Source organism: Pseudopodoces humilis, chromosome 3 (assembly GCF_049639895.1).
Source record: "Pseudopodoces humilis isolate 2021_Gansu_Grassland_sample_001 chromosome 3, ASM4963989v1, whole genome shotgun sequence".
Classification (NCBI taxonomy): domain Eukaryota; kingdom Metazoa; phylum Chordata; class Aves; order Passeriformes; family Paridae; genus Pseudopodoces; species Pseudopodoces humilis.
The window spans coordinates 69,848,204-69,973,286 of record NC_142202.1 but is presented as its reverse complement, the minus strand read 5'-3'; the positions used below and the strand labels follow the sequence as shown (position 1 = coordinate 69,973,286).

The 125,083-nt window shown below is 41.2% G+C and overlaps 1 protein-coding gene across 1 annotated transcript; it reads right to left on the bottom strand.

Moving 5' to 3' along the window:
• Positions 1–34,319: 34,319 nt before the first annotated feature.
• SEC63 (SEC63 protein translocation regulator) lies at positions 34,320–95,119 on the bottom strand. Its single transcript, XM_005518253.3, has 21 exons — positions 94,925–95,119; positions 76,125–76,224; positions 75,213–75,327; positions 71,555–71,667; positions 69,203–69,264; positions 65,796–65,854; positions 65,010–65,060; positions 62,458–62,566; positions 59,907–60,001; positions 56,382–56,514; positions 55,137–55,229; positions 50,246–50,400; positions 48,312–48,459; positions 46,463–46,545; positions 44,757–44,816; positions 44,377–44,535; positions 43,346–43,501; positions 42,429–42,530; positions 37,527–37,625; positions 36,565–36,669; positions 34,320–36,002 (listed from the first exon to the last, which is right to left on the bottom strand). Exons 1-21 carry the CDS (start codon positions 95,046–95,048, stop codon positions 35,859–35,861), a joined length of 2,265 nt encoding a protein of 754 aa, XP_005518310.1. The 5' UTR covers positions 95,049–95,119; the 3' UTR covers positions 34,320–35,858.
• Between the last annotated feature and the right edge of the window lie 29,964 nt (positions 95,120–125,083).

The following is a 125,083-nucleotide window of genomic DNA, read 5'->3' as shown; positions in this document are numbered from 1 at the left end:
CATGCTTCACAGCTTCTAGTAAGGGTCACCTACAAGCAAAGGTTAATTAAAAAAACAAAAAAAAAAAAACAGCTGTAAAAATATTGTTTTCATATATGTTTTCAAGTGTTGTTTTGTCCAGGCATTTGATTTCCTGCATATGGACAGAACAGTAGTCCCAGTCCTGCCTGCATATATTGCTAGACACAAAGGTCTAAAAGCAATTCTCATACTTTTATGATAAGCCTTGTAATGGCTAATGTTGTCAAAATTGTGCTCCCTCAGGCAAGTGATAATGGAGGACTCCCTGTTTTCTGTATTTTTTCACAGAGCAGGCTCATAGCTCTCTCAGCTTCAGAGAAAACCTAAAGATGTGGTTCAAGAGCATCCTCTACATAAAGCAAATAAAGGTTCATTTATTACTACAAACAACTACAATTTTTTACAAAATCTATAAACTATAAAACCTACAAATTTCTCAGAGCACTTCAGATTTCACAATTTCAGAACCCAGTGTGATCAGAACTGATGTTGCTGGGAATGAAATTGGGATTTCTCACTCACGTAGTGGGAAGGATACCACTTGATAGAGGTCTCTGGTGACAAGTATCTGCAGCTGGGGGCTTCTTTGTTTCAAAGGCAAGTATGTTATGCCTGGTTAAAACTCTGTAAGTGTGACTAACCAAAAAGAAACCCTCTGGTTTATTATCCAGTCTGTAGTTTACACAATCGCCTGTATGATAAAAAAATAGAGGGCTCCCAGCCCTACCCTCCAGTAAATGCATTTATTTGCAATATGTTAAATCCTGTGTGTTTTCAATAATGCTAGGGGTATCTGCTCTGTTCAGATAGATCCACTATATATGATGAGACTTACAGATTGGCTATAACATTTCCAGTCGTCAACCCCACCTGCCTAAAACTCTTATGCAAATACTGAATGTCAAACATCAGAACAGAGCAAACTTTGCAGTGTCTCTGTATTGTCCAGAGCCACTGGGGTTGCACTCGCTCTCCAGGCATGCTCAGCCAGCTTAGGAGCCCCCATGAAAGCCTGCCATGGGGCTCTGATTTTTACCAAAGAAAGCCTCATGTGACTGCAGAGTGTCCTTTCAGGGTTAAAATCATCAGGCTTGCCACAGCAGGAGTTGAATGGAAAGGCCCAATTTACCATGAACATCACTGCTTTCCTTCTGTGTCCAGCAGTGTTCATTTTCCTCCCTGCAGTGCTTTCTGACAAACACCCTCCGTGTCTCTTCCACCTCCCAAAACAAAACATTCCCAGGATCTTACATTACAGGCTGTCTGCAGGCAGGGAGTGCAGCAGGGAAAGGAAATGCAACAATTACACTGGATTTGGCACCAAAACATACTGAAAGCCCAGTGCTGCAGGCTCTGCATTTTGGTGTGCTTTAAAGAAAACCTGGCAAGATAAACCTTTGCAGAGGAGCTTGGTGGAGGCTGAGGAAGCAGATCCAGGCCAGGTTTGCTCCCTGCTTGAGGAAGGGAGTGGCTCCTGCAGAAGGGGCCACTGGTGTCCATGGGGCTGTGAGAGAGGTTGTGCACCTGCACAGAACACTACACTGCATTGTCTGCATCATATTCTCCTCTGACAGTAAAAGTAACTGATGGCACCTCAGAAACTCTGAGTTATCAATCCCCAAAACAAGAGGTACTGACCCAGGGCACTTCTTTGTCTGAAATGTTGCTTTCTTTTGCAACTGGTGAAGTATTAAATACACAGTGGTCAGGAAACACTCTAAATGTTAACAATCACAGTTTTTTGTGCTGTTTCTGCGCTCCCAACACTTGTGACATTGTGCTTTGGCAAAACCTCTTAGAGCTCCTCACAACATGTGCTGACACACAAGACCCAAATGAACTGTGCACAAAAGGATCTCAGCGTAACATATTTGATTTGATACAGCAAAGACATTGTCAACTTCAGCATACATGCTGTTGTAATTACATTTTATTACAAGCCCAACCATGACTTGGTTCTCCTTTCTTGTGTGCTAAGGGAAACGCGAGTGCTTTTGGTGGCATTTATTGTCACACTGCTGCAGATCCTGCGAGGCAAAGGTGCTCCCCAGCAGCAGGGAAGGGCAGCAGACACACAGAAACTGCTTCTGCCTGACAGTGAGGGGTCACAGCACGACCTTCCCTGACAGCCAGAAGGAAGGTCTTGGGCAGGCTGGAAAAACAGGTGGTCAAATTGCAGGTTGGCCAGAGGTCAGAGGGACACAGGGGTTTGTCTGACTGCCCCCAACAAAGTCAGGGAGTTACCTTGGAATGACTTTCCTAGGGTAGCTCTGACTGCTGCCACCGCCTGGGCTTGACCCACAGCTCACTGCTGGAAAGCTTGGTAGGTTCAAGGCAAGTTATGAGAGTTTGATGAAATTTAAGGGCAAATTCAAGGAAGCAAATTACAGGCTACTAACAAAGGCATCGCCTCAGCTCAGGAAATCACTGTAGTACAAATAGCTCTGGAGTGCTATGGGAGGAAAATCAGTATATGTTTGCCCTGTCCTTGCACTTTTCCAAAGGCACTAGCTTTGGATGGCCAAGGATGGTGCAGCTTCACTCTGACCTGGGTCTCTCACTTTTGTATTCTTAGTTTAAAAATAACAGCAGGAAACTATATTTATGGCTTCTCATCCCTTAATGCAGGGTTACACACAGGCTAACCTCTCCCGACTTGTCTCTCAAACACAGCCATTTGGAAATACAATTTCTTACCCTGCCTTCCACATTGCTCCATCAGATCCCAGGGAGGAGGCAGCAGGGGAACACCTCTCCCCACCTCGACACCTAGGCAAGCACTGCAGGGAGGGTGAAGTCTCATCCCCTCTGGCAGCAGAGGTTCAGCTGTGACTTCAGAGGATCCTGAGGAACACACTATGCACAGCAGCCCGCCCTGTGGGGTGCCAGGAGTGGGGAGAAAACATTCCCTAGGCCAACACTGGTGAGCTGTAGGATGTTTCCAGCAGCCCAGGAAGCTTTGCACCATGCGCACCTCGCACCATGTGTTGGTGTGTACGCTGTACAATTAGCGACACAGATTGCCATGCTGGAGGCTACAGCTGAGAGCAGAGAGAGCTACGGTGCATTTCCTCCCAAGCTGAGTGTTTTTGATGGACTGCAAAGATCCATTCTTAATAAAAGTAAATGTCTGCAATAAATGCAGCTTTTAACCTGCACTCCAGTAACTGCAAGGACTGAAGGTAAAAATACCACATTAAATTTTATATCTGTAATTCCACAGGATGATCATTTAAACCTGGTTTATACCAGGTCTCATGCAAACCTGTGCCTGGACAGGCATAGGGATGTCACATAGGGAAGGAACAAAGCAATTCCTGCTTTAAGCCAAAGGAACATGCAGGGCTGCAATCAAGTAGAAAATGTGCCTGTTCCTCAGCAGCTGAAGGAGATTCCCTCCCCTACACCCACTGCTCCCAGCTGCAGAAAGACTCTGACCTGTTAGCATTTGCAGCCCTGCCTGCAACTCTTGACTCCTGCAGAGCTTTGTGTCTCACTGATCTACATATCCTACAGCTGAATGTGGAAAAGATATAAACTTCTTGTGATCTTGTCTGTCTTTTCTTCAGATGTTGTTCAGGAAAGCAGGTTTGTTTGGGAATATCACATTGTTAAACAAGAGGGAGGAGATACCCTTCAGTCAGTAACATGACTATTTTCTCCTCTTTCTCTGTGCACAGCAGGACAGCCCTTTGACTGTGACCACTCTGAGATGATGGTCTGAGGAGTAGGTGAGCAAAAAGAAAAGCATTGTCAGATCTAGAAGCCAAGCTTTAAACCTGCCTGCTCCTCCTGGGGAATATTCAGGGACCTGAGACATTACACATCTCTTCATCGTGAATACCAAAGCAGCACCGCGGAGTACATGAAAGGTAAAAGTTTAGTGAAGCAGACAGGAGGAATTTTTTGCTAATAAAAGCATTGAGCCGATATTCTCTGCATGTCTGTATGTGATTGCCTAATGACCTCTCATGGTGAACACCCATTTCACCATTGCTCAAAGAAAGGTCAGGATAATTTTTATCTGTGGCACAAAGTTCTTTTACAGTCATTTGCAAACCTCTTCTCTTTTCTTGCCTATTGCTTTGGGGATTGAAAGGAGAAGCTGCTTCTCTGAGGGACTCTTGCCCATTTTGACCCCAGGAAGAGTACTTCTATATAAAACTCTTGAGACTGTCTAGCTGACAGGATATAGGTAGACAGGCCTATTTTCCCAAACCAATCATTCAAGAAAAAATCCCCAACACAAATATCTGTGCTGGTGGTGTGGGAACCAAAAATGGAATTCACCCCACCTAATTTCAAACCCCAGTTTATCTTCACCTCGTTATAGGTACCTCTGGTCATTTCAATGTGATACCGTGTCACATTTGCCAAAATATCTCACACACTTCAGGTCATCTAAGGTGACACTAGATGACTGTTTTAGAGAACCAGACTTAGGTGTAGGGAGTAATTCAGTAACAGATTAAGATACCTAAATGCCTACATTCAAACACTTGGACACAGGTGTCTCTGTGGATTCTGCATATCTGACGTCCCATGGTGTCAGGAGAGATGTGTCTAGTATGGTTGAAGGTGTGGAGATGTGTCCAGATATAAATGGATGAAGGTGCCCAGGTATAAATGTAGTTTGTGGTGGCTTCAGTGGCTCTAGGGTCCACTGATCAGGTCCAGTTTGTCCCTTCCTTGTAGACATCTTCATTTAGGTGAATGAAACAAAAATTTATCTCATTTCTGAAAGTTAGGTTTGACTTGTCTATTTTATACCCAACACTGGGTGAAGTTTATCATGTCCTGCGTGTACTTGCTTCTTCTGATTATAAAATGAGTCTGGAAAGACAAACTAATGTCAAGATGTCTACAATGCCCTTGTGAATCCCATACTTGGTTGCTCATGCCTACGTGCAGTGGCCAGTTCTGTGTTGTCCTGTGTTCCTGGTCAGTAGTACATTACATTGCGGAGGAAAGAATTGCCTCTTTGAAAGTGAAAACTCAAGCTTCCTGCATAAGAAAAATGAGATTCCTGGGCTTGTTTCAGCCTCATTGTCAGATTCCAAGTTAGGAACTTACTATCCTTTTGGTGTCTCACTTTTTCCACATGTCCCACAGCATCCCCTCCAGGGGCCAGAGGAAAACCAGACATGCAAAGCAACCTTCCTGGGGCAAGACCAGCTGAGGGCAGGATCCAGGCTCCTCATACTCCCATCACCCATGCCCAATCACTGCCATATGTTGTTTCTCAAGGAAAAGTGAGCAAAATATTTCAGTACCTCTCATTTGAATAAATTAATATTTCCTCCCATAGTTCCTTGAATGGTTCACTTTTTCCAGCTATTTTATGTTTCAGACATTTTCAGAAGCAGTTTAGAAAAGCTGAAGAAAATGCAAACACATTTTCTGCTTGAAGGCACTCCCAAGGAGACTGATCCTGAGGTATTCAAATAGATATTTGTGAGTTTTCCCTACACAGAGCAGTGCTAGAGTGAAGAGTGTACACAGATTCAAGAGGGGTGAATGTGTTTTTGTTCTGGACTGTGAAAACATGGATTTCTAATGAGCTGCAGCCACTTGTTTGAGGTGGTAGCCCCATATCATCTCCTTGCAACACAGAAGAATTTTAACCCTCCTTGATAGAACTGAAAGTAGTTGCAGCATCCAAAACAACATTTAGCAGCATTCATCACTGCAAAGACTTTGTGCACCTTGCCCTGGAGCCACCGTGTCAGCCAGGGACATTGTGGGAGGTGACAGTCTTCCTTCAGTGACATCACTTTGTACCTGAGACTTTTGCCATGGCAAAAAGTTGATTCACTTATTTAGTCTACTTTCTTGCAGAGTAAGAGTTCATGTATTTACAGTCTCCTTCTCTCTGGGCTCAGGAGTGGCAGAAGGGGTCCTGCAGCAGGCTTGTTCTTTGGGTGCTGAGAGCAGGTCCTGGTATTTTCAGTTGCTGCACTGGGGTCCAAGAGGACTGGGCATCATGAAAGTAGTGTCTGTGCTGTATCCTGCCCTCTTCTCCTTCCCACCCTCCAAGTGCCTTAATGAAGAGAAAGGGAGCTGGTAGAAAAAAACACAGGATTCTTCAAAATCCAGACAAAAGTTGTTGATGGTGTCTGCATGTTTTGTTCTTACTAAGAGCAAAAGAAAGGGAAAATGGTTCCCAGTGTCTTCTTAGAGCCTGATTTTTTTTTTAAAGTTAAATTCATCAGCAGTGACAGTGTTGTCCTTGAGGAGGTGTTCTTTTGAAGGATAGCACCCTGGTGACAGCAGGTAGAGCAGTAGCTGCATGCCCCTTCTCACTCAGGTTTGCTTAATGAGCCAGAAGAACTTGAAAACCCTGGCGAGAATGGGACCCCCAGGAGCAGCCGAGGCCAGCCTCACCTCCTGATCTTACCTTTCTTCATTTGGCTTGACGTTTTTGTTGCAGATGTGTAGCCTGTAGCAGGAGGGAATGAAACTTTATGGAGGGTGAGTGAGCACAGGCAGAGCACCAAAGGAAAGATGTGGAAAATGGATAAGCAAGGCCATGTGAGTGACAAGGGTCATCTGCAGAGGTGGTCAAGGCAAATGTGCACAAAGAAGGGACAAAGCAAAGGCAATTCCTTCCTTCCCTCTCTATCTCGTGTGGAGCTAGGCCCCACTTCTGATATTGCAGAGAAACAAGAAGGAATACAGTGGACTCAGTGTCCAACCATGGAGGGATGCAGGCATGGATGGGGTTCCACTTGCAGATCTTTGCTTCAGACTGTGGTTTACCATCTGCAAGACAAGATCTCAGAAAAACAATTTGGACCCTCCCCTCACTGTCCTGAGACCTCCTGCCTCAGCTTCTGTGTAATACACAGGTGCCATTTTGTTTTGCTAAAAAGACACTTAAAATCCCCTGTCCTGAAACCCTGAGGGTGGTAAAAAGGATTGCTGGGGGACCTATCCAGGAGCCATGCAAAACTCCCTCTGGGATCTTGGAGAGGCAGGATGGAGAGCTAAGGCTGAGGGCTGATTGTTATAAGTTTGGTATTTATTACACAAGTAGATGCTCCTGCAGGCTTCCAAGCTCTGCTTGCCAGGCCTTCCTATCAGCCTACCTCCACTTCATTTCCTCACCTCCCCTGCCTCATCTGAGCATCCTCCCCTTGGTGCTGACAGGCTGAAAAGTCTCCAAAGGAGATAGGTACTCTCCCCCACTGCCTCCACAGCCATTATACTCCTGCTTAGGTGGCTCATGACACCCTGCATCCATCCCCAGCATCTCTCTGGATGTAGGGATGTGTAATGGAGGGCTGCTCCCTTTCCAGGCTGCAATCAGCCTCCACCTGCTTCTCTGCCACCCTGTCTTTAACCGTCTGCAGTCTGGGACCAAGTGAATTTTCCAGTGACTGGGAGGACTGTAACACAGAGCACATCATTCCTCTCTCCCTGACCTACCAGGTGTGATTTCCAACACCAAGATCCTCAAGTTTAGGTTTCCCCAATTCAAAGCCCGAGTGCTGGAGATGCAAAGATGCCCAGTATGTCTGACAATCTGTTATTAATAAATTAATTAATTATATGGCACTGAGGCTGTGATTCTGAACCAGCAATTTAATTTAAACTGATCTGATCCCTGAAATCATCTGTAATTAACAGAAAGAATCCCTACAACAGAAACTGGAGTCAAATTGAAAAGCTCCCTGCCTTCCCCAGATTCAGTTTAATAAGAAATATAAGCAAAGTTTATATGGTAAAAGAGAAAATTGTCATGATGAACAGCTTGAGGTGGTCTGGATATTTTGTGTTGGTATTTATTGCCTCCTGTGCTACTCTCAGTGTTTCATTATGGCTTACACACTGCCATCCTGAGTTACCTTGCCAAGTAAGTAAGTTTCTAATACAGAGACAGCCCCTGTCCTGAGCACAGCTGCCATCATTCCCCACCTTTCTTGAGCCCACAATATGGGACAAAATTTCCATTTTTCCTTCTTTTCCAGATTAGATCTACTATGTGAAATCACCAGGGCTAATGTGCCTACTTGAGGAAAAAGATGTGGAACTCTCTCCTCTTTCCCACTGAAATATGCTTTGCAGGCAGTCTGAGCGCTGGAGAAGCAGTCCACTGCTTCTCCAGTTGCACACAAATGATGTACCCCAAGAACCCCGGGGTGCTTGGCATCCATATCCAGCCCCCCTGCTCCTGCACCAGCCCCTGTGCTGCCCCCCATTCCCCCACCAGTAAGAGCCAGCCACTGACTCCAGGAGGGATTCTCACCTACACACCTGACTGGATCACCAGAGCTGATGTGCCTACCACACGTATCTGTCCCAAGAAATAAATTAGCCCCCTACATCTGAAGAACTGATATTACAGAAGTCAATAGGGAAATATCTTTTTTTGGACAGAGGGCAGAAATTTCACACATTTCTCACATAAAGTTAACTTTATTCCTTAGGGATCTGATGCACTTTTTTATTAGATTTTGAGAAATAAGACTTATAAAAGATTCATCCTGTTCTGGCATAAACTGGAGTAGCTCTTACGTTTCTGTCTTTAGAGATTTCAGGGACCACGGGTTCTGAAGATGCTGAAAGCTTCCACTTCCACGCATGAGAGATACATTTATATTCAAATCACATTTTAACATTTTAATTGGACAGCATGAATAAAATTATATCAATTTAATAGCTAAGCTCAGGAATAAGAAAAGCATGTGCATTACTCACTAGAGCCTGCTGAGTTAGCCTGGACTATTTGGGAGCTGGATGGTCATCTCAGTGCTACTGCTTCCCACTCCAGCAGAAAATCTCTGGTGCCTCAGCAATCACTAGGCAGGCTGGCAGAGGGTCATGGGGAGGTTTCAGACCATCAGCTGTGATTTTTTTACTGGCACACCTTCTTGGGAAGGTGAGTTCTGGCCACTCACAGGCTTGCTGTCTGCCTGGACACTGGATGTGTCTTTGGGGAAAGCTGCAGGTGGCTCTCAAAATGCAGATTAGATACATCTGGAATAAAAGCGTGCTGGGAAATTGCAAAATATTCTGGACCTAAGACTGAACCATGGGAATGTCATGCAGCAAGTTAGCAAGGAGCAGCTCAGTCTGACTGGGGAGCAAAGCTTTGGGGCTGATTATTAAAGGGCACAGCACTCTAGAGTAAAGTTCACCCCTGTTTGACTATATCAATAATTCATTTTCTAAATAAATATATAACCTTCCCTTTTCAGAGCTGTTTTGATCCATTTCCTCCTCCAACTAACCACCATTTTCTGTTTTCTCAATGGTTTTTACATTGTGTTTGGCAAAAACCCTGTTTTCATCACCTGGAAACTCAATATTCAGAGCAAAACCTCTCCAGCTGGCTTGTGTGTCAGAGTCTGCATACCTTCAGCAATAGAATCTGCAAAATTGCACTGATTAAATGTCTGCTTTTGCTGCTAGTTAAAAAAACATACCCCAGATGAAAGGTCCCTATGAATGAATTTTCAGTTGGTTTGTGCTTGCAAGGGCCTGTCAGTAGAAGGCACACTTCCAGAGCTGATCCCAGGGCAACTACCAGAGAGCTTTCAGACATTTTATGGAACCAGAGTTTGGCTCCTGTGTTATTCCGACAGTGGCTGGTGAGAGCGAACACAGAGCACCAGCAGAAGGCATATGTGCTCTTGCAGTACAGCTTAAACCTCTGCAAACCACAGCAACAGGGCTCTATGGGACCAGAGAAGAACTTGCATTGCATACTCGGTCCCTGCACACAGGGATTTTTTTCCCCACCATGTATTGAATTGCTTACTGGCTCCCAGGGTGTCACTGTATTCATATTTTCTATGTCTGTATCACAGAATTGGCAAGAGCTTTCTAAAATGACAATGTCTTCCAGTCCTGGCCACATTTCTTCTAACTAATTGGGGCCACAACTCAGGTAGCAAAGACAACTCCTCACAGTTCCGTGGAGATACCAGGGGCTGCCAAGGAAGAAATGCCTTCATGCACAGGCTGAGGCACACAGCAGCCTGAGACTGACAGCAGCCACCCAGGGCAGCATATTCTGATGTACCACAAAGGTTCCTGCACCCAGGGGCCACAAGGGCCCTGGGAGCTGCTCAGTGTCTGAGGGCTGTCCCGCTGTATGAACCACCAGAGGAGCAACACACGGAATGAGAGGTGCCACCTGCCTTCCCTCAGGGAGATCTCCCTCCAACACCTGCCAAGCACAGCGGGCATTTGGTGAGAAAGCCTCATGGTGCCTGCACAAGCCCTGGCCAGAAGGATGGACTATTCTCCTCCCCCATCACCTGAATCCCCTTAATCCAAAGCCTTCATAAAGCCCCTCCATGCCCCAGGCACACAGCTTCCCTGCAAACATTTCAAAATTGTTCGATAAAACATTTCAGCTTTCAACCTCTTTCTTCAGCCAGTGAGAAAGCACAAATGATTATGAGACAAATAAAATATCTGCAGGTCACAGTTCATTCTGCCTGCCCCTCTGTAGGGGATGGTCACATGGGATGGAGGTAAGTTATCCTTTTTTATTGTTTGTGTATGTGACCACATCACTTATGGACAGATTATAAACTCTTAGTGTTTGAGACAACTAGCGTGTATCTCTTCATGAAATCTCTGTGATATTGCAAAGAAAATGAAAAGGCAGATTAAAAAGCTGCTTATATCTCTCTTGAAAATCCAAACCAGTCTCTAAATGTGGATCATGTCTGTTTCAGATGCCCACAGCAGAACAGGTAAAGTGGCCCACTGCAAACTCCTCCCTCTGCACCTTAAAGTCCAAAATCAGACTTACTGTCCTGTGATGTAATTCACACAGGATCCAATAGAATCAATGTCATCATCCCCCAGATTCTTTGTTGGAAGCCATTTTTTCTACTCAGAGTTTAACTTATTTTCCCTGTATGTTTCTCTTCTCCCTCATCAGGGGGCTGTGGCATGGTGCCATCCATAGCACATGATGACTGAAGCCTCCTGAATACCTGGAAGAATTTCAGACTTTATTTATTTAATTTTCCTCCCACTTTCTTCTAATTTGACATTCCTTTATGGAGCACAGCCTCCCGACCCTCCCAGCCCATCTTTTCTTTTCTGATTCTTAAAGGCACCTGTGTTAGACCAACCTAAGCTGCCCCCTCTAGCAATCACAGGCAGCATGACCAGAGTGTCAGGCTTTTCACTGTCCCAAAATTAGCATAAGAAAATGGCATATGGACTGTGACTGTAGGCAAATGTGACATTTTCAGAGACTGACTTTATTTATTAATTCTGCTGCCATTTATTTCTGTGTTAAAAAACAAGCAAACAAACAAAAAAGTCAGGGATGGTAGTGCACTGTCTCCTGGACCTACTAACAATAAATAATTACAATACCTCTGACTAGCAACACTTCTTCATCAAACAGTAATTAAGATTGCAGTCACAGCCTGGGACACAGGCTGAGTACACAGCAAGACCATCATTAGCATTTCCAGTCCCTCTGCACTGTCATTTGGCTGTTAAAGTGCCAGACACGAGTGCCCCCGTGGTTGTACATGTTTCTGCATGCTGGCACTGATGGGAGAAATAACTGAGTGGCACACACAGCCCTGTTTGCCATTGGACCTGCTCATCACACGTTCCTATAACCTCACATTATTTTGGGGAAAACCAGCTTGTGTGAGGTCTTAAAGCAGACAGATGGGCATGCATGGCAATTTTTGCCTGCTCTGGAAAGCTCTCTCCCTCATTGGCCTCAGGGACCATTTCCCTTGGCACAGCTTCCCACAGGGCTAGCTGTCAGCTGTGCTCTCTGACTCGTGCTCTGAGTCCCCCCTGAGCGTGCTTCAGAGGGGCTGGAGCCTCACTTCTTTCGTCTCCCAGCTCCCTGCCTGCTCTGAAGCTTTCACCCAGGCAGGAGGATGGGCTTCTGTGTGCTCATCATCCCCTCCCGTATGTCCCTCTGCATGAGACCTCTGTATCTGCAGAGCTAGATATTAATGAGTTTGAGAGAACACACCAGCTTCCAAATTAATTAGAATAAATCACCCACCAGAAGTCTCAATCAGTGCTGCTCTCCCCGTTTCACAGAGGAGGATGTTCCTACCTCCACATCACATACCCCAACCTCCCTTCATTTTCTCCTCACTGTATGGCAGTCTACTGCCTACCCAGGTAAATATAAATACAGCATATAATCATAGAAACATTCAGGTTGGAAAAGACCTCAGAGGTCCTCGAGTCCAAGTGCTAACCCAGCACTGCCAAGCCTACCACTAAACATCAGCCCTTCCCTGGAAAAACCCTCTTGCTCCACATGTTCTAAGTTCACAGAGAGACAAAAGCCCTGGCATGAGGTTAATGGTAGCTGGCCTGAGCAGATCTTTCTTTTTGACAGCGACAGATCCTTGAGTTTCTTTGCCATGTCAACGTCAGTCCCTGCTGTTGGCGGAGGCTGCCACTGCTAAGCATGCAAAAATAATGTGAAAGAAAAAAAAATCAATCATGATTTTTTTGCAATATTGTCTCCCAGTTTAATAACTTCATTTAATTAGAGATCAGAGGTAACAACCATGGCAGGTAAATTTAATATAAATTCCAAAACATCTGAGCATGAAGGAATTTTACCATCTCTAATAATCTTGTTGAGAAAAATGTCTCTTAAGTCGCAGGTTTCTCTCCCCATACCACACAGCTCCATCCCCAGCTAACCATCCCAGAAGACTGGCACAGGCCACCAGCACATTTTTGTGTCTGCTGCAGGGTGCCCTGACATACCCAAGCTCACAAGTGCCGGTGTAGAAAGCACAAAAACCTGTGGTCATGCAGGGTCAGGAGCAGGCTGAAAGAGCAGCACCGTGGTCAGCCCCATCAGCCTAATCACCTGATTCCTTTTCATTCCAGAGCAGGTTTACCTTCATGTAGTCAGCTGTGAATAAGAGAAGAGCCATGCTTTCTGCTTTTTTAGCATCACCCAAGAAACCCATGTTCTGAGAGGCAAGGATATTCCCACATGCTTAACTTCAGTGACCTGATACCACTACAGCAATCCCAAGAGGAACACAACATGTTAACACGTGTCTAAAGGTTTTTGAGCCAGCAAAGCTCCCAGTGTGCAGGGGAACATCCATTTCTCTGGGAAGGGATTCACACCACACCATGCATGTGGGTAGAGCCCAGCCATGCTGCTCATTGACCTACACCAGTGGGAATTCCCAGGTGAGTGAATGACGGCAGGAGGGCCAAGCCTGACAAAACCAGAAAGGTGACTGCAGCCCCTCCTGAATTGTAGCAGCACTGGGGCACACAGCAGAGCCTTTGACTGAGAAATGGTGAGCACTCCCAGACACAGAGGGAGCTTAACAGGGACAGAGGAACCCATCTTCTCCTAGATCTTGCATCCCACTGAGCAGAACTGCCCTCACCCCCATGTGAAATACCAATTCAGCCAGGACTTAATCCTGAAAAACTTTCCTCCTCTGTGTCCCACTGAAGCCTGAGGGACTGCAACTACCTCCAAGTGCGTGCCAGCTCAGAGGTGACACAACAACCTACACAACAAGCAGCACCCTCTCTTCCCACATTTTAAGGAAAACTGCTCATATATTAGCACCAGAGCAGCGTTTTAGGTTGCTAAGCATCCTCTTGAATAACTAAACAGCAGTGAGTAATATGTATTTACATACATTATGGTCTATTCCCCCAGTGGAAGGCGATTTGTGCAGATACCTTCCATTAATGTGGAAGGGAGTCATTCACATAAATCCTCGGCACATTAATGGCCCATGAGCCTCCTCTGTGTAGTAGTTCGTGTCGCTGCATTTAGCGAGCGCGATAGAAACGTGGCCAACTTAATATGCAAATAAATTCAAGTATTTACTGAGCCATAAGAGATAGTTACTAGGCACATCTCATTCATCGTTTACAGGGAAATAGATGGAGGCTGCCAGATTAAATTGGGAGATAAATGCTACAAACAATTTTTTAAGGCAACAGGGTACTGAGTCTCCACATATACATAAATAATGATCATAAACAGTTTCTTGAAGACATCCCCTCTTCTATTTGTTTTTTCTCTGTGAGTGTCTTTACTACACATCTGCACTGAAGCCCTATTTGTTGTTGTTGCCTGACAGTGGCACTGGAGTCCCTCAGGGACAGAGGAGCATCCCAGCTTACTCACTCACCACCTCCTTGGCAGCTGCACAAGCAGCAGGAAGGGAACATTCTCACCCGGAAAAGATGGGCCACCCACTACAACTCGCTTTTTCCCAGCACCAAAATGTGAACCCTTCCTTTACTGGCACCTGGTGCAGGAAAGAGATGTGACACTTTTTGTGCTGTTTCTTCTCACAGATGTTCTCTTGAGAATCTGCACTGGGCATTTGTAAAACAAGAGCCCTCACCAGGTCTGTGCTGTTCTGAAACAGAAAACAGTCATTTTCTGTGGCAAACAGATCTTAAAAATGCATCAGATACACTATTACTGAAGTCCTCCTTCAGTTCCCTCTGTGCAGTTTTTAAGACGCCATGCCAAATGGATGTATACTCCACAAGGTATTTCTTCCTAAGGGTAATGAATGAAGTAACACTGATTCACTTTATTCTTTCTGATGGAGAACAAGGAAAATTTCTCTATCTCTGTTGCACAGTTCAGTAGGATAGTTCCCATGCACATACAAGCTCATGGAAATATGCAGATACATACATTAAAAGGCCTTATCTACCACTAGACTCCACAGCATCTGCCAAGCTGCAATCCTATTGATGCAGTGGGGTTTTTCACAGGAGTCACCAACAAACCCCTCAAGTGATCCTGGAATCCCTGCATTGGCTCTGGGCTGGTGCATCCATCCAAGCTTTAGAGCACAACACTGAGTGTGTGAAGGCATTTCCCTGCAGAACCAGAGCCAGGCATAGTGACAGCTCAGCCCAAAACAAAAATGATAGCAGAGACAAAAGAAAACCTCACAATCTCTCAGATTCTTTAATATGGAACCCCTACTTGTAATGTTGCTCTTTGGATTTGCCCTTAGCTAAAACCTCAGAGCTCTCTTTTGCCCTGTTCAGAGCCTATCTCTTTTCAAAATCTCTCCTGAGTGCCATCTCTGGCCAGGTTTGAAGACTTCTCCCAAACATTTCCTCCTGCTTCCAATCATATTTCTCTCCCAAGAGCGTCCGCAGGTCTCAATGGCTGCAAACCACTGCCATGTACTTTGGAAAGGAGATCATTTTGCACACTGATCTTGTAAAACAGAGGTTCCATCAGAAAGCAGCTTGTGCCCCCTTGCTGCGTCCCCAGGAGAGCCTCCACAGCTGCTTGCAAGGTGCAGTGCCGATCCCAGGCTCAGGTCTGCCCATTCTGCCCCAAATTCAGGCTGCTCTGTGGGGCTGGGGAGCAGCAGGTACCCAAGAGATGACTTCGGCAAGTGGACAGGAGGTGGCAATAGGACACCCAGCAAATGAGAACAGTGGTGATCCATCCCTCATTCCCACCTTTCCTTTCTCTTGCCTTGATAGATTGTTTGAGTGACACATTCCCTCCGACTGTGAGTTTATAGAGTGCCTAAACACTCACCAAAGCCTCTCAGGATGACAACTACCATAATTCTCAATAAATCTGCCTGTGCTGCTGGCAGACAAGACAAGATCTTGGGTTAAAAACCTACCTGTCTGTGGTGTCTTTCCTGGCAGCCATGCAGGAAGAAATCATTGGGGGCTGGTGCTGCTTACAGGCTTTCAGGTCAAGGACTTATCCTGCATTTTGGGGACATGGTGGTTTACATGGTACCCACAGTTAGCTTTTTCACTGAAACCTCAGGTGTGTGACACCTTCAGGAAGATGGGCTGAAACAAGAAAGTGTCTCATACCTTCCCTGCACCTCCCACCAAGTAAAATACATCTTCTGCTATCTCCCTCACACCACTGACACACAAGTGGAAGCATGGAGAGATGGAGGCAAGCATCATGAGAAGGCAGCTCTCTGAGTCTCATCCCTCAGCAAAAGGCAGCGCGTGCACACGTGCTGCTCGTGTCCGAGGAGTGTCACAGAGAAACACAGCTGATTTCTTCAAACTACTTGAGATCACAGGGGATGTCACAAGGAATCATCTATAACTGCACATGCTGAGGGAAGAATTTTCTGTAGTTCTCCCTAAGAAAGCAAGGTTTGTACAGGTGCCAGCAGAAGTCCAGGAATTGAGCAGCTGCTCCTCCCTGGCAACCTGTGCTGAGGTGGGAGCAGTGTACAGAGCCTGACACTGTTTCAGGTGCAGCACCAGTTCCAGCTAGCAAGGAAAGGATATCTCTACCAGCATAGATCTGGGGTAGAACTGCAGATGGAGTGCAGTTACTGCTACTGCTACTGCAGAACTGCTACTCGGAGCTGCAGAGTGGTGGCAGGAAGGCCAGCAGTGCCTGCGTGCCAGGGCAGGGTCAACAGAGGAGCGAGACCTTGGGGGCTCCCCCTCCCTGTGCCAAGTGCAGCCCCTTCCCTGCTGCTCCAGTCGCAGCAGAGCTGTGAGGACACCCAGAGTCTGTGTGTGGGGCAGGAGAGGACCCTCCGGGAGGAGCAGGGGAACCAGAGCACTCCGAGCAACTTAGGGCACAGCTCTGAATGCTCCAGTTCAGTCACACCTGCCATAAATAAAGAAAATGCCAGTGAATACTCCTGGGAGTCCCAGGTATAAAAATACTTGAAGCAACGAGAGCAACAGCTGGCCCCTGCAAAAGCTTTTGTCAGTCTGACATTTCGAATGCCGAGCACACCGGCATCAGCGCGCACACCAGGGAAGGGGAGCAGGAAGCCAGACGTGTATTCCTGGCTGCACTGCCAACTGATGTTGGAAAGGGAACCCCATCCTTTACATCTCCCACCCAAAGTGAACAGAGTAACAAACTCTTGCAGGGGAAAGGGAAAGGCTATTATTTACAGCACTGTTTCTTCGAATTACCCGTAAAGATGAGGTCAGTATAAACTGCAGGGCTACAGCAAACTGCTCAGTTCAAGAGGAATTATTCATCCTTCAGTGGAATATAATTACACATCCAGACTCTCTCTGGGCAATCCTTTATTCAAACCAAATTTACACTATTTCCTAAAGGGAACAGTCAATCTTGATGAATGGCTTACAGGTTCATCATCTTTAATAAGGCTTTATTTTAAAAAGAACATCAGAAATTTAGAAGTTTAATAAATTTTAACTCCACCTTCACTACACATCACCTTTTCTTTTGCTAATTTCTTCATTCTCATCAATAAAAGAACTTGGTGCAAAGATGCCAACTTAGATTAAAAATTCTTTCCAATTTTATTAGTCAATAGCAAATTAGCCAGTACCTTTAGTGCATCAGTATATCATGATTTTGTTCAGCAGAGCAATGTGTAATCTCCTGACACACAATTTTGAATCAAGTTTCTTTTCTAATATACAGCAAAATAAAGAGAAAATTTTGCTTCCTTTGTACAGGAAACCAATCCCTCATGAGGCAACTTGTTATGACAGAATTAATACATGTAATTAATTCTTCCCTCCAAGGTGAGCCTGGAGTATTTTTCTTTGCATAAGTAAAGCAATTATTGTTCATTCTCACTGTGGAGAGCCATCACCTGTTAAACACTGTAGCTGCTCTTAATGGCCAGCTGGAGAACTCAGCTGGGAGTGTTTTATATAAATAAAGCTGACTCCTCCTTTGCACCATTTTAAAGCTGTAGAGAAAGAAATAGGGTAGGATTTCAGGGTATTGGGGTATATTTTCTCATTGTTACTTTTTTTTTTTAGAGACACCATGTGGCCATCAAGTATAGTTTATGAAAGTGAACTCAAACCCCCTGAAGAAACCAGGGCTTTGCTGACTTCAGTGTTACCAACTATAAACATTTCATTTATTTCAATTTTCAACAGAAATCATTGCTGCTTTGCTCTCATCAACTATTTCCTGAAGGTCTTCCTTACCCCAAAATGTGCTTTTATCCTTTTTTTTTTTTTTCATTCTTGCCAGGTGTGTGTGGGTTCCCTGGTATTTGAAGGAGGAGAGCATGCCTCCACCTCCAGCTGGAAGTACCCTGGTTCTTTCCAAAACAGTGCTAGGAATATGGGCTAGCCTGAGTGATGTGAGTTCAATTCACTGCAGGGAAGGAGCCCACCAAAACGTGGTGATGCTGGGGAACTTGAATCATAGAATCATGGAATATCCCGAGTTGGAAGGGACCCACAGGATCACTGAAGTTCAGCTTCTATGATTCAACTTAAATGACCTAAATTATTTTACTATTGGGTTTGAGTTGGCTCCCACCAGAGCTGGGTGCTGGGGGAGTCCAAGGATGCTGCCAGGTGCCAGAATAGCCAGGGATGAGGAGGATGGATGCATCCCCACCGAGGCCAGCCCATGTTCCAGCAGAGAGGCCTTTGCCCAGGTGCCTCCCCACAGCAGGGCTGGCTGGAGGAGCGGGCAGGAGCCCAGCTGGCAGGGCTCACCTGTCTCCTGTTAATGGGATGTGAATGGACCCACACCCCACAACATGACCTCTCTTGCGTTTTTCCTTTTCTTTAATATTACCTAAATTTGAGGGAGTAAAAGATATTGGGGAGATATCTGTGTAAGGTCACATCTCGGGCTACTGAACCTCAGGTACCACGATCAGGTGTTATATTGTGTTTCTCTTTAAAAAGAAAGAAGTTATGTTAAACAAAACCCCAAATCTTTGTGTCATGCATGGAACTAAGGGAATGGCTAAGGGAAAAGCATCCCATTGGAATTTCTTCTTTCCAGGTCCCATAGTCACTGTCAAGCACCTGTGCAGTCATGTCTCAACCCTGCAGGTGAGAAACCTCGTAGCAAGTCACTGAATGCCCAAGACAGAAAATTGCCACTTTCTAATTACTCTTTTCCACAAAACATAAGGAAATACTTGACTTAAACGTTTCCAATAGACAGAATAACAGAAACATCAGAGTTACTGTGCTCACCAACAAAGCATTTCTCAAGGTATACCTTCTGCAGTGTTCTGATTTAATTCAGCACATGTACTTTCCCTGTTGGTAGATATTTTTTTTTTCCCAGTCCCTCTTTCACACTCAATCACTGAAAAACTCGTGCCCCTGGCAGTCTTTCTAATCTAAAGAACAGGTGCATCAGCTAACTAACTTTTATGATGGGTCAGAGGGGCTCTGCCTGACCGGCAAAATCAGTGTGACGTCTGAATTAAAATACAAAGTCACCTGCAGCCGGAGAGAACTGGGAGGCACCTCATCTAAATAAAATTACAAAACCTGAACTTGCAAGTCTCCAAGCCATGTCCTCGGCTGGTGTCAGATGAGAGTGGAGCCAGGGAACTTATGCTGATTTACACCAATGCCTGATTGAACCTGGTGTGCTGAGCTGCACCGGGGACCGGCAGCTCGCTGGGGTGGAGGATGCTGTGAGTACTCCTGTAGCACAAAGACGCTCTTCAGATTCAAACCCTGCTCCCTCAAAAAACAACATCCCTTTCCTTGCTTTACTTCTCCCATTGTGCCTTTATTCAATTTGAAAAGCCCTTGGTCTGTCCTTGAGAAAAACGTCTTCAGAAGCTCCTTTGAAATAAGCCCAGGATTAAAACAGCAATCCCCCTCCAAGCAGAGCATTCGAGCAACTTTCCTTCCGCAGCTCACCGGGTTAACTTTATTCCTGCCACAAGCCCCGCATGCACCAAACCCAAAAGCAACTTCTTTCTGCCAGACGAGCCCCGGGCAAAGCAACCAACCCCCACAGGCATTCACCAGCGCTGGAAAGGCGGAATTTACTCACTGAACCTCGCCGGGCTTCCCCCTCTGTCAGCAAACGGTGCCTGCGGGCGGGAGGGAGGGCTAGGGAGGGACCAGCAGGGCTAGCCAGCTGCCCGCGGGCATCGCATCCCCGTGCTCCGTCCTCCCTCAAAGTTAGCTTTACAACACCTGAGAAGACAAACACGAACAACTCTGCTCACGTGAGCTGCTCGGTGTCTCTCAGAAGCTAGAAGCCTGTTGGTCTCGAAGGAAAAGCCCAGCCTGCAAACAGTACTGCTCCCTCCAGTTTTCAGCTAGGCATAAAAATTCAACTTAACATCTGGTTTGAAGATATGAGAAGATTATAGTTAAACTCATTGCTCTATGAACTATATTAAAACCCCAGAACACGTGACATACATACTGTCAGCTACATATATTGCAATATAAGTTGCTTTTAAAATGGAAGAGACATTCACCTTGGCAGAAAAAAAAATAAAAAAATAAAAAAAGATCACTTAGATTCAGGTTTGGAAAAGCCCAAAGCCACACAGCATGCAGAGTGCTCTGTAGTCACAGAAGTCTCCACTAACTCACACACAGCCCCACGCAGACACAGAGACGCTCCTGCTGCCGCCAGCACCGGCAGCACCGGCTGATCTCTGCCTCTCTCCCCACAAGAACTGCTCCCAGGGCTCTGGAAGGATCTGCTTTGCCAAAGAGAGTCTGCAACTGAGGAGCTGCAAAGTTCCCACACACAGACAAGCAGAACAAGAGCTGCTCTGACAACGCTCAGCGACAAACACCAGGCGAAGAAGGAGAAGAAGAAGAATGTTTTCCCCTTACCTATTGCTTAGGCTAAGACACGGAGCAGAGCCTTTGGAGAGCCTGGGCATTGGAACGCAAGGGACAGAGGACTTTCAGCACAGTCACAAGGACCCAGCAAAAGCCATCTTCTCCCTGTCTTTTAGCACAGTGTAAGTCTCCAGCAGCTCAGCTCTCCAGCTGCAAACATCTCATTAGACTAATGCATTCAGCACAGGCAGAAAACTCAATTTACCATAGCTACAGCAATGAATTTCCATTACGATGACAGCTTCAACCACATCATGTCCGGATAAGCAGCCAACCACTGCCTTTTAAAGAACACACGCATTTTACACGCAGAAAACGAGGCCTGCGTGGCGGGTTTCCTCTCCCTTTGCAACTAACACCGGGAAGAAAAATTGCCTTTGCTTTTTATTTTGGAAACTCTGCCATCTGAAAAGGTAAAGACATTTGGACTCCTCCTGCCCCCTCTCCCCCCGCCTCAATACAGCACTGGCTTTTGCAGTACAGTGGGCTGCAGTGAGAAGAAGGGGTATTTGCAACATTTCTGGTCTCACTACCCCTCCTCTGTTGCCATGGAAACCGGACTGTAGCATCAGCCCTTTGTCCCACTCCTGCAGCAGCCTGGCCCAATGCTGAGCTTACGTGATGTGCCACGGATGGGAAGGAACAGTCACTTTGGTTTTGATAATTTACACGGAAATTGGGGGAATAGTGCCTGGCATCCTTCTGCCAGCGACACTGAGGGTGTGTGTACAGTGCTGCTCGTGCACACATACATCCACCTGTACACAAACTCACAAAGTCAGCTCTCTGGATGATCTTACAGGTATGGCCAGGCAAAGATATCCATAATATATAGAAATTATATAGCCAGTTATGGCTGCAACTTGGGCAGAATGCAGGAGGGGCTTTTCAATGAATTTCCAGTCACTCATCACAGAAAGTACCAGTTCGTAGCACTAGCATTAGCAGCTCTTGCCACCAAAATAAAAGGGGAAAAAAAAAAGAAAAACAACCAACCCACAAAACCACAAAAAACCAAAAAACACAGGAAAAAAACCCCCCAAAAACAAATCCCAAAACCACAACATAACAACAGAATTCTGTAGTACATATGATAAATAACAGTCGTAATAATCCTGCCATACTCCATTGACTGTGCCAGATCAAATTATCCCAGCAAAGGGGGTTGTCACAGTTGTTTGTGAGTGTTGCACAGCTCCTCACTGCTCACTTCACACGCTTCCATACACTGTAACTCAGTATTCATGGCAAGCCAAAGGTACTCCTCACCTCTTTCTTTCCAGTCCCACAAATGCCTCACCAGACAGGCTTGCAGTTGTGGCCATTGTTTCTGCTGGTTTTATGGTCCCTGCACACTGGTTTTGTGATAGCTGTGCTCTCTGGGGTTTCGGGGAGTTCCTTCTGACTCGCCACCACAAAAGGTGAAATAAACATGAAGCCTGTTTTATTAACCAAGGAAGAAGAGGAAAAGCAGGAAAACAGAGGTCCTGGGCTATTTGTACCAACAAGAGCCAGGGCTTTGCTGGTCACCTTCCCTGTCAGTGGGGAGAAGGACAAGCACCTGCCTGCTAGTGACTGTGAGCAAGGTGAGATGCTCAAGCTCATTCCAACAGTCCCTTGCAAGCACAAGGTCAGGAGGATGGCCATGGTAATATTTGTTTCTTAGAGTCATGGTTAGAGAAAAACTCTCTGTATTTAAAGGGAAAAAAATGAGGCTTGGTACAGCTGGGAAAACAAGGTGGCATTAAGTCTCTTTTTTAGGTTTTTTTTGCTTGCATTGCTACATGCTTGACAGATATTGTAGGTGTGAAAAATACTTTATCAGCGCAGAATTGGAACAACTGTTTTCTGTCTTCTGTAACCGATGTATGGAACCCAGTGCTCACAAACACACTACTAACAAAGCACACAAATACTCTGCATCCCAGCCTTCAACCTGGCAAAGACCTGTAATCCCTCATTTTCCCTCTTCTCTTTTCTTTTATTTATTTATTTTTTACAAAATCAGGGTCAGTGGGCCAGCACTCACGGATTCCCTTACCAAAGAAAAATGGAGGGAACTGGACCACCGTGCAAATTGCTGTTTTAAGTTCCCTAAGGGGATAAATGGGGAAAAGTACTAGTAATTACGAAAAATTGTGACAAAATCCTTTAAAAAGCCTCTCTTCTCTTGTAAGCCATTTAAAATTTTGAGCATGAGTCTTAGCCATCCCTGTCATTTCACATTGCCTCCGCAGATCCATTGCTGCTGTGGTTTGTCACACCCGGTGCTGTTGTTTGTGTCACACCACGTTACCAATGTCATCTAGCACGGGCAGGCTGGCACAACCTCACAGCATGCAGGCATCAGCTGTGGCCTCTCACAAAAAAATATCATATTAATACAATGCAACACAACAGCGAAGTGTCGGAGAGGCCATTGGGAATTTTGCTTTCCCATCACTGCTGCTATTAATGCCGTGTATAATTTTGCAGCCAAAAACCAAACCAGACCTCAAACCAGCCAATTCCCCACTGCTTTGGGAGCAAATGTTGCATGGTGAAGGATTGCAGAATTCCTTGGAATATGCTCTTTGGAGGGTTTGTTTGACAGCCTTGAATTTAATTTAAAGAGCTGAATTTTGGTTTAAGACATACAGCTGGTCTGGAGAGCAGCTTAAATCATGGATAAAAGCAAGGGTGGATGAGAGAGTGTTGGGGGAATGGTTTGAAGTGTTTCCATCTGCTGTGGAGCCAAATGCAAGGCTCATTCCCTCGTCTCAGGTTCCCCAAGAGGGGTAAAGAGAGACTAGCCAGAAATGGAGCTGAGGGGAAAGTTGTGCCCCGGATGGTGCAGGGGAGCTGCCTGTCTGTGTTCCTGTGGCATGTTCACACAAATGTCACAGCCACACGCTGGTGCCCTCAACCCAAAGCTGGCCCTTCCACAGAAAGCTGGTTCACACCACCCTCCCACATGCAGAGGGACATGCTTGACTGTGGGGTGAGGGGAAGAGTGGATGGACAGCTTTAAATTGCTGCCCTAGTAAATCTGACTACCAAACACCAGAACTGTGCTTGGGCAGCGTAATCACTTGCCTCGTTTCCAAATGAAGGTGAAAAAGGTGACACAGTGGTGGTGGGGAAAAAAAAGGTCGTGTTTACATGAGGTACTGCTTGTCACCCAGCCTCAAAAACATAGGAACACTTTCTTCTGTAGGCATAAGGTTTTCAGATGAAGATGGCACTGCAGAGAAATATTAAGGATCTCTGCACAGAGAGGCAGGCAGTAGCACAGCAAGGAGCACAGCTGAAGCCTCCTGCCTCCTGTTACTGCTTCCCCAACTATTTGAGCCACAGGCCACCATCAGTCTCCAAAATTATTATTTTTGATGCAAGTCCAATTCATGTTCTTTTCACCAGTGTCCTGATATTTGTATTTCCCCTATTTTGTACTGACTATATTTCAATCCTTCTTTCCACTGCTTGTCTTCACAGCCTTCTGTGAGGAGCAACAGATCCCTAACGTGGAAGTGAAGCTTTTGGGGCAGGTGATGGCGTGATGAGGGACAAAGCAGCGGGGCTTTCAGGACCAGCCAGGAAGCAGGCTGATATCCAGGGTTTGGGCATGGGGCAATCCATGTGGCAATGGAGAAAAGCCCTTATCCCCGGGGTAATCTCTGCCACCTGCCACAGATACCATGAAACAGCCTCAAAGAGGGACTGAGCCACCAGTTCTTGCCCAAGTCAGTTCAGATGGAAGACAAACCTGGCCTGGGCTCTGCCAGGGAGGGATGAGCATCACAGAGGGTTCCCACCCACTCAGGACCATGCTGGATCCTGGCCTTGAGCCGCTGCCCCTTCGCATCCTGTGGCTCCCTGGCACAGCCAGCCCAGCAGCCCTGTGCTGGGCATGATGGAACACGTCACTCTGCCGCTCTCCATCCACCACCAACATTAATAAACTCTCACAGATTGTCATTTTATTTCAAGCATTACCCCATAATTTAAATAATTCGATTCTTTAAACAATTACATTCAATTACCTTCAGACTTCCATGAAATCAGAAAGCATTCAGAGTAAGTGAGAAAGGAAATTAAACATCCCAAAACAATATAAATGTGTGCAGGCCGACCTGCTATTTGGGCAGATGATCGGGGTGGGGCTTGGAGCGTGTCTTTGCACCTGCCTGCCGGGGTGACATTCACCCTGCCAGTCCCTGCAGCACAGAAGATATCGGCAGCTTTTTGGGGGCAGCCGCCTGCCCAGGTGATGCCCCGTATGTGATTTTCCCCTGCATCTTTATTAGGCATTTCAGTTTAACAAGATTTTCACCCATGAATCTTTCCGGATGATGAATCAATCCCGTGACACCCGCCCCGACCCTCTTCGACCCTGACACGCTTGCACAGACACTGTTGGTTAAGTTATGATGGAGTCCGGTTTAAGGGAATGAATTTAAACAATTACCTTAATTACAAGAGCGGGATCATCTTTCAAGAAAGAGGGTCTCCAGGGAGGACAGCTGCTGAGAAGTCATTTAGACGCATGAACCTTTGAAAACAGCGGTGAGAGGAGCTGCGACTCCTGCCCTGGCTGCGATCGCTCCCTGCTCGCACCCCCGCTCCTTCCAGCTTGCCCGGCAAAGAAGGCGATGTGGGGTACCCAGGCAAGCCCCAGGCTGCCAGGACCCCACAGCTCCCGCTGGTCACGCCCTGCCCAGCCCGGGGCTGGAGGTCACCTTTTGTTTGGGCTCGTTGCTAAGCGGGAGCAGAGCCGCAGAGACTTCAGATCGCTCCAGCAGTCAGCTCAGGAGGATGAGATGGGAATTATGTACCTGCCTGAGGCAAAGAGAAACCCCAGGTTTAAGCCTGACAGCAGCCGGGATGGGCAAGGGGTGGCAGGAAACAGGAGTCCCATCCTGCTCAGACCCCCACCCAGCCCAGCCCGTGCCCACTGCCCACCCCACGGCCCCCTTTGCCCCCGGGACCGGCTCCGGACCGGCTCTGCCTCCTTCAGCCCTGCAGCAGCCCCTGCAAGGTCAGCCAGCTGCCTCCCTGCCCCAACTCACTGCTCGCTTGAGGACATGATTATTTCCCAAATCACTAAACATCGGGAGCAGCTTTGTAATTTGCTTGGTTCTTTATTACATTTATTGATTTTAAAATATTTTAACGGCTCGTTTATTACTGTGTTAAAGAGCTCAGAAAGGCAATAAAGTCACACAGCATCCTTAGTGATAAAAGAAATAATCCCTTGAGCTGCCAAAATCGTGCCTTCTCCTTCCCTTCTGAGCTTCTTTCAAGCAAAAAAAAACAAAACAAAACCAAACAAACAACTCTGAGAGGAACTGTGACCAAAAGGGCAAGTGCCTGGGCAAAATCCCATGCACCTAAGAGTGGGTAGGTAGAACAAAATGAAATAAGCTGTAGCCAAAACAGCAACCTGCTGCAGCTTCAAAGCAACCTGCTGCAGATTAAAAAACAAAGAAACCTTATTCATCCCCGAGTTTAAGGTGCTTGACACACGTTGTCGTTCATTAAATGTTTGTTTATACAACTAAGGTGGCTTCCCATGACCATCTCTCTCTGGCCAGGGTCAGCACTGATGCTAAAACAGAGGTCAGCCTCCAGGTCCCGAGCAAGGACCTCCCATTGATGCTTCCTAGGGTGTAAAACACTAACTTGCTTATCTGCAAATATTTAGGAGCCCTGCTCTCCCTTCCAACCCTGGGCCCACTTCCCCCCTTGTACGTCACCCTGGGGCATCAGCATTCAGCAGCTTCCCCCGTGCTATGGGCAGCCTAGCAAACACCCCTGTGGAGGGGCAGAAGGGGGATGGCCCCTCATGGACCCATCTTTGAGCATCTCTCTCAAATAATTTGTCTCTAACAGCCTCACTTTCTGCAGTAGAGATAACTGGGTCTGAGCAGTAATTAAATAAAAAAAATCCTCCAGGTGAGGGGGTTTGTTCCTCTGATTGCTCTTGTGTTTCTGCAGTCATTTCCATCCCAGAGCCTCCCCAGGCACTTAACCAATTAAACACCTACAGCCTGGCAGCTGCTGGAAGCTCCTGGCTCTGCAGCAAGCGGTCCTGGCCAGCAAGGACCATTCCTGTGTGAAGTGTCACTGGATGTCTTTGACCAGCCCCCATTCCAGCAGGAGGGCAGCACAGATGCCTGTGCTCTGCTTCGCTGTGTGCCTGGCCCTGCCTCACAGACGCAAAGCCCGAGATGCTGGGATGCCCTTGCTGCATGGATGTGAATAAAAGAGAAGAAATGGCAAGCTGCTGTTCAGAGGAGGAGGAGGTGGGGGAGAGGGGCATTCTCCCTCTCCAGCAGTGACCACAGTGCATGCCATGCCCTTGTGTGAGCTCTTTCCCCACAGTTTAGGGCAGGATCACACCCTCTCCAGCCTCCTCTCTTCCTTTAGCCTTGGAAAACTAGTCTGGCACTAGGAAAGCAGATGTTATTCCCCACCATTTCCCCCCCTCAAAAAAAAAAAAAAAAAAAAAAGGACACTTTTGAGAACAAGGTAGCACAGATACTCTGAAAGAAATAGTGTCAAAGATGTAGGCAAGGTAATGTTAATGGGCAATGCATATCACACCTGAGGGGATTGAAGGCCAAGAAAACTATACCTAGCCAGGGATTCAGTCCCAAAAGTCATTTAGTAGTCATTAAGACCACTGGAAGGAAGAAACTATGCTTCCACCAGAATCCTCCGCAGCAGCCACTGCCCAGCCGTGTCACAGGGAAAGCTGTTCTTCCCCAGACTAAACACTTGCTCACACACCAGAGAGACAGGAAAGACAAGGTGTGATGGTGCCATCTCCTGCCTCCTGCCAGAGGAGCACTGCATCTCATTAGCAGGATGGGCTCAGCTGCCACCCTCAAGCAAAGCTCATCAGAGAGAAAGACATTGGTAGCAATTTCATATAATAAAATTTTATCAAATGTCCAAGTCCAGTAGGTTTTATTTTCCTCCATAGCAAAAAGAGCAGTAAAGATATATGTCTCCATATAAGCTGTGTTTGCATACTCCTTTTCCTAATTCAATAAAAAAATAAAATCGGTTGCAATCCAAATTCACTGTAATTATCTCTGTTTTTCTCTTGGCAAGTGCTATTTTTAGTCAGTACGCATGCATAGCCATACTATAGCATAGCTATTTTTTAAATTACATATGCCAGCATAGTTTATAGATTTTAATTTGCCAGGGAGTTGGATAGCCATCAGCAGCCAGGAGCTGTATGTTGTTTGCATACAAACTCAGTCAAGAAACTTCCCTACAGCATCTGCTTGTACAACTGAGGAGGGGCAAACCCTCCTCGGGAGCCAAACCTCGGGACAGCTTAGAGCCTGTGGAACCAAGAGCTCTCGGAGGAGGGAAGGGGAGCCTGGGTGGAAGAGGGTACAGCAGTGATAGCATGGATTTAGGAGCAGAAATGCAGCGCTACACTTGCCAAAAACCTGACAGATGGGCACATGGGACAGGTCAAAGCACCGCCTCTGATACCAGCCACAAAGGCCTTTTTCTGCTCAGGGTGCATCTGCATGTCCCCAGGAGGGAAAGCAGAGATCCCTCTGCATAAACACACTGGAGGTCAGTGGTGGTGGGGAGAGGCCCAGGGTGCCCCAGCACAAGGGGTGTGATACCTGTGAGCAGAGCCAGGCCTGGCTGAAACGCAGCTGTGCAGCTGCCCAGGCAGCTCTGGTGACTACAGATGTTTGCCTCACTAAGGAAAATGATACCATCTCTTAGCCATACACCAACTTCCTTCAACAAAAAATAATACTAGCAGAGATCAGAAATATACCAAAATTTCAGCACTCAGCTTCAGAGGACAATCTGTATCTGGATTTTATTTTACTGTGTGGTGGGGAAGTACTTTAGCTGTAGTTTAACCCTAAATCATCCCAAAGATTCATGAAATTCAGAATCCCAGGACAGACTCTGTTGTCCTCCATCCACCCATACCTCTGCAGAGACTTGTTGGATCCTGTCACAGGTGGGCAGATAGCTGAACTAGCAAAGGTGATTTGAACTCCTCAAGTGACCTCTGCTGCATGCCAGAGAAGGCTTCTCTTTTTCAAATGTGGAATAGCTGCCAACAGAAAAAAAAGGGGAAAAAACACCCCCCAGTAACAAAACATACTTCCCAGGGGTATTCTGAGCTAGCTGATTAATTGCTTGCATGCTAAACTTCAGAAATCTTATTGTGGTTATAAAATTAATCTAATTTTAGCAGTGATATCTTTCAAATAAAAGGCTTAATTTTAGGGTTTTCCTCTTGTTTTCCCTCTGCTATTTTGACATGTACATCATTTTTGAGGCTGGCATGATGTGCATACCAAAAAGCCTTGCCTGTGTCTAACAAGCTGAACTATTTTATTATTGCCTAGCCTGCAACCTCGCATCTACAGAGACCTGGCTTACAAAGGCTGGTGTCAGCTTCCACATCGGGGCCGTTGTAATGTTTAACACCGAGCCCTAACATAAAGATTCAAAGCAGCGTGGTGATTAATTGCTGTCACTCCTGCGTGTCTCCCAGGCTCACATTTGACCAAGAGGTCCATGCTTCCCTTTTAAGACACAGTGGGGTTCGAAGAATATTGCTCTATTTTTTGTTTTAATGGGCTTTTAGCAGCGAGCACGGAGGATGCTGAGCAGTGCTGTCCGGGAGTGTGCAGCCAGCTGGAGCTGACCCCCAGCTGCTGCCGGGCACTGACACCCCAGTGACACCCCACAGGCACCACTCAAGGCATCAGACTTGGAAGAAGAGGTTAGAGGCACACTATGCAGGCATAATGTCAGCATTGATGTTGCAAGGAGGCATGGACTGGTCCAACCAAGCCGCTTTCATCTCAATTATTTATTTTTAAGCCTTCTGCTTCTCCGAGCTCATAACAAAGATGATCCCCCTGACCTTGCCACCCATCCCTCTCTCTCCTTGTCTCACTGCTCCCACAGTGCTCAGTGCAGCACCCTGCCTGTTGCTGTGTGCCTGGCAGAGCCAGTTCCAGCGTCACTGCAAGGGGAACAACATCATTGCACTGGCACCCAGCTCCCCTGCTCTAACACCCCCTGTCCAAGAGACAATCCTTCACGTGGTGGGGGCCACCATCCTGACTTCCATGGCTACCAGGCAAGAACAACAATGGGGAGAAGAGGTTCTTCTGTTCATCTGTAAAAGCCTGACCCCTCCTGTGACTGGTTCTCAGGATGGGGGTGGGCTGGGGGACAAGTAGATGACACAGACTGCTTGCACCCCACTGCAAGGTCCAGCCCCAGCTGCCTTCCTGATCACCTCTGAGTCTTATGAGCTTGCTGAGAGGTGGGACAGAAGAAGGATGAAGAGCCTATGTATACTCATCTCCATATTTCAAAAAACCTGTAACTTTTAGTGTACTTACTATAGATTAAATGTGAATTTGAATGTAAAATATAATGGGACAGCTTTTCGTCTTTTGAATGAACTTCTCAATCCCGACTGAATGAAGGAGGTAAAAAAAAATAAAAGAGAGATCAAATACACCTAACAAATCTACATCAGGAGGGAACAATAAAAAGATACAACCAAGATAAAACCTTATGTGGGGAAGTTAACTGCAAAGAGTAAATCCTCATAACTTCAGGAAGAAGTACCTGCATGCAGCAGCCCCTTCTGCCCCAGGATGTCAGAGAGCTAATGATGTTAATGAGGTTGGTCACATTGGCTTGCAGTGGGAGGCTGACACCCACTGCCTTGTACATGAGGCTGAGAGAGCAACAGGCTCTCTGAAGTCTGAATTGATCCAGAGGGACCTGCACAGCTGGGCCATGTGGGTGCACCAACAGCTGGCTACAAAATGAAGCAAGAGCTGTCTCATTTCAAGGGACCAAACTGTCATCTGGGCCTCCAAATCTCACCTCCCTGTCATGGTTTGTGTCTATTTTACAGCCATTATAACCTAATCTCAGCCAGTGTGATTTACACACAGTAATTAATGGAGCTTCAGTGGTGAGGAAATTGGTCATTCAATTTGAGTTTAATTTACTGCATGTGCATACATTAGGAAGCACAAATTCCATAGCTGTGATCTGAGCATGGAGAAAGGGTTATGTGCTGGGAAGGAAAAAATAAAACCACTCAGTAAACAATTCACTGGCCTTTCACACCATCTGCTCTGCAAGTCTCTCCTTGATGGGAGCATGACACACAAATAAACCTGGACATCTCAGTTTGGATGCTTGGAGGTGGAAGGCAAAGACTCACTGTCACTGCTGCAGGAAGCATCCCTCTGGCATATTAGTGAGTATGGCCTCATTCTGACCCCTGCTTACATTTGGGTGTGTTTCCATCAGAGAGGGCAGAGTGGGTTGATGGAGTTCAGTGGTATAGGGTATAAAGGCTACAAAAGATGCTGTGTCTGTGGCAGAAACGTCAACAACTGCAGTGAAGGAATCGCACCTAAAAGCCAGAACAAACTTTCACAGCAAAGGCAGCATTGCATTTTCAGCTACCTTAAGTTAAAGGCAGCCTCATACCAGCCTGGACTTCGGAGCACCTAATAACCACACCCCAGCAGAGCCAAAAGAAATACCTGGGTGATCCTCACTGGCCCATGAGGGACCAGGAATGCCCCAGAGGGATTTGGGCTCTTTTACCTCAGGGACTACCCTGCAGGAGGCACCTACAAGATGTCCAGCTCTTCCAGGGTCTCCCCCATGAATGCCTCCATGCCATGAAGCATCTAGCTATGTTGCTTGCCTAAAAAGAAAAGCACTCACACCTTATTTTAAAGTAAAGGTGGATGAATTAAAAACAGTTGCTCAAGGTGGTCTATACAGCTTCCTTTGTGCTGCTAAATTCCACACATGCACTGTAAATGTAATGTCTTCCCTGTTTAATGATTAGAGCATGTGTGTAAGCCTTCCATGTATGTGGAAGGCTTACACACAGTGAAAGGTTGAAAATTATTCAGTGCTTCCTGATTCAGCAAACATTAGAAATCAAATTCTAGGTAGAGTGTACGCAATTTGGCTTTAAAATATTATCATTAGCTTTACAATCCATCCGTGCTAATTAGATTTATTAGCAGGTTTCATTGCCAGTGATAGTTCTGTTATTGAACTGAACAAAAAATACAAACAATTTTGGCACAAAATTATTTCTACCAACTCAGTAGTGTCTGCTGGCTCAAGCTGCATCTTAAAACAAAAGATCATCACATGAGAGAAATTAGGTGCAACCATGAATATCAATAGATGTAGTGTGACCAATTTTGATATCTCAGCTAGAGTTCGATACTGAACACGAGCCTCCCAGTTCCCTCTTCTCTGCATTCCAAACAAGCACCTGCTTTTATCCAGCACTTGGGTGCTCTGCCAAGCCCTCAACAAGCCCTAAGAGGTATTAAAGATGCTGCTGCCAGGGAAAATTTTTCATGTTTCTCAGCACATTATTTAAAACTTGAGTGATCATGGCATGCTGTGGGTACCCACAAGGCACCCCAGGTACCCCATAAATCAGCTCTTCAAGGTAGGGGCATCCCCACGGTGGAACCACCTCAGGTACCTCCCTTTGCAGAGCTTAAAACACAGCTGAAGTGCAGATACCTTCACAATGATCATCGTCTACACACACACTCCTAAAAACTAATGCAAAGCAATGTTTAAAGCTAAAAATGGACTCATTAACACCCCAATTATTGCTAAGAAAGGAAGCGCTGCCTTCCTCAGGTTTTTATTTTAAAATAAATTCAATAACAATAATACACTAATCCCAGTATAAAAATGGGTCACCTTCAGTAGATTTGAAATGGTATGGGGGGGGTTGGGGGAAAACAAATCACAGAGAAACATAAAGAAATCAGTAGTTTCTTGAAAAGGAAAAAATAGATCAAAGAAACTTCCATCTAAGCCCTCTTCCACTCCAGAAAATGAAAGCACAAAACTAAACCTACAGCTCAAATACGATAGGTATCCCCTGGAAAAATCCTAGGGCTTCCTGAAGAAATCCATGCCCCTGCCTCCCCCTGCTGAGCGTGGCCAGGAACTGCGCCTGCTCCTTGAGAAAAGCATCTTTTCTTCCACTACACCTCAGGGGTTTCCCCACTCACAGACATTTGACAGTTATTAAACCACTTAATTTAATATTAATCAACCATTGTCAATGCTTGGTGGGAGGGGGAGGCAGAAGTTTAAATCATTTCACATAAAACACCCGAGAGAAAACCTGATTTTTGTAACTTCTTCCTTTTAGCTACACTTACCTACTGCCAACAAGCAACATTTTGCAGCCTAAATCTAACTCATGGTGCCTCCCTCTACTAACTGCAGTCACAGCACCCTGCACCCATCCTTGAGCTGGAGCAGGAGGAGCAGGGCCACTCACACTGCATCATCCTCCTGCCTGTCCCAGCCAAGTCCCATTTTTACCCCTTGGAAGCGCCACAAGCCCTGAAGGTATTTGCAGCACCTCTGCTTGGGAGGACAGTCGGGCTCAGCACAGTTGCCTCCCCTCTGGCCTAGGAGAAGGGGCTGTAAAAAGAAGGACAACAGCAAAAGGGCAGAAACAAATCTGGTCAGACTGGAAGAACAAGCTGCTTCCCAGTTATGCTTGAGTCACTATTACCCAGGGAGTGCATCAGGAAAACAGATTTTATTTCCAGAACTTTCTTTTTTTGGTTCTTCAGTGACTAGTCCAGAGTTTCAGAACACCTAGGTAGAAAATTGGCTAGATTGATTCCTAAACCCTATCAAAAAGTGAGGCTTATACAACAGTGAATGCAAAATACTGCTCCTTCCTGTAAAATTTTACCCATCTGGTAACTGCTATTCAGGAGGAAGTTGATCAATGATTGAATGACAATTCATATTGTTAATTAAAATCAGTTATTAATGGACACACCAGGCAACAGAAGACCAACAACTCAATAATGTTGGGCAGCTGCAGTTGGGTGGTGTTAATTGTGTGAAGCTCTTCAATATTTCCTTGGCTCCCTTCTGCGTCTCTCTTGGGAGGTGTTATAAAACCATGCACAATTACATAGCTGCTATTTCCATGAGAAAAAGTATCAGCATGCCATTCTCACATTATCAGTATTTCCAATATCACCACAATTTCTCTCCTCACAATTTTTACTAAGTTACCTTAACTATACAAGAGACACATCTTTGAAGTAGATTTAGCCTTTGTTGGCTCAACAGAATCGTCCCCAGTTTGCAGACTTCAAGTGTTATCCCAGCTGTCACCGTCAATCTTCAAGGAACCAGTTCAGTATTCAGACCAGGGACATGATTTTATTTTTTTTTAAATAATTTTGATGTATTCACATCTTGCCAGTGTATACCTTGACTGCAGAATTTAGGGATTAGTGGTCAGAGTGCAGCCCAACCCACCCAGAATTCTCTTATTATCAACCCTACCTCCTGACTCACCACTCTCCTAACAACTGCAGACTTTCACTATGAGTTGTTCAGTCATCTTAGCATTCACCTTGGCTACTTGATTGAGGAAGAGTCATCAGACTCTTTCTTACAATTTCTCCCACCAGCACAGAATTTGGCTCAAAAGCCTATGGAATACAACTGGAGCTTTTGTGTTGCTATTTCTCTGCTGTATTTTGCAAGTTAGAACTGGAGTCAAAAGGCATCAAGTGTCCGAGCCATTTAACTGAAACCTAGCCTTCATTCTTGAGTCTGAACACGGGACACTGCTTATGGTTTACAAGTTTTTTCTGCATAATGTACACTTCAGAAGTACTTTGAAAAATACCATAATCTCATTAGAACACCTTCAAATTTTATTTGTATCTATTATAATTACAAAGAATATAACAATATAAATTTTAACTTAAAGTGACAACCCTTTCTAACAAACAAGGTCACAAATTAGTGTGCACCTATTCTGGCCTTGGGCAGTTTTTATAGGATGGAAATTTTCCTGCATGAGAATTTGTCATATTTTACAGCATTGTATTTTCATAGTATTTTTCAATACACAGGAACAGAAATACATCTATTCCTACTTGCAGAACAATCATAAGTATTTCTGAAGTATAGAAATGCAACTTTTCATCTGTTTGATTGAGAGGAAGAAAAGGAAGAAAAGGAATCCAACCATGGCTTTTGTCAAGTCTCAAAGAATGCACTAATAGCCCTGATGCTCTCCTCCCTGAATTTATTCTCTAATTAGACTTGAATTTTCTTTTTCTTTAAAAGTGGTAGGAACAGAATCACCATCTTGTTTACAACCTTGCAGAAGAGTAAGGTAGGAAAAAAAAATAAACCAAAACAACAAACCAACAACCTCAGACAAAGATGCACACTATTACAAATGTAAACAGCCATCAAATTGTCCAGTTTATTGATGGGAATTGAAAACTGATACAAAACATGCCCTCTCTGCATGTCGTATTTAACCCTTAAAATGTTTCTGACGGTGTCAGGTAGATTCAGAATTAAGAATATACTTCGGCTTTCAGCATGTACCTTTTATAAAGGTATTACAGAAAAGCCACTAACTTACATAACATGTGGTCCCAAAATTACTTACAGACATTCTGTTTATCAAAAGACTCAGATCTCCTGCTGATCTGATGAAATAAAGGCTTAAAAATGTTTTAAGCCATTAATAAGTATCCTATGGCAGAGTCAAGAAAGTTCATGATTTCCATTATAATCTCGGGCATAAAAAGGCAACAGTCCTAAAAAAGCAGCCCTCTGGAATATATGGAATGTGGCAATGGATATAAATTTGTAATGATCAAGTTAAGTAAAACAGATTCTTAAAGCTATGAATGATGTGAGCAGTATCACAGCAAAATAGTTAATGAATACCACAGAACCAATCAAGTTTGAAAGTTGAGCAAATGTTGTTTCAATCAACAGAGATTGGTAATGTCAAATATACAAAAACATTTTCTAAAATAAATTCCTAATGCAGAAAAATTGATTGAAAGTTTGCTCCTAGTTAATAGTACCTTTTATTTAAATTGGACCCTAAATTCATCAGACAATACATAGCCCACACTTTTGGACATTTATAATAAAAAAGCTTTTATTTTCAATTGAAACAAATGCACCATCCTGCACTTTGAAGGCTATAATGAGCCATAAGCATATTCCAAGGTGTATCAATGGCAACATATTTGTTTCACCTCCACTGAGAAGTTACATAATGCACTCTTAATTGGTAAAGAAAATTTAAACTCAGCCTTCTCAAAGCTTCTGTACTGTGTTTCTTGGTTAATTGTACAAGTTCCACAGTCAGACCAAGAGATTGCACTGTGTGCAGATATTGTAGTCAATCAATAGTTTGTTTAATCGTCATCTTCCTCCTCTTCCTCTTCCTCCTCAAAACTGTCTTCAAAGCCTTCACTGTCTTCCTGGTCCTCATCACCTTCTATTGCTGTATCCCACTGTGGGTGATTTTCTGGCACTGGTTTTGCTTCATGAACTTCGAGCTGTAATTGGATAAGGAAAGAGAAGAGTGGGGGAAAAAAAGCTTACAGACAACAAACAGCAATTTGGGAAAACAAACAAATACACACAAAACAAACATGCAACCCACAAAAGAGCAGTTAAAAAAAACAGCTAAATAATGGAAGAAATCCCAGCCCACTCCCCAAACCAAAAACAAAACCAAGAACAGCTTCCAGAAATAAGGCATACCAGATTTTTCCCATTAACTGGATGAATCTAGGACTAAGGAAGGGCAGGGAAATGGCATGGCAAGCTTCAAGGTATAAAAAGCCATAGCCAGCCATATTACAGAAACTGAATAAATATTAGAAAAACATTAATTAAAATATACATGCATGGGAACGCATTGCAAATTTTAGTCCCGTTTAATCCATCATAAAACTATCACTGTACATTAGGCAGAAACCATTTGTAATTCCAGCCTTCCCACTTGTTTTAAAATTAGGACAGGCTGAATTCTTATAAACAGGACCTCTGGTGTTTTAATGACCATATGAAGTAACTTTCGACGGAATACAAGTATATAACACAGTCAAACATCACCTTCAATGGTTTCGTCTGGTCCAATCCCATATATGAGTCTGATCTTAAATAAACTGTGTACTGATAGTTTCCAGGCTTGCCTGGTGCTGGGAACTTCAGCTCTACCTACAAAAGAGATTTCATACCATAATATTCTTACTGCTTTCAAATGACACATTGAAACAAGTACCTGAGTCCTCCAATGAACACTACTACAGAACAATAGAAAGTTTTTGTTTCTTACTAGGGACACTTCTGTGACTACCTCTATGTAATAAAATACCTGCAGAAAAGAGTCACAATACCCAAACACAATACCTGCCATGAAAGCTGAATAATCATTGAGTAGCTACATCATTGATTTTTTTCTGAATTAGGCCAAGAAACTACATTAAGTACACAATTTCACCCTGTTGTATGCTAAACCTCAAAAACCTAAACAGGTTAAAATATTTAGTCTGCTGAAAGCTTTATCTAACACAGCTGTTATTTCAAATTGAATGTAATATCTGATTTGGAAGAACAAACAAATTAGATGTTCATTTCTCAAAAAAGTGACAAGAAGGACACTGCCAAAGGTTACAGGTTCAGTAAAGTTCATATGAGCCAAAGCTAATTAATTTGTCACAGTCGCTTCTGTGCAGAAAGAGAACGCTTAATATTTCTAACAATTTGAATAAATTTAGGAATTTCGCTGTGTATGAATACTGCTTTTCATCATCTTTTGATATCAGGGAAAATAAAAAACCCAACATATTCCACAAAGAAACTTCAAAGTCATCTTAAATTGGTTTTTCTTTCTCCACTATCGATTTTCATAGTTAAAAGGCACTTCTTTCCTTTTATCAAGAGAGTAAAATTTGTTTTCCATCTTAAGAGATAAGTATAAAAAAAAAAGTTTAAATCTACATGTATTTGCATACCAGAAACACTTCAACAGAGTTTTGTAATACCCCAGAAAGAAAACTCTCCAAGTACTTTACCTCTTCTTTATCTTTTAGTGTACAAACGTGATACGGCATACATATCAACATCTGATCCTTCCGATCTGCAATATACAGCCACCACCATTCTTGTTTTTCCTTTCAGAAAGGGGAAAAAAAACAAAAGTAAGAAACCACCAGAAACCACCAGGATTGTGGTGTTTATTGAAGTCATAGAAAAAGATGCCTCTACACTTTTTAACAGGCAATTAGGTTTCACTGATCTTTGTAATCCAGACAGAAATGAAAGGTTTGTGTCTGGTGGCTTTTTTAAACTCTTGGATGTGCATGAATAAAACACATGGTGTACACAGCACACCAAAAGCAAAAGGGTTATCACAAGTAACTGCTGGTCCCCAAAGGCTTCACTGCATGTATTCAGCTTCAGCTATCCTGTGGGACATGGAGCCACCCTGAGGAATTATGTCCACTGAGAATTAACAACCAACTTCATGCAATATAAAACAATGTTAGGTCCTTCAACAGAAATCCAACCTGGATAAAAAGCTGAGCATATAAAGCAAAGGAAGTGTAAAGACAGATAAAGAACTCTTCGCAGGAAAGTCTTTTTCAGGCAAGTGTGCTCTGTCCCACTGCTTCCCCCTCCAAAAAGTAAAATGACATTTGAACACACTTGAGATTTCACTTCAAGGAAATGAATCAGTATCAGTCAATATTGACATACATTTGTAAAGGATGCCCAACAACTGTTCCCTATCACACAAAAGTTTCCAAATAGCTGCAGGTCTCAAGGTTTTGCCATTGCAGATGCTAAAGCAGAGTCCTAAATTAATTAAATTAGTGTGGTGCTTCATATAAGACAGCAACACTGTACAAAAATAGCAGTTTTTTCCTCCAGCTGGAGTCAGAATTTTAGAACTGTGATGCAGTTCAGCAGTACAGACAACCATTTTAAATGGTAAAGACAGTTCTTTAACATCAACTGTTCTTCATTTAAATGTGACACCTTTTTGGTTAACCCTCTGGCACTCATTTTAGGTAAAAACCACTTTGGTTTAATAGAAATGGAAACCTTTTTATTGAAAAAGAAAACAAAACAGTTTAGTACTGCAAAGCAAGTTCCTGTTTCCACACCTCCTAAAGCCTTTTTTTAAAACAAGTGAGAATAGTGAGGGACAAGGGGGAAGACTTCTATATGGTTATGAAGAAGTATTTTAGTAGATAGGTGATAGTCACAACAGCATAATCTTACCCTTCAGGAAGAAAAGGGGAATACACACATTCTTTTTAGACAACCCAAATGTTGAACTGTGCTCCAAACCAACTTGCATCCACCCCTGATGATCTGGTAACTTATCATGTTTGTAACAGGCTAAAGCCCTGAAAAGTGCATCTTATTGGAGTTGCAAGTCAAACCTCCAAATCAGGGAGCCAATTTTCATACATTTATACCAAAAACAATCAGGCAGTTACTTCAGTGTCCCATAAGAAGTGGTTGTTTTGTTTCATTTTCAATCTAACAGCATCAGAAGGACTGAATGAAAAGATGAAGCAGACTTCCAACACTACCTGTGAGCAACTTCTAAATTCCACACTTGGGAAGCAAATGCTGCTAATACATAGAATTCAAAGAATTTTTTGTCTCTACTGGAAGAGTTAAAAATTCAGTAGTTTAAGATTTTTTTAACACTTAAGAAGCCAGTGTTTGCTGATCTGAGATTTAAAGTATGCATATTGAAAAATTTCAATTAACTCCTTTTTTCTTTTGAAGTGACTAATTGTCATACTATCTCACTGAAATATTCAACTATTTACAACAAGCAAGACACTCACACCAACAACTAAATACACTGATTAGCACTCCTCAGTTCCAGAAGCAAGAAATGTAAAATTAACTCAACATGTTAAATGCCCATTTTGAAGTGTATCAAAGTAAAAGCATCACAGTGAAGCAACAGCATTCCCTCATGTTTTTGGAATGGGCACAGAGAACAGCACAAAAATCTATTCATATACTATTTAAGACCAGAATGTGTAAAATTCTAAATCCTTCTTACAACTATTCCAAGTGATTTTCTTTAGGAAAAACCATCCCATGTGATTACAAGGCATAAGTTATTTTATCTGTAAGTTTCAACAGTAAATATATTGTCAATCTTCTTGACAGCTGTAGCAAAGGAGACTCTTAGGCAAAGTGTTTATTTCCTAGCCAAGACGCCTCTAGGAATAGAAAGATGAACAGTATAAATAGTACAGCTACAGAAGCAAGATTCATTACAGAAATGGCTAATCACCATTTCGGGCCTATGAGGATGGTGACCATAATAAAAAGGACCTGCAGTTGCATCAAAGTGTTATTTTTGATTTTACCAAAACACTATGCTGACTTACTATACACTGTCCTAAAAAAAAATAAAAATCCTTGCTGTTGACAGTGATGGAAACAAAGATCAAAGTCATCAAATGGCTTTTCACAAAAACTAGTAAAAATAACAGCCAAGTAGGGAAAAAATACCAGTACAAATGACAATCATTGATCTAAAGCTCAAAGGACGAGTAAACTTTTTGGAAGCTCCTGACCCCAAAGTGCCATCACTTTTTTACAGAAAGGACAACTGTGCAGGACTGTGATTTTCCTCTTGCTTATTGGGTGGAATTTAAAGTTTAAGCCTATGAGAATCTGGCAAACTAACAGGCAAGTGGGCAAAAAGCCCTTTAACAGATGGGTGCAAGGTTTGGAATGCCAGGGAACCAGTATGTTCATGAAATTGGAACACCAAGGCCAGTTTCTACCTAAAAAATGTCAAAACTACAATCTGTGCAGTTTCTGGACCCATGGATGAAGGAGCAGAAGATAATTATTTAGGAACCTGCATAGATTAAAGACACATCTCTGGCAGACTAATTAACTGCCCCAAAACTTGGAGGAAACAGCATTAAGGCTGTCTCCTGAGAACAAGTATTGTGATGTTCAGCTACTACTCAAACATCTTTAAATTCTGGAACATAGCATTTTATCTTTAATTTTTTATCTCTGAACTGGCCATGACCACAGATAAATAACAGATGAAAATAAAAAACAAACCAGAGTATGATGTTTTTTACTCTTCAGATGTTGCAGATCAACTCTATCTGAACATGCTCCAACTGCAGCTACAGCACAAAGTACAGCTGCATTCAACTTTCATGAAATTGGTGAAGAGAAATTGGAAAATTTACAACTGCAGTACTCTGAGAGGATATGTGTGTATCTTTCAAGTTCAAGCATTCAGATCAGCCCTAGATTTCTTTTTAGCAGCAAGCTGTATTAGGATTTTTATCACAAAACCCGTATGTAACTTGGTTACACACAGCATTATTCAGAGTAAATATAAGCAAAGTCTCTGAAAGGACCCTCACTTCAGTAAGAGACAGAAATATTCAGCACCCCTAAGGCAGTGGGCACGGCACTTACTGTCTGTGAGCTTCAACTGATGACCAAAGCCAGCTGCCTTCACAGCAAGGAGGTATTAAGACTCTGCAGCACATTTGACATGATCTAAGGTGGCCAGAAGAGCAGAATGCCAGTACACCTTTTTTTGCATTACACTGGTATACTGCTGGAGACTGTGTGCTGTACTGTACTGTACAGGGAGATGGGAGTGCACCTAACTATAAGGAAAATACAGCTTCAAGTTCAGCTATTACAAAACTAGATGCCATCTAAGGCCTTCAGAAAGACAATTTATTGCCATTATATCTTCTCTGGATCCTCAGCAACAAGTCTTGCTTCCCACAATTTTCTTTTTAATGCTGCTAGCAGATAAAACCAGCAGGAACAATGTGATCACAAGCATGTGGACAAATGGCCTATGTCTGCATATGCAACAAGCTGTACAGGGAATTGACATAAACAGCCCCGGGGACTGAGGAGAGGGTGCAAATATACAGTGTCTTTGTTTTCAATTCATGTTTCACTCTTCTTTCCCATCTTAGTTGTCTTTAAACCACAAGAGGAAGCATAAGCCTTGCATCCCACCCCTGTTATTGGAGATAGTGTAACAGTCAGACTGCAAGGAAGCAAAGGAAACCTCTGAACCACAGCCAGGAAAGAAAATGTGGCCAAATACTCCTTCCTCCTGGTTCCAATCAGGTCACCCCAAGGACCTAGCTTATCTGCTCAGAACACAAACCCTCCACTTGGAAAAATCCCTCTTTTCAAAGTTCCACTGCTGTTAAGGGCTTCTCAGGCAACTACTGAGTGACTAGCTATTAGTGCAAGTAACAACTGATATATCAGATAATACTTCCAACACAAAAGGCTGCTGTAAACACACGTCAGCCTATACTGAGTCACCACTTAAATATATCATTTCCTCTGACACTCATCCACACTTGAACTTGTATTTTTGAGCTCTATAGGAAAGACTGTTCCACAGCTGGTTTCTGCCACTTCCAAACTACTCTGTGGTAGAGACAGTTTTCCAACCAACTCCATCTTCCATGGCTGCACATTGTGCTGCCACCACATTGCTGCATTGAGACCTGAAGTCAACTAGTAAGCCAAAACTATCTGCTGATCCACGAGTCCCAAGCTCTCCCTATGTAATGAGATTGATTATATGAGTTATTACTCATAACACAGGAGAGGTGAGGACCTCCCCCAGTCATAGGCACTTGCAGTTAGATGTAGAGTTGAAGACACCCCAATATTTCACCTTAAGTTTTGTACAAGTCTCTGGGAATTGGGTAGAAAGAATAATGAAGAAAAAGGTTTCAGGAAAGTACCTGAAAGTGTTTCATTTTGTAAGTTAAGACTCTATAAAATTAATACTAAATTTTTTCCCCAGATATTAAGCTTTTTTAAAAACCCAATATTTACAGTAAGAATATAAAAGGATCAATTAATTTATATTATTATTAATTTTCATGTTTCACAACTTAATGGTTTTTATTACTGACCTCAGGAAAAAAAAGACTGTAAACAGGATGTGTTATCTTTGACTTCGTTTCAAGAAGGGCTCGCTCCTTTCTCTGTATACTTTGCTGTAATTCTTGCCACTCCTGTCAAAGATAAGGTTAAAGAATTACTGTGCACTAACCATCTTTTGTATTAAAAAGACAGAAAATGGTCCATGAAAATGCTCCATGTGACTAGTTCTCATGCAATACTAAACATTATAAAAGGAAAAAGCAGATCTGTGGGGTTTGCACACATTCTTCAAAACTCCATCCTACAACACTACCTATAAACACTCTCTACCTCAGCCATAAGAATCCTGATTAAAAGTTTGATGATTCCTTTCCCATCACAAGCTTAATCTTAGCCTGAATGGGACCTTCAGCTTATACAAGTCTTTTACCGTAAGACCTGTGATGCAGAAATCATCTACCACCACAATGTTTCACTCTCTATTATGCTATTACTGTTCCAAACAAATAACCTGACCACTACTAGAGTTTAGTAAGCACCTGTACAAGTTTGTTCAACTACTGCATGTTTAGTATGCACTCTGCAGCATGCAACAGCCACTTCCTGTAAAGAACACACTTCAAAGAAGAGACTTTAAGTCACAAATCTGCACCAGATAGTCAAATTAATCAAATTAAGATGAAAGAAATATTTTTTTCTCCTGAAGTTTAGCCATTTTTCTTATGTAATTTCTAAGTTTTCTGACCATGCTGAAAGGACTCTACACTACTCACTCTGAAACAAACTTGCAGTGACAAAGCTCTTGTACCAGAATGCAGTCTGAAAACCTCTGGAGAACCAGTATTACTCCTTCATCCTAGTGCTGCCTAGCCTGAGGGTTTGCTAGAGGATTAAAAAGCATTTTCTCTCAACTCCAGAGGCAACATTAAGAAAAAGTAAGGCTTACAGCTTCATCATCTTTGTTTTGCTTCTCATCTTGTTCTCTGTCAGAGTCTCTGTCACTTCCATCATCTTTTTCACTTTGAGAGTCCCTATTTGTTTCTTCTTCTTCAGATTCACTTCCTTTATCAGAGACCTCCTCCTCCTCTTCCTTCACAACTTCCTAATGGGAGAGAAAAACAAACACCCAACACCTCTAACTTAGTTTGTCTGCATTACAGTAGTGCACAGAATTCACAGCACCTGCCTTAAGGTTGGGTCGCACGATCTATGCTCTTCTTGTGTCACAGAGTTATGTCTAAAGTGGAGATTAATCCTTTTCACCTCATTTGCTAAGAGGACAGAAGCCATTTTCCTTCTCCCTATGGCACTCACAACAGGAATAGGAAAAAACAGTATTTGATTCCCAGATTGGATGTCCCATCCCTGCAAGTGTATAAGGCCAGACTGGATGGGGCTCTGGGAAAATTCATCTAGTGAGTGGCACCCTTGCCCATGGCAGAAGGGCTGGAACTGAATGCTCTTTAAGCCAAATGATCTTTCAACCCAAACCCTCCTATGACTCCGGGAGTGCATTTCATAAAGTCTTGAGAAAATTACAGAGAACTTAAATACCTACAACACAGCCCATGAGGTGGAGAAAACACCATGCAATAGAAGCATAAAGTTACTAAAGCTACTTAATTTATCAGAAGAAAGTCTCATTTCAATTTTTATCTTTTAAGAAAAAGTAGAAATTGCAGAACAAATCACCTCCAAGAAGGCAGCATAACAAGAACTAATAGTAAGAAGGGACTATGAAGTCAAATCTTTAAAATAGTTGAGCAGAACTTTCAGTAGGCCACTGCAAACATTACCATGGTGGTTCCATGGTAGTAATTGTTAAATGTAGAAAAATGTAGAGAAAACAAATGCTATTTTAGAGGACACACTTCACAAAAGCATAAATTGAAACATAAGAGACAGATAAAAACCCCCCATCAGATTACAAGTGATAAACTGAATAAAATTATAAATATAATTGAATCTATGAGCTACCCCATTAGCTTGTTTTTGCTTCTGCTGTTTCTGTGGTTGCAATGAAGGTGGCACAGGTTTCTTTTTCAATGGCTTCTTTTTCCTTGATTTTGAAGCTTTCTTGGTTCCTTTATTCTTTTGTTGCCATCCTTTGCTCTTAACTTTGCTGGCATCTCCTTGCTGCAGGAAAGCAGTATTAAAATATTTATTCTATTCATAAAATTTCAGTCATTCAACTGTATTTTAAGCGTTTTAAGCTGAGAACCAAAATTAGAAAGCACAACTCAAAGGACGCTTCAGTAGGCATTTCTGAAAAAAATGCTTGAGAAGTGCACAATTAGCAATTCAAGATCTAAAAGAAAGTTATCTTTAATTAGGAAGAACATTTACTCTTCACTTACCCCATCTTCTGTTGGTTGCTCTTCTGCTGCACATATAGACTGTTCCTTTTCAAACACTTCCTGGTTAGAAAAAGATGTGAAAACTACTAGTGCCTCTCTGTACCAAGAACAAATTATTATTTCGTATTTGAACTTAAACTAAATCACCTTAATCAGGTCTGAATATTTTACTCATGGCAAATTCTTTTATCAGTGACAGACACAACAGGGGATTAAGAGATCAAAATTAAACACTATTTCAAACATTTGGTCTCAGATTTTTCCATCACTAGTATTATAAAAAAATTTAGTAGCAATGTGTCATCTTGTTCCAAAGAATCTACTTGTTTTATAAAGCACAGAAATCCTATGTCACAAAAGCAAGCAGTAGTAAAATGCTAATTCTGCTCCAGTTGTCAGAGCATTAAAAACTTCAACAGCTGCTCTGCTACTCAGGGACAAAGAACAACAAATCAAACCAGAAACGTGAAACGTGAAGACACAACACAATGTTAGTATTCTGTAGACTGGGACACCTCTATGTAAATGGATTTTTTAATGCATTTCTTTCTTCAAATTATACTATATTCCATTAAAGAAAAGCCTCACCCAAACAAAATAGTCACAAGGAGCTGTCTTATATAAAGATGGCAAATAGAAAATACCAGCATCGAAAACATGCATCATACAAAAGGCTAGCTCTCATTTTATAATCGTGTGCTTCTATGCCAGACTGCCTAGTGGAGGTTGCACAGAAAATCTTAAATTAATTTTCTACATGCTATTAGAAATTTTAGTTTCTAAGTACAGTTCAATATCCTCATAATTTTCAGTTTCCTTCCTTTTGCAATTCCAGCATAGTGATACAGTCCTTTTACTTCCTACCTACTGCACCCTTGGCTACCACAGCATGAGCACATGGAGCTTATATATACAGACTTTCTGCTGAACTGGCTTCAACAGTCTCATCTCACCTGTAGTACTCAGGGTTGTGTGCCTTACCTTAGAGGTGTAACTCAGACCTTCTACTTACTTAGACAATTTTGTCATTAATACAGACACAAAAATTGACATTGTAGTCTTTGACATGTCAAAGTTTGTTTAGGTTCTGTGTATTAAAGTTTTTATGTTCAAAGCAAGCCATTATTGAATTTTAAGCTAGAAAATAAGCACAAGTCTAAAGTTTAACTACTAGGGTATAGTATTGCTTTGGTTATGCCACACTATTTCCTACACAGCAGTCCACTTTCTTTATGTGACACTGGTGTACCTCCTTTATATTATAAAGTTATGCATATTCTGCATTCTGCTGGAGTGTGTTTCTTTCATAAAAGTGTCTAAAACACCCAAGAGATGTGTAACATTTTGAACCCACATAAAACAAAATCAAACACTGTCCTGAGGACTTGAATGAATATTATGTTTTATTTTAGTTCAAGAACCAAGTTTTTAATGTCTCTTTTCCTGTTGTTTACAAACCTCAGAGCAGTATCACTTGCCATATTCTTTTACTGTTCCCTAGACAACTGCAATGGGTCAGACTGAACTTTGATTTTATTCCAGGAAAACTTTCTCATTCAGAAACAAAACCATAAGGACGGATTAAGAGTACAAGTTCTCAATTTCAAACCTTAACCTCACAGTTATGTTTACAAAACAACCAGAAATGCCTTTTTACTAGTGTACACCCACAGTTACTATGAAAGAACAATATTCTTAATACTTACTGCCATGGTCTGTCTTGTTAGTGTGACCAGAACAGTGACAAGAGAACCTACTGTGATGTTGTTGCTGTCTTCATCATCCAAAACTAGTACAAAGAGAAAAGCAACACATCTATTAGACAACTTTAAAGCCTTTTTCTCTATTAAACATTGCTTCTGCCACTTCTAAAGATAAGCATTCAAATTCCAGAATTTTTAACAAAAAATAATTTCAAAGTATTATCTAATAAGTCTCTTAAAACTTCAAATATACTATCAGAATGAGAGCTGGTAATTCAGCAACCTATAAAACTGCAACAATGTGTTTGAAATTTTAATTGCATGAAAGTTAGAAAATTCAAAGTTATAGCTGCTGTGGGGATCATAACCCTGTAATACTGTGCATTATATATTAAAGCATAAAACTTCAGAAACATGAAATATCACACATGACCAGAGGGACCCCATTATATTTGTCCTGGGAATCATAATTTTCATTTTCCTGACTTTCATATGATTAACAACTCAATTTCAATGCCACATTAACAATCATGCATTTAATTATTTTTTAAGGAGAAGGCAAAGGAAAATAAAAGAACACCAATGATTAGTTTAACTAAAACATCAAACAAACCCCACAGGGGAGCCACTGAGGAGTTTATACCTCCAACCTATAAACTGCAGAATGTCTCATATATATGAGAGGAATATAGTTATATCCCAGTGTAGCATTTTATTTATTCCCCTCCAGTCTCTCCCTGACAAACCAGCTTTACTATTAACTAGTCTTACATATATATTTTAATGGCAATATTGAGCTAAACTGTAAAGTATCTGTATGGTTTAATCCTCCACACCACACCATGCAGCCATGTGACAAATGAAGACTATAGGCAGGAAAACATTGTTTGTCAAAATATGGGGAGTACTTCAAGATTGAATTTTATGCAGACTAATAAGACTGTATGCAATCCTATGCTACAATAAAAAAGTTTTCTGTTTACTTGTTTTAAAAAAAAACCAACAAAACAACACAAATAACATTCAGAAACACCAAAATTAGCAGACATTTGCTTCCTTAATAGATATTTCTTCTAGCATTTGCATCTCACAGGGGACTACACAAAAGGAAAATTACAATCAGGCTCCCCAAACAAAGCACATCACATTTTGAATGTGGTCATTGCTATCACAATGAAAATATAAACTAGAGACAAGAACTAGAACAACCTTTCAAATATCACACAATTACTAGCACTGATCTTCTACAAAGAAAAGGGGACCACAGAACAAATTCACTTCCCAATGCAAAGCTGTCTAACAGGAACTGCTTACAATACACTTAATCTTCAGAGGGGAAGAACATTATACATCACTGAAATAGTGCACACAAAATGTAGCTAAGCATAGCTTGGACAAATTCTGCTAGATATAAAAACTATACCAGGATTATCACAAAGGAACCCATGACTATTTAGTCATCAGGGTCTCCAACTCCAAAACCTCACAAATGACTCTGCATGCTGAAGAAAGCTGAGCATAAATTCTGGAATAAGTGTAACTGTTAAAGATAGCTAATAAAAGTGGTATTTCAACCTGAACTCCACATTGCTTGTGAAATATTAAAATCAAAAGATAAAATTTCAGATAAGCTCCTGTATGAGAAACTACTGCTGTCTTGGGAATACATGGAATGTTTCAATGTACTTTACCTCCTCAGACTGTACAAGAACCTACAACTCCAAAGAAGTATGTAAAAATTCCAATAAATAGCAGTGAGTTCTGTTTCAGCACCCTCCAAAAGCTTACTGCCAGCAGACTATCAAAATGTCAAAAGAGTGACATACACAGAACAAAAGGACCTCCCACTCACCCTGTGGTTTTATATCCATAGTGACATGTGGAAAGCTGCCAAGGACAGCCATAACTTCTTCGTATTTCTTATCTTCCAGGAAGTGCAGTAAATTGCGACGATCTGGGCCTTTCAAACTCACCAAATCCGGAATACTTTTGATTTTATACTGAAATAAAAAAAGAAGAAGGTAAGTCCCATGGAAGCACAGAACACAGTCCACAAATAAACTCTTGATAATCCATCACTGGTGTGCCCACATTACTAATACATACACACCATTACATTTGTTCTTATAAAAAACCCTACATTTTAGGAAACTAGCAAGCGTATGGTTTGAGAAACAAGCCAAAGAGGTTGCACTCAAACCTACTAAACAGAACTGCTTTGAACATTGGTGTGTTCCTTAGTATGTCACCCCTTAGAAATGCCTCTTCACAATTTCTTATAAAATTGTTATTTCAGCCAGGTTTTTCAGAAAGTTGAGCTAATAAATCTTTCTAATAGAGGTTTTTATTTAGATAAAATACTTCAGTGCTTACAGATTTACATTAACAGAAACAACCAAATAAAAGTTTAAGTTTTTTTTTTTTACTGAACTGCAAACAAATCTAAATTTACTCCTTCTAAGATTTGCAGAGCAGAGCTGAAAGGATAAAACAAACACAGTTTTGAATACTTGATTACCTCACCATTATAAATGCACATACTTTATTAAATACAATTTCATGCATCCAGGTAGACTGATCATACTGGCAATCTAGGGAACTGTATTTTTGAAGAACTTGGTGGATGTGATCCTGTACAAACTAGCCTAAAAAATGGGGTTTTTCCCCTATTTCATGGCAAACAGAGGTGGGACTATAACATAGCCAAAGTATTTGGTTTTTTACTTAGTTACAATGCATATGTCAAAAAATACATCTAAAATTGCTTATTTTCTCATATGTTCCCTGTCATTTAAGACTGGATTTAAAAAGTAAGTCTTTAATGATACCTGTAAGAGAATCTTTTACTTTATCCAAAGGATATGATTATTTGAATATTTCATGAACAAGCATCTTCAGAGAGGATTAAAAAAATGCAGTACCTAAGAATTCTTAGTCTTCACACTAACACAGAAGCATTTAAACACCCCCTAAGGCTGTAGCTAAAGCTAAACAAAATTTCCATCAGATAAAAATATTTTCAAGATTCATCCAAATTAACCACTGTAATACAACAATCAGAAAAGCCAACAGCTTCTAGTAGAAGCAAAGGGCTGCTTCTAACCAGGCACTCCCAGAAGATACACTAGACTCAAACAAAAAAACAAGTTTGAATGCAGAGTTGGTGAAACAGAGCGAAGAAACACATGCAGGTATTCAGACTAAACTATTCTTTTTCGTCCTGAAGTTCTACAAATACCAACACTTACCCAACTACAGTTATGTAACAAAAGCTTTATAAGACACACTTGCACACAAAGGAGCACAAAACCTGAAATGCTTCTCACAGTAACTGATTTTTTTTTTTCTTTTATGAACTGCTCTGTGTAAGCTTCCCATTTTCTATCAAACTACGTTAAGAATAATGTAAAGCCAAATAAGCCCCCACCATTCCCAGAAAAAAAAAAGTCCCAGTAGGATATTCCAGACACATTCTGGAAGAATATTAAATAAGAGATAGTTTTAACAAGAAAGAAACTGTTTCTGTTGTTTGTTAGGTCAACACAGACTGATCTTTTACACTTATTTACACTTAACAGATCTCTCATCCTAATTCCCACCTGCTGAGACTTTAAAGAAACCAAAAGCAGACAGAATACCCAGGAGTATTGTACTGAAGTCCTTAAAAATAAATCTATTTTTATTCTCTTAGTTAATTCATTACTTTGCTTCCTTAGCTTCGAATAGGTAAAAGAAGTAGCAGATAGCATTTTAAGAGGTTAAGAAGTGTCATTTGTATTTTTATACCTTTTTATGATTGGAAACTCTCCTCAGATTGTCCTCTTCAATGTGAGGCAGCTGTAAAAGGGGAGACTTGAACTGCTGGAGTCCCTGGACTGTCATCTGGGAAAGCTTCATGCAATTTTCCAAAGATCCCAAAGATGGAGCACGAAACTCCCTTTCTTGGGGAGAATGAAACAAACAACATAATTTTTAATTTTTTTTCTTCTTATACTTTTCCAATGTATACTTGTTTTGCAGAAAACCTTATTTCCAGTCCACAAGCAAAAGAAAGAGACATCTTAAAATCTTCAATATTATTAACTAGGCAGCCTTTTTACTCTCACTCCAGCCACACAGATCAGCAGACATTTTCTTCCCTCTATTTAGGATGTCAGAGCTGAACAGTAAGAAAGGGAAAGACTTTCCACCTAACATTGTCTCATGGAACAACTGCACAATTTATCTATGTAATTATTATAGACAAAAATTTCACCAATTTAGTTACAAAAAATGCAGCATCCAAACAAACTTATTTTATAGTTGTATGTTTTATGTATGTGTGTGTATGTGTTTAGTGTATCATTAATATTATTTACCATTAAACATTAATTTTTTATGATATAATACATTATTTATAATATTTTCACCTTGAGAAATGAACATATAGGCAGCAGCCTACCACATGCAAAAAGAAAACTATATTTATAAGTGGAGCTAAGAGAGCATACTATGTTAGAAGGCAGTAAGAAGAATATCAAATGCATGACTTTCATAAATGAACTTACTGGTTTAAAGGGGTGTCTGAGCAAATACCTATTTGACTTTTCTTTTAGAAATTACCTATAATTCTTTTCATATTTTAAAATACAAAAAGGCCTATATTCATAATTAAAATTATTATAAAGCAGACAAGGAAGTCTTAGCCAGAACAGAGTAAAAACAAAAAAAAATCCCAAAAAAACCCACTTAGCAGTTATTAATACTCATCCCATCTGCGAAGAAATAAAAAAGTAAAGCAGACACAAACTGCAACATAATTTTGTTTGACAACCATTCATTCATAAATAAAAATTTCTCATAAACACTGTTGAGAGAACTTGTTTCAGACCACTTATTAACTTGTTGCAAATTTCTAAGCAACTATGGAGGGCATAGTAACTGCACATGAAAGATCACTGCTCCCTCTGCTTCAGCTGCCCCTCTCCTCTTCAAATTGTCTGTTTCTGCACTAATTACACCAAGCTATAAATATCACCAGCTGTCAAATCAAATTACATGGAAGGATGTGTGACAATTATATGCAATGCAAAGAGAAATATAACACACAAATGGAACTACCTAGCTAGACAGGCAGGTAACTAAGAAAGATATAACTGACCTTTCAAAAAAAAGTAGTAATGAAAAGATTAATGTCCAACCAAGTAACACTAAATTTACCTTCCATTTTACCTAGCTTCCAACTCCCCTGTAATTTTTTTGGCTGCTGCTGCTAAGGAAAGTCACAGGATTTTTTTTTTTAAGTTAAAAAAACACACTGCAAACCAAGTCAATAAAAGAATCCTAAATAATCTCTGACAAACTGTCTTTTGCAGGAAATTCACCTAGAGCTTTGAGACCACAGAGCACTAGTCAGAGTAGAAAATATCGTCTTTCTTAAAGGATTGACTCATCATCCATATGACAGTAGAAAAATATTTTGAAGTTGGAAAGTATTATCTTGGTTTCCTGAAAAGAACACAGTATTCCCTGAGAGTGAACTTGAGGACAGCATAGCTTTTAACATCCCCCAAATGCCCCTACCATAAAATTAATATCATTTCTGTACCTATTTTGACAGCTTCTGATTGTCAAATTGCACAATACACAACAACCTTTAATGTAAGGTTATGAAACTGACCAAAAATATAGAATCATAAAATAGTTGGTGTTGACCTCAAACATCATCTGGCTCCAAGCCCCTGCCTTGGGTAGGGACACCTTCCAGTAGACCAACTTGCTCGAAGTCTCATCCAACTTGGCCTTGAACACTTCCAAGGATGGGGCATTCACAGCTTCTCTGGCAACCTGTGCCAGGGCCTCCCCATCCTCACCAGCGAATAATTTCTTATCTAAAACCACCCTCTTTCAGTTTAAACCAAACATATAACAAACCCAAATTTAAATGCAAATGCTAGTTACTTGTGAGGGACTGGCATACACCTGGGTTAAGACACCACCTCTTCATTACACTGCAGCTTCCAACCTGAATTAAGGAATGAGGTTTGACTGGACAGCTGAACGGATGCTTAACTTCTGCAGACACTTACTGCACCACATCCCATGTTTTTGGCAGCAAACATCTCGCTTGGCAGCTATCTACTTATACTTAAGGATGATCTCAAGGAAGCCATGGAAATAATTTCCACCTGCTGATTCCCAGGTAACAGTTAAATTGCCACAGAACAATGGTTGCAAGCAAGGGATGCCACAAATCAAAGCTAAGTGCCAAGATTGAGAAGATTCATATCAAGTATCTTTCTTCAAAAGACATGATTACAAGGTAAGCATAAATTGCTGCAGGCATTTTTAAGCTTCTAACAGTAACAACATTTCAGAATATTTGAAAGACAGGAACGCAGCACAAAATTAGGCTTCTCATCCCACTATTAATTTAGGTTGCACAAAGTATGATTTGTCCCCAAAATATTTCTTTTGATCGTATTAACACATGCCATTACCTTTGTACTTTCATGGAGCCAGCACTGCTGAAAATCTATGACTAACTGTAGCATGTGATCCTTTTGTGTACTGCGTCAAGGGTGATTTAAGTGAAAATTAAAACTAACCCCAAAATCAATCGCAGTTAAGTTTTAAGCCACTTAAAATTATGGTGACAAATACAAACTTAAGTAAAGCAGTCTCTTAAAAATTTCAATACCTAACTTCAATTTTATTAATCTTAAAAAACCACAAAACCAAACCAATGCCACCTTTACAATTTCCAGTTGTTTCCCAGGGCAACACAGTTCTCCCTACGTGCACAGTTCTCAAAAACAGGGTCAATGCATCACACTTGCTAAATAAATAGTAAGTAGTAAAAACAGTGACTTCACTTTAGACCAAAGACCAAAATTCTGAAACTATTAACTTTGAAATCCCCAATTTCATTATTGTTGGCTGTTAACGGGCAACTGTTGGGTAATACCTTCTCTTTAACACCATGTGCTGAGAGCACGGGCATGGAAACAAGAGGAAATGTTTGGTTGTTTGGTACAAATTTCTGGCTACTGCCACTTTCAAACTCTGGAAATAATTTTTAGAGAAACTAATTTTTAAAGAAGTTAGAGAAATACCAGACAAGTCCTCAACTATACCTATGATACATACCTACTTTTTTTCAAATCTAGGGAAGCAATTTATACTGTACATAATGACAGCTATAAATTCTTTTACAAAATGATTTAGGCTGGAAGAGATAATGATAATCTCTGGAAATTGTTAGTGGTAGAGGTTGTTCAGATTTGGTTTATAAATAACCATTTCATATGCTAATAGAAAATTAGTTTACACCACTGTATTTCAAAATATCTCCTTTTCTTTTAGTTTAAGTTAAAACCTAAAGTTCTGGGAACTTAAAAGCAATTTATTAAGAACAATGCATCTATAAATGTTTATTTTACTGTCAAATTAAGAAAGTATCTCTATGCATATTCAGAACTAGAGGAAAAGAATGCAGCTACCTCAAGATCATTTAAGTTGCAAAGTATATCATGCACTCTGTTGAGTATCTTATTTCAGCTTTTACCAGAAAGACTATAGGTGTTTCTCATTTTTCAAAGACTTCCAGTTCTGTTGCATAAAAAAAGCTTCTGCCTGTGTTATTTTGGTTGCATTTTGCAAAAGAGAAAACAACTATTTGCTAATTGACTAATATATACATAGGCCATCTAGGCCATCTTAAAGGTATTTTTCAGAGCCTTGAAGTATTTTACAGTATCTGGAAGGTTCAGGTATTTTTTATAAAACACTATCCAAATTTTAAAAAAATAATCTAAGCTAGCACACAACATCCTCATCTACTCACATCCCCTCTCACATTTTATTTTGTTATGGAGCACAATTTCTAGCACCACTTGGAATAGTTCTGGGCAATATCTTTCCCAAACCCATTCTTACTAGGAAGCTATCAATGCTCATTAAAGGAGTTTTAGTCTAGTAAAGATCAGCCAGTAGGTATTGTTTGATAGCAAAATAATGGTCACTAGTTTGACATAAAAAAATGATAATGTTTGGTGCAATAAAGGAATGATATCCAAGTCTTTGCTTCCTTACACTGCAAGGAACCATCTTCTGAGTAACTGCCTTTTTACAGTGGAAAGAAAAATGCTTAAATACTCTATTTCAATTAAATTATAATGTCTATGGCAATTACAGCTAAGTACTTGCCCCTATAAGCTCAGAATAAAAGTACATAGCAGGCTAAAGAGCACAGAATTCTGATACGGAGAAATATGAGAAAGAAGGAATACAAAGAAATAATGGCAAGGAAATGATCTAAAAAACAAGAGGCACTCAGGAGAGAAAAAAACCGTAGAAGTGCAAATGGAAAGAACACAAGTCTTATATTAAATGCTTTGCTACTGAAAATGAACCACATCTTCAAGAAAAGATTTTCAACTGCAATTAAGGAGAAACTTTAATTGCAAAACTTACAATCAAAACAGATACTCAAGATTTCAGAGCAGAGCTTGGCAGCAGCAACAGTATTTCAATTCTCAAAATAGAGAACTTTCTCATTACAGGAAAAAGAGCAAAAGCACATTTAGGCATTTCTAAATATCACAGGTTATGTTTCCCACAAGAACCAAAGTCTTTGTGAAGCACCACAGTGAAGAAACATATTTACTGGTTTTAATTATACAGCTTCTTTACTTACCTTCCCTGCTTCGAGCCATTATTATTAGTTGGCAGATCACATTAATCATTTCTTGAAGTAGTGCAGGACTCTTCTTAAGGATAAACTGCTGATCTGCAATATACAACTGGCTGCAATTATTGTACTACTTTTAGGAAAAACAATCAATTCAATGAACTGGGTCATTTAATGACAAGATCTTCACTTATATTCATTCTTGTATTACGGCAAAAATGCCACTTTATTATCACTGACATATCCATCTGTAACATTCCTTAAAAAAAATCAGGCAAATGCAAGCACTAAGAGGAAACAAATCTTGTATACCAGCTTCCACACCAAAGGAAACAATACTTATTAGATCCATCTAAAAAGAAGCAACAGGATGTCATAGACAATTTACCAGTCATAGTAAAATCACATGAATTCTTTTGGTAACCATAGGTTAAAACCAGGACTTTTAATTTTAAGTGAAACACCAGTTTTGCAAAAAAACATTATTTGCAAGGTATCAACTTCTTTTGAATGCAGATCTGTGAAATTCTAAGTACAAACAGTAACTTAAGTAAAGGAAAGGTAAGGTATTTTTCATGACTTTTAAAAACTGATTGTTTTTCTTTTGAAAAGAACTGGAAAATTTGAAGCAAAGTATTTTTCCTGGTTTGTTGTTTTTGTTTTTTTTTTTTAATTTCCATTAAAATGTAGAACATCTCAACTTTGCTGGTCAGCCTAAAACTATGGCTTTCATGGCTGAAACTTAAGAAATGCATTTAGAAACGTTTTGGTTTGGATATTTATAAGTACTAAAAATTCCAAAACACAAATGGAAGCTCACAGGTAACTGATTTTTAAAGTTCTAATCTTGTCATCTTTACTTCACACAGTGGGCTAAAAATCTCCAAAAACAAACACACATGGAAATGCTATAGAGAGCAGCATTATCCTGATCTTGGATTTCTTTGCTCTGAAAAGCAAATATGCTTCACATTTAACATTTTATTCTATTACAAAAATAAAAAACAATTTATCTAAGCCATATTTGCAGCCAAAAGCCTTAAAAAGTAAAATGTCGGTATTGCAGGGCTGTCAGGAGAGTGGGTAAATGCTAAGTAAATTCTCCAAAGGGTCATTAAAGATGAAAAACTAAGCAGCCTGCATAGAGACTATTAAGCAGATATCCATTCAACTCTTTATAGGACAAGAATCAAAAGTACTGTAGCATGCAGCATCTTGCTCCATTTCCAGTAATACACTATTAGGGATTACCTTCTTCAAGGACCTCAGGAACTTGCATCCGGGCAAGATGAGTCAACAGCAGAACTCTGGCTTTCAGACTGTAAGGGTAGGTGAGAGGAGGCTCATTCTTCTTTAAATTTATGCCACCAATTTCTCTGATTAGCTAAAATTAAATAGTTAAACACAAACAGCTATTTTATTGCTAAAGACAAGCAAATACAGGAGAACAGTCCACAAGGGAAAAAAAGCATGTTCACAAAAGCAAGAGTTTTAAGAAACTTTTCCTTGGAATTTTCTATAGAGATGAGCATTAGCCATTTTTATTCAAAACCCAGCTCCAAAAAGTTAAAAAGTGTCTTTTTATGCCTTTTTTCAATGTGAGAACGACAGGATTGTAAAGATTTGCTCGCAAGAAACTTGTCTTATGTAGTGTTAAGTGACAGATAAATATTTTTACTATCTGATTTTATTGCCAAGGTTTACTAGATTCGACCATATTTCTAAGGCATTTACACCGAATTTAATATACACAAGAAATAGCATCACCTTGAGACCTTTCACCCATCTAAAACACAGCAAACTTCCCTAGGAATAATTTCAGATAAAACAGGAAGGAGATTTACAAGCCTGAAATCTCTGGTAGGCTGAAGATCAATGTCATGGTTTTAAACCAGTAACTAAAAAAATTATTTATTTCTTGCTGTGAGATATGGATTAGAACAAGAGCAAAACAGGCTTAAAACTTAAAAGGAATAAAGACAGTTTATTAACAAATTACAAGAATAAGAACACCAGAATAAACTTCCAGAAAACCCTTTTATCTCTCACTACTTGACCATTTCTTTGTACACATGACAACATAGAGACAAAAACCTTTAGAACTTTGGTGGTCAAAAACAGTCTCAAATTTTTGCTACAGTCTTTTTACCAGTCTTGGTAGAGAAACAGAAGTCTCTTTTTGTTAACCTATGGAGTTTCTCACAAGAAAACTATTTCTGTTATAGTTTTCTATTGCTCTGATGTCAGCTGCCCGGAAATCTGTCATCAGATCTTCACCTCTCATTTCACATCACATTGAGGTGTGTATGGGCCATGAGTCTAGGGATGTCATTTTAAGGATAAGTCATTCAAAGGCAAAAGTCTTCTTCATCTGTCTCTGTGAGCTTTCCTGGAAAACAGTTCTCTCATTGCCCCCAAGGCTTCAAAATCTTCGCTCTACTCAGTTCCAGCACCTCACTGTATCACAAGTACTCTCTCTTTCGCTCAAAATCCACACTTTGAATACTCTATTCCTCCCAATACTCTGTCATGAATTAAAGGAGTCTTTTTAAACTACTATTGTCTATCTCTATAGCTTTAACAGAAAGATATTTCAGCTGTAAAGCATCTTTTTATTCTCTCTTTCTTATTTAAAACTTACCCCATGACAATCAAGTATTTTAACTTATTTATAAACCACACCAACTTGAAAAAAGCGTGGTGATCTTTACTCAGGATGACCTTTCTTGATCCCCACAGGACCAAGACCCACACTTCAAACAGGTCTGAGTAACAGTAGCTCAGAAAAGGTAGCATTAGCACATGGCCCAGAAGCTTCACTTTTTAGCTCAAGAAGTTACCTGAGGAGAGATAAAAATTCCAAAATCTCTAGACAAAAAGAGAACTTTGGGTATCAACAGCTAAGCTACACAAAGCTTTGACCAGTCTTTCCCCACACTTGGAAAAAAAGATCTTCTGACAAGAAGTTTCTTATAAGCACATCCTGGTATAACCCCAGATAAAGAGCAGTAAAACTTAGAAAAGAGAATTCTGTGAAGAAATGGGAACACTGATCATGGCCCCAGAAGCAGGATACACTAGCAGAAGTTATTAGCAATACCCTTCTGTACTGATGCTTCAGTGAATTGCTCTGTAATATAGTCAGAAAAAACCACAGATGACACTGAGTACTGGACCTTTAGAAAGGGAACAAAATCTGTCATAAAATGCAAAGTCATGCACTTGCATACTAACAAGAACTGCAGCTAGCAAAGATGGGAACCCGTTAGCTGAAAAAGAGAGATACCTAAGTTGGGGAAATTCTGAAAACTGACTGATCCCACCCTAGCTGTACTAAGCCACCATATAAAACAGCTGTGGAAAAGAGTATGCTGAAAGTCATTCCCTGCAGACATACAGAGACAGTACTGCCACCAACTAAGGCACTGTTAAGGCTCAACATAGAATACTGTGGACAATTCTAAGCAGATAAAAAATAATGTAAAATTTAGAAGTCTATCAGCTGGGAACAGTACCCTGTTCAGCACATAGGAGGAGGAGCAAAATGAGCCTTTTGGAAAAGAGAGGAATGAAAGACAGCAACTTTTCTAGTTTTGCAAAATAAATACAAAAATATAACGAATAGGCTATTGCTTCTGTCTACAGATGCATAAGGATATACACAGCAATAATTGGTTAGACTCCAACCTAGTGATGATAAAAGCCAAGGGTATAAATTGGTCACAAACAAGACTTCTAATCACTAGAACAGCAAGTTCTGGAACAGCTTCTCAGCAGGATATGGTTTACAGAAGGCTTGACTGCCTTGTAAATAATGAATGATTAAATGTAAAAGGCCTTGCAGAATGCTAGTGCTGGCAACAGTGTGGGTGAAAAACCACTGATCAAGGTGATCTTTTCCAGCCTTTTGCTCCCATTGCTGAAAAACCCCACTTTACCACAATTCCATCTTCTACTCAAAGTCCACAACATGATAAAGAATTTGTAAAAGAGACAAAGATAATTATGTAAAAGAAAATAGATGGAGATACTTCTCACATTTAGGTCACATTTAAAACATGAAAATTGAATTGTGTGCATGCAAAGGTTAAATCTGTGAGACTATTTCCTCCTCTTTTTGCCAACTCAAAACATCTTCATTGAAGCATTTTGTACAGTATGCTTTAAACTTCTTAAATCAAAGTGTCAGTTTCTGATAAATAAGATTTCCTAAAACTCGGCCAGTAAAAACTATTTGTTGCAGTAAGCATTTATGGCATTTCTGATGCCATGGGAAACACTGAATAGAAATTAATATAAAAGGCAATCAGAGGGGAAGAGATATTCATGGAGGAATCTTCACTATATTTAAATATCTTACTAATTCATTGGATAATAATTTTGTTTTACTGTTAACACACTCAACCAGATTTGTGTTAATGATTTAAAAGAACATCAAATGTTGATCACCTCTTTATCTCAATACTCAAAATTTTTAAGGATTAACACTCTAATTTTGTATTTACTTTACCCTTCCCCAAAAGCCCAATGCAGCAGCCTATGTACCAAACCAATTACATTTAAAATAAGCATTAGCACCATTAATGCTATCTTTTCTTTTAAAAAAGTTTAAATCAAGTCTAGCTTCCAGCTCCTATTTCTGGAGGAATACAGTTGCCTCTCTACAAAGTTAATCCCTGAAGAACTTGAATTCTGTCAGCTGGTCACCCAGAAGCATCACCATCACCCCTCCCTTCCCTTGAAGGGGTCAGTTAAACTTCTCTTGACATAACTGACCTGAGGTATCTGGATGTTGTCTGCTGGTCTGCTTGTCGCATCTTTATTGTACTGAGGATCAAACTCAGATGCCCCTGCTAAAACCATGATAAGCCCTGCAAAGATAATTGGAGTCAGACAAAGAAAATGTCAGCATGCTAATACACCAAATGATTTGTTCAGAACCTTCAACCATAAAACTTCCTCCCATTCCTCCCCCAATAACCATGAATGTCCATGTTCTCCACTTAATGGATCAGTTACCACTGCCACAGGGCAAAGGAGGCAGGAATCAATGTCTGGCGCAAGACAAAAGAGATCATTCAAGGCTCAATTTTGCATGGTATCAAGTCCAGTATTTGACACTTAATGTCTTGAAAAAAACATAATTAGACTTCATTAGGACTAGCAGACACCACTGCACAGCAGTTTGACTACTTTTGTATGCTCACAAAACCATTCCTCCCAGCAACCCATGTGCCTGCAGCAGCACCACAATATGTATGGAAGAGGGAGGCAGGAAGGATAAAATTTCAACTCCATTTTCTGTTCAGTCAGCACAGGAAATTCACCCAAAAATTCTTGTAGTTATTAGAAAAAAAGTTCAATAAATAATCTTGTAAACAAATTGCACAAAGATGTTGGACTGGTCTTTTCTTAATGTGTTTAGGAAAATCCATATTACCACAAAATGTTCTGTAGTGTAATTAAAATGAAAGCCCTAGAGAACTGGGTATTTTAATCCCATTGTGAGCTTCCTGCTCATGAACATAGCAGACCTCTCAGCCATAGATAATCAGAGAGAGCTCTCAGGATCATTTTCCAGCTAAAATAACTTCTTCAGCAGAAATTACTCAAGCTTCCTTCTTAAATTTTGAGCAAGTGCTCTTCTGAGCAAGTCAAAATTATTTTTGCCTACCTGCAGTGCCCAATGAATTCAAACTACTAACAATAGTAGTCAACAGGAGTCAAGCTCCCTGAGCATCAATTTTCATTTCCATGCTCAAATATCTATTCACTTCCTCAGCACAGCATATTTAAGACTTTCAGATGACTATAAATATCTTTTTATTATTTAAGATCGACAACTGTAAATCTTCAGGAAAGGAGATTCTGAAAGTTTGTTTGTCCTGAAGCTTGAAAAAAAATACCTTAAAACAAGGCAAGTCATGCCGATTTGTCTCATCATTCCCCTAACCTGGTTTGGTTACATTTGTGGACACTGATATACCACACCACAATGGAATTCACAACCAAGCAAAAGCCTTACCTGATGGTTTGTCTAAGCCACCTCAGCTGCACCTTAGTTTTCATTCAGACTGCAAAACAGAACTCAGTAGAAAAAACTGACCTGTCTCTGAGCCTGAAACTACCTAGAAGTGGAAAGGCCTTAAATAAGGCCACTTAAACCTAGAGTTAACATTTTAACCAATCTTTAGGAGGGACAAGGCAAGCCTCAAAGCTGGGTTCTCAGCAAGGTTCAGTGTGAAACAAACTGCTGTTAAGTCTGAAGAAAGACAGTGATCTCTCTAAACTTCTAAAGTCTCACCTACTCTCTCTTTTCTCACCTAGCTGGAGATAGGAAAAAGCATAAGAGTATGACAAAAGAGAGTATAAACCAGTCTGAACTAATCCCACACACAAACCCATGTATCCTGTGAATAAAAGGGTAATATCTTTCCATACTCTTATTCCCTACATCATTTGGAACATCTGTGGAGCATTTCTGCTCTGTAGGAAAAGGATGGATCAAGAGCAGATTTCAGCAATCATCCAGCAAATTTAAAGCTGAAAAACAGTATAATTCAAAGGAGTAAGAAAATTTATTTATGAACCCTTTTTTAGAAGGTTTTGGGGGTTCTCCTATTCATCTTTTCAATTGTTCTGAGCATGCAATTTAGTTAAATCCAATCTAGAACTAAATAGTACTGTGCAATTCTTCAAGCTCATTCCAGCCCCAAACTTAAAAATACAATTTTGCACCAACGAAATACATCTACCGTTTTCCCCAGAAAAAAATGAGGGGGGTTATTCATTTAAAATCAGGGAGTAGGCAAGAAAAGTAAGTATATTGAAAGCTACAAAGAAGTAACAAAATAACATAAAATTGATAGCAAATTTTTTTAACAGAAATGTAGCTCTCTGTTCTAACATCCAAAGCCAAGAAATGCTATTTCATTCTTTATGCATATAAAAATTTTATGAAGCCCCTAAAAAAATTCCAAAGCCTGATTTTTTTACACTAACAGATAGAGAGAGGTTGGCTCCTACTGGCAATTGAGGGCTACAGGTCAGCATGTTTTTCCCAACACACAATAAACCTTTTCCTTTCTCTTTTTTCTCATGCATAGATAGATATAAATATAGATCTATAAAATTCCCTCTCCCAAACATTTAAGTCTTCTTACAGAGTATTCTTCACCTGCAATGGAATTAAGTTTTAAAAACACTCTAAAGGAACCAGAAGCATTACTTTAACCTAATTAAGGCCTATAAAATAGAAGTATTTTAATGTCAGCAGACTGACACTTCCAGATGAACACATCTACAGTTCAAGATGCCTTTTACTTACGTTTCATGTCCATGTTCCGGGTTTTATAGACAAAATATGTATATATTTGAGTTGTCCGAATCAGAATCTGATCTCCACTGTATCGTATTGATCGGTACCACCAGGAACCCTGAAATATTCAACAAAAACAGACTGATATCAGCAACAAGGAAGCATCAGAACAGCCACAGTGCATGACCTCATGTCTGTGAACTACTAGGTAACTCAGCCCAACTGGTATTATCTGTGTTGAGGTGAACTGAATTTTAGAAAGGAGCAGGAAACAAAATATATTTGCTGACACAAACTTTAATAGCACACTGATAAATTCATCTGAGAGAATCTAACGTTAAACACTTTTAAGTGACCTCTAGCCAAGAGAAATTTTCCCCAGCACATACACCTGCACAGATATACACTGCTTGGTTTATTTTTGGTGTTGTTTTAATAAATCCACTAAACAGTAAATTTACTCGATTTACCACTTTCTATGTATGATGTGGTAACTCCTTACAGTGCAGCTCAGCATTCAAATCTAGTTTAGGCAGGCTTAAGACCAAACCAAGAACAAAGAGATTTCTTTCACTATGAGAAAATTTGCAAAACTGTGCTTTATGTCACCTGACCACAAAATGCTTTTCAGAAGGGGAATCTGGAGCTGAATTAAGAATTAAGCCATACACCTTCAGGTTGACAGAAGAAGAGCCACACACTGATAATTGCCTAATTAGCATTACACCAGTGACTCAGACTATGGAACTCACTCTACACTGGTTGTACTCTCTAACATATTTTCAGAAAAATGGTGTGCTGGGTTATAAACTGCAATCTGTTCATTAAACTCCTCCCTGTAAGCAGAGCTCATTTAACATAAGAAAACACATCAAAGATACTCCTCAATCTACTGTGAAATTTACTGTCAGTGAAGAGCAACAAGCAGTAAAGTAGTAAGTGTTGCTTACTACTATTAGTTTAATAATAGTGAATTCCCCCACTATGGAAAGGTTTTTGCAACCTACTTAATTATTTGGGAAATACTCTAGGACTGGCTCCAACAAGTTTTTTAATAAATTAGGTTTGATTCCTCCATAAATAGATGAATGCTAACACAAAATAATACACAACTTTCTACAAGGTTTTTCTGCATAAAAAAATGAATTACAATCCCACATTTACCAATTAGTTGTACAAGAACAGATATTGGAAGAAAAATGTAACAAGCCAGTGAAAGCCTACATGAAAAAGGCTGCCCTAACTGCTTCTGCAGATACAGATCCTGTCTCTTGCCTCATGTATAGGACATTATTTAGGTCAGTGGAAGTCTGGAAAGAACTACTTATCAGTATTATCCTTTTTCATTAATCTGGATTCAAAGGGTGGAAGTAGCCTTACTTTATTTTAGATGCCCATCAAACACACGATGACTGCACTGTAGTTAAGTTCACCTTCTTTATTAATTCATGAAAGAGAAGCAGACCCATTAAAGGCATGAATTATCTTGTATGTCTACTTTAAAATGAAATGATAAAATAATTTTCTCCATAAAAATGACTATTCCTCTTCACTGACTTATAAAAGAAATTTACAGTGACAAGTCTGAAAATACAAGTCTACATCTGGTATGGAGAAAGAAGAGGCAGAACATTTTTTCTGTGCTCAAAACATTTCTTTGTATCAGCAGCAAGGTTGTTTTCCTTTCACTTCAGCTATGATAAAACTGGTGTAAATCACAAAGTATGTGTATACAAAAAAGCATCAACTGAATCCTAAAAGGAAAGGCATGAAAAATTTTTGCATCCTGGATTTTAGACTTTTGATTCAACCATTTGTTTAAGTCAGCACATCTAATCTTCTAAACTAGATTTTCAATTACACAGAAAGACTCAAAGGGAAGGGATAATGTCTCTCTGAGTCTCAGCACACACTGATGCAAGCAATGAAAATCTTCTCAAGAACATGAGGGGTTTTTGGTGTGAGTGTTCTAAGTCTTGGTTCATGCCACACCCCAAATACACAACCACTGGCTAAGGGATATGGTTCAAAAGCGATACTGTAGGGCAAACCTGAGCCCTGAAATAACACTCACCCACCAATTGATTCCTGACACAAAGCAATGTCAAGGGCAGACATCTCATGGTGTAGAGAAGATGAATAAAAACTGAAGTTATGAAAACAAAGGCAGCCAAGAAAAACCAAATCAACCACCTGCTCCACCTGCAGTAATCATTCTAGCACCACCAGCTAGAGACATCTCAGTCTTTACTATAACACCACTGAATATCCTCTTGAGCTCATCACCTCATTAATTTTCTTAAGAAGCTACAAGACAAATTACACAGCTTAATAATTCTTGTGATATCCAGTATTTCCCCTGAGTCCGCTCTCTATCATGGCATTGCATTTTTCTGGAAACTCTACAGCAGCTACACTTTTTTCACAATAAAAGAAAACACTACCTTTTTAAAAATCAGCTCACTTGCGCTCTCTATGAAAGGCAAGAATGAGAACTCTGTGTCTAAGAAAGCTTTGTTTACAACTTGGTTACAGAGAGTAAAATATTAGATACTACTTACCACAACAACTGGAAGAATAACCATAAATGCTAATGCATACACAAACAACACCTACAGAAAAAATACAAAACATACTTTATTAGATACTGTGGCTATTTAATACCACTCTGGTTTAATTTTTATTCTAAAATACAGTCAAGTAGTGCTACCACAAGATTACTAAAAATTATCAGAAGCTTATTGCATAGTAGCTGTCATTATTTCTGAAGAGCAACTTACAAGTAATATAACTACGTATAGCTTAGATAAGGAGTGTCAGTTTAGTGTGATTCACATATGAATCAGCTTAAATGATTCACACACTGTCACAGGTCAGTTTCTTTAATAATTAAAAAGTTAGCAGCTAAACTGTGATGCAGTGGACAGACAAAAGAAATCAAGTGGTTAAGAAAAATACCTCGCAGCAATAAATACAACAGGAAAAACACTTAGATACTGTATGATTCAAGCATCACTAACAAACCAAATGGAACTAGAGAAATCCAGCCTGCGGCTCTAAACGTGTTTCCTTGCAAGAGTGAACATACTCTTTGTAGCAGGGGTGACCACATTAGAGCCTCATTGTCACTGGAATGAGATCCATCCAAACATACTCATACTTTACTCTCAACAGGAAGATTTAAGCTACTCTAACACTCATGACTCCTGAAACTTGCTCCAAAGATGTGCACTTGGACCAAAGTATTAATGTGTTTGACTAAAAATATGCAGTATTAAGCAAAGAGGTTTTTTTCAAAAACACTTGAAAGTTCACCTTGAAATCTTGAGCTAAGTAAGCTGACTCACCAAAATTGAATTTTTCTGATCCACAATCCAAGCTGGCAAAGCTATACCGAAGCTTGTAGCTGTATGATGAAATAAAAGAAATTCACTATTAAATATTGAGAAATGTTTTTAAAGTCACATTATGTTTATCAAAGAAACAAAATCACCAAGCCACAAAAAACCCATTCATGTTTATTACTTCAGTAAGCAAAATTTAAACAAATATAGCAAAATCAAACAACAAATTAGAAATATGCCAAGTATGCAATGACAGAACTTAAATCCAACACCTGAAATACCAAATATTTTATCTTAACATATTGCAATGAAATAGCTAGGCAAGATTTATTTTTAGATATATGTATATATATATATGTATGCATGTATATAAAAATTCCACAGATTGGAAGGTTTATGAGTTTTGCATTGCAGAGTTTTCAGCAGTTTAAAAACATATAGTTAAGTAAGCAAATGAACTGCAAGAAAATGGTCTGAGCAAATTATTTCTATGGGAAGTTCTATTGGTTTGTCCCTCTAAGAGAATGTTCTAAGCTGTAAACACAAAACCCTCTGTCAGTTCAAATTTCTGTGTGACTGGTAAGAAAGAAAGAGGAACATTTCTCATTTCAAAAGAAGTCAGGCTACAAAAAATAGAAGACATGATTCTCTAACATCTCCAGCATACAGATCTGAATAGAAAGTAGCATAAAATAGCTTTTCAGACACAGGCAGCAATAAATTAAATTTTGCAAACACTATCTTATCCCAATACTGAGAGTTCTATGAAATCAACAGGGGGAAGAAAAGAAAGTATGACTAAGATCTCTAGCACCTGCTTTAAAGAAAAACAACATGCTTTCCTTAGTACTAGCAGTTACCCATGAAGAGCAATGCCTTAAAAAAGGATGGGCTAGGACCCCTATGAAGTTAGGCGCTACACTGATGCCATCTCCAACAGATTGTGACAGCCATCAATTCAGATAAACAGTTTTTATGCACAAGCCTAATGCGGCTTCTCGAAGTTGAAAATTACTATTTCTTGAGTCTCCAATCAAACATCTGACAAGCCTGACCACACCTCAGCCACAGGAGTTCAACCAGATGATACTCAGTGAATTTACCATTAAGTTACAGGAAATGCCTTGCTCTGGAGAAGTAAGATCTCCAGACTCTAATCTGTTAATGACTACAGATTTTTAGAAGAATCTATTAAAAATCTGTCTTTTACTGATGGAATAAATTTCAGTTTACTACAATATTTTTGACCTTTAGGATTGTATCCTCAAATTGTTCCAGGAATAGAAGTAACTCAGTAAAAAGCTCTTTCTCTTCTGGTCTGAGAGTCTCCTTGACCCCACTCATGCTCATTGAGCTGAAACACCAGCAAATACCAAGGGGAAAGAAATAGGCTTTAATTATAAGGCACTTTTTGTAGACTACCTTTATACTCTTCAGATCCCACTCACCTGCTTGTAAACAGTCTTTGAATGATTTTGCATTTACTTTTAGTAAAGGAGCAAGTCATGCAAATGCAAAAATGTTTGTTTGTCTGCCTCTGGCCTCACACTGCCTCAGCTGGATAGAGAGGAATGCTGCTCTCTGCTCCTCTGTGCTGGCCACACAGGATGGGATGTACCATCAAACCTGGCTGGGCATGTCTAAGCCCAGATGTGCTTCATATCTCAGCCCAGAAAACACCTCTATGAGGGACTGTATCTGTCCTTTGTCTATACAGAACTAGAAGACTAGAGTACATAGCTCAGATACGTTTTTACACCATGGATATACAAATAAAGAGAAGATGAATTTCACTGAATTCGAAAGCCCCTCACACTTTAATGTGGAACAAGGTTAGACAATAGAGAGAGAAAATTCAGGGACTTTTCCCACCCTTCAGATGTCTCAAACAATAATGAGAGGTCCAGAAATAAACCAGAGAATTCTAATTCCACTGGAGCCTGAGGTAGAGTTTTCAGAAGAGCAGGAGGCTTAGCACTCACAGTATGAACTGCTAGCCTGCCAAAAATCATTTAATTTTGCCCTCTGGGAATCCAAAATCTCTTAGGTTTGTGAATACAATCACTAAGCCAGCCAAGGATCTTTGTGCCTTATCAAGTTTTGGCTGAGTTTTCTTCTGAAGTCACAGCTTCAGGTCCATTCAAGGACACTGACACAACTGCCTAACTTCAAATCCTATGCCTTGTCAACACTAAGCGAGTAGCTTATGGATATGAAAAACAATTTACCCTCCAGAAAGGTCCTAGGAATGCTATTAAAATTTATGGTACCATTTTGCTGATATTGTGACAGCATTTCTGAAGAAAGATTTTATCTGTATTTTGTAGCAAGAGGGACAGAGACCTCTTATTTGCCAAGCAAAGGAAGCAGTAGAAGCTAAGAGCTGATAGAAATCCGTTATGCTATAAAACACAGCAATTAAAGAATTTAGTCCTCTTTAATCCATCAGAAATGCCTTTGTCAGATTGATATAGTTGACGAAGATGTTTTTTGAAGGAAGAGGGAAGATTTTATTTCTTTGAAATACCAATACAAGGGCTGGGGTTGGTTTTTTAACTTTAAAAATTAATGTCCTATGTTGGGTGGATATAATTCAGAAGAATTTACAGCACAGATGATAGAGTACCCTCATGTCATCCTGTCACTTCAGAATTAAATTACAAATTTCATTTATTATTTCCAAGCCAGCTGTCACTCATTCACACAGATACGTTGTATAACTTGCTTTAATAAATGGCAGGTTTCCATTTTGCCTGTAATGAGTATCAGCTAGAAACATGCAACATTTCTCCTTAGTAGGCCACTTAAGCAATCACAAAGGTGTTTTACAAGCAATTCACACAACTGTAAATCAGGAAAAAATTATTAACTTTCAGTCTTAAAGTAATTTAGTTTGGATCACCTACTGTAAAACTTTGACACACCATCACCAGGATTGTTTTCATGTAGCTACTGGCCCAAAAATAATTATCCCCATGTATATCCTTTTAAAGTATTTACTGCACTATGGCTAGTTGTTAATTTTTCTATATACATCTCTAGTATTTAATCATAAATACCAGGAAATGTTTAAAATCGACAAGTTTCTGATAAGCAGTATTCTGTTTTTTGCTTACACCTCCATTAATATTGGCAAATCTCCCTAGATACTTACTGAAGCTGACTAATAAAAAAAAAATTCTTCTCTTTTTACCACAATTAAAAGTTTGAGATGTTTAAAGCAAACTCTTTCTTGCCTTTCCCTGCCACCACCTCCAGAGCCAGCTTCACAAGCAAAGAATTGGTCAGATGTGTTGCTTTAATCACAGGAGAAAGTTGCTATATAAAGTTCTAAGTGTTTCTTGACTGATCAGATGTTACACATCTCAATGTACAGCGATTACAGGACCTCTGTCATTCATAATTGTTACCTTGTGGTCCATCTGGATTACCAAATTCTTCCCAGTTTTTCCGTGACTCTTCATCAGTTAAGCTAGTTACAAGAAAAGATACTAAGTTAATACAGAAGACATTTCTCTAAATCATTAACAAACAGAAACTTTAAAATGTGTATCCTTTAGAAGTAGTTTGAAAAGCTAAACAGCTTCTGGTATTTTTTTGTATGAAATCTAATAGGAAACAATACTGTTATACTGCTCCTTGATACACAGGCAAATTCTTTAAGGACTCTGACAGGAAATCGGACACAGAAGATGCACATGCAGGAGATGGCACAATCCCATCTCCCTTTCATGACGGTGACTGCATACCCATCAGCACACAATAATTTTTGATGTCAAGTTACAGCACAGTACATTTTGAAAGGCAAAGATTGAAATTTATCTTTTTTCTTGAAGGAATGTAAACATGGAAGATGGGTTGACTGATCAGAAGTAGTCCATATGAGCCTTTATCTCATTCTAGACCTTTAGCCTTTGCCAGCTTGTGTTTGGTTGTTGTACGAGTTTTTTTCCCCTGGAACTCCCAAGTTTCCTAACTTAACACTCTCTTATTTAATAAGACACCACATCCTAAATCTTAGAGTTTCTATGCCTGTTCAGAAATTACAGTTCTTTGGCAATTGTATGCCACCTTGACAGTAATCCCTGTTACCAGAAGGAAGAATACTGCTTTAGAAAACAGAATACCTGGCTTTCACAGTATGAAAGATTTTGTGTAACATAAGAAACCCAGTGAAGAAGTCAGGCCTCTCATGATCATTTCTAAGTCTCTCACTTGTTGACAAAGCAAACCCACCAAATCAGCAGCTTTAATATTATTTCAAGACAGCATGGCCAAGGAACTTCAGCATCATTTACCTCACAATATATCTCTGCCACAGCCCATGGGCTAGTGCTTGAAGTATCAAACTGTAGTGCCAAGTGTTTGAGTACTGGCTTGCAAAGTAAATAATTTACATGCTTCAGGAGTTCAAAAAGGCATATCAGAATTTCCTACTGAAGACATTTTCTAAGTGATACAGATGTGTTTAAGCAAGAAGTATGATTTCCAAACTGCTCAAGTGAGCATGGTGTTGGTTTTCCTTCCCACCTCTTCCCAAACAGGACTCTCCATCAGAAAGGTTAACCACACACACAACTGATTTCAAGGCAGAAATCACCAACTTCCCAGGTTCTCTGATGCTGTGACTGATGCAATAAACCCCAATAACTGAAGAAGTCTCAGAGGCAATGGGTAAGAGTGACATGCTGTGAAGCTCTGAGTGACCAGTGACTCAGCACAGCTGCTGCAAAGAAGCTGACTCCACCTCACACAAAGGGGACATGAAGGTGCCTTTGTTTTACATAAAAAACCTATCAACAGCTGAGGGGATCAACTGGTGGTAGAAACATTTCTCTTTGAGTGCATCAAAAAAGTATGAATGGCTCAAGCTTGAGGCAGCAGCATCAGGGGAGTCCACTGGCTCAGTCCACCAGAGTGTTAAAACCAGGCAACTAGAATTCTGTAGAGAGCAATGGGCTCCAGCTGGCTTCAAGCCACACATGCCTTCCCATCAGCATTGTGACAGTGAGTGTATTAGAGACACCAATAACACGAATCCCACTGGTATTGTGATTGAACCGTGTATTGAAATTCCTGTATTTTGATTTCCTTTACACCAAATTCTTACAATAGACTTCTCTCAGATACTAAAAAAATAAAAACGCTCTAAAAGATAAGACCAAAAAATACTCTAGAGGAAAAGCAGATTCAAGGACTCAGCTTTTAAGAACTACACAGGTATTATGAAACAGACACCAAGTAAAAAAATCAGGACTGCATGGCAAGCATAAATGGAAAGGGATAGGGGCAAACGGAGAGAAAACAGTCAGATCCAGAATGAGACATGCTTTTCACTGGATGGAACAGTTAAAGTACTGTCTTTTACTCTCTGGCTTTACCACCAGGTGAAATGAACAGTACATATATTTTCTAAGCATCACTTCAAAACTGCTGTAACAGAGTGGGTTGGTTAAAAAAAACCACAACAACCATTTTGTTCTTTGTCATCTTTAAGATTTAATATGTGTTATACTGGAAATACTTTTCCTAGCTGACACAAGAGATCTAATACCTTACAGTATTCTGACAGGTGCAAAACAAATTATCCTTCCCAACTTGTACAAAACAAGTACACACTGCAGGAAGACATGTTTTGACTTTTGTTACATATCTGAACACACTTCTTCCTGCCTGCTTAGGTCATCCTTGTTCTTACTATAAAGGCAGTCCTCCCCATAATATTATGATTCCCTTTTTTCATAGGTAAAAAAGAAACTTACGCTGCATAGGCCTTAGCAATCCTCATGAACATAACTTCATCTCCTCCTTTATCTGGATGGTATTTTAGGGATAGTGCACGGTACTGTTTCTTTATTTCAGATATACTTGCTCCCTTCAAAAGGAAAGGTTTGCATTTATTAATAAATACCTTAAATGACATTCATTCTTATATAGAATCCTAATACATATTGCGTAGCATTTTTCTGAAGCATTCACTGAAGAATTATATTGTAACATAGGATCATTAAACTATATATATATATAATTCATGAAAACATTATTATTTTTCTGAAAACATTCTTACAACCATTATGTTTTTAAATGAAGATACAAGTCACAGCCTAACTAAAAGACACTCAGATGACTGAATATTGGGATTTCTGGATTATTTTGCTTATCTATCCATAGGAACAAAAAAAAAAAAAGTAAAGATTTCTTATCTGTTTGGCAAATCTTAAACGTATTCATGAATACAAGGAATTCTCACTTGCAATATTCTTCTATTTAGGCATAGTTCATAGATGGAGTATGATGGTCCACAGCAGTTTGTATGCAGAAATAAAACTGTCAGTCACCAGGAACTGCAGATTTCCCTGCCACTTATAAACACCTTTGACTAGAATCGTCCTACCCATAAATTATTTCAAACTTCTTGAACGAAGGGAATACATATACCTGAGAAAGATTGGTTTTCATTCTGCTCCAGCATGCTGTTAAATGCCACTAACACAATCCCCTGTGCATTAACTTCCAGCTTGGACTGTGAACTTCACTACTCAAGAAAACAAACAAAACTTTATAGTAAGTTCAGCTAAAGTTTTTTTCTGTATGTTGTCATCTGCTATGTTTCACACAATTACCATAAGACTTTTCAATATTTTGTGTGAGAGAAGCCTAGCATGCTGACCTTAACTGCATAATAAACACACAAGAATTTATTTACAGATGATGGTAACGTCTCAATAAATTTAAACCAGAAATCAAACTACCCTGAGGCTTCACTTGCTTTTACTGTATCTTACTTTATATAGTCTGCCATATTCCAATACTGTTTTTCAACAGCATGCCTGCCTCATTTAATGCACAAGATAAATTTACTCCATTATCAATTAGACTTCAACTAAAAGCAGGTGTTTGAAGACTAGATGAAGAATGCCAGACAGGGAGCAGAAGCTAGAATATAGGGTAAAAAGAACAAAGGGAAGGAAAAAAATCCCAAGCTGTTTGAGTAGAGTGAGTTTCATGGCTCACATGAATGCTGCCCATAGAAAAAACAAAGCTAATTTTTTCTCTTTGACACAGAGGGTGAACATAATATCTGACAAGTTGACAAGTTTTCCATCTACATTAATTGCTTACTCCTCATTTTCCAAAGCTAGGCTACAGAGGTTAGGCCTGACTTACAGAAATGCTTAGTAGCCTTGGACAGCTGGTGTCAGTCTGCTTGGAACACAGAACGTGCCTGTATATAGTCACTTTTGAGATTCATCTTTATGCCTTGGATCCCATCTCTAAAACTGCAGTACAGATACTTATTAAATAAATCATTAATATTTGCACACTTTATGTGTTAATGAATTCAAGTGATGTGCTTCAAAAAGAGCTATCCTATGGTCGAAACACAGTGCAGATATTACATATAAAATCTGGTGTAAGTACATTATCTGGACTTCATCAGTGTTGTGGTTCTTCTCTGAAGAAAAATGCTTCTTGTTATAAACTGATAAGCTAACATAAAATAAAAAAAATAATCTTGACTAGAGTGTGAATGAAAAGAAGTGTATTACTGTGCATCAAAACTTTAAAGTGCTTGCATCTGCAACCATTTTAAGTTTTTTAATTTTGGGGGAGGGGTTTTGCTGGTGTTATGTTTTAACAATAACAGCTCCATTATCTAACTACACTTTAGCATCTGTATCACCTCATCAGCAGGACTGGCTACAATTCTCAAGGTTCCATTTGAATGGTAACAGAAGAAATCTGTTAATTTTTCACATAGTCCAAACTGACAGCCTTTCATGAGATTTAAGAGAAATTGCCTAAAAGCAAGAAACATACTCTGAGATACCGAACTTTTATCTTGAGCCCTATTTCAACTATCTATCATCACAACCATCTTTTCCTCCCCATTTTAAAATCTCTGCTTTCATTCAGCTAGTCCTTATGACAACATTCGCCATCCCTCAGTTCTTGAGGCATTCCAGAATTGGTTTCTTTACCTGGGTAAATTGCATGTGTCTTGAGCACATGTACAAGTTTTCATCAATAAACACAAAGCTGTAATTCACTACATGCATTCCTGTCTTTCCCCTCTTGGTTGTTACTTACAGAAATTTCCCAAAGATAACGAAGGAAAATACTCTGGTGACCTAATCCCTAGCCTGATTTGTTTACTCAAAGTTAACCCAGTTATATGAAAATTTAAACTGCATGGGTCCAACAGATACCATTCAACAGTAAAAATTTGTATTGCTCCTTCCTATGCGTCACTGAGAGAACTCAAGTCAGCAATCAGTGAGTCACAGAGGAGCTGAGCAGGGGCTGAATTGCAGTAACTTGGCTCTAGACAAGACAGGCAGGTGTTCTACCTCTCTAGCTGGAAATAGGCTACAGACTTCTCATCTGCTATAAATGGCTTTCTTAGCACAAGGTGCTGCTTTTCTCTGATGACATGTCAACGTCATTTAAAGGCAAGAGATGTATTTGCTAATGTTCACACACATATTAAGCTCTCTCACACTAACAACATACATCACATTTAATCAAAACAGGTACATTCAAAGCTCATTCATGCTCTTGTGCTGAGCTGGATCCATAGCATACTTCTTTAGACTTGAGAGTGAAACATACCTCAGACTCCAGAACTGGAAGATGACTCTACTGTTCAAAAGAGGAGCCTTGTATCAGGAAATAATTAACATAAGCAGAGAATCTGCTTGAGGTATTGTGGTTAAGATGAAGAGTTTAAAAGAAGTTCAGAAAGTCTGTCCTTGGGATATGTAATTTTTTTAATCCATTTTGAATCAGTCTTTCAGTATAAACAAAGCACTGCATCTATTTTCTAGGTAAGAACTATATCTTTTTTTATCCCAGTTTAATAAACCTATTGGCTGGGATCACTGTTTAGAATTTGTTGTTAGCAATCAGAGATACAACCAAGATTCAAGCTAGCCTTGAATGTGCATCACCAACACCCTTCAGTGTTGAAACCCTTCATTGAAACCCTTCATTTACAAACATTGCTCTGTAGAGAAACTGTAAATCAAATTAATTCACACTCTTGTTTATACAGTTTCTTCAGCATCCCTAAAAGAGAAGATTTATACAGGGCATACAAAGCAGATGGGTTTTTTTTGTCTTCCTGTACACAGAGAGGAAAACAACATCAGAATAGGATTTTTAAAAACCCACCTCACTACATTACTAGAATTTTGAAGAAGCTAGATACAAAAGTTATAAATTGGTACAGATATAGGCAAAAAGCACGTAGCAACTGACTTTACAACATGCAGCAGCAACTTTCATATGCCAAAAAAGAACAAAAACACTAGATAGATTCACTACACTTTGTTTGAAAAAACAAGTCTAAGATTAGACATATACACACAGAATATACAATTACAGTGGTACAGATTAGTGAAATATGTTATTACTTACAGGATCCAAATGTAACACTTCGTAAGGGTTGTATTCTTGATACTCTCTGTCTGTTTTGGAAACTTTGTATGCAAGGAACAAAAATAATGCCCAGCCAGCAAGGAGGACTATTTTCCTGTTTGGAAGAAAAGAATTTTTTAAATATACAAATCCACTAGCTCTAGCACCATTCTAATAACATTAGAAGCCATCTCATATCACTCTTAAAGAAAAAGTATTAAAATAACAAGAAACACTAAAGCAAGTATTAGCATTTCAGTTTTAATACCACTTTTTCTCCTAGTTTTTAACAAGTATAATCCACTACCACAAAGTCTCTTTCTGTTCTTTAACAGTCTGTCCTCAGCAGGTATACATTATCATTTCCTATTTTTACAGAAAGATTTTGACTAGATTCTAGACAATGTGTTAAAAAGAAAAAAAAACCAAACAAAACACAAAAAGCTGACACAGGTGTGTAACAGACAGCAAATATTTTGAGGGTGGAAGTAACAAGGAACTGATGGATATAAAGCCTTCACCTTCAAACATAGAAAGTTATTATTCTTTTATATTTGAGTATATATGTTCACATACTAAATATTTAAATCAAAAGATTGCACTAGCACTACTAATTTCAGTGAGGGAGAATTATTTTTTTAATAAATAAAAATTGTTTATTTTTTTACGTCTGAGGCTCACTGGTCTCATTTCTCAGATATCTGATATAGGACAAACAGCATGCATCATGATTTCAAGCCCTACTCAACAATAATGATTACCTATTAATTATTCAAATATAGCAGATTGCAAATGTCTCTTTAGTGATGCAAAAGTAACTAAACCCTGCTTTGATTACAAACCAATGTATTGCTATTTTTAAAAAACTAAGAATTGCTTTAATAGAAAGTCATGCAAAGGAAACATACGTACTTCACTGTAGGAATTATGTTCTGCTGTGGTTTTAGCAGTCGCAAGCGGTACCACAAACACCTTCCATATACGTTCCTTATATTTTTTAATCGAATTTGTTCTATAAAAATAGAGAGATTGTGATTAACCAAGCTGACAAAACACAGAACAACAAACATGCTCACCTCACCCCGAGAAGGCAGTACAAGGTCTGTTGGAGGACTAACATACCAGCATTACCAAAGGAAAGAATGCTTTTTATCCAATTAAGTGACGCTGTTCATGTATAAACATAAGAAGTTGGTCACATTACTCCCTCTACCTAAAAGGAATCCATTCTATTTTCTATATGCCACATAGTAACCATCATATGTGAACCTAGCCTTTGCTTAACGCACACCTGTAAACTTTACTTCTGCCACTAAACTCCAAAAGTTTCTCATTTCAGTATGTCAGCTACTGCATGCAGGAAAAACAAGCAAACAAACAGAATGCAACCCACAGGCAAACTGGTGTTTATGTACAAATAAAGAGTACAGCAGGAGCAACAGCTCCTTCCTCAGTTCAAAATATGACACAATTCCTTCCTCTTTGTGACATCTGCTTTTATAAGCTGCCTTCATTTAAGTTTTTCTGCTGAAGGCTAAAAGGAAGGAAGACTAAGGTAACAGCAACTTGTAAGCTATGCAGCTCAGTAATACATGCCTTCAGCAAGGGAGCTTTCACATTAAGACAGTCAACAAGATTTCTTCCCATGGTCCTCTTAGGACAGGATGGGGCTGAAAAGAAATTGCACTTATACTGTCAAACTCACCATGATGAGGTATGGAAGCTCTGTTAAGAGAGTTTTAATTGTATTGCAGAGCTAATCAGGACCAACTTAGCCTTGGTCAAGGAATTCTTTTATACTATGAAAAGTACAGTGGAAAGCAAGTAACTTGTCCAGAATTTCTCCACATACTGAAATTATATGTTGTAACTAAACTCCTGTTTAAGTAACTTGTCTACCCATAAACTATGCAGTCTGACCTGTAACACTTTGAAGTTAGGATGTCACTGTAATTACCTTACTTGCAAAAGAATAAGATCATTTGGCCCTTTTCAGACTGAAGGAAAAGGAATCAAGACAAAAGAAAATTCATCCAGTGTCAATACACTTAGATATCGCTGGTGAATAAAATTTAAAAGACAATCATAAATTATATAAATACAGGAATTATATTAACAACTTTGATCCAAAGCACATGTCAGTCATAGTCTCCTAAGTCTTAAATATCAACTTAGCACATTTGACCAGGTGATGCCCTCACAGAATCACAGGATTGTGTGGGTTGGAAGGGACCTTAAATATCAACTAGTCCCAACCACCCAACTATGGGCAGGGATGCCACCCACTAGACCAGGTTGCTCAGAGCCCCATCCAGCCTGGCGCTGAATTCATCTTAATTAAAACAGCAGTTATGACACATAAAGACATTTATATATGGCTGATTTCTAAAAGGCAATAGTGGAAGACAGTGACAACCTCTGTTTAGTTAATCTGAAGGTGTTGGAAGGTGGGATATGGTGTTGATCTACTCAAATTTCTAAGCAAGCACACAATTCAGATGAAACATGTAGAATTCAATTAGCAATCGCCAATCTTTGAGGCTGGAGAAACATGACCATTGTGTTCCATATCAACCATGAGTGCAGATTTAAAACAGATTAGATGTGAGCACTAGATGGTATTTCAAACTCTGGCTGATTTGGCAAAAATAGAGTGAGAACACATATGACACATGGCCACCCAGGAACTAGTAAAGCAGACAACTATTAAAGCTTGTAAAGACTAGGTACAGAAAAAAATTGTATCAGCTTATTCTGAACTACCTAATTCTATAGAGTATAGCTTCCCCAAAACTTGATATGACATTAAACAGTTTGATGCTATTCCTGTGACAATTATATTAGTAGTCCTGTGACCCCCAAAACCAGAGAAAGATAATCAAGGATAATTGAATCCCCTGCATCTCATTCAATTCTTGCCTGCTTCATAGTAAGTTTCCAAACTTCTCTCACTGTTTTGTTCAACAGATAAACCACACAAGTATTTTGCAGCTCTCCGGATCTGCAAAGATTGTTCGCGTAACCTAAACCACAAAACTTTCTAAACAAAAAATAATAGGACTAAAATTTGGTTAAGTAATCCCCCACTCAGTTTTACTCATGTAAGGCTTTAGAAAGCACTGTGAAGGAAAAATTTTGCAGACAATGAAACACATTGAAAATGCAACACTCACTCCCTACCAGTAGAATGTAAATTAATTTGGCATTTTGTCTTTGCTTTTTTTATTTTAAGACAACAATTGTAGGAGATCTCTCTTGGGTCAAAACTGGATTCACCACAACCAGAAGCTAATTGTTACTTAAAATTAAATTACAAATTTAAAGCAAAACTAAAGAGACAGAACTAAACAAAGAATTGGCATTTTTAAAAAAAAACACCCAACTAAACTTTATGCCTTTAAAGACTACAAGTCATGAGGATGAAAAAGCTTTGCAACAGAAACAGGGAAGAAAGTGTTTTGAAGGTTTTAAATGGTCACTGGATAACTATGTGCTATACTGTGATGCTTTTATGAAAAAGTTACTTATTATACTTGAATAAATCAGATATCAGAAGCCTCACAGAAGACACATGTGCTTAAGCCTAAATCACCTATTTGAAATACTATCAATCAATCAAGATGAAATCAACTTTTTATCAGTTCAACCACATACACCCAGATCAGCACCTGAGCCTCTTAGTGTTTTTGCTAGGATTTTGATGATTAACAAGCTGCTGTGACTTGACTTCAAAGGCCACAATGCCCCATTTCTCAAACTTGCCAACTGTCCAGCCCTCCAAGGACCAGATGACCCTCTCTTTTCCCCACTCTGCATCCTCCCTGCAAGATTTGCCGGCATCTTCTAGCTTACCATGCCAAAAACCTTCCAAAAATGCCTTAGAGGACACAACCTTAGAGAAACTAAACATAGTTGAGCAAGATAAACTGAAGAGTTGGCAGAAAGTCAAATAAAAATTATCCACTAAATGTGGTTTACAGTTATCACTGAACTGAGCATCTAGAACAGCTTTCCAATAACAGCTGCAGAAGACATGTTTTGTGACTGGTCTTACAATAGCATCAAAAGAAAAAAAAACCAAAACAACCTGAGTCAGGATGCATGAGCAAAAATTAAGCCCTTTGAATAGCTGCCAAATAGAACTGCACAAAGGGGCCTCTTCAGCCAAGCACCAAAGCAGCCATTGCATTTTTTACACATGCATCTGAACAACGGTGGATCAAATTTCATTACAGATGATCAAACAATATCAAAGCAAAAGCATCTTATTAATCTCTTTCTGATCTTGGGATGGCAATGGTCTCAATTCCAGAAGGAAACGGGGCACTAAAAAGATTGTTTACAGTTATCTGTTCAGAACATAAAGAAAGAATCAAATCCTACCCAAACTGAGGCTGAAGTCCCGAGTACTCAAATTATTTGGAGCTATCCTGAGGCACTTCCTCTATCATATGTCATCATTAACACATGTTAATTAGTGGAATTCAAAAACAGGCACCTACTTGGGGGAAAAAAAAAAAAGGAGCAATACAGACAGCGTAACTCCCAGTTTAGGCAGAAAGCCACTGGCAAAATACCATACCTACCATATCCAGGAAAAAGAGGCTTCCTGTTTATTTACAGACAAAGCCTGCAATTGCACCAGAGAAATTACTCATAATATTAGGAAGACAAGGTTCCAGGAAAAAGAAAAAAGGAAAAAAGGAGAGAGCAAAATTTAAAAAAAAATTAAAAATTATAAAAAGAAGAAAAATTTATTAAAAAAGTAAAGACAAACAAAAAAAAAAAAGGCTTGCAAATGCCAAAATACCAGATAATTCTGGTGCTTAACAAAAGCAGCAACTTATTTCTAATGAACAAGTTGTGGATAAATCAGATCTTTTTTGCTTTCCCTTTGTCTGAGAAAAGGAGATTCTTTTTTACACAAGTGAATTTACCATGCCACAGAACTGGCACACTGCCCTACAATATCCTGCAGACCCTGATCACACTGGAGTGTGATCCACACCTTACACCTCCCTCAAGGTAACACTTCGCAGTGAAATACGAATTGTACTTCCTCTGGTTCTTTGCTCTGGAGTCCATATTCCATTAGGGAAAGAGGTTCAGAGTTTTAAAAGCAGACAAGTAGAGTTCTCTTGTTTCTTCACAGTCCAGATCGTGGCTTCCCATTACAGTGTAAGTGCACTTCAGACAACATCCTTTGATATGGGACTACAGCGAGACAAGTGTGTGGGGTGGGAGGAAATGTTTTTCCTCCAGTCAAAACCCGCTCTCTCTTTCTATGGGAAAAATCCTTCACAACATGAATCTCTCCTATGGTTTTATGAGTAGGCATTAAAGAGCCTTGGAAAGCAAAGGTATAATGCATCCATGGGCTTTTGAGTTAATCTCACTAACACTAACCCATGCATCAAAGAACTGTTAAAGTACCCCTCCCACATGAGGATGTAGACTGCCACTTCATTCCTGTAAATAATCTGGGGAAGCATCCCATGCTTGCTTTATTTCCCTCCACGTGGCTCTCAATGCATCCAGAGTTCCTGAGATTCACAAGCAGATTTTCCCCAATACAATTCACACTCACAAGGGTTCTCACAAGTGCATATTATAGCAACTTTAAAAATGTATGTGAATATCCAGCCATAACTAGATCTTCATATACTTACCAAGTTCAAGAAGTATAACTAGTACTGATACAACAGAAAACCTGAGTGCCATCCCTTTCATGACTTTGTCAGAGGCCTTACAGAAGTTTAGGTAGATGACATAGGTTGGTCTTCCCTTGACTATTGCACTTTTGTATTCCAGGCATCAAAACAGGTACAAGTAGAGAATGTTTAAATAAACAATCGACTTTTCTTGATCAGAACTTATGCGAACCTCTTGAATATCCAGTTCTTTAAACCAGAGGCATCTGCTTTTCCTGTGTTGGTAACGCAGACCATGCAGCTCTTGGGTAAATCAGAACAATTTAATGGGTTGGAAAGGGTGGAAAAGACCTCAGGAGATCATCTAATCCAACCCTGCTGCTAAAAGGAGAGTCAAAAAAGCAGCTGCTCAAGGTCTGGCTGTAGGCCTTTGGAGTAGCTTCAGAGAGAGCTCACTGTGCCTCCGAACAACCTATGTTACAGTTTGACCATCTTCATGGAGCAAAAATTTCTCATATCTGTCTCAACCTCTGTTCTGATTTACCAGTCACACAATGGGTGAGGACACAGGACACACAAACACAGAAAGAAGCTTATTACAGGTTGTATTTCCCATTTCCAAAAATTACATTCAACCTGTGTTTACAACTCAGCCATGTCTGGCTTAAGTTTGGTTTTGAAGTTCATCCATCTTACATACTTGTTTCCAAAGAAACAGGAGGATACATCCAATCCTCAGCAATGTCTGACAAACAATCCCTACCTAGAATTAATATTTTTGTTTCAGGTTCTGGAGGTTACAAAAAGTGCTTCAAAAATAACAACAACCAAAAAAAAAACCTAAAGGGATATTTGTTTTCATCCTTCTGAGAAAAAAGAGTAGACTGCACATTTATTGTTATTGGAGACAGGCAATTCTATAAGAGAGAGAACGAAAATAGGTACAGCTGTAATTACACTGACAAGTTTTAATCTCCAGAATCTTTTTTCAGCTGCAACAAACAAAGGTCAGTTTTAGGAAAAAAAATACCACAAATAACTGCATTGCATCAGTATTTATTTATATATTATGGTGTTAAATACATATATATATGGTGTTGCATTGCAACACCATTGCATCAGTATTTATATTTAAAGCATATAAAAATTTTAAAGTATCAGTAGATTTTTATAACAGCAAAAAAGAACAAGCAAAACTCTAATACATGGAAGCCATGAGTTTTCCATTATTCTACCTCAAACTGCATGAAAGAGTAGAAATATGTCATACCCTTCTGTGCTCTACCTTCAGGCTACAAAAGCTAGGAAAAGCAAAGTCACATAGTCAAAAATACAGCTCCAATGGACTCTGTCAGAAGAAGAAACAGGACGAGGTACACATGAAATATTCTGCCCACACGTTGCAGACAATTCATCCAAAGAAGGATGGTTTTGAAAGAAAATTCCTTCTTCCAGCAAGGAACACAGAGCAACACAGTTCTGCAGCCCTAGGAAATGCCATGATCACCTTCAAACCAGACATCCACAAAACTCATTTGTAGTGTGCCATCTTCTCTCCACACCTGAATGGAAAACTTGTACCTGTGGAAATCATCAAGAGGTGCAAATAATACACACAGCATGCAAGTCATGAGTTAAGGTTACAGCCCAGGAATATATGGCTCTAAACATTACATCTGTTCTGTTAAAACTAAGGGCAACAGGCTCAGTCGAGACAATCTCAGGAGTTTCTGGGTTTGCTGGATTTTGTTCAGGGTTCTACAGTTTTAGTCCTCTAAACTGTACACTTAAGTAGGCTCCTATTTACTTTCAACAGTTATGTATATATATATATATTGAATTGAGGCTCTCTGAACAAACTTTCTTAAGCACTTAACTATTTCTCGGATAACAAGTGAAGTATGAAAAGGCTGCCCTGCATATGCCTCATACATATGCTATGTCTGTTAAGCATAGGCCATCTATGCTTAACTATTAACTTTTTCCTTGATCATTATTATAAAATAAGATTACACGTGGATATAGTAAGTTATCTGAGAATAATTTTAAAAGTCACAGGATTAGGAAAAAACCTCACACACTTACTTTCAAAAAAGACACTGACAAACACTTATAATTATGCTGTAAAAACAGTAACCCATCTTTGCCAGCAACTAAGAGGCAGGATTGAAACTCACAGCAAACTCAGTCAGCAACCCCTCTGAAGTACTGAGCAATTTCAACTTTATTATAATAGGATTGATTTCTACTGTAAAACCCCAAATTAAGAGCCATTAAGCAAATTAAATTGCTTTTAAAGTGTTCTGAAATGCTGTGGCTTAAATGCAAAAGCCTTCAAATAATCACTACTGCTCCCACTAGGATTATTTATTAAAAAAAACAAAATAAAATGAAAAGCCTGTTTCAGGACTTTGAATGGACCATAGCAGGGAAGAATTAAACCCATCTGATAGATGCTTTCTAACTTCAATGTCTATCATTTTAAAAACTGTTCTCATTACCCTCATTATTTATCTATAAAGAGGTTGTGTCCAGGTTAGCCTCTTAACTAAAACATTTATAGCTGAATAGTCTCACCCTAGTTATTTTCAAAGAGATTTTTCTCTCTCGTAAATATTCATAGAAATAAGCAAAAAAAATCATGTGTTTTGTGTAACATGTTAAGTATTAAAACCCCAAGCACTTCATTAAGTACAAAGAGACCTGCAAAAGACTTAACAGCAAGGCTGCTTTTTTCCAGAGTACATTTTGCAGCAACTAGATAAAGCTTAAAAGGAACAAAAAGTAACCTAACTTTCCATTCCCACAATTCCACACATATTTGCTGACCAAAAGATAGCATTTGTTACTAACAGCTTTAAAAAAACAGCAACATAAGATGATTCAGTATCTTGAAAGTTAACTTTTCAGAGTTTACTTATTGGAGCTTTCTGTTTACAGTCAGCTGGGCACAGTTCCACATTACACTACTGCTAATCAAGCCATTTCCAAACCTTGTCCTTCCTATTAGCATACTGTCTCATTTGCACTGACTGTCAGTGGAATTAACTATAATAACTTCTAAGCTCTATCACCTAAATTATCAAATTTATAGTACGGCTGGACCTATACGTGCATCGCAAAACTTTAATAGAATCTGAGAGGAATCAGAAAACTGGACATTTTACTATGGAACACCACCCACATGAGTCAAGATTAACAACTTTAGATGAAGTCAACAACAATGCTGGGCTGCAAGATTACACGCTCTTAACTACTAGCTTAATTTTATCAGTTTGGTGCAGGGAGGAAACCAGAACACATTCAATCCAAAACAAACGTAAACAAAAGTCACTTAGCATATCACCAATCATTAAAAAATGCTTGTTTTCAGTATTGTTCTGATGCATACCCTGAAGAAACTCCTATTAATAAAACATAGAATTAGTAGACACAAGGATAAGAACCATACATTCATTTATCATCAGTAGAGTCTTTGGTAAAGTCCTCTCAAGGAAATAAACATATGGAACAGATCCTGCTGATACAGTCTGGTTTCCAAAAAGCTTTTGAAAGGTTCCTCTTACAAATCTTTCAGGACAACCATTTACCTATTGCAAAAATGAATACGTGACTAGAAGACAGAGTGAATTGCCAGTTCTCCCAGCAGAAGGAAATCGCCAGGAGCTCTGCAGGAATCTGTGTAGGAACTACAACACTTTCATTAATAAGTAATCTGACTAAAGGGTAAGCAGTAAAATAAAGCTTCTGGATGATATTAACTTATTCCGGGTAACAAGGACAAGGGCATCCTGAAGAATTGTAAAGATCAAGCAAAGGCACTTCTGAATGGCACATGAAATTTAGAGTATGAAAATGTAAAGCGCAGTGGGGGCTATCCTAATTCTATGTATACAAGGATGAGCTCTAGGCTGACCATCACCTCTCAGAAATGAAATCTTGGTGTTGTGAGAAACTGTTCTATGTAAACTTCAGCTAAATGCTTACTACTAATAAAAATCAAAGCATGTGTTTAGAGCATTCCTAAGAGAAAATGAAGGGATTATCACTCTACCAAATAAACTGGAGGTATATCCAACCTTGAGGCTGTACATACCTCAAGTATGATGTACAGTCCTAGTCCCCACCTCTTAAAGAGGGGCAACCAGAAAACACTCAATTAAGATGTACAAGGGGCCATCAAGCGAATAAGGAGATTTGTGTCCAATATATAATCTACAAATCTTCACAAAGTGCAAGGAGAGGTAATGGAAGGCTGTAAAAAACCTAAATGACAGCCAGGACTGAACATTTACTGCTTCTTCCAGTGGAGCAAATAAGGATCATTAAGCAACATCAGAAGCAGCTGCAAAACAAAGGTGATTATCTGCAGCGTTGGCAGCAGGTATGGTGACCTCCCTCACACAGGACAGTCTAGATGCTATACCAAAAGTTGCTGAACTCAAAACCACTGTAAATATGGACAATATGAGAAAGAAGCACCATTTATGCTTATCCTGTTATTCCTTCCTGTAGTGGTTTAGATTCGCCAGTTTGGGTTTCCCGGCCAACGCACCAAATAACGTGGTGGGTTTAGTGCTAGCTAAAATCACCAGTGCACTTACTCATTTCTTGCTGTGAGATATGGATTAGGAGAAGGGCAAAACAGGCTTAAAACGTAAAAGGTATATAGAAACTTTATTAACAGGATTACAAGAATAAGAAGCATTAGAATAAAACTTCCAGAACACCTTTCCTCCTCCTGCCCAACTTTTTCCTATCTTAACTGACCACACAGAGACAAAACCTGGGATGGTAAAGCAGTACCAACTATACAATAGTCTTTCATCAGTTCTTGTAGGGAGAAGAATTTTCTCTTGTCATGCCATGGACACTTTTCCACAACAGTTCTCTTGTGGCTTTTCATTTTCCCAAATAGCAGCTGCCCAGGCAAAAAGTTCTGCATAATGAAATTCTTCTCATTTTCACAGCCCTCCTAGAGGTGTGTCCATGAGCCATGAACTCACAGGGTATTATTTTAAGGATGAGTTGTTCAAAGGCAAAGGTTCTCTTTATCTGTCTCTGTGATTATCTCTGGGAACAGAGGTTTTCTTCTTCTCTCCCTGGGGGCAAAGGGTCTTCATCACTCTCATCTCTCTCTCTGTTCAAGCTTCTCATGGGATCACAGCTACTCCAACATCTGCTTGGCTTCATCAATGGATGTCTCTGCTCACATCTACAGTTTGAATATTTCATCCTCCCATACTCTCTCATAAATTAAAGGAGAGATTTCACTATATCATTGTCCGTTTCCATGGCCCTACCAAAAGAATATTTCAGCACCATTCAACATCTCTTCATTCTCCTTTCATTTGAGGCTTAAATATTTTTTTTTTTATGTTTCCATGCTGTCTTTCTACGTGTCATCACTCTGTCTTCTTCTCTCCCTGGAGAGAGGAACAAGGTCTGCAGATCTCATCTGGGTAGTGAAAGGGTCAAGATCTTGCCCAGTGGCCACAGCAGTCAGTGTTGGATTTCAGGCTGAGTTGGGCCCCTCCCTCTGCCCAGGCAGCCGCTGGTGGGGTGAAGGGGCAAGCAGTCCTGATTTGGCCTGGAGCCGTCTGTGTGGGCCAGGGTGGGGGTATTTAGTGTTGGCCAGATGTCAGCAGCCATGGCCCAGTGCCCCACAGCCTCCATCCCCTGCCCAGGAGCCACTGGGGTCCAGCCCAGGTTCGCACAGGCCGAAGGGGAGCAGAGCCGGTCCCACCAGAGATCTGCTACCTTTCAAGGCTGGAGGCAAAGAGAAAGAGTTGTCGAGTTTGTGGTTTTTAAAATGTGGATTTCACAGAGGCAGATCAAATTTTTTAATGTGTAAAATGTTGTCAGTTCTCAGAACTAGCCAGCTATTGGCCTGTCCTAGGCACAGAGGAAGTTCCCAGCAGCTTTTCTCAAAGAAATCACTTCCATGGGTAGTTTCTTACTTTTTTCTCCAAATGCTAATCAATGTGAAACCACTACACTTCCTTAAGAGTGAGAAGGGACTGCAAACTTGTATTAATGTTACCCTTGCATTCAAAGCTGTTATTCTTCAGGGTTTTTGAAAAGTTCAAGTTACTGTAAGACCCTCAGGATAGATACTTCTATTCTTTCCATCAGCTTTGTAACAAATTATGAATTTCCAATGCCCTAAAACAGGATAATCTATTTAATGTAGACCTAAATAAACTAAAAAATATGAAATAGCAAGCTTCCAGATACAGGTACTTAACTACAAAGCACATCACAATCTATGACCACCTGTTTCAGCACAGCTTTATAATTATGTGTCTCAGTCCAGCAGCACAGGTACAAGTCAAAAAGTACACAAAGTTCAGCAATCACATCAGTATTGTGCAACTTCCTTAAGGCATTCGCTTCTGTAATACAACTTCAAAAACCCCAACTGATTTAACTCAGCATGTCCATTCTTTTGTTTCTAAAGAAAAAAAGAGTGTTTTAAATTTTATTGGGAAGGTAAGCCTTTGTAGAAGCCACAATGCTTACAAATATCCTCATTTTAAACAGTTCATCCAGCCAGCCACGATAAAGGAATCTTCTGAATTTAAAATGCTTGTAAGCAATTTCTTGTAAAAGAGAAATACTAGGTGAAAATCTGAAAACACATCTTAAATTTTCTTAGTTGTATATTTATTTTAAAACTGGTGCAGACACTAATCCTTTTGCTCAGGAAAGAAATTAGGGAAAGAAATTAGTGGTTTGTGCTCTTGCACCTGCACCCTGCTCTTGATATTTCTAGCCAGCACAATCCTGCTCACCATGAAATGGAGATACATGTCAGGTCCTGGCTAGTAACTGAGGGAAAGGCCTATAAAACCTACAATGGGAGAAAGCAGTACCACAGGGGTCAAGGATGCAGCATCAGCCCCAGTAGAGACTTGACCAAATTGCTGCAGATCTGAACCCTTCTTTACAGGCATGAATTTGAAACACAAATTTAAAAAAAAAAAAAAGAAACTACAACCAACCAACCAAAAAAAAACACCAAACTATCAATTCCATTCCTTGTCATTTACCTTGCTTCTCTCTCAAAATTCCTGCTCCTTCTCCAGTAACAGTTTAGCTGCCCATGAAACCGTAACTGAATCTAATTCTCTAATACATAGCCTAGATATCCTGGTAGTTTAGTGTCATCTTTGTGAGTAGTCAAGATAACCTTGCAGCAACACTGAAATGAACAAGACGTGTAATAAAACCTTCAGTGCACTGTTTTCATAAGTTTCCATAACACAGAATGATTTTTTTAAAAATAGAAACTACTTTATTTTTATGTACATGTAATATACATAAGAAGTTATGCAGTGAAAGATAAGGTTCTTGTAATGGCTTGATCTTTAACTTGCCACAAAAATGCTTTTCGGTATTTTGTATTCTGGACAGTCCTGAAGCTACTTAACTAACGTCTAATACAGGGCTATTAATTTTATTTTATTGCTAGGAAGCTATAGTGGTAATCGTAAGATTACAATACCTTTTTAAAAATTTCATGAAAAGACAGGCATTTTTTTCCAAGTAACAGTGTAGTTTGGATAACTCTGTGCAAATGCTTTGTTTTGAAAAATACTTTTAGAGATAATTGCTAGGCATCACTACTGGCATCTCATCTACCACTTCAAAACAGCAATATAGTAAAAAAAACAAACAAACAAAAAAACAAAAAAAACCCCCAAAGTTAAGTATCACCATTACATTATATTCTGCCTTTAAACAGTCACCTAATAAACTGTATTCTTCTGAACCTGAAATGTTTTAAGTCAACCATGGTACACTCAATCTCTCAAAAACCTCAATTTGTATGTAATAACTGTCCTTAAATGCATAACTGAGTCTCACTGACTCTCCTCCCACTTCCTGACATAATGATGAAAGGTTATATTAACAGGAAAGGATAAGCACACGCATACGGGCACAAAATGCTTATATTCACAGATACCAAATTTTCACACCCATGCTTATCCACCACATTAGCAATGAGCATGGCATCCTGTGGTTTTATCCTGTCCTTTACCAGCATCCTGTACTTTATCCTGCATTACCAAATACCAAAATCCTGTGAAATACTTTGGAGTAAGGTTAACAAGATTTCAGTGAGCTGTGGGCAAGGACAGGCATCACAGTTAACCCACTCCAACCAATCTTATCTCACACCAGAGGATTAGAAGTATCACAGAAAAATTTTACCTGGAGTGGGAGCAGCAGCAATGCCGCTTCCTCTCCCCCAGTTGCTGTGAGGTTCAAGTGCTCTTTACTCCATTACAGATAAAACTGAAAAGTGCTGCCTGCATTCTGTACACTGGCCTGAGTCACATCCAAGTTGCACACTCATTGTTTGTCGCCATCCAGATAAAATTCACAGCTTCAGTTCCCCGATCTGCATCTTAAAGCAGGGGATTAATATGAGAATCTATGAGGTCAGCCTCAACACACACAGACGAAAAATACACCAAAAATTACAGAGAAACTTCATTATTGACACTACTACACAGAGATATCCAGTATAGTGGGCAGATATACTGAGAAGTATGGCTCCCAAGACAGCAAACCTTTACAGAACAACTTTCTCAGGACTTCTGATCAAGATTTTGAATGTAATTGCAAAATAACATCTACAGAAGTATACAAAAAGCCCTAATGCTTCAAAATAGCAATACACTAAAAAATTAACAAAATAATATTAAGTATCATCATGGTATAATATTCTCCCTTTTAACAGTCACCAAGTAAGCTGCGCTTTTTAAATATTTCTGTACTTTGCCCAGCATCCATACAAAAAAGGCTAGAATAGTACTAGGGTTCTCTAACTGCCTATGTTACTTCCTACAGGCACAGCAACTTCAAAGATTAGCAAGAAATTGCCTCCTTTAACTAGATTTTTAAAAGCTTTTCTTTGTATTAGCCCAGTGTTCTTCAAGAAAACTTTACCTACATCTCACACAGAAACATTTGAGAGGGAAGGTGCAAAGGGAAAGTATTAGTAGTGAGCAACACGACAATGTACAGCCAGGTTGGGGAGCAGCAACAATAACAACAAAAATCACAAACAAACAAAAGCCAAATAAATTTTAAAAATAAAATGAAACACCATAGACTTTGCATGGATTTCTATTATAATGCAAGTAAACTAAATAGTTTTTATCCATTTCATATCAATACTTTTTTCTAGGTACAAAAATGCAGCCATTCATCTGGGTTTTTTCCCTTCCCTACAGTAGGTTTTTATGTCCTTAAACTTCAAGGAAAATCTAAATTTTAAACAGAATAGCTCCTATAGCCTCTTTTCTCTCAGAGAAGGGACTGCAAACTTGTATTAATGTTACCCTTGCATTCAAAGCTGTTATTCTTCAGGGTTTTTGAAATGTTTTCAACATCTTGTGTTGTTCAAGTTACTGTAAAACCCTCAGGATAGATACTTCTATTCTTTCCATCAGCTTTGTAACAAATTATGAATTTCCAATGCCCTAAAACAGGATAATCTATTTAATGTAGACCTAAATAAACTAAAAAATATGAAATAGCAAGCTTCCAGATACAGGTACTTAACTACAAAGCACATCACAATCTATGACCACCTGTTTCAGCACAGCTTTATAATTATGTGTCTCAGTCCAGCAGCACAGGTACAAGTCAAAAAGTACACAAAGTTCAGCAAACACATCAGTATTGTGCAACAACTGCCATACTATCTAACTAAATTAATTTACCCCTTGCTCTCCATTTCCTTTCTAGATGCTGACATTTAATCTACACAAGCTTACAGTGAAATTTCAAATCAAGACCAACAACAGGAATATACTTTCATGGACACTCCTCCACCCCTAATTGCTGTGGGAAAAAAAATTCTTCAACTCTCACAATTAACTTTTTAAAAAACAATTTGAAAATTCCCATTGCAGAAAATATCATTTAGTTAAGAATGAATCTGCACCAGAATAACTTTAGCAACCACAATTTTTATTCTAAGAGCAGTCCTTGCAATGGTTTTACTCACAGCAATTAGGCTAAATTTATACCAGTATTTTCCCAAAACAAAGGTAACCCAGAAAAGTGTGACTTTTTTTAGTAATGAAACATATATGTTGTAAAGAAACAAGTCAAGGATAAACCATACAGCCTGAAGCTATATTCACTATCATCAACACTGAATCAGTCTTCTTTCCCTCAGTCACATCCTGTACCATCCCAGGTACCCACAAAGTCTTACACAGAAAAGAACCCACATTAAATGTAAGACAGAAGAAAGAAAAAAAAAAAAAGGCAAAAAATTAATTTTATCTAAAATTACTTTCTTCCGCTCCCATACACTGGTGCTCTATTTGGCACAAGGGATGGGGACAAATACAAGACTGAACTCTGTTAAGAGCACAGCTACCTTGATGCAATTATGAAACTTCAGACCAAGACACAAAGCTGAACAATTAACCTTTTATAAAGGCCTTATTAGCTCAGGAGTGAACACCAAGGAGGTAAAGTCATTTGGACAAATCCGGTTTACAAAGTCAATTACCTACTTGTTTGGTTTATCAAAGCTGAGGTAATGAAATTATGGGACAGTTCACAGAGTGTCTAGCACACCACAGCAAAACCCTCCCAAATACTAACATCCACCCCTACTGCAGGCTGCAACAACAGTTCATATGGACTCTTTCAGAATGCCTGGAAAAAGCAGGCTTAGACACCCAGGGGAAAAAAAGCAGCTCAAATTCTTCCCAGGACTTCAAGACATAAGTTACATCATGCTGTTCTTCCAGACAGTAGCACTGAAAGTGCTTTCCAAAAGTTTATTATAAGAACTAAAAGCAAAATGCTAATGGCTTGCCAAAAAACTATTCTACTACAAATCTGACTCTAGTAACACATTTTGAGTTTCCTCGAAGTAGTAAAGCAATATAGATCCAGTCTTACTTTCCAATCTTCACTGTGGCAAAAACAAACTACGAGTTTGGGGGGTTTATTTATTCTATGAGCATTTACTACAAAAGTACAGCACAAAATAAATCCTAAAATATTACAGGCCATCATCAACTCCCAGATTTTTGCTGCACTTCTCCCTCCACTGTCACTCTGTAGTGTATCACATGCCAGCAATCCATGGCAGCACATTTGTAGACAGAAGCAGCAGGCACCAATGGCATGACCTTCCTGCAATGAGCATTTCACCCTTGCGTCACACTAGCTCTAGTCTGCTCTTACAACACAATGCCGCCAAAGCTCCTCTTCCAACCCATTTTATCAAAAAAGGAATCTGCTCTGTGTCTTTTGGATGCTCTGGTTTGCATTGCAAAGGGGTCTTGAAGTGAGGAAGACAAGCATCTGATTTGCTTCAAAAGCTCCCCCCAGATCTGGTCTTCTTCACTCCTGCAGCTGGAGCAGAAACAGCTCGCCAGTACAACTGCAGCTCACCAAGTCCACTGGGGCAACAAAGGCTGGCTTCTCTGGCACAGGTAGAGCAAAACACAACTCCAGAACAAGAATGTTACTTGGTCCTACACACAGAGGGCAGAGGTCTTGGTGGAGCTTATTCTCTTTGGCCCAATATTGCGCCTCAGTACTCGAAACTCTACTCTAAACTAGCATCAAAATAGTATCACATATCAACATCTAGGCATTTCTGCTCATTAAAGGAAGCAAGAGATACTAGTGTTGGAAGATTTCTCTTCTGAAGACACAGGCCTTCTCTTAGCTTCTGAAATAAGTGGGTTTCCTGTTTTTTTAAACTAGTGAATTACTCTGAAAACAAGAAGCAGTGGCCAAACAAATAGTATTTTTCATCATCACAAGGTTTTAATTTATTCCTGAAATCTTGTTCAAATGCTGGAACAGGCATGGTTGAATACACACAAAAAGCTGTGAGAAAAATTCTGAGAGGATTTTTCTGGAAATTACTTGCCTAAGAGCCATACACTTACACAACTTGAACATCACAATATTCTACTACTCAGCAGATTTACTCCATAAGAACTTACTTAGTAGATCAACATTAGTCCTAAATGATGATCTGCATGACACCTCAACTCTTCGTTTAAACAGAGCCTACAGAACAGAACTCGATCAAGAGACTGTAGGCATGCCATTAATGCATACACTAAAAACTGGACTACATTCACATTTTAAAACCCATTAAGACAATTATGAGGCAGAAATCATTCTTCCATCTCCCTTCATTTCCATTGGTGATTTTCACTTAGTTGACTCATTTCTCTGCACCAACAGCAAATGACAAAATCTACCTTTTGCTTTGGAAAGTATGGTTTGACGCAGCTTTGTAAGAATCTAGCAGTGAATGCAGAATAATATGCAGCAGGCTCTCCATATCCTGGACAATGCTGGCTAGATGGAAAGAAATTAGTAATATATTTAATGGGAGGCCTCTTTGGAAACTGGGTGAAATCCATACAGCCATATTCCGAAGTCAGGTTTTAATTTTCTGTCACTCTGTAAGGACAGTTGAGGATCAACTGTGTAAGGCCAGTGAAGTGCTTTCAAGTTTGACAGCATTTCTACAGCTTTTCCTGCTTCTGTCAGCCCCCTGAAACTGATGTTAACATCACAGAGTGTCCCTGCTGGCCATACCATTCCACACAGCATGTCAGGCAAGTCACAATCATTTTCCCGAGAAGCAGCTTCTAAGAACTACAGAGAAAGTACAGCATTATTCAAGGGGAAAAGTGATTTTCTCCCCCACTGCCTCCCACCCTTTACCAGAACAAAAATATAACAAAAATCTTTAGGTTTGGAAAAAGGTTACAGAAGTAATATTCTTTCTCTGATCCCCCGCTCCTCAAGAACAACCCAAAGATTACAAAACATCTTCAACAACAGTAATGCCTCCCTCTTGCAACAGTCAAGATGAAGAAAGAGGAGGCAGGGAAGCCTTTCCTTTCTGCAGAGAGAACTAACTCCTCAGCTGTACAACAGGTAGTAAGCACCTGGAGGGCAGAGACCAATCCTCCAAAGAGGTTCTCCAGCCAGGGCCCTTCCAGAAGCCACAGGCACGTCTGGGAGCAACCAAGACTGTGAACAGCTGTGATTTAGCACCCAAACATTTGCTCTATCCTACTCCTTGCTAGAAGGTACAGGATTAAGATTTCATTTTCATATAAAACTAAGTTAAGCAGAACCTGGCAAGCCATTTAAAATGGCATCAAAGCCACTAAGTAACCACCAGATACTGAATGTAAAAAGATGCAAGGAACAAAAGGGATTCTTCTCAGATTGCAAACCCCAGGTGTTCTTAAGAGGACAGCAGGTTTCTGCAATGGGAATCTGTAACAAGCATTCCTGTTTTACTCAGCACTTACCACCCAGCCTTTAAACACAATTTCTACAGCCTTTTTAATCTCAGAACTGCTATTAAAAACGTGTTCCTCTGCAAGCTGTATACCAAAACGCTTTCTCCTTCTAAAAATAGATGGATGTAGGAAAGACAAAGCGGAAATGTACTTTGAAATGAGACTCTGAACTAGTCAAAGAAACTTTATAGCACTGTTCAAGGATACAAAGCATCACCCCGAAGAGTGAAACAGAAACGTAGCCCTTCGGACATTTAACTGTGATTCGCAATGCGAAAAAAAAATAAATCCCAAATCGTACTCGCTGCGACCTTATGGCACATACAAGCTGAGCCCGGTAACTTTTCGTCTTTGTCCCCAACTCAATAGCTTGTTCTTTCGCCACGACCAAAATTTAGGTCACCCACCCTGAAACACTCCGGGAAGACAAGGGCAAACCCAAACCCCAAACAAAGCCCCGGACCCCGGCGCAGCGATGACTCTGCAGGAGCCGCGGCGCGGAGCCGGGCGCGCTCTGGGGGCGGCGGCCCCGGGACCCCTCCGCCGGCCCCAGGTACCGCTTAATGGCCGCCGGCGAGCGCAGCGCGGGGCCGCCGCCCCTCCAGCCGGCCCCCGGGGGCGCAGGCAGGGCCGGACGGGCGCCCCGCCCGCGGCGGCTCCGCGGCGGGCCCGGCCCGGCCCGGCCCCGCTGTACCGCGGCGCAGGAGCCGGCCGTGCCCGGGGTTGGGCCGCTCACCGGCGTGCTGGTCCCGCGGCCACAGGTAGTAGGTGGCGGGGATGACGATGAGCCCCACGAAGCTGGTGAGGAAGTAGAAGAACGTGTTGCCGCTGTCGTCATACTGGAACTGCTGTCCCGCCATGGCCACGCAGGCCGCCCGTCCCCGCCACCGTTGCCGCCGGCGGCCCCCCCGTGTCGCCTCTCCGGGATCCCGCGAGATCGCAGGCTCGTCCGCCCGCCCGCCCCTTCCCTCCCTCCCAGGCCGCGCTAGGAGACGTGTCACTGCAAAGCTACCATAGCCCGTCAGGCATCACGGGCCCACCTGCCCGGCCGCCCATTGGCTCGGCCAAAAGCCCCACCCGCCAGAAATAACTAAATCCCGGGATCTGGGATCCAGGGAATCGTAGCGTGGGCCGGGCTAGAGTGGGACGGCTTTGGGTATCTGGTCTGACTTCCCTGCTAAAGCAGGGTTATCTCAGAGCACGTGCCGCAGAATCACAGATTCGTTAAGGCTGGAAGAGATTCACGGAACTCGTCCAAACCCCCCTGCCAAGGAGCAGGTTACGGCACCTAGAGCAGGTGACACAGGAACCCCCCCCAAGTGGATTTGGGGTGTCTCCAGAGAGGGAGAATCCACGATTTTCCCGGGAAGCCTGTTCCAGTGCTCTGCGACCCTCCATGTAAAGTTCTACCTCATGTTGAGGTGGAACTTCTTGTGTTTTAGTTTGTGGCCATTCTCATTCTGTCACGGGCACCACCAAAAAGAGTCTGGCACCATCCTCTTGACAAATGCCACTGAAAAATGTATATACGTTGATGATACCCACTCTCGGTCTTCTCCAGACTAAACAGGCCCCTGAGGTTCCCTCAGTCTCTTCTCATAAGAGAGATGCTCCAGACCCCTCATCATTTCTGCTGGACCCTCTTCAGTAGCTCATTGTCTCTCTGGTACTGAGAAAACCAAAACTGGACTCAGAACTCCTGATGTGGCCTCACTAGGTAGCAGATGAGTAGAAAGGCAGTAGATGAGTAGAAAGGCAGTATCACCACCCTTGACCTGTTGGCTACATTCTTCCCAGTGCAGCCCAGGGTACCATTGGCCTTCCTGGCCACAAGGCTGCTGCCTTGGTCAGCTTGTCATCCACAAAGAGTCCCAGGACCTTCTCCACAGAACCGTTCTCTAGCACATCAGTCCTCAGCCTCTACTGCCACTTGAGGTTATTCCTTCCCAGGTGCAGTGTCCTACACTTGTCCTTGTTGAACCTCATTAGGTTTCTCTCTGCCTAATTCTCCAGCCTATCCAGGTCCTTCTGAATCCATTCAGCAGGACAGGTTTGCATCCATATGGTTCTTGAGTATCTCCAATGAGGGAGACTCCATGACCTCTCTGGGCAACAGTGGAGGCCCCGGAGCCAAGGGCAGTAATGGTGTAGAAGGAGGCCTCTAATGTATGAAGTTGAAGCGTAAAGAGGTTTTTCCCCATACAAGAATAGAAGGAAAAAAAATTTCCCATAGTTCTTTGCACCACCATTTCACTGTACCCCAGTTACATGTACCCAGCTGTCCTGTAGGCTGTCCCTCCCCTTTTTACCTTCTATGTCCTTAGAAAGCTCTCCCTTCCCTGTTTCCCCATTCTGCCATTGCTCATCTATTCATGGCCTGTTTGTGAGTGGGTGTGTGTGTGAGTGTGATTGTAGCCTGCCCAGACGCCTTCCTCGCTGGAGGCGCTTTCAGGAAGGTAGTGTCACCTTACCATCACCACCTGACACTACAGGCAATCTGTTGCAGTGCTCGGTCACCCGCACGTAAAGACATTCTGACTCATGTTTGTGTGGAACTTCCTGTTGCCTCTTGTTCTGTTTTTACTAAGACTAGAATGCTTGTTCCTTGGAGCAAGTATTTCAGGCATAATAGAGTTCTCTGAATTTGGAGGGTGGGCTCTCAGCAAACATGTGAGAGCAAACATTTTAAAATGTGTCTAATTCCGAATTTAATTGCAGGGATGATCATGCTGTACAAAGGGTTGTGGCCCTAAAGATGTGAAATCAAAAGGCAGACACTGTGATGATCCTATTCACACCAATAATGGCAAGTTACTTCTCTGAGGTAGACAAAATTGTTGATCATTCCCATTTGTGGGAATATGCCCATCTCTACAGATTCATGGTCCAGTGTACAGCTGCTCATAACTGTGATTCTGTAAAAATCTCGTATCTTCAGTTCTTATAAGTTCAGGTTATGAGAAAATGTGACACAGATGTGGTGATGGCATCCCATGCAAGGGTTGCATTAGGTATACTTTAGAAAGAAGTTCTGTCCCAACATTGAGGAAAACTGATGTGGGAAGTGGAGAGAAAAGTAACACTATGCCTCAACTGATAAGTAGCACCAAATGTCCTGGTGCCATGATACAGTGATCTGTAAATGTGTGGTGGTTTCACATTGATTGACATTTGGGGAAAGAAGTAACAAACCAGCCACGGAAGTGATTTCTTTAGGAGAAGCTACTGGGAGCTTCCTCTGTGCCTGGAACAGGCCAATAGCTGGCTAGTTCTGAGAACTGACATTTTGCACCATTTAGAAATTAGATCTGCTTCTGTGAGATCCACTCTTAAACCACAAACCCGGGAAATTTCTCTCTTTGCATCCGGCCTCAGAAGGCAGCGGAGCTTTGGTGGGGCTGGCCCTGCAGCCTGTGCGGCCTGGGGGAGGCCGAGCCAGACTCCAGTGGCTCCCACGGGGGATGGAGGCTGCAGGGTCCCAGCCCCAGGCTGGGCTGGGCCACGGCTGCTGACATCCGGCTGACACTAAACTCCCCCACTCCCAGTCCACACCAACGGCTCGAGGCCAAACCCACCCCCCCCCTCCAGTGGCAGCCGGGCGGAGGGAGTGGACCAGCACGGCCTGAAATCCATCATCATGACTGCAGCGACCACTGCCTATGACCATCTGCAGGACTAGCAAGATATTAACCCTTTCACTACCCAGATGAGACCTGCAGACCTTGTTCCTCTCTCCAGGGAGAGAAAAGGACAGAGTGACAACATGTAAAAAGACGACATGGAAACACCAAAGTCACTAAAAAAAAGTCAAGCCTCAGATAGAAAGAGAATGAAAAGATACCAAATTCTTTTGGTAGGGTGATGGAGAGAGACAATGATACACTAGAATATCTCCTTTAATTCATGAGAGAGTAGGGGGGGATGAAGTATTCAAACTGTAGATGTGAGCAAAGACATCCATTGATGAAGCCAAGCAGATGTTGGAGTAGCTGTAATCCCATGAAAAGCTTAGAGAGAGATGAGAGTGATGAAGACCCTTTGCCCCCAGGGAGAGAAGAAGAAAACCTCTGTTCCCAGAGATAATCACAGACACAGATAAAGTGAACCTTTGCCTTTGAACAACTCATCCTTAAAATAATACCCCATGAGTTCATGGCCCATGGACACACCTCTAAGAAGGCTGTGAAAACAGGAAGAATTTCATTATGCAGAACTTTTTGCCAGGCAGCTGCTATTTGGGAAAATGAAAAGCCACAAAAAAACAGTTTATTGTAGAAAAGTCTCCATAACATGTGTCATGGGGTGACTGTGATGCTTGTATCCCCAGTCGCCTGGTTTATGTTGCATATTAAGTTCTGCACCTTTAGGACTGGCTCTGAGAGCGAAAGGGGGAAAGAAGAAGTGTGCAGTTTGTGTTCAGAAAGAGTGTTCATTGCCCTGCATCCTGCTCCTGGACTGTGCTGTCTGCAGCACAGACAGACAGCAGGACAGAGATCTCCCTGGCTGTTAGTTAGCTAGCTGAGGCAGGGAAGTTCCCCGGAGTGTTTTTTTACTTTTTCCTTGGATTTGTTCAAACCTGCTCTGGACTGAAAACCCAGACAAACCCCAGGAGCTCACACCTGTGGTCGATTGAGGCCTGAGCCTTGGCACTTTCCAGTGCCAGAGGGACTGATAGGAACCTGAGCGAGCCAAGCTATACCCCACAACAAGGACTTTTCTGGATGTGCCATCTCTTTGAACAGCAAGAGGATTCATTGTTTAATATTATTCAATTTCTGTTAAATACACAGGTTTTTCCACTTTTCTCTAAGGAAATCTTTTCTGGAACCAGTTGGGGGAGGGGCCACTTGAATTTGCTTTTTAGAGGAACCCCATTCAGAGGTTTTCTCCCAAATTTGCCCTAAACCAGGACAGCATGACAAAAGAAAACTCCTCTCCCTACAAAAACTAATGAAAGACTATTGTATAGTTAATACTGCTTTAACATCCCAAGTTTTGTCTCTACATTGTCAGTTAAGAAAGGAAAAAGTTAGGCAGGGGAGGAAAGGTGTTCTGAAAGTTTTATTCTAATGCTTCTTATTCTTGTAATCCTGTTAATAAAGTTTCTATATACCTTTTAAGTTTTAAGCTTGCTTTGCCCTCCTCCTAATCCATATCTCACAGCAAGAAATGAGTAAGCGCACTGGTGATTTTAGCCAGTGCTAAACCCACCACATTATTTGGTGTGCCGCCCAGGAAACTCAAATTAGCAAATCTAAACCATGACAGAATGGACAAAACCTCCAGTTTTTCTTGGAAATTATTTTGTGGGGTTTTTTTAAAATAAAATATTCGATTTTTTTCATTGATATACTCTGTAATTGCTTCTGGTTAGACCCTTGTAGGGTTCATAGGCAAAGTTTAAGGTATTTCCTTCTATGTCTTTTGCTATATACCCTGAGTATTGTACATCACCTGGAGTGATGGCAATTCTTGCAGCAGATGTTTTGGAAGATCCCTGAATGCATTAAAACTCAACACCCTCTGGGTTTCTAGTCCTTAATGTTTTACAGCAAGTCAGTGAAAAGCTACTGCGCACAGTAAAAACGACATGACAGGTAAAAACCTACACATGTAATCAGAGCAGTTTTGTAAGGAGAAGAAAATGTTCTTCCTCTAGCTGTGTTCATTTGCTGAGTTTGCTACTTCAGGCAGATAAAGGGACAGAGCTTTCACAGACCATTATGTTCCTGCAGGTTTTGTGAAAGCAGCCTGTTAGATGAGGAAGGCTTGTGAGGGCACCAGTTTTAAGGATGAGCAGTGAGTGAGCCAAGATCTTTCAAGACACTGTAAAATCCACACAGGAAGCAGCATGGGTAAGTGCCCTGTAAAAAATCTCTGGTCAATGCATTCAGCAGATCACAGGAGCCAGATCAGGAGGAAAGCAGGCACTGCTCCTGTTGCAGATCATCGGATAGTTTCTTAATGCCATTATTTTGGAACCCAGTTACAGATTTTCTATCTGTTGTTTGCAACATTGCTCCTTTGCCCCATTGGTGTGTGAGGGGATTGGTTGCCTGTGCCATTAACTGACCTAGTGAGGGAGTCATAAGGGGCTGCTTTCAGCCTTATCCTTCCTCTGCTTTCTCCCTGCCAGCCTGTTCCAGCTATTAGCCAGGAGCTACTGAAAGAGGGCCAGAGAAAAATAATTCCTACTGTCAGCTCCAGTATGCAGGTTTCCCCAGCCAGAAGGGGGGATGCTCCATAACTGAAGAGTAGTGAGCAGAGACCATTCTAACCTAAACCCCTATGGTTTATTTGACTGTCGTTCCTTACATACTCAATTTCCCTATAAGAAGTGACATGATCCCTTGCTTCCCAGGCAAGAGGAAGAAGCAATGTTTCTTTTTCCACTCATGGCCTGTCTGGAAGGTCACCCAGCTAAATAACATTATGGGTTACCTTGATAAGGTAACTATTTCTAACCTATAAGAGTCTGATCTCCCCAAAATGCTCTCAAAATACTTTAAGGACCTGTTGTGTCAATTCACAAAGTGCCTCTTTTTTGCAACACAACACTGTCATGCAGTCGTCATGAGCCCTTCCACATGAGCAGGGTGTGCACAGGTGGATTCTGCAGCCATGGGGGCTGCCCCCAGCATCTTCCAGTGCTCTTCTGCCATCCACCTGGCTTTTCTTCAGCCCCCTACACCAGGTTCAAATTACTCAGTGTCACACACATAGTCATTTGCACAGTGGTTTCACAGTCACCTGGCACCTCTCCTGCATATCCCCTGCATTCTGATCTCATGGGAGATTGTCAGCTGCTGATTTCGTCTGCCACACCTTCAGGCTTTTATCAGGCTTAGTTACGAAAGTGCAGCTGACTGAGTTCAATCCTGTCTTAATCCCTAATCATACAAGCCAGGGACCCAAATTACTGACAGAAGAAAGTGCGCTTTGACAGGGTCCTAAAATCTTTGTGGAAGAAATGCAATGACAAATCTGGTATGGTGACAAAGATGACAATCAGACTGGTTTAGTGAGTAGGAATGGTGAAACTAGGAACAATTCAGCTGTAACAGATACGTACTTTCCAAACAGAACGGAAGATTTTATGGCTATAAAATGGACATTAAAACCTAGCAGATATGCTGTTCACTGTGGGAATTTGTGTCCCACATGTCATGACCTTCCTAATCTTCTGAGGTGGTGGACTACCTCCCTACTGCTGACAGTCTGGAGAGCAGGGATCTCAGGAGGTAATCACTGGCCAGCAGATGGTGCTGTGGAAATTAAGCATAGCAGGCACCATAACAGGGTTCACCTCTAGGCTGAGGCAGAATCAGTAAATTGAAAGCAGACTCTTCTATGGAGTCCTTTTTATTAACAGTGCTCCAGATCAAATTAGGCACCTCCAAAGATGGACCCAAACAAAGAAATCCCTTGGCAATTATTCCTTTACAAGCAAAGTTCACCCCTCATGTGACAGCTAGGACCAATAGTAATATTGGAATCTGGGGTGTTCTTACTTCTTACTGATTTTCTTGCTGTTTTGCTAGTAGACAGTTCTAAGTGGGCATCTCCTTAGACAATATACAGGTTCTGTATCCTGTTTCACATCCTCTTAGGCTGTTTTCTTCTGGTTCTGTAGTTTGCTACTCAGCATACTGTAATATGGATGTCACAGCACATATATCACAATCTACAGGCTTTGCATACTCTAGCTATTAATGTTTAGGCTGCTAGTGCTAAGTTGAAACAAATATTTTCTACAACAGTCCTCCCTTTGTTGCTCTTAACATTGCTCTTATATGGGAGCGGAATACCCTAAGGTGTTGTGTACAACAAGTGTTACCACATTTGATACAAACAAACATTATTTCAAAGATCATCATAAAAATTAATAACCTATAAAAAATTCATTTTTCCCCAGCTCTTAATCTGATACCCAGAAGGTGAGCCAATATTTCTTGCTGAAGTATTGGTGAAGAAGTGACCATACTTGGAATCTTCCTGAAATGTTGCCGTATTATATTTTATGCGTTGATTTTACTTGTTCCCACAACTTTGGACATTGGCTGAAGTCCTTCCACTCTGGTCAATGTACATGCAACAACTCATAACTAATTGTGCATGCCTCCCCTTGTGAAACTAAGAAAATTAAGCTGCTATCACCAGTGAGTGATTACATCCACATGCTGCAGGCATAGCTATATAATCTATCTGCAACCTTGGGAATGAGAAACATGCTCATGTTGATTTCACAAATTAATTTTATATGTAATAATTTATGACAGGTGGGACAGGCGTTAGTAATTCTTTTTGCAGTAGACACCCAAATCTGCCCATACTTGCTATGCTTGATTAGCCACTGCTTCCATTCTTCCCTGAGATTTGTGGTGGAACCACTCAGTTATCAGTTATTTCTTCAGTAAGACAGCTTTCCCCCCTATTATTCATATTCCATCTTCAGCCTTGCACTGCTTCTAACTTTTTCCACAGTTCCTGACACAGTGCCAGAGTCCTGGCTAGCTGTAGTTCCACAGCACCACACTGGGAGTGCGGAACAGCTCCTGACTGAAGCAACAGGAGCTGAACCTTTGAGCTGATGCTGTATGGCAGTTTCAGTTCTTGGTGCAAGGAGGGAGCAAAGGACAAGGAGGAAGCTTTTGGTTTGGGTTCCAGGGAAGGTTTTATTCTCTGAAGGGTTCAGGGACTGAAGAGCCCCAAGCGCTGCTGTGCGTGGGATTAAGTACAGCTGAAAACTGGTGGGAGGGTACAAACAAACAGCCAATGGGAATCCAGAAGAGAGAAGTAAAGGGAGGGGATTACTTTTCAGGGCCCAATAGGGATAAGGGGGAGGAGAGGGCAGGCCACACAGGCCAGTAGGGCCTTGAGGATTAAGGGTTGACAGGGAAGGATCCAGAACAAGAGGCAGGGTTTACAATGATGATGGGGAGCAAGGGGCAAGATCATGGTGACTGGCATGGAAGGTTCAGGAATAAGAGGTTGGGCATACAATGATGGGCAGCATAGGGGAGGGTATAACTTAGGGGCAAACCAATTTCAGAGGAGCATGGGGGAACATAAGAACAAACCAGTTTCATAACAAAATATAAAAATGCACCACAACAGATCCTTTTCTTCATTTGTCATACCTGATTGGTCATAATCCTTTTGGAGGAAGGTTGATGTCAGGCCATGAGCTCTTATCTAAAGTAACTGCCATAATGTTCACTGCAGGTTGACGAACTGTGGCTTTTGCTGCTGCATTGTTGAGACATTCCTTTGGCTGATTATAGTAGTGTGCCCTGTACAGAATGGACAGCAAACCACAGCAATTTCTTTGGCAAGTTGAACTGTGTCCAGCAAGTCCCAAATTTCTGTTCCATTAGCCACACCTTTTCATAAGGAAGTGGGACACCCCCATGCTTTCCACAATATGCTATTGCATGGCATGCACCAAGAGCATACGCCAAAAGCATACGCCAAGAGCACACTTTGAATCTATATAAATACTCACTTTCTGCTTCCCAGGCATTGCTGCTCCAGCTAAGGCAGTTAACTCTGCCCCTTAAGCACTAACTGTTGCTGGAAGGGCTCTGGAATCTACAACTTGCTGCTGTTCCACAATTCTGTAGCCAGGCTTTTGCTGCCTGTGTAAACAGTAGCATGATTCCATCTGTGAATAAAAAAAGAACTGTGCTTGTTTTATTTTGTCTCTCTGTGATCTGCTTGTGCCTCACTAATAGTCTGGATTACCATGTCACATCAGTAGGGCTCTTCCCCTTGTCTTGGTATTGCTAATAGTGTTGCCAGGTTGAGTCATACACCTACATTTATGTGCACATAGGGGAGACACACAGCTTGTGTCTTGCTTGTTAAGTAATTCAACTTCATGTGGCACATAGATTGTATTTGGGTGCCCTCATACTAAAGACTGAGTTTTTTCCCCTATTGTAGCTGCCACTAACATGGATCTAATGTATGTTGAAGCTCCAGCTGCCACCAGATCCAGTTGGTCAGAATAAAATGCCACAGGTCTTTGATGAGGACCTAATTTCTGCATTAACTCCACTAGCCACTCTCTTCTTTGTATGTATATACATATCAAAAGGTTTTATGTAGTCTGGAAGCCAAAAAGCTGGAGCCAAAACCAAGGACCTTTTTAAAGCTCTGAAGGCTTTTTCCCATCCTGGCCCCCACGTAATGGGTTCTATTTCTTCATTTTTTGTTGTTTCTCTCAGAGATTACATTAGTTCCCCTAATCCTCATATCCACAGTTGGCAAAACCCAGCTGCACCTAAGAATCCTCATATCTGGTTGTAGTGGTTTAGATTTGACAATTTGAGTTTCCTGGCCAACGCACTAAATAATGTGGTGGGTTTAGCGCTGGCTAAAATCACCAGTGCACTTATTTTCTTGCTGTGAGATATGGATTAGGAGAAGGGCAAAACAGACTTAAAAGGTATATAGAAACTTTATTAACAGGATTACAAGAATAAGAAGCATTAGAATAAAACTTCCAGAACACCTTTCCTCCTCCTGCCCAACTTTTTCCTATCTTAACTGACAACATAGAAACAACACCTGGGATGGTAAAGCAGTACCAACTATACAATAGTCTTTCATCAGGTTTTGTTGGGAGAAGAGTTCCCTCTTGTCATGCCATGGACACTTCTCCACAACAGTTCTCTTGTGGCTTTTCATTTTCTCAAATGGCAGCTGCCCAGGCAAAAAGTTCTGCATAATGAAATTCTTCTCATTTTCACAGCCCTCCTAGAGGTGTGTCCATGAGCCATGAACTCACGGGGTATTATTTTAAGGATGAGTTGTTCAAAGGCAAAGGTTCTCTTTATCTGTCTCTGTGATTATCTCTGGGAACAGAGGTTTTCTTCTTCTCTCCCTGGGGGCAAAGGGTCTTCATCACTCTCATCTCTCTCTCTGTTCAAGCTTCTCATGGGATCACAGCTACTCCAACATCTGCTTGGCTTCATCAATGGATGTCTCTGCTCACATCTACAGTTTGAATACTTCATCCCCCCATATTCTCTCATGAATTAAAGGAGAGATTTCAGTGTGTCATTGTCCGTTTCCATGGCCCTACCAAAAAAATATTTCAGCCCCATTATGCACGTCCTCATTCTCCTTCCATGTTGTCTTTCTATGTGTCCTCTCTCTTTTTCTCTCTCTGGAGAGAGGAACAAAGTCTGCAGGTCTCATCAGTGTAGTGAAAGGGTTAATATCTTCCCCAGTGGCCACAGCAGTCACTGTGTTGGATTTCAGGCCGTGCTGGGCCACTCCCTCTGTCCAGCATCTGCTGGGGGGGGGCGAGCAGTCCTCCTTTGGTCTGGAGCCATCGGTGTGGGCGGGGGTGGGGGAACTAAGTGTTGGCCAGATGTCAGCAGCCATGGCATGGCCCAGCCTGGGGCCGAGGCCCCGCAGCCTTCATCCCTTGCCCGGGAGCCATTGGGGTCCAGCCCAGCTTCACACAGGCCACAGGGGAGCAGGGCCAGTCCCACCAGAGCTCTGCTACCTTTAAAGGCTGGAGGCAAAGAGAGAGATTTCCCGGGTTTGTGGGTTTTAAAAGTCGATCTCACAGAAGCAGATCTAATTTCTAAATGGTGCAAAATGTCTTCAGTTCTCAGAACTAGCCACCTATTGGCCTGTCCCAGGCACAGAGGAAGCACCCAGCAGCTTTTCTCAAAGAAATCACTTCCATGGTTGCTTTATTCTTTTCCCAAATGTTAATTAATGTGAAACCACCATATTGGTTGTGGTTTTTCAACTGGCCAAAGAATTTAAATTAAAATCTTTACTCTTTTTGTATCTATTGTGATAAACGAAGCAGATTACCTCAGGAAAACAGTCCAATTTGTTCAGCAAAAGAAATAAAACTCCAACTGGAAGTGGGACCCCTAAGATAAGCTCAGGGATCCAGCTCAATAACCAGATCTGTTTCTACAAATAGTCCACAGACTGGGTGTTCCTCAGGCAACAGAGTCCTTCAGAAGACCTAAAACTTAGTTCCAGAACAGTCCTTATACTTTCTGCTCACGCAGGATTGGTGCATTTTTCTATCCTCAGTTTGATTGGTCCAAACACAGTCCTCTGATTGGTCTTTAGGATCCTGCAATTTCTACCAATCATTTCTGAAAATCGACCTCCCATTGGTCAGTCTCTTCAGCCAACGAGGATCCACAACATCATCTGGAGTTGTGACTTCACTGTTCTAGAAAGTTCCATTCTATTCTGCTTATATCACTCTTATACCCCCCTATTGTTCAAAACTGGTTATTACACTTTTCTTGTACACGTATACAATCCTACGCAATAAACAACATCATAACCATAACATCTCTAATCAAACAGATTATCTTATTCATAACATCTATTATTTGCTGTCCTTCCTTTAAAACAAATCCCAGGTATTTTACTCCCATTTGACACTGTTTGGAGCTGGAGTTTGGATGGAAATGTGCCCTTGGTTGCTAAGGCAGTACATAAATGTTTAATACCTTTCAAACAGTCATTGCAATTTCTACTAGCTATTAGAAATAAATTATCTACAGATCGCACTAAATCTGATCCACCAGGTAACTCAATATCCTTTAGATCTTCTTTTAATATCTGAGAAAATATGGTGAAATGTTGTGGTGTGCATTTATTTTATGGTTCATAGTTAATGTTTCAATGTGAATGGTTTATTCCAATGTTCCCCTATATTCTCCCCAAGTTGGTACATCCCTAAGTTGTATCCTCCCCTATGCTGCCTATCATTGTAACACAGCCCCTTATTCCCTAACGTTCCCTGCCCCTTTTTCCAGGTCCTTCCCTGTCAATCCCCAGTTGGGCCAATCCCCAATTGTACCTCCTGTTTGGAAATCCCCTAACCCTGGTGGCTCTATTGGCCCATGTGACCTGTCCTCTCCTCCCCCTTATCCTCACTGGTTCCCATGTTGTAAACCCCACCTCATGCTCCTCCCCTGTTTGTTTCTGATTGGTTGAATGTCCACACGCAGGTACACACCCCCTGAAACCTCTATTTAATGTTGAGCACTGAGTATTTCGGGGCCCTTTGTCCCTGACCCGTTCAGCCTCAATACACTTAGGGTGCTGGAGCCACACAGAGAGCCTCCTTACTCTTTTGCCTTACACCTGACACCTGTTCCCATAGAGCAAGTGAGTCTAAAGGTTCAGCCTCAGGAGTTGCTTCTCCAAGGCTTTTCCTCACACCTGGTATGGTGCTGGTGTGCATAAAGAGCTAGCCAGGGCTCCAGTGACTATGTTAGTGAAAGACCCATTAAACCCCTCTGAAAGACAAGATCACATCAGCTGAAGTCTCTTCCAAGTGAATGCAAACAAGGGATGGCTTTCTTCATCTGTGGGAATACTGAAAAACACTGCAGTCAGAACAGTCACAGTAAAACATGTAGCTCAGTGCATGGTTTTCAAGAGTGCAGGAGAAGAATCTGGCCTTGAGGGGTGTGAGGCATGCTGGTTAGTTGCTCTCAAATCTTGAATAAATTCAAACTTGGGATCCTCATCTTTATTCAGTCTTTTTTTTTCCAGCTGGTAACATTCGTGTTTTATATGGGAGTTCAGACACTTCCAAGATTCCTTGGACAAGGTGCTGATCTGCTTCGTTTTGGTTATTTTTCCCTGCTTCCCGGGGATGGGATGCTGCTCACAGCAGAGGGCGTGCCTCCCTTTGTTTTCAGGCGTACTTCGGCAGTCTCACATCAGTTCCCGATTGATTCTGCTTTTCCCTGGGCACCACTTCCAGGGGTTTAGGTATCTCCAGGTCGGGCTCCTGAGCTTCAGGTGTTAAGCCTAGCCCCGTGATTGTCAAATCAGGATTCCGAATGATAGATTTAATTGTACATCTAGGATTTGGAGAAGATCTCTTCTTAATAAAAAAGACAGGGACACTTATACTAATAAAAATCTTCTCCACATCCCTTTATTTCCTATTTGTTTCACATCCCATAAACTCCGATTGGTTCCACAGTATTCTGAGTTCTTGCCTTCAGTCATTGCAGACTACTTCATGATTCCTGTTTTACATCCCCATGATGCCCCCTTGTATGCAGTGGGCATTTTTTTTGCAGATGACCAGGTATCCCACAGTAATGACATTTTCTTCTCTTTTCTTTTCATTACAAATCTTCTCTCTTTTTTTTTTTTTTGTTTTGCTTTGTTTTGTTTTGTTTGTTTTGGTTTTTGTTTTGTTTTGTCTTTTTTAGATCTGCTATCTGATCTACCTCTGCCCTCTCTTCAAGGGGGGAATAATTCCTTCCTTCACCCTCTTAGTTGTAAACGCTTTGCCAGTACTGCCACTAAAAGAGTAGCCTTTTGTTGCTTTTCCTGTTTCTTTTCCTTTGCAAGTTCAGCTCTACGTGTGTTTTTTTCCCATCCATCAAACATAAACGTGTAACATAAATATAACTATAAAACTTGGGGTCTTTTGTAACGTCCCTCCTTGCCCACCAGCCATATGTTCTTTAAAATATTTCTGTATATATGTGGTGACTTGATCAGCAAATACTCTTGCCACTAACTCATTGTTAAAGTTCTGTGTGATCATTCCTCTGTGTTTTGATAAATCCCACATTGGTCATCTCCAATATCACTAAGGTGTTCCTCTAGCCTCTGCCTACATTCCTTACTTTGGGCAAGTTCACTCCAGATTCTCTACAAGCTCTAATAGCTTCCACTAAATTATGCCTCACCTCAGGGCATCCCCTTTACTATGCTGGGTATATTCTCCATGCCTGTATGCCAGATTTGTGTGCCTTACTCTGATCAAGCCATGCACACCTCTTCTACCACGCTTCTGAGCTGGAACTTGAACCCACTTGAAGACAGAATATCCAGAATTTAGTGGTAGAATTTTAGCACTCATCAGTCAGTGCCTCCTGTCCCCAAAGTTCTCAGTTGATGCCATCAGCTGGACATTTGGAGACTAGAGCATCCAATAACTAGTGGTGGATGCCTAGAGTCCCACTGGGTCCCCGAACTGCATGCAAACTCATGCACCCCTCATGCAACAGTTCCATAATATTAGGGTTTGGGATCTGCTGGGTTTTCATTGGTTTGATTTTCTTGCTGTTTCACTACTGAATGGCCATCTTATCCAGTAAACAGTGCTTCTATATCCTATTTCACATCCTCTTATGGATGTTTTGGCCAATTCTGTAGTTAGCTATTTCACATGTTGTTATAATTCATGTGCCACAGTCTACAGACTTTGTGCACTGTAGCTATTAATGTTTAAACTGCTAGTGCTAAATTTCCACTTCTACAATTTATTCTACAACAATGACAATCCAATACAATGCTGGCACGTTCTCCAGCTCATGCTGCTGCCAAGCAAGTCTGAAGAGAAGGTGATGAATTTCCAATGATTTGCCAGTTTTGTAGGTATACTAGTTCCCAATAAAATGCAATATGGCATTAGTCTAGTCATAGACATAAATCTAGCATATCTGGGCCATCAAAACAACAAAAGAAGAAAGCTCTTAGTGTGTTTAGGTGAGAAAGAGAGAAGATAACAGGTTTACATGGCATATTTCATTGGAGTGGGCATTGCTAACAAAACAGCTCTTTGTGAGGGCTTCAGAAGAACCTGTCAGCATAGAAAAGCAGACACCAGAAAGGCACCAGGATCTGCATTGTGTGTGGCTAGAATCCACCTCAGGCTGCCCAGCCATGGTGGGTGGGCTTGCAGTCCCTTTTGTGGTTCTGCTCCTGATCCATACTGCAAGCAGTGTCGCACAGGAGTCTTTGCGTTTGGCCCAGCTATTTTAGAAATGTTCTTTCTTTGTGTCTATCCTGTGACACAAAATGGTCCATTCTTCTAATTAATTCCAGTCAAAAGTTTAGTGTGACTTCCCTGAAGAGTCATGAACCCAAAATAGATTTTGATTAGATTTCATGAAGGGAAACACACTATAGGAGGGAAGCTGCCCTCAGCTAGTTCCATGAAGGCAAGTGAGTGCATGTAACCACTTCCTTGCAAACACCACTGTCCTCTCAATGGTGCCTTTTACTGCTGCTATTTTATTTATTTCTGACAGAGAAGCCAGATGATGCCCCAGTGAGGACCTTGGGACTCCAGTGAACCTGCCTTCTTTAGATTTGCCTGTTGTTTTTGATGGGACTAAAACTAGTGTTCTCCAGAGCCATAAAGGAGTTCCAGATGACCATACAAGAAAGAAAGGTGCCATGTTTTAGCCTCTTCTCAAACTGCCCACAGGAGCATAGCTCCCTTTTGGCATTGCCCCGTTCTTGCATACCCCAATTTGCTTCCCAGTAGGGGTGAGAAAATATTTGTACCATATTTTCCTTGGCACACATCCTAACACTTTCATGCAATTTCCACAAATATCCCCATACTCCTGGCTAGGCACAAAGATTGTGCCAGACCAATAGGAATGGCATGGGTAAAGTGAAGGAGAAGAGCTGGAGGGCAGGAGTATGGAAGTCTGTAGGATGGATGCCATGGTTTAACCATCAGCTGGCTGCTGAATCCAGTTGGTTTGCAGAGGGGGGAAAGATATGCAGCTGGTTTTATGTATTGCACAGTGAGATTCCTTATATAAACTGGGGGGCACTGCCCATGGTCTGGCTGGGAATCGGTCAGAAGGTGGTGAGCAATTGCTATATAATATTGTGTGTCACCACTACTATGGTTGCTCTGAGCTTATTAACCCAAATACAGTAAAAATTTCCCAGGACAAGAACATAGGGTGAAAAAAGGGCTGGTGTCAGCTGGAAACTCTGTCCCATGCAGCCACTCATTCACTCACTCTCTCCTGGTAGTATGGGGAGGAGAATCAAGAGAGTAGAAGGGAGAAAACCCATGGGATAAAGACAGTTTAACAGGTAAAGCAGAAGCCACACATGCAAGCAAAACAAAACAAAACAAGGAATTAATTTGTAGTTTCCCATGGGCAGGCAGGTGTTCAGCCATTCCCAGGAGAGCAGGGCTCCATCACACATAACAGTGACTTGGGAAGACAAACACCATCACTTCAAATACCCCCTCCTTTCTCCTTCCTCCCCAGCTTTATATGCTGGGCATGATGCTACATAGCATGGGCGATCCCTTTGGTCAGTTGAGGTCAATTGTCTGGGCTGTGTCTTCTCCCAACTCCTTGTGCAGGCCCCTCTCTGGCAGGGAGGGGTGAGAGGCAGAAAAGGCCTTGACTGTGTGCAAGTGCTGCTCAGCAGAAGCTAAAATATCCCTGAATTATCAACTCTGTTTCCAGCACAAATCTGAATCATACCCTCCTCATATCAGCTACTGTGGAGAAAGTTAAGTGTATTCCAGGGGAAACCATGACAATGGGAAAACAGAGTTTTCCTGGGCAATGTGCTGAATACTGCAGAACTTCATGCAGTGGGTAGTTTCAGATGGCAGTAAATTGTGGTATTCCTGCTGAGAGGTGGCAAACTCAGGAAAAAGGTCCTAGAGCAGAGTGCTGGCAGCTTCTATCTCAGTAGTGGAGAGGTTAGTGGCAGCTCAAAACCCCAGAGTGCTCCTGAATAAAATGCAGTTCCAGAAGAGCCAGTAAAGTGGGAAGACAGGAGCTTAAGCACTTTACATGTAAGTCTGTAAAGTCTGGGCTGTGACTTCATGGAGTTTTACCCTTAGCAGAAATTCTGGTTGAGTTCCATCAGGAATCAATTCAGTGGGCATTTTGGCCTACTTTGTTCTTTCCAGTTGCTTGCTAGGAAGTAACTGTGAGATGCAATACCGAAGCTGAGCAGTGCTTTAGAAGCTGAGGGTTTCCCACTGACCTAGGGCCAGTGCCTGCCTTCCTTCCTTCCTTCCTTCCTTCCTTCCTTCCTTCCTTCCTTCCTTCCTTCCTTCCTTCCTTCCTTCCTTCCTTCCTTCCTTCCTTCCGCCACTTCCTTCCTTCCTTCCTTCCTTCCTTCCTTCCTTCCTTCCTTCCGCCACTTCCTTCCGCCACTTCCTTCCTTCCTTCCTTCCTCCCTCCCTCCCTCCCTCCCTCCCTCCCTCCCTCCCGCACTTCCTTTCCCCCCCCCCCCCGCACTTGAGGAGGTGCAGCCTTTCCACAGGGCTCTACAGGGTACTAATGCCAGGAATATTAGCAATGAAAGCTGGAGCGCAGCTGCTGCTTCTCTGGAAGTTGGTAAGTGTTACAGCTAAATCCAGCAACTGGAACTCAGGGGTATTATGAGGATAGGCACAACAAAGATGCAGTAAGTGGATTATTTGAAAAGTCCGCACCCCCCCACACACACACACTTTTTTTTTGTTTAAATTAACTATTTTATGCCTTATTTTAAACATGACCTAAAAATGATACAATAGCACAGAAAACCATTTGTAAATTATGCTCACTGCTTGTCACTCAAAGCTCTCCAAACTGTATCTGTTTTGATAGTTGACCTTGCAAACTCGGGAAGACAGAAGTAAGTCACAAAGATTCCTGTGGGTTAAACTATTTTCCAAGCTGATTATGAAGCTTAGAGCTCAAATGGTCTTTGCACAGAAACTCACAAAATACCTTTTCTTTTTCAAGGGTTATCACCACCTAATTCATTTTACCTCTGATTTCTTATTGGAGGTATTGCTTACTCCTCTGCTGCTGAGAAATTGCTCAGCAAGTGTGATATTATGGTCCTCCCTACAAGTCCGCTCTGATACACAGCAGCCATCTGTTCACCATGGCTGGGCTTTTTTTAACAGATGTTGTTTGAATGTTTAAAAGAGGCTTTCCTTGACATTTTATTCATTAGGATCTCAATCATGCTGTCAGCGATCTGGAAAAATTCACATTGACGTCATCGCCTGGCTGCTACCTGCGCAAGATTTGTCCAGGAAATAGTTGTAAAACCATGAACATAATAAATCATAAATTGAAACCAGAGGATGTCCTGAGTTGGAGGGGACCCACAAGGATCATAGACTCCAGCTTGTGGCTCTGCACTGGACAGCCCCAAGAATCCTACCCTGTTCCTGAGAGCATTGTCCAAGCACTCCTTGAACTCTGTCAGGCTTGGTGCTGTGACCATGTCCCTGGGGAGGCTGTTCCAGTACCCAACCACCCTGTGGGTGAAGAACCTTTACCTGATATCAAAACTAATCCTCCCCTGACATAACTTCAGGGCATTCCCTCGGGTCCTGTCACTGGTCACCTGTATTATGCACAGAGACTCGTATTGAATTCCAGAGAGTTTCTGTTAGCTTTCATTTATGATTTTTAATTAACTACCATTCTCTGATTTACTTTGTCCATTGCTTCATTTTAGGGGGCAACATTGTCTGGGTTTAGTGAACATTTCAGCAGGCAAAGGATGAAAATTCTTTTTTTAAGAATTAATTAAGATTGAATCCTAATAGATGTCATGGCAAAAATTAAAGGGACTTTGAAAATTGTACCTACTGGTTGAACTGATCTATATTTACCACTGATGGCTGGAGCAGGCACCTGTTGACCTATGCCCTTGTATATAGATCTAGAGGAGTAATGGGAAAGGGCAACTGAAATGATGGAGGAGATTATCTGAAGATCATCTTCCAGGGAGCAAAGAGGGAGGCTGGGGTTCTGCAGAGGAGGTGACTGAGAAAGGACATGTTGGAAGCTTACAAAGCTTTGGCAACAACAGCCAAGTGGAAGAGGACTCACAAATATTGCATCAGCAAACATCAGTATGGGGGAGACTGGAGGAAACAAAAGGAGCTTGGTTTAAATGAGACATTCCTTAGGCTGATGGCAGTGAACTTCAGTTGCTGGCAGCTACGTACACGCTAGGGGAGTCAAATGGTATCAGCATGTTGACTAAGGAATTAGATGGACAATAGATCCATGGGTGGATACTGAAAAGGCTGGGTTAGGACATACCCCTGACCATCCCTAGCACAGTAGCACTAGATAGACAGAGCAGAGCAAAGGGCAATGGACTGCAGGTGGTGGCAAGGCTCATGTGCTCTCTTCTATTAGACTGCCCAGTGAAAGCACCAACCTGTGCTTGTACTGATGTGTACCCACTGACTTTAGCCCACTTCTCATTGAGAGGTTTCTTTGCTTAAAAAAAATATTATTTTTTTTTTCCATGAACAGGCTTCTTGGCTGCAGTGTAATCAACAACTACTTGAAGACATTTTGACTTTTCTGCTTCTGTATCAGAAATGTCCAGCCTGAATCCATTTTCCCCAGCCAAGGTAATTTCCACTTTGTCCCATCCATTCCAGATGAGATCTTTCATACAGCAGGGATTGGCTGTGGGATCAGTCTGGCTACACGGTTCTGTGACACTCACTTCAATGCTGCCCATGGTAAAAGATGGGAAGTCCACAATAAATGAAGAAGGGGGTGAAGCCTTTTGTAAGGCCTTTGGTGCTGGACTCGGGCCGTCTTCTTGCTGAGCTAAAATAATGGTCATGGGCATTTCAGGCACAGAGAGCAGGGAAAAGTTTGAATCAGAGGGATTTAGCCCATCCTGGCAGTGATGGGGACATGTACATCTTTGCTATGAATAAAGCCAGGCCACAACTCCAGGTGGTCCTGACCACAAAGTGATTCACATCAGGCCAGCAAATGCACAGTAGCTCCAGCCCAGCCAAACACAGCTCTCACAGCTGCAACAGGGAAGGCACTGAGCCTTGCTGCTCAGTGGGGGGGCATTTTAAAGCTTTTTGGGTTTTCCACCATGATGTCTGTCAATCTGTGTGTAGTAAAGATTGCTAAAAATACCATTATGTGTTCTCATATTTATTTTTCTTTCACTGATTTCTATTTTTTTTCCTTTTTTTTCCCTCCCTCTGTAACTATCAGTCTGACAAACCCAGAGCTGTTTTGTATTCTCCATCTTATATGTCAGGCACCAGGTAATAAAGATCTGTATACCAGATGCAGAGGCTTTGCAAGCATAATGAAAGGAATAATTCTGTAGAGCTTTTATTCTCGCTCCTCATGAAAGCACTGTGCTTCATGACAAAAATCTGCCACCTCAACCTTTTCAAACATGGGCTGCTATAGAGAGTTATTCCTTTGGTGAGGTGAGGATGTGAGGTGAGGATGTAAGATTGATTTGTACAATGTCATCACACCATGATGACACTGATTCCATTACCAGTACTTACTTTCTAAGCTTTTCCATTTACAGGTCATTTACCTTTTTAAACTACCATAGCAAATGGAAGGGCTGTGTTCAGTGCCACATCCACAGTTGTATCTGAGCTCCCTCTGTCCCCAGTGTGACACACACCCCCTGCCCAAACTGCACCCAGAGTTTTGCATTATTCTTTCAGATGTGCAGTGCTCTGCACTGTGCTACAATTTTCTGATGCAGTAAGGAAAAAAGGATAATGTACTAACAAATGTTTTTGTAGGCTCCTCAAACCTACTTTAAACTGATTGAGCAGATTTTTAAAGATCAGCACAAGGACTTTTGGTGCTCTTCTCCAATTCTGACAAAGGATTAACAGAGATCAACACCAGGCTAAGACTTTGTGTGTTGTTATGTTGATTTATTTTTTTTTTCACAGCTGAGCTTTATATCTCGAAACACCAGTGTTTCTAAAGCAAATGCTACAGCCCTTCACTGTAGCAACTTAGAGGAGCAATGCTATGATTTTAATAAAGCTGTCAGATTAAGTGACTGCATGGTTACACCATGATATTAATACATGTTCTTAACTGTCAATTAGTTAACTGGCTAATAAAAAGAGCCAAGCTTATAGGATTTCACTAATGAATATAATGCTTTGTTTCTGGGCAAAACATATGCTTTGGATATATAATTAGAAAAAAGCCCCCCTCTCTCTCCCCCATCGAGAGAGCATGTGCAGCTGAATAAAGGAGCTCATTATACCTGTGAGGGGTCAAAGTCTGTGGATCTGTAGCTTATGGTATTATGACAGATTACAAAATCACTCTATTATGTTAGTCAATCTGTTTCCAAGCACAAACTAGCAGGGAGCAGGGCACTAGAACCTCCCGAGCAGGGCACCCTTTGGCTGTTCCCGGCAGTCTTATGATGGGTCAGCTGGCAGTGACACCGCCTCTGACAGCTCACATGTCAGACCTTCCCTGCCTGACTTCTGCCTTTGTTACCACAGAGCCTCTTCACAGACAATCAATCCCTGCTTCAGGCTGCAAAGAGCCCCAGTAAGAGCTGAAGCAAATTTGAAATCCATGTGTAGCCATCACTTGTGCTAATGAAACGCAAAAGCAGAGCACTTATGCTCCAGCTGACCTCTCTCAGGCTCTCACCTTTAAAAAAAAGAAAATAAAATTTTAGAGAGGGGAGTAGCTAAACAGGTACAGCTGGAAATTAAAGCATTGGGTTCAGCTTTGGTGCATGCATCCATTTAAAAGGAAAAAGGTAATTCATATGTAGGATAAAGAGATTTCAGACATGATAAAGATCCTAAGAAATGTTTGACTTTCCTAATCTTTCAGGGAAATTATTCTGCTGGAAAGTCTTATTCAGTCAACTCAGCATAAAACTCCTTGCTACCAAGGGGAAAGGAAATCCTCTTGTGTTTGAGAAACGCAGCACTAGTCAGCACTGTAGGCACATACATTTCTGACAGACCACAACTTTCTGAGATCCTACTGAAAAGAGGTGGTTCTACCACTGTCTTGAGCTGGTTACTTTGCCCTCTTACCAGTCTGGCAGATGTGCCAAAACCAGGAGGGCCCCAGGGCTGCCAGTGTGGCACAGAAAGACGGGGGAGTAAAGCAGAACCAGTAGGCTGGCTTAGGTAGTCCTTAAGGACTGGAACTAACAAAGCCACACTTGTACCCCACGATAAATCAGTTATGGTGCCCAGGAAGATGTAAAGTCTGGCTGTAGCTTTCTTTGAAGCTGGAGCTTCTACAGGTTCTATCCTGTGGCTCTATCCTCTGCCATGGCTAACCAATGGTGAGGTCAGGCTGCCACCTCTTTGAGGGATAATTTCTGGGTGATTTCCTTTCCCTCTTCAGCAGCCCTTATCATGAAGCTTTTAGGAACTCCTGTCTCTTTGTATGTTTTCCCTCAAGTGCAGTTTCATTAAGATTTGCCAAGAGATTACAAATGTAGGAGGTCATAATCTGCATTCAAACCCCTTAAGATACAACCTTGTTTTCCCCAGAAAGCCAAGCTCAGATGTGCTTGCCCTGTTATTCATTGAGAGGGGTTTTTTTTCTTGAAATATATAGAGAACACAATTTTAACCATCCCTTGTTTACAACAGCCACTTGAGTGTCACTCAGCAGCAATATCAGCAGCAGCTTCTTGCATGGTTAATAAGGGATTGAATTTAGGGCTAGGCCCAAAATGAAGGGATGTCCAATGCTCACCCTGGATTGGAGTTAACAAGCATTTAAGGAGATATTTGGCTGTCCCTGAAGCAGACACAGGGCTCTCAGCTTCTGGACAGTGGACTACTCAGACCTCCAGGGATCACAGCAGAAGTTTCAACACCAAACCCACAAAGTGTCCTTCCTGGAGACACCTGTGTTTGGAGCCAGGTGCCACAGGAAATACAGTGCAGAGAGCCTCAGCATCAGGAGGAGCCACAATCCCTGGAGGACAAAGACTAGCCAAGAAGAGGTTTTTCTAGGATTATATTGGAAACCATCCTGCCCCAGCAAGGAGCTGGGTATGGGATCTGGCACCCAGCAGTCCTTTCTCAGCACCTTCCTGGAGCTGCTGGGCTCACTTTCAGAGGTATCCCTGCAAAAACAGGTAACTGAGAAGCTCAGTGTAGACTCACCTTGTGGCGACTGTGTCTGGATGGTCCTGCACCAGCAGGAGGATCAGACCAGAGGTGCCTTCCACCCTCAAGTATTCTGTGGTATTTTGAGGAGGACCAGCATGTATTTAACAAGTATAACACTACTGAGATGTGGATTCATTTCATAGCCTGCATGGAGTATGGGCTGTGACTCTGGAATCAACAACCACTGGAGTGATGACAGATGAATCTTCAAAGCCACCTGGGTGTTCACAACTGCTCATGGACATGGCTGGAATGCTTCAAGGAAGCACTGGAAGGAAGAAAGGAGGATTTATGTGAAAAGCAAGCAGAGGAAGCTGCTTACTGGACCCATGAGGAGTTCTTCCCACCCTGCATATTCCAGGAGCTGTGTCAGCTGTCCTGCCCTGAGTGGGACACTGCTGAGACACCCAGTCCTGACTAAACCATGCACCTCTAGGAGCTCCTGCTTCCCCTCCACGTGCCTGCCCGTTTCAGCAGTGATTTCCTTGGTATTGCAGCTCCCTGGGCTCCCCAGTGGTTCCTGGTCAGTGAGCCCCTGACCTGGCAGGACGTGACCACAGTAAGTCACTGTGGGTGTTCTGGGACCTGTGAACTCTTCAATGCTAACCTGTCCCATCAACTTCTTCTTGCTGCACCCTTCCTTGGCTTGCTTGGTGTTCAATAAGTGATCATGCTGTTACCTGTTCATGGTAATAAACTTCACTGCAGTTGCAAAGCACTCTCATAATTTTAACTTTTTAATTTTCAATACCCCTCCAAATTAGCAGAAAAAGCTCTGAAGGGTGAAATATTAAAGTAGGAAACCTGTTCCTTGAACCACCAGCTCAGGTAAAGAGGTGGAAAATTTCCCATAACTGAGTTTTGCTGTTATTATAACAAAAGCAGAAGGGAACTTGTCCTTTATTGGGGAGTAGCCTTTCCTGGCAAACACCAGGAAATCAAAATTGATGTATTTGGAACAATGTGTCACTTTCAATAAAAACTTGTAAGTTTTTAGAAACAAAATACGTGTTTTCTTATTCATCACCTCAAGGATAGACAGTCTGTCAGTCTTTCTCTTGAAGATAATATCTGCTGTACTTCAGGAGCTAGCTTCTCAGTAACATTCACAGCTCTCCATACACATTTACTCATTTCAGCACAGAACATAGAGTGTTACCAGTCATACAAACACCCTGTTAATCCCTGGAGGCTGCATCCTGGCATGGCAGAAGTCAGTTCATATCCTTGGAGACTGACAGAGTGACATTAGTTTACACCAGGCAGCGCTCTGATGTACTGGCTAGCAGCCAAGGAGTTCATGACTTTTATATGTTTCAACAAAAGGCGTTAAAAAGAGCTTTTGATATGGTTATTTGGTGAAAGAGATCAAACGTTTCCCCTTTGCGTTAATCCGTTTCATGTTTTCAGTATATAAACTAATTTTTAGAAATCTCATCTTGCAGGTGTTTAAGCACATGGTTCGACAAACAATTATTTGGGGCATATGTGCTACTGGGGAAACTGCAGAAGAGAAACAGCAAAGGTTTAAGAAACCTCAGTGGGCATAGAAAGAGTGAACAAACAATGATGAGTCCTTCCTACAGTGCCAGAGCTGGCAGGCACAGTGGAGACAGGCTCCTGGACTAGAGATGACCCACTGCAGCAGCTCTTATGTCCCTCCACGGGCATCTCCATGTTCCTCCGTGCTCCTAGGCAGTTACCAGCCCAAAGCCTGTGCCTGGATGAGGTCTGTGTTCCAGCAACACAAGAAATGCATGGAAGAACCCCCACGGTGCTCCTGCTTGGTGCCAGGAGCTGCCCGGCCGCTCCCGGGCTCCTGCCAGGCCCAGGCAGGTGTGGGTTTGCCACTGGGTGCAGGGAGACACAAAGGCTGCTGCTCCCACGTGGGCAGGAGGGCTTGCCCAAGGGTCAGGAGAGGCTGACTTCATTTACACACCACTCAGCACTTGTTTTCTGACTTCTGCAGCCCCTTTTGTGAGCCCTGGCCCACACTTGTTTGTATGAGACTGGCTATTGTATGTCAGCCAGGCTTTACTGTTCTTAAAAGCTGTCCCCGAAGTAAGATTTACTTCTAAGAAATAACAAAGCCCAGGCAGAGAGTCATACCTTCATTATTCCTGGGGTTCTGATTTCTTTTTAAATCACCTCTAAAATATTTTCCCGTTAAAGCAAGGTCTATTTTTAAGATACCAGTGTCATTTAATTAGTCATTTTGCACAAGAGGCACATCTGACTGGAATTTATGCTCTTTTTATCTCCTTTTAGCAGATACGGGAGTTTTTTTCTAACATGAGTAAGATGGGGTCTCTTAGTCTCTCAGTCTCTGTTTTTTTCCCTTTTACCTCATCTCCCCTCTCAGATGCTGGAAGTGAGAACAGTAGTGTCTGTGCACCCCCTGTTCACAGATTGTCTGACTCATGGCACAGGAGCTAAAAAATTATGCACTCTGAAATCAGGAAGGTGCACTTCAAAGGGAAAAGAAATATGTATATATAAACATATATTTAAAAACTATTTTAGACGCTTTCATCTGTTATTTCTATTTCTGTCCAGGTTATCTTATTGACCCCTCAGAATGACTTTCCAGTGTAAAAATATGAGTTTCATCATGTCAGACCATGAAGATAACTCACAGCTTGATTTCTGCCCCAATCACATAAAGGATGGTGCTGTTCCTTTTACTGAGCTATCGCAGCTGTGTGAGCATAAATTTTCAGGGGAAAAAAAAGGCAGATCTTGAACCAAAATTATCAGAAATAGAAACCAGAACAGGGAAGAAAACATGGGTTTGCCCAGTTTAAGTGCCTTCAAGATCTTATGGTTGATTCAGAAGAGTTAGTTCAAGTGCAGAGCACACGGGTCACATCTGGCATCCTTGTGCTGAGAGGCCGTGTATCCAAATCCCTGTGATGTGTCCTTTTTGCTTACAGACTTCTAGACATGGCAGCAGCAAAAACATTGAGAGGGTGAGAGATAAGGCAGAGCACATCTGTGTATGCTTTGCTTTTTCCCTGAGGTTGCCTGCCTGGATGTAAGACTGCTGACTGCTGCACAAAGAGGTGTGTGCTGCAGGGCAGCCATCCCATCTGAGGATAAACCCACAAGCCCGAGGGGGCTTGGTTCCTGTCCCAGAGCTGTAGTCCCTCTGCATTCTTGTCAGAAAGCACAGGACGTGGTTTTACTCCTGGCCTCTTACTACAGAGAGTTGTTTCCACTTGAACAGAAGTGAAATTGGGCATCTGTATGCCTAAGAGGCAGAAATCTGCCCCTGTTACCAGTCACTGTGGATCAGCTTGTGCACACAATCTCCTCAGGAAAGTGAGAGAGAAGCCTGATTAAAAAACTAGGCATGGTCAGCCTCTTCACCTGTTTGATTTCTGGAGTAGTTCCTCACTACCCAACTATTTGTGAGACAGTTACATGCTCCCCAAGAAGGCTGGCACACACACAGCTGCTGGGCCAAAGCAGCCTCTGCTACACAACTCACGGAGGATGTAGGTAAATATCACAGATAAAAGCAAGCAAGCTTGCTTTGACCATGCCAGCCAAGAGGCAAGCTAAAAGCCAATTAAATTGTTCCAGGAAAAGAAAGAAAAGGAAAGCTTAATCTTAGTAAAAATATAGTCCCTGAGCACTGGCAGGGTCAGGGTCAGGTTGGGTTACACGTTGTATAAGTCCCCATTATACAAGCCAAGGCAGAGCAGAGGCTTTCCCAGGGCTATTCAATCCTCCTTTCTCCTGCTCAGTTTCACTGTTGCTCCCCCATTCCTTCCTTCTCACTATCCCTTCTTCTGAGGCTTGCTTGGACATCAAACAGGTCATTCCAAGTGCTTCCATTGCTGTGAATTAGAGGATCACACAAACCACTTCCTCTTTGAATAAAATATGACTATGGGAACATATGAGTGGGCCTAAAGTTGCTCATGTGAGTGGCTGCAATAAAGGCAGCTGCTTATCTGTGTAGCAGAAAAAATAAGTGTTTTTGTGTGCAGTAGGAACTGAGCCTGCTGTAACACAGAGTGACCAGAGCCCAGGGGCTGAATACAAGCATCATTTAGATCTATGCAGTTTGGAAAGCAACAGCAAATGGTGGCCAAGGGGGCTCCTGATAATTTAAAAAAACCACACAAGTATTCCACAGAAACATGACTGCTACTCTTCCTCCATTTTAAACCACCTGCTGAGGACAGTGTTTTCCCCTTGCAGCATGCACTTTCCTCTCAGGGCACTCCATCGCATTTACCCTCAGATTCTGCTCTTCCATGAAAAAGTGTCATATCAGTGGCAAAGCAATATTCTTGCCAAGACTCACAAGCCCTTTTTTTGCATCCCAGCACTCACCCTTCAGGCAGATGTTCTGAAAGCACCTTCAGGCTTGTTTGTTTTTTTGTTTAAATGGAGCAATGCACAGTAAGGCTGCTTCCCCTAAGGGGCTTCCAGAGTGCATTTGCTTCTCCAGAAACAGCTTCCTTCAATCCCTCAACTTTCTTATTGCCAGATCACTTTGATTCTGTGTTCTGGTCATCTGGACAAAAGCAGCATTCACCAGAAATAACATGCACTTTCTGGAGCAAGAATCACCACCTGCATTTGAAAACCTGCACCAACACAGTGCAAATGCACTATATTTTTTATCATTTCTACACGTTTAGGTAATTTCTCTCCACTCAGCACACATCTGCAATACTTTGAAACATATTTTCTCTGGGCTTGATATTCTAAGTTTGACTCCAAGACCCCAAAAAGCTGCTGAAACATGTTGACTACTCATCATAATCTTCCAAAGAAAAAAGAAACATAACATTGTACTGCAAACAGAAAATTCATTGCAATTTTGAGAACTATGGAGAACATACAGATGCCCCAGCAAATACAGCCTGCTTCCTAATCAACAAGAAGGGAAGGTAATTATCTAAAACAGCATTTTCATGACAGAGGGAAAGAACAAAACAGTAATCAAAACCCACTGAAAACCCAGTTGAAGTTTGCCACTATAGCAGGAAGAGAACACACAGTTTTACCTGGAAACTGGAGAGCTTGAACTTTTCAGACCTGCCCAGTATTATGCAAAAGAACAGACTTTCTATTTATATATTATACAATACTGGACAGGTGTGAATACCTGTACTCCTACTTCCCTGTCTCCTTCTACAGACTCCTTAGAACACCTTCTGTCTTTACCACATCCATCCTGGGGGTGTCCCTTGCAAAGCCAACATGCTTCCTCCTTGCAGTCTGCTTTTTAATGCAGCACAGTAAATTGCTATTCTTTGAAACGTGTGAAAAAAAGTTTTTTGAATGAGGTCCAAAGGAAGATTCTGATTGCCAGTGGCTGTTCTCTCTGTCTTAACCTAGATCAGTTTGACATAAGCCATTTATTTCATGGTTAACCCCAAAAAATCCTGAAGGGAGTATAAATTTGTGCATTAATCCTGCTCACTGGTTTGGTTCCACTTAGGTTTGGATGAAGGAGGTGCCACGTTGCAACTCTCCAACCCATATTTACCCTTTCAAATGCTTTAACCAAACACCATTTGAGAAGCCTTCTGTGACTCTCACACAACTTGTTGTTGCAGAGGAGAAAAAGTCACACTGCTGTAAGTGCTGAGCATTACAATGAAATATAAAGCAGCATTAAAGTTGCTCCGTGCTTAATGCGCTGGTTTAAGCAGCTAATCTTGTTTTGGTTGAATGGCATGTTCATTACAGCAAATAAATCAGTAACGCGTAGGATTATTGAAGAGGAAAGACACATTAAACCAGTTTAGGGCATCATATTGATTTTCCAATTTTTTTTTTTTTTTAGTGTCCGATTTAGCTTGGCGTTTTTCAACAGTCAGTTCTAATAAATGCTTGTATAGCACAGATTAAGCAGGTGGGAACACTGCCCAGAAAGGGTATTATGAATAACTTAATGCACTGGTTTAATTGCAGCAATCCATGATACTTACTGTGCTGGCACCAGAGGAAAATTTTCAGTATTAAAAGTTAAAAATTCAACTGAGCTACTAGTGAGTATCTTTCTTTTATTAAATATTTGGGAAAAAATTCCATTATTTTCACCTCAAATGGGAGCAGAGGAAGATTAAAGCTCATGCAACTATTTAACTTATTTCTGCCACAACTAATTAAGATATTGTTAAAAAATAATTAGCATTTACTTGACATAACTTTGCCTCTCTAACACAGCGAAACGTTGCAGTGGTATCCCTGCTGTCTTTGTGCTCATTCAGCCCTATTCTGCTCAATCCCCTTTGCAAACACGACGCACAGAAGTGAAAAGGCCCAAACCTAGCTCATATTTCAAGCAACAAGCTCCTTTCAAAGCTGTACTCTAGAGTATCCCCATATTCCTTCCTTGCCACAGGTCAGAGCAGATGCTGCAGGAAATCAGTTTGGAGCAGCACCAAATTTCCAGCAGAGCCAAGTACTGAAGCTGCTGCCATCACAGAGGAAGACGCTGGTCTGACAGCTCCCTAAGCCCACACCCAGTCCTGGGCACAGACCATGCCAGACACTCTGAAAGGCCAGCAAAGATGCTGGTGATCCCTTCCAAGTGCAGGTGTTTGACGCAGGTATCACACAACTGATTGTGGTTACTGATCACATCACCTGTTTTCTTCCTTTCCGTGTTATTTTTGTCTTAGATTAGATTAGGATCTCCAAGACAGCAACTGCACTTCAATTCTCAGCACAACACAAGGCTATTGTTGCACATAAATCACCCTGGCTGCCACCAGCAAGTAGCAAAAGGCACCCATTACAATACTGGGAGAAGAAACACTCCAGAGAAGTTTCAGAATTTACTGGCTTTGCTCTTCCAATGTAACTTTTCACTCTGGCAAAGATACAGAATGCACATCCTACACAAACTTAATGAAGGTCAGGCTAAAAATGCTTACATCAGTCCCAGAGGGAAATTTCACAACGAAATATGAACAAAAATTGTTAAGTTACCCATACATTCTGATTAGGAGTACAGTGATTTTGCTAATCACACATCGTTCCAGAGGAACTCTACATTCAGGGCATGAAAACTAAGGTAGAAATTAGCAGAAACAGAAGATTTGATGGTACTTGATTAACTGGACAAAAAGCACCAGAAACAAAACATTAGGAAACTGAAGCCATTTTGTGATTATAGCAGTTATTTAATGAAGACAC

What these genes read in the sequence shown, in the direction of transcription:
- SEC63 (XM_005518253.3), bottom strand. Translation starts at nt 95,048, where the DNA reads ATGGCGGGACAGCAGTTCCAGTATGACGACAGCGGCAACACGTTCTTC. An exon ending in ATTGCTAAGGCCTATGCAGC is followed by an intron (nt 69,265 to 71,554) that starts GTAAGTTTCTTT and finishes TCTTGTAACTAG; the next exon opens with CTTAACTGATGAAGAGTCAC. An exon ending in ACAACATCCAGATACCTCAG is followed by an intron (nt 56,515 to 59,906) that starts GTCAGTTATGTC and finishes ATTTAATTTTAG; the next exon opens with CTAATCAGAGAAATTGGTGG.